The sequence below is a fragment of the Leptosomus discolor genome, chromosome 6 (assembly GCF_034619465.1).
Source record: "Leptosomus discolor isolate bLepDis1 chromosome 6, bLepDis1.hap2, whole genome shotgun sequence".
NCBI classification, from domain to species: domain Eukaryota; kingdom Metazoa; phylum Chordata; class Aves; order Leptosomiformes; family Leptosomidae; genus Leptosomus; species Leptosomus discolor.
The window spans coordinates 49,644,146-49,747,878 of NC_141396.1; the positions used below are offsets into that span (position 1 = coordinate 49,644,146).

At 37.6% G+C, this 103,733-nt stretch overlaps 1 protein-coding gene across 1 annotated transcript; it reads right to left on the reverse strand.

Moving 5' to 3' along the window:
• Positions 1 to 14,208: 14,208 nt before the first annotated feature.
• ODAD2 (outer dynein arm docking complex subunit 2) lies at positions 14,209 to 96,762 on the reverse strand. Its single transcript, XM_086467203.1, has 19 exons — positions 96,539 to 96,762; positions 95,285 to 95,442; positions 93,760 to 93,955; positions 93,087 to 93,193; positions 92,512 to 92,648; positions 91,355 to 91,471; positions 88,319 to 88,536; positions 86,968 to 87,090; positions 86,613 to 86,760; positions 68,507 to 68,653; positions 68,011 to 68,220; positions 67,609 to 67,845; positions 66,147 to 66,257; positions 65,480 to 65,634; positions 61,842 to 62,084; positions 54,191 to 54,305; positions 40,747 to 40,935; positions 39,941 to 40,162; positions 14,209 to 14,322 (listed from the first exon to the last, which is right to left on the reverse strand). The coding sequence occupies exons 1-19, from the start codon at positions 96,760 to 96,762 to the stop codon at positions 14,209 to 14,211; spliced, it is 3,171 nt and encodes a 1,056-aa protein (XP_086323329.1).
• Positions 96,763 to 103,733: the final 6,971 nt, after the last annotated feature.

The window sequence follows — 103,733 nt, forward strand, 5'->3', positions numbered from 1 at the left end:
GTTCAGTTTGGTCTGGGACAGAGTTGGTGGCTCAAGATCAGGCCTCTTGGTTATTAAGCTTCATTCACATGGCGAGCCATTCTCCATTTCATGCTCTTAGGACCCAGGTGCGATCTGTGTGTGCCCCACAGGAGACCCCACTCATGGCTCTTACGACCCGCCTGGTTTCTTCAGTTCTCTGCCCTCAGTGGAGTCAAGCTCCAGTCTGTGCCATCCCTCCTCTGCTGCTCATTTTCACTTAACCCCAAGAAATACAAAGCCAGAGACTGAAGCCTTAAGTGTGTACATGAGCCCTTGTTTCTGTACAAACAGCAGTTGAAACATCCCAAAAGAGGCAGATTTTCTTAATTATGTATAAGGTATCAATATAGTCAAAATTGGTAATTTTGCTATGTTATACATATATTTTGTTCTTATCATAACCATGTTTGTTTTAACTGAGTTTTAAAATCTGTATTTAATATTCTCTGGGGAAATTCACATCTTCAGTGCATTTACTGGCGAGGGACTGATTCAGTTCCATTTAATGTAGTATCTCGGATGCCTGATATCTTCTCTACATTTGAAAAATGAACATGGATTTGTTTTGGATTTAACATTAATGGTTGCAAGTCACATTGCAGAAATCACGGCTTTGAAAAGTTAAGGATAAATGTTGAACAGCCGATAACAATTATAATTCTAATTTTTCTTCAGCCACCTTTGCAAAAATAAACACCACACGCTGTGTTTTTGAATTCCCTACTGTCTACTCCTGTTTTCCCATCTAGCTCCACTGGAAAGTGTAAAGTCAAGTATTTTTACCACCAATATTCTTCAGGATTACAGATATAGAGGTCAACCCGTAATTTTAAATAATTATCTGCAGAGTGATTCAAACCACGAGGAATTTTTACGTGTCTGTCTTTTCTGGGCAGGGAGAGAAGAGGATGTGCATGTATGCGTGAGCAAAGGCAGTGCAGCAATGTGCAGGGACACCGCGATTCATGTGACATCTGCCTGGGACCTGTCCCCTCGAACTTACTCTATCAGCCCCAACTCTTGAGCATCCCCGAATACCTGAAAACATGAACCAGCCTAGCAAGGTGGGGAGACATGTATGGGCTGAGGGGTTGGAAGGGGCGGCTGTGAAGGGTTGACTCCGTTCCCCACTTGAGCTGCACACAGTTTTGTGTGACCTCGAGGATTTCACAATCCCCGTGCCTCTCTTCTGCAGCTGTAACACGGGAATAATAACGTTTCCTCCCCTTTCTCTGCTTCCTACTCTGTTTTTGGCACACAGCTAATACAAGAGGACTTGATCTCGGTTGGAATCTATCAGTGCTACTGACATGTTAATAATACCAGCAGAAATGTTTCCTCTTTCCTTTGTAATGACAAAGCTCCACGCAGGGTAGCAGTTCCCAACGCGTCAGCCCAGAGCGTATTTACTTTCAACCCCAAATCTGAGGCGTTTTCCGGAGACAAGACAGAGAGGATACAAGATTCAGGCTGACTTTTAGGTTTTAAACAGGGAGAAGTAGTCATAACATGCTTCAGTTTGATGGCCCTCCAGTTATTGCATAAAAAAACCTCCAAAATATCCTCAGCCTCTTGGCTGCTTGTACGGCATAAAACCTCGTGTGGTTGAGTCAGGGTTTTGACGATTTTTTGTCTAGAACCTCCTCCGGTAGATGTCAGGTCCTGGAGAGGACAGGCAGAGTTGAAGCATGTTGCTTCAACAACATGAGTGTAATTGAGGGGATTTTTGTGTCTTGAAGGAAACCCCCAAAGTTAACGCCAGTTTCTATAAAAACTGTATGGGGCTGGGCATGTGCAGCTGCCCAGGGAGAGCTCCCCCTGGGACACAGGATCTTGCTCTCTCTGGCTCTGCTCAGGAGTCACCCAGTAGTGGGTCAGCTTCCTGCAGAGGAAGCCTGAGAAAATCTGAGGATAAAATAAGGTTGCAGAAAGATTTTTCTAAAGATGACTCGTGATTAATGTTTTTGGCTTGAGTTTGAAAATCTTCCTTGTTCCTTGCAGTCATATAAAAACATCTCCCTAGTTGCTCTAGCCCTTACATAATTGATAATTTATAAATCTCTAATGATTTAAAAGTTTTCCAATAATAATAAATATGTTTATTCAAGCAGATGAAAAAGTCAGGCTGATCATATTAATCTGTTTAGCCAGTGCTGTACTATCTCCTTTCTAGTAGAACTGAAGTTAAACCTCTGTAAACAGTTTTAAAATCAACAAATGCTATTTTAGCAGAAGCTAAAGCCAAAGACTCAAAATGCAGTTTGACAGCTACTGCCAGCCTTGAATGTCGATACCCAAGGAGAGGCCACAAGATCATACTCTGTGCTTTCCTGCTTGTGTACAGCATAGATGGGTTCTGCAGGGTGCAAAACATGAGGTGTAGCAGCATAACTCATGTACAGACTGTTACTATTTATTATTAGTGAGGCTGAGGCATGCAAGCCAGCAAAGGAAATAGCTGGCACATCTTCATTAATTCCTTCTGGTTCTAAAGTAGTTTTCAGGAAATAATTCTCCAAGACCTTGGCTACACACACAGTGTATTTATTCAGAGTTGGCAGGGGCACCAGAAACCATAGAGTTCATAGAGCCCCTGGTTCTTTGGATCCTGAAGGTGTTTATCAAAAATGATTTTCAGGCAGATTAGAGCCACATACACTCCGGTGTCTTCAAGCACTTTAGGTTTAATCATAACCCCCATCCACCCTATGAATAAGGTTCAGAAATTCCCCAATGGCAATAAGGATTATTTTTAGAATGAGGAGCCATCCACCTTAGCATGTTAAGTGAATATCAGCTTTGCAGGTTTTTTTTTCCCCCAAGTTATTTGAATACAACTATTATCTTCTGTATTGTGACTTGTGACCTCAGGGATACTTTTCTTGTTGCTTTGAGATCTAGCCATGACTAAACCCAGAAGTTTAGATATATATTCAGACTTTTTTGTCTGAAAAATAGACTGAAAATCTTGAATATCAGGCTCTCTCATGAGATGTCCTGATTTCATGCATTATGGCAGGGCCAGAAATAACATGAGAACAGATTTTCTCACAGTATTTCGGTAGTTCTTTTCTGGCCATTGCCAAAAGCAGGATGTGAAGACATGCACAAACATTAAAGCAAAGTCTTATTAGAATAGTTCAAGTTCCTTTCGCATTGTGGTAAAAAATTGTGTCAATTTTTATTCTATTCAGACTATTTCAAACCTTTCAGTACTTCAAAAATCCGTCAGTGTTTTTTTCCTAATAAATCATTCTGCTAGCTCAAATGTGATTTGTGGGTTTTCAACTTTTTTTCTTCTTTTCTAAACACAGGCCAAGAATATGACAAAGTGCTCAGACCCAAATTGCACATTAGGTTGTATGCATAAATGTTGGCTATCCCCTTGATTTTGCAAGCATTTCTTATTTATGTAATATTAAGCATCCAGTAAATGTTTTCTGGATTGAGACAGAAGCTGCCCTCAGATGCCCGGGGCAGGACTGCAGCTGCCATCAGCAGGGACGTGCCCCGGGGCACAAGGACAGAATCAGTTTCAGGTTTGCATAATTAAATTGTTTCCCTCAAAGCTGTTAACAAATTCAGGTGCCAGTGACCTCACAGCGTTTCCACAAAGTAGCAAAACAGTATAAAGTTACCTGCTTCAGCTGCCAGGGTAAATACTGGGAATAAGTGCAAGCACAAAGCAGGGTTGCAGCCTGCTCCCGTGTGCCCCTCCAGTGCGGGATGTGTCCTAGGCAGACAGCTCTGGCAGGGCTGGGGCAGATCTTGGTGATGTGCCCTGCCCCGTACTGGTACTTACGGCACTGTTGTGAAGTGCTCCTGCCTCTTTTCCAAGCGATAGTCTAAAAATGTGCTCTGTCCATGGGCTGGCTTGGCCCCTCCTGGAGAGGGGCTCTCCACCCGCACCAGAGTCGTGGTGGTTTTGGACCTCTCTGCAGAGCGAGGCTTTTCCAGATGTCTGAACACGGATGCTTCCCAGAGCGCAGCAGAGGTCTGCTAAGCCCTGTTGGGCTTTACCTTCTCCACCAGGCTGAAGCAAGGCATATCCCAGCCTGTTTTAATGGACCGGAGCATCCCCTGCTTGCCTATATTTCCTCTTCACCAGTTCAGTAACAAAAGAAACGTGGGGACGTGGTGAGCAGCTTGTCCACGCAGCACCTGCAGGGGTACCTCGTTGCCACCAGCAGGCCTTTCCTGATGAGGAGCCAGCCACCTTGCCCATAAACTAGATTCTCCAACCAGAGGGAAAGTGAACAGAAGCTTGGACTGCCCAGGGCAGAAGTGCAAGCCCAGATCTCCTCAACTGCTCTGTTCACTGACTGCTACTCTCAGATCAGCACATACGATGAGGTGGTTGGCTCCTTAGTCTTCTTAGGTAAGCTGTCATCCCGTCAGGCCCTGGGTGGAGAGGGTCAAGCCACGGTTATACACAGAGACGAGATCTCTACTTTTTTTGCTGAGACTGCCCCTGAGGACAGCTGAGGTATTAGTGTCTTATTCCAGATGGGTGAATGAGAGCGTGAAGGTACCTGCCTGGCAAGCCATGAACTGCCAGACCATTTACAGGATCTAGTTCAGGGATTGTGGATCCAACCCTGGAATCATGAATCCCAGGATCTCAAACTGAGAGGGGACCTCAGGAGCAGCTGAAGTAGAGGGTTTTGCTGTTTACCTTTCTCCAGACAATAAGAGGGATAAAACCACCTGGCTACAAGATATTGGAGATTAAAATCATCCTCTTTCTCAACATTTCTTGATCCTCCTTCAGTGGCCTGTAATATCTGCCTCCACTGGTTGGAATGCCGATATCTGGGGAGGAACAGATGGCCTTTTGCAGTGCATAAGTGACATGCTGCTGGTTTTATTGGAGAAGCCCTTGAGGAAGACACCCCCAATAGCTGCTGAGCCTCCTGTGGTTCTGAGAATGCAACTGAGAGACATTTTTCAATGTCGTCACAGCCACTGTCCTGCTAAAGGCTGTGACTGAGGTGCCTGGACCTGCTTGGAGAGCTCTTTCCAAAAAAAAGGCACTTCAATTTGTGCCTGTGTTTATGTGGGAGACTCTCCACGGATTGAGCCATAAGGTCCCAGTTAAGGTAATTCTGCCTGGCAGCAGCACTAGATAGTTTGCAATGAACATTTACAAACTGTCCAAGGAATATGATTTCTTACACAAAAGATCTGGCTTTTTAAGGTTCTTACCCATGGAGCTGCTTCAAGCAGTCTTCATGCCTTAGTCCTCCCTTGGATAGACTCCGCAGCCCTGGACCAGGTGGCTGATAATACAGAAATGCTCAAAATGCCTGGAAAGGACACAGTCGTGTCAATTGTCTCTGGTGAAGGTAGCAGTCACAAACACATGGGTTTGCCAAAAGTCTCTGGCTAGTTCCAAGAAGCCCTCATTTGTTTGCATTGCTAATCTACCAGAGACTGAGACTGCTCAGAGAGATATCAAGCCTTTTGTAAGCTTTCTTTCACCCTGCTTCTGTTGGGATCTGCAGGACAGCAGCCATCTGAGAAGGTTTTGGGAGACTGCACAGTTATCAGGCTGAGACAGAAGGAAACAGTCTGAGCTGGAAGCAGGACAGCCTGTGCAGTTAAATGCACATTTTCATTCTTCAAGTCCTCTTGCTTCCCCCGTGGCTTAGCTGCTTGTCAGGACTGGCAAACTCAAGGTCTCACTGCAGCGGGACCTGGACAGGCTGGAGGGATGCTCTCCTGAGATGCATCCCCATGAAATTCAGTGAATGCTGTGACACGAGGAGGGCATTTGACTCACAGATCATGTTAGGGTCCCCACTGCAAGAAAAATATCTGTAAGGCTTTTTGGAGCTCCCTTCTCATAGCAGAGCACCATGTACTCTTGAATTTTTATGGAAAGGGGAGCAGCCTGAGGATACTATAGGGTGTACAGGGCACATGTCCTTTTCCTGAGTAGAAGCAGCACTGTTTCATGCCCCTGGGTGGCTGGAATGATACCCCAAAAGAGGGGCTGGCTTTGGATCCTGGCAGCCTGGGTTGTCATTCCGCCATGCAGCATCCCGAAATCTGCATTTATGAAGCTAAGAAACTAATTCATCTTTCTTTGCTTCTTAATGAAGTCCTTTCTTAATAAACCTTTCTTTCCACCTTGCTTCCTTTCACACAGCAATGTGACTGTCCAGCACCTCTCCCTGCAGCTGAGGATGCAGCTGCACTTGTGTGGGCCTCACAGCTAAGAGCAAGGTGGGAAATAAGAGGGTGTGAGCCCAGCCATGCTGCCCTAGTGCTCCCAGGTGCCTGCACATCAGCTGCACACGTGGGAATGACTGGAAGTGACTGCCCCATCCTTGTCCTTAAATTTTCAGGCAGGAGTGATATCCTGCAACCCATGTTTGGATTTTCATGCTGTTACTTATGGCCCAGAGCTGCCCAAGTGAACTGCTGGTAGTCACAGCAGGCAGGGTTTGCAGCACATCCTCAGCAGTTGGGAGCTCTCCAAGGGCAGCCTGCAGCCCCCTTTGGCTCTCACTCAGCTGTTGTGCCATCATTTTGTTTGCAGTTACTCAAGATGTGCTTGCCCAAATCACACTTGCTACTGCGAAATGCAAAATTTTACTTGTCCCAGCAAAGTGAGATTTCACCTATTTTCCCACAAACCTTATTGATTAAAACCTTGAAGGCATACTTGCAGGTGGCAACCACTTTTTGTAACTGAATTCTATCCACATTCTTATTACTTTGTGAAACTGCTACTAGTTGGAATTATAGAAGCACAATCTTGTTACTTCATTGGCCTGTTTCATTTTGGAAATGTAAATCTGGTGGACTTCTGACAATTACTAACCTTCTCATTGGATTAAATTCTTAGACAGTTTTATTGTTTCATTCTGCGGGGTTTTCCAGGGTTTTCTTTGGCTGGTTCAGCATTTCTAAACTGCCACTTAGATTTGCTATGAAAAAATATATGCCTCTGCATCCAGTGCACACCCTGCCAGATGCACAGTGGAAGCCCTGAGCCCAGGCTACTTACCAGGCCCCTGCCTGCTGCTGCAGATCTCCAGCAGGTCTGGCGGCACAGGGAAAGCCCATGGAGAAGCTCTGTGCCTGATCTCAGCCCTCTCAGTGACATACACACTTGAGGTTGCAAAGAGATGCTTCACATCCTTAAAGCTGTTTCCAGAGTTGAACATTTTGGCCAGCACTTTCTGAGGCCCCAACATCACAGTTATATTTTGTCCTAGTCGTAATCGTTGTCCATGATATAGAATAGCTGTTCCCAGGCCCTGAGGGTCCTCTCTCACATTGGCTTTCTCTGATGGAGACTCTCTGAAACTTGCAGAGTCTGAGGGTGCTGTGGGGCATTTGAGCCTGCATTTCCCATGTCCTAGAGCAAGAACGTACATGGTAGAGTACAGAGTATTTTCCTCTTAAAGCTGAAATACATTTCAGTTCTTTGGGATGGTGGTTGTGGATGTGGCAGTCACGTAGGAGAGGATACACACGATTCAAATTCAGTTCTAGCAAAAGTTAAAGTGGTTTGCATTACACATTCCTACAAAGTTCAGAACAGATTAAGTGGTAATTAGATATCAGTAACTGCCAGTGGAACTAAAATCGTGACATAGATCTCAGTAACTCTGTTGATTTAGAAATGTCAACAATAATGAGTCTACACTGGTACTTGTAGAGCCCCAAGACTGGTGAAAACGAGCCTGTCCGCCCAATGGAAGCATCTTAAAGCTATACAAAAATCTGAAAAGCAATGCAGGGGGACTGAAAAGAGTTCTGGTTTGGGGTTTTGTTTGTTTGTTTTTTGTTTTGTTTTTCTTTTTTCTTAGTATTGAGTTTGGAAAGAATTAGGCCTCAATTTCTTCAGAGCAATCACTTCTCTTTGTTTTGTACCTCTTCACGCCACATCAGCTCCAGTGCTTGGCAGTCACCTATATTCCTTAGTTGCTGCACTGAAAAACATTCACCTAGTCATTACATTCTGGGAAGCATACCAAGGCTGGCCCACAGATGTCCGCTTTTCCAAATATTTTTCCTTTTACAGGACACCCCACCACAGACAGTTGTGGAACGGGTTGGAAGGAGGCATCAATCTGACCATAACTTCTACTGCTGAACATATTTTGCCCCTCATTTACAAGTGCACATGGAATATGTCTCTCCAAGAGCTGCTCCATCTCCACTTTGAATATTTTCCTGCCTAACCTCACGCAGGGGTAAGGCCTAGGTAGTCTGCTTTCCAAATGGTGAATTAAAAGAGAAAGTCAGCCATAAGTGAGTTCAATGAAGGTCTGTAGAGCAAGACTGGCAGCCATGGTGACAGGAATTTTCCATATATTGGGCAAACGCAGCACAAAAAGTGTCAATCCTAGAGCCTCTGCGCAATTGCACCCATTGTGACTGAGTGCAGTTATCAAGGACAGTGTGACTGGTTACCAGACTGAAGCAACACTGACCTCTTGTCTCAGAACATTGGGAGCTGTTTTTCCTTTGGGCTGATGGCCCCCTGGAAATGGGTAGAGAAGACCCACTGGTTTAACACATGGTATTGTCCTCCAGTGGGTCTCAGCTTGGCCCTAATCAACACGTCCCGTAACCAAGGTTTACTAAACTGCTGACCATCTATGACCAGCCTCCTTCTCCTATTTTTTTTTTCACTTTTTGAGTGTCTGTTTGTCCCAATATGTGTTCCCCCACCCTTCCGTCATTGGAAGGTTTAATGCTGAGTGAAAAACCACGAACAGCCTTTGAACGTGTTCTGCCAAGTCTCTTTACAGTACAATACTGGCAGGAGTAAAACACTGGGGCCAGGCAAATATGCAAGCTTCATCACATTAAAGGAAGCAGAGCAGCATGGTTATTGCATCATTCTATGGCTTCCCAGACGTTGTTGTTATTTTTTCATTAGAGCAACAGAACCGCACTTGGTGCTTTCTGCTGAAGAGCCAAGGAGGCCCCAAAAGGCTGTCAATTGGAGAAGAGAATGTGGCAACTGGAAAGACAAGTGGTTTACTGCACTAATTTTATAGCACAGCCTTTACCAGTCTGTGGTAGAGGGAACCAGCAACATGATCTGTGTGCACATTTTTTTAAAAAAAAAGACACATAGCCAAATACTTAAAACTATTTGCTTGTTCAAGACAAGTTATTTGGAAATTTAACTACTACTGAATCAACCAACATTTTTCAACACTAAATCATTTCCATTCCATGTCATATGTTTTTAATTTTATCAGCATCTGTAACTTTTTAATTACCACTTTTATTAAAGCCTTTTTTTTTCAGAAGCAGTACACAAATGCCTAGCTATTTAATCTGGGTTTTAGAAGGTGCAGTTCAGGGCTCAGTCATTGCAGCAAAGTTCTGCTGCCACATGCACCCACCATACCATGGGTACTCTATGTTGCTCTCCTGCATTCACCATGCCCCTTGGAGAAGTGGGGTGTGTCACAGCATGGCTGGACAAAACATTACCATCAAGATTATAATGAACAATTTTGCCCCCCAGAAGCTTCTAGGCAGATTTTCACTTACCAAAGAATGGAGAAGCTTTAAAGACACTCAGGATCCTGGTGCAATGGGGAGTTGACTGAAAACTGCTGATTTATGACCTATTGTTTCATGGTATAATGTTGTTCTTCTAGTCCTTCTCCAATTCACACTCAAAGTGACAACAAGCAAAGGTTTTGACTGGCCACCTACTATCTTGTCACCACATCAGGATTCCCAAATAATGGAAGAAACCACGTGAAATTAGTGAAGACGGTTTTGTGCCACTGGAGAACTGCAAAAGTGATAGGATTAGGCCACATCATATTATATGGTAGCCAAAGTCAAAGCTTCCTTGCATGGGTTTATGACCCTTTCAGAAAGAAAATATTTGTGTTCAAAGTAGAATTGACTAAAGGGAGATGAAGCAGCTGAAGGGTACTGTGCTCCATGTAGACTAGGATAAAACACGTAGCTTGCCAATGACAACTGGAGAAGAGCGAGGAACCTGCCAACTGAAAGGTGTCTGGCAGATAACACAGGAACAAGCTGAGAGATAAACACAAGCCATGGTGATGCTGTCCATGGAAATCCTTCCCAGCGAATCATATTACTGGACTGACAACTAGGCACATGTCACAAGTGAAGATCGCACTCAAGGAAAAGATTCATGAGAATGGGTGACTTTTGTCTGGCTTCAATAGCCAAAGCAGCAAGATACTGAGCATTGAGGAACATCTCTGTTTAAGTAGGGGAGGGAACAATTATTGGTAAAATGAATTCCTTCAGAAACGGTGCAATGTAACTACCTGCTGCAGTGGCTATGGCTGCAGACACGCTGGTCCTGGCCTGTGTCAGGTCACCAAACAGCAGAAGATTAGGTTGTCTGAATTGAGAAGTGGCCAAGACACAGCATTGCTTCCTTCTGTTGTTCTGGATCCTGAGCAGTGTGTGGCAAAGCTGAAGTGGTTAAAGAAGAGACAATCCACAATTTACAGTTGGGGAGCGGTCAGCTTTTGACTCTGGAAATAAGCTCTGCAAACAGCCTGCATGGAAACTGGAATACCACTGCTGAAGAAACACATTACGTGTTTCCATCTGAGTCATACTGCTGTCACGTGTAAAACAAAGATTATTTTGGTGGAAATGTGCAAGGAACAGCCATTTAATTTATTATCAGTTGAAATTCTTAAATTAACATATTATCTAGTTCAGCCTTCTGGGACAATTCACATCTGACCCCCAGCATCAGCAGCTCATTCAACTCATTTTAGGAGACGTGGAACGAAAAGAAGTGCCATGCTTCCGCGCAAAGTGATCTGTTAGCCTAAAGCGAATCAGTGAGTCAAATCTTAAGACAGCCCTGTGAATCTCAAGCTCATTTACTTGCCAAAGGAAAGTTTCAGCGACAGAGCACAATAACAAAGCCCCTAACATATCTCAGATCCATTGCACCCAGGCTGTGAAGTTTATATTTCCCTAACAACTTGGAGACAATATTGTGTGTCAGATCACATGCACTTGTCATTAGCATGAACATTAAGAGGAAATGAACATAAATCCCAGATTCAAATGTGTAGTTTGAACATCCTGGGACAATTAAATTATTGATAATGGTTATCTGTCACCAAGCAATAAATCATAAAGTCATGGAGTGGTAGAAGAAAAGCTATCTTGCTGCTGACAGACACGTAGACTGAAAGATGTAGTGGGCCTTTCAGGGTCCAGAAATAATTGTAAAAAGGTGAGAGATTTCTTCTCTTGTTTTTTTTTCTCATCAACTATAGTATTTCCATACTCAAAATAACAATTTCTTGTGACAACTTTTCTTACTCGGCCTCTAAGTTTTCTGACATGTTAATGAAAATGAGGAATGAAGCCGAAAATGAGCAGCCGGTGAAGAGCAGGCCTGGCTTTATGGCTGCCAGTTGGAGCACGGTGCTGTGTGCAGAGCCGGGAGCTGGCTCCCAAAACTGTGCAAAGTGACGGATACTCCCTGCTGACGGTAACATCGATGTAAATAAGATGAACATCCCCCCTCCCCGTATTACAAGACTGTGAAAATAGAGGAATTGCATAGAGAAAACGAGGGAGCAGACTGAGCAGATGATGGCAACAGGACAGAGGCTGCCCCCCTTTTTAAGTCACCTAATTTTTGCAACTAAAATAAGACTCTATTGAATTTGTACATCAAATTGCTCTGCACTGAATAGAACACTGAGCTCCCGTGTTGGGTATAACCACATTTCCTAAGAGGCTACAGGTCTATGTGGACAAGCAGCAGCTGGTGGAAGGAGAAAGGAGCAAAGGCATTTCCCTTCCAGGCACAGGAACCGGGGAGCAGGAGCTGGCTGGTGCCTGGTTATATGCGGTGGGAATGCCAGGCGTGGGTGGCTGTGACTGCTTGAGTTGGTGCCAGGGCTTGAATAGGCTGGTGGGCGCTGCCAGGAGGGGGTGTGAGCTCCAAGTGGGACCCAGCTTTGTGAGGATCCCTTTTCAGAGGGCTGCAGTGCTGTGAAACTCAACGCAGCTCTGCAGAGAGAGTGGAAGCTTTTCAAATGTACACGCTGTACTGCACCGCTTGGAGAGGCCAGGGATCACATTCATTTATGCATTTTCCAACAACTAAATCTCTTTATATTAACTACATGGAATACATCAGTTTTGGCCAAAAAAGATGTATTTTTGTTAATACTGATCCTTTGCCTGTGTGGCGATCTGTATTGATTTCAATATTTCTTCTCCTTGTACAGAACTTAAAACTGCAGGCATGGTAAAGGAAAAGAAAACAGCACAAATAAGTCAGCTTAAGTCTGGGATTAACTGTCTGAGGCCTTAAAATAAAGACTTCAGATGAACTACTCCAAGGCATAAGGGCTATCAGTGGGAGTGAGAGTAGCACGCTGAGCCCGTTTCATTGTCAGGAACATGACATTTCTTGCTCTGACACCTGTATCATAAAATTTATTCCATTTGAAATCCTCACTAAATGGTCAAGAGTGCCTTGAGAGGTCATGTTAAGCACCACAATTTCTGTCAGGGAGGTTTTTTTCCCCTCAACAGTTAGAAAAATAAGCCACCGGTTTACATATTATTCATAAGCAAGACTGTGATAAACTATTTGTATCTACAGTTTCTCTCACAGAAAAGACAAAAATAAAATCAAGCCTCTCCTCTTCCAAATGAATTTGGCGATTAGCATTTATTTTAGAAGTATTTTTGGGTATAGTGATGAAGCATATGATAATACTACAGCTGTGACATCAGTATAATAACATGGATATACTTATTCAAAATAACATAGCAAGCCTATGGGACAGAGTTGGAAAATACCTAAAATAGCATTTGCTTGGTCTTTGGTGGCTGATGGAACTTGTGAAAACTCCATGGGTATGCTGGTGTTTGCAGTGATCAAAAAATACTACTTGGATTAATATTTTGATCTCCACACTGTCAGCACCCTTCTGTAGTTAGTTTCCTTTAAAATACTCCTTTTTCAGAATTGCTTTAGTCTTCTACAATTAAATCTGAAATGAGCCTTCAGGTCTGCTTCACAGAAAACACAAATAAAAAGTTGGATTTGCATTGTGTCTTCCTTAGAAGCTTCTGTCAACAGTAAAACTTGTTGCCTTGAGTAGCCTTGCTAGTCAAACTAATGAAATTACAAACTGCTCCCAAAACAAGAAAATTGTTAATTATTAAGGGAAGTAAAAAAAAATCATTCAGAAGTGAGTACTTGACAAACAAAAGTTACTTAAACATTTGGGTTTTTTCAGTTTTGTCAGCAGTCTGTGCTTGTAATTAAGATATTTCTGCTCTCAAGGAAATGCCTTAGTGCTATTCACTGAGCATGGTACATATCGCGGGTCTGCAATCTACAATATCAATAATCATTTATATACTTTTTTGAAAGCAACTCTAATTCTCAACACAATGTTATGCAGAAAAATAGTTATTACATCAATATGTTGTCCTGTTTAAAAATGAAAAAACACAGTAAGATAACATGTAAACGTAAATGAATACCCTACTTTTTATTTATAGATGGTAAATTTTGAGTTAAACACATGTTAATTAAAACACATTTCACCAGCTACTTATAAAATTAAGCACTATTTTGTTTGATGTTTGTAGAAACAGGAAATTTGGAGTGATGTCTACTGCTACAGCTGTTTGCAGTCCTTATACAACACCAGATGTGAGATTGGTGTATCTGCATTTTGTCCTCTCCTGTGAATTGCAAGTGATCAAACAGGCAAAAATATAACGACAGGATGATTGGACAAGTTTAGCACGAAGGGAATTGTTCACGACGTTCATAAATCACTGCACAACCACACACACAGTGAAGGAAAACTCATTGTAACATCGCAGATAAGCAAAACCATTTATATCTACAATGAATTTCAAATAAAAGCATATTAATTGTAGAAAATGTCTTTGACATATCTTTACTGACAGTCTTTGGAAAGATGTAATACTAAAAGACACACAAAACTAGGTGTGAGTGTTGTATAAAATCTAGGTGTGACAAACCAATAATGTAAAAACAAACATAAATTTCCACAGATTTATTTTTGTTGTTAAATTATCCTCATATAAATGAGCTCTGCTGTGAAATACAGATGCTAGAAGGAGTAACCATGTATTTAAATGTAGCTGTATTGCAAAACAAGTGTGTTGGTAAAAGCTGCTACTAAAGCATCAGCCATACTTTGCTTTTTCTGTTGCTAGAGCCAATCTGCGAATGTTCGCTATGCAACCAGCTGCTGCCTCCTGCAGAGTTTCATCTGCAGAGCCTACCATAGCCAGTAGGAGCTAGAAAAAACACAAAAGAGAAACAGCATTAGAAAAACAAATAAGTGTGCAATTATTGAAATAATATTCAAATCATATCTAGAACAATTGCATGAATTTCCCCTCCTCACAATAAATAAAATGCTAAAAATCATATTAACAACACTGTGTTTGTTATATATGTACGTATGTATACTCATATATGCACGCTTTCGTATACATATATGTATTAACATAAGCATAGAGCAGAATGGTTTATATATTTTGTCATATTTGTAACTATGAATTTGTATTTTCATGTCTGATCTTCTGTTTATTGTATCACACCTGTCTAGTGGTTGTGGCTTGGATTTTTTCTCATAAGTAGAAATTGAATGTGCTTTATTTGAAACCATGGTTTCTCCCCCAAGGTATACTAGTATATTTGTACATGCTCAAGATTTTTAATAAACAAAGCCATGCATTTTTTTCTGGCTTTGATCATGAAACTGGATCCACGTGAACGGACCCTTCTGTCACATTGACTGCAGCAGGTTTCTTTATTGTCACAGCAAACCACTCATGTTAAACTGCTGGAGGGAAAGAGATCTGGGCATATCAGTCTTAAACATTTGCATGTAAAAGTCAAAAACAAAAGCTCAAGAAAGGCACCGAACGTTTGGAGCTGATTCAGCTTTTCAGTCATGTGGAGTAGATGCCTTACTCGAAGTCATTCTATTTTTTCAATGGAAATTCCCTTGGAGTAAGGAACTGTTCAACACAAGTATGACATAAGACTGGCCTTGATGATAAAACATTTTTACATATCAGAAAACCATTAATAATGGTTTGGGATCTCACTTCCTCAGTGTGTTGCAATTCGGTGATGCAACTGCAAATGCAATATATGCTGTAAGACAGAAGACTTGCTTAGCTTAAATCAGCTCCATGCAACTCTCAGATTTCTGAAAATCTGCCAAGCTTAATGTGCATTCAGGTATTCCGAAGCTCAGACAGCTCTAATTAAAACCTATATTTTCAGTCTGCAATACTTAGGATTCTGTGTTCACCCAAACAATGTTGAGTCAAACCACAGAGAAATCTGTTATCACTCAACTCCGCTGCATACTTTTCATACAGCTAAAATATTACACAAAATTATGAACTGCTAAATATAAAAGCATAAATTGAATGCAGACATCAAATCCGTACGCTACCTTTTTCTAACCTTCCAGCAATCGTGAGGCATGGGCCACAGCTGCACACATATGGCATTTGCTTAGGGAGATCAAAGCATTTTATACTTGAGGAAGTATTTGTGTTAGCCAAATGTAGAAAACAAGCATCTTGCCAGTCACCTTTCACTCTTTGACCCCTACATGTAACTTGTGAGAGTGCCTGTGATAGGCCTGAACCATGTCAAAAAGAGTACTATGTAAATTCATATCAAAATCAATGATAGTTTTTTCTAGCAATTCTTTCTCCTACAATTTCCATTACTGTAATCAGATGTCTATGTACAAGTAGCTAAAAAAGAATTCTTCAAGTATGAACACTCCTGAAAGGATATGCCAGAGTTAAAATGACATGAGAAAGCTGTATGTTCTTACGCTTTATTTGCATGAAAAAGCTGGGCCAGGGTCAGCAACCAGAGAACTCAGTGGAAGTTTCACCACTGACTTCAACTGGAAGCAAGACCAAGGAGCACGTCTCTGTGTAATGATAAACCCGCTCTACAAAGCGCAAAGGCCAGAACACAAGTTGCATCAGATGTTTAACTTCTTTTTTTTCTTAAGATATTGCTGGATGAAGATCTTTCTTCCTTGCTATTTTCCACCAGCTGATTTCTCATCAGCTTAAACTATAAAATCTTTCTTTGGGTGCCTCACAACTTTCTTGTATAACTTACAGAGGAAGACTGGTATAGAGCCTTCATATCCTTGACTCAAACCCAAAAATATGTATGCACATACTGTTCATACGGTGGTTTTGATAAGCCGTAGGTTTCAAATTTGGGGGCAAGGAAACTATGCCTTTTGTGATTATTCACTGCATCTTCACAGATCTAATGCGAGGCTTTTTCAGCATAGTGACTGTGGAACTCAAATTTTCATAGTAATTTCACTCTAAGACTTGTTATCAATGCATAAAAACAGAATTTCATCACAAAAATAATGTTTTGGAGATACATTATCTAGTAGAAATACAGCAAAAAGCAAAAATAGAGGTTTGCCTTTATTATGACCACATGTTAGGTAGGACTCAATTCAAGGTCATTTATTTCTTGTTTTAGCCACCGCTTCTTTCTAGGCTCAGAAGGCTTAGGAAAATAGATATTTTTCTGTCACTTTCCATGAAGAGCTCAATATAAAGCAATGACAAAGGCTCTAGGGGAGGGTCTGTGCTCTTTGTTGCAGGTGCATTTTGGAAAATCAGGGTTAGGTATCAAAGAACAGCATACTACATGACACTGGTTCAAAGTGCCCAAAGAGATGCCTAAAGAATTAGTGATACTAATGCAACCAATGCAAACAGCAATTTTTAGAAAGGTTTTTATAAAGGTATCAAATACTGATTTTTCTCCTTCTAAGTTCAGGGGATTAAGGATCAGTTACTCTCCAATTTGTTGTTCTTCTAAACCACTTGCCAGTGGTAACATCTGTAAGAATTGCCATGTCATACAAAATCCTGTACTACACTGTGTCTCAGGATTTTCACAGTATGACTTCAAAGAAATATTCTTGGAAACACAGTCCAATACAGTAGCTGCCTCTGAGGACTGAGGATATACAGCAATATTTGTCAGTTAACCTACTCCTTTTGTGCTAACAAAAAGACAGCTGAAGATTATTGAAAATGCAAAGTATTTCAATATAAGTAGGTAATTCCATATTCAGGAATCTAACTTTGAAGATTTTTATATAAATCCTGCCTTAAATGAAATAAAATTTTATTATTTTTGTATAAACCAAGAAAGTTATAATTCTTTCACTTCCTGACTGCCACTCCTTGACCCTTTCACGGGTTCAGTTCAATTTACTGGCAATTTGGGTCATCCAATTCAGGTATGGAAATGTATCCATAGAAAGTATACACAGATTATACCCACATATTAGATATATTTGACAAGTCCAAGAAGTCTTTTCTTATTCCAACGCACCAGTGCAATATAACATGTCCTTTTTCTTGAAGCAATGCCCTTGAACTTCATGTATCCCTTCCCTTTACTGTTCAGGTATTGTTTTCTGACACATGTAAATGTTAGCAGATGTGAGAAGCAGTAAAAAAGTATGTGGTATAAATGCTTCTTTCTGGCACATAAGAGGCACTTTCCATAGACAGAGAAAGCATCTGCAGCACTGTGTAGCCTTCATTTTCTGTTGGCAGGTATCTATATTCTAAGGCAAGAGGCCAAAATTTTTTTGCACAGTTAGCACGTCATACTAGCAAATAAGCACAAATACAAGCTGTTTGGAGAATGTACAGAGCACATGTAGCATTTCTGGGTTCCAAAAGCAAGAGCAATGCACAGCCAAATCATTTAAATACTCAGAACAATTAAGATTTTGCTATTACTATCCCAGCTTTAAAATAACACATAATTGTGATACTGTATTAAGATTGCACAATCATAGAATAATTCAGAATGGAAGGGATCTCAGGAGGTCTCTAGTCCAATGTCATGCTCAAAGCAGAGTCAGCTATGAGGTTAGACCAGGTTGCTCAGAATTTTATCCAGCCTGACCTTGAAAACCTCCAAGGATGGAGACGGCACAACCTCTTTGGGCAACCTATTGCTGCATTTGACTGTCCTCATAGAGAAAAAGGTTTTCCCTGCATTCAGTTACCCTTGTTTCAGTTTATGCCTGTTGTCTCTCGCCCCCTTGCCTTGCCTGTGTAAAGCCTAGCTCCATCTTTTTGATGACTGACCTCCTTGTAGGTACGGTACTGGAAGGCTGCTATTGAGTCTGCTTGAAGATCTCTATACTCCAGGCTGAAAAAGCAGTTTCCTTAGTTTCTCCTCACAGGGCAAGTGCTCCAGCTCTTGACTATCCTGGTGGTCCTCACTGAACCCATTATGGTTTATCCATGTCTTTCCCATACCGGAGGCCAAAGCTGGGTGCAGTGTTCTAGGTATGGTCTAATGAGTACTAAGGGGAACAATCACTTCTCTCAATCTATTGGCTGTGCTTTTGCTCATACGGCCCAGTATTGCGTCGCCTTTGCTGTCAGGACACACTGCTGGCTAATCCCCTGCTTGCTGTCTACAAAAATCTCCATACCCTTTTCAGTAAAACTGCTCCTCAGCCAGTCAGTCAGTCCTAGCCTCTATCACTGCAAGGGCAAGTGCAAGTCCTCCTCACGTGTAGGACTTTGCATTTGTCCTTGCTGAACCTCATAATGTTCCTGTCGTCCCTCTCCAGCCCTGCCTAGGTATCCCTGAATGGCAGCCCTTGCCTTGACTATATCAAAACAGTCCCCCTGCCCCAACTGGCGATTTGCATTACTGCAAAATGTACGAGTATGTAGTCCATTGCCTTCCTGAGGTCACTGACAAACACGTTAAATGAGACACATCCCAACAGGGAGAGCCCTTCAGCACTCCCCTTGTCACCAGCCTTCAGGCAGAGTACAACCCATTAACTACTACCTTCTGAGCTGGATCATCCAACCAGTTTTCATCCATTGGGTTGTTCACACATCTGGATTATAACACATTGTACCTTGGACAGACGTATGCTGCTGGAAACGGTGTTGAAAACCTGGCTAAAGCCAAGGTAAATGACATCTCCTGCTCTCCTCTCAGCTACAAACTAAGACACAGAGAGGGTAATCAGGTTTACCTTTGGTAAATCTAAGTTCACTGTTCTCAATCGTCTTCTCCTTCCCATGCCAAGAAATGTGTTTCAAGAGGATTTCCTCCATAATTTCCCCAGAGACCAATGTGAGGCTGACCAGTCTGTAGTGCCTCAGACTGGGAGAAGGAATTTTTGCTCTAAGACACGCTTTGCAAACTCTTATTGTTGGGTCTTACACTCTCTGGCATACAAAGGTATAACAAAAGCAGAAAGTCTTTTTTTCCTAGGGCAGTAGTAAGAGGTAAGGAAACCAGCCATAATATTTGCTTACATAGTCACGCATCATGAATGATACCACCTTTCACTGTCTGAGAGCACATTCTTTCCACATAGTATTTTTACCATCATAAAACAACCAATTGAAAAAGTATTATTTCAAACAAGGTAACACAAACATCAACATAAGAACTTGTAAAAGTGTCATTTCAAAATGGATATGGATCCCTGGATGAGTAAGACAGTAATAGAAATGGTCTAGTAATTCTCTTTTCTATGAAGATGTCTTCCTATAATTTTTCACTTCTACAAAAGAAGCAGCGCAAGGGGATTTGAAAGCAGAAAAAGTGCAGACAAGTTTTGTACCACCAAACCCTGACAAAATCTCAGATGGTAGCGATGCTCCATGTACTGGTTATAGTAAATTATAAGTACTCACTTTCCTTTAGTCACAATCATTGCAGCTTCCAGACTCAGAGGCAGGAAGCAGGAAACATAGGAAGTGACGTTTTCAGAAAGAATATAGTTTTGCATGTACTAATCTTTAAATAAGGGCTTAGTCACATGATGTGGCTACAATAAGTTTTCAAAAACAGTGGGAAGTGTAGAACAATGCTGTTGGAAAGAGGTTCCCTTGCTTATACAAACCAGATAAGAGATCAGCCTATGCAATACTCCAGAGTCCTGTGAACATGAAAGCACATAATGAATAAAGAATAGCTATAAAAAAATATTTAATACCCCTTTTTTTTTGTCTTCTTTAGGTTTTCTGCACTGTAAAACAAATTTTATTTGATTGTTTCTAATCAGAAGGAAATATGGATGAACTCCTTCAACAAGATTCATATCTATACTGGGAAGCTAGTCAGAGTTCACATAGAGCTTAAAATTCCTGGAACTAAAGATATTTACTTCAACGCAACATATTGTAGATTGACATAGCATTTCCAGTTGGTGGTAGCACTTGCCATTTTTTTTAAATTTAGATTTAGTATCTGACTACTTTTACATGTCACATTTCCTGAAGGATGCTAAATTTCTAGCACTGTGATTTTCTAATTGCGTAACACTTCTTTTCCAAAAAAGACATTTTTCACATGCTTTTTATAAACCTAACCTAAAAGAAAAAAATACTTTAAATAAAAGCATATGGTAGAAGCTTATCCAAGAAAGTATCAATCTAGATCCAAGCAGCATTTTCTAACTTTCAACACTGTATTGCACACTGGAAAATATTAAAGCACCTAGTTTGAGTGTTATGTTACACATATTCCTATGAAAATACTTCTCATAAAATTAAATTATAAATAATAAAACATACTCCACAATCAAAGCATAATGAAGGTTAAGCTAAGTCACTGTTTCTAAACTAAAATTCAGGCCAATTTCCTGATTTCCTCATTCAGGGTGAAAGGGTAAGCGAGTTGTCTTACCCTGAGTGAAAGCGTAAGACAACATGTACCATGCACAGCCTCCTAAGAAGAAGATGCTCATGTAAGTTCTGGGGTATTTGCTGTTGTTTTTCTCAGGTGGCACAAAGAGAACAGATTTCAGACGTGAAGTCCCATGTGTTAGCAAACACTCTGAGCTAGCAGACATACAAAATACAGTACCAAGAAATTCCAGTATAAGCAAAAGATGGGCAGGGCAGACACCCACTGTGCTGATTCCCTCTTGTAGAAGGTCTCTCCTCTCTGGGACTCAAGTCAGACCAATCCCTGGTGTAGCCTAGTTCAGTCTCTCTGAATATAAAGAGGTGGGAACTGAAGCTCTCTGGCTGGAGTGGGAGAAATCCTAAGAAGATTGCACCTGGTTTCTTTTCCTCTTCTCTCTTATTTCTGTCTTTCCTCTTCTCTCTCTCCCATGAAACACATCTCCATTCTGGCAGCCATGCAAAAAGGCTAACAACCTTTAGGAGTCACCCAAGCACAGCTAGGGGGATGAGGAGGTCCAAAGAATGCAGCTTGGACTAAGGTACACCTGAAGGTGGTGGTGGTGGTCAGCAGGCTGGCTAGGAGCTGTCTTTTTTCTCATCTTTCTCTTCCTCCCTCAGAAAACCAGTGAAAGAGTACAGGGCCAGGCAAACCTGTGCACTTTCTGCAAACAGGTGCAGGACATGTTAGGATGAGAATAAACTGGTCTGCAGTTTGTGGTGCACTTCCACATAGTCGACCATCTCACCTATCTCAGATTCAGGACAGGCGTCTTGTCCTCTGCAAGTTGTTAGTTTTTCCTGTGTGACTGCCTGTGACAAAACAGCTGTTGGTAAGCTGAATCCCCAAAATGCTGGGAAACAAGGGAGAAAGAAGAGTAGGACTTGACAGATACATGATTATGGCTACTATTTCTTTAGAATACACAGATTCAGTGAACTTCAACTGATTTTATGCCATGATAGATTTGAACTTTAAAATACTTCTGGGTACAGCTTCATTTTTTTGTTTTTCCTACCTGCTATCTGCCTGGTTTTGTCTATTTATTTTGTTTAGTCACCTCCTGTATTACAACTAAACTGAAAGGTATTTGGCACAAGGACTGTATTTCTCCAATACATCTGAATTGTGCTACTACAATGGGAACAGCACTCTTGAAAAGAAATCCTCTACAGCACACACTAATAAAATACAAAATAAGAATATAGTTCTCATACTCTGCAATACGGTTAAATGTTGCATTGCATTACTCTGGAGAAATACATACAACCTGAAAGCCTAAAGGGAATTATAATACAGTACACACTTTAAGTACACATACATACTTGCAAGTTTTTATATATCTACAAAATATGAATAAGCCCTACAGCTCACTCTCCACCTCATCTGTATTATTCTTATATTCTATTAGCTATATTAATTCTGTTTGTTTCTTATAATCATATAATTATTTAAAGAAGGATGCTCCCTTTCTGTGAAAGATATAACAAATGGGCAGAGAACTTTGAATATCAACGACAAGGAGAAAGTGAACGAAATGCTAAATGGTGAAATGTAAAATAGCTTAAAAATGTAAACTTGCAGGCCACTTTAAAATACACTAAGTTTAAAGGTTTTCCCACCTCAAGTTGTTACTTATAGGACTTCAGAGGGGTATTTCCAACAATTTCAGATGTAAATTAAATAAATATAAGCATACTGTGCAAAGGTAATGTAGCTAAATAAAATGAGTAATAAAAATGATTTCTAATCTTTGTTTAAAAGGTATGATTATAAGTAACTAATTGGACTCCTTAAAGGCAGACAGTTTGAATCTACATTCAGCTGTAAGATGTTTGGTGCAATATTAAGAAAGAATTCAATCATCATGAACATTCCAACGTACAAAGAGTCTTACGGGATATGAAATTCATCCCACAAAAAGCAACAGGCAGATCTGATAATCCAGAAGTGATGAAGCCCAGGGTCTTACAGCATATTTTTATTCAAACCAGTTTCTCTATTCTATTTTTATTTCATTGTAGTTTTCAAAAGAAGATTAACATATAAAAGGCTTTTGGTGGGACAGAGAGAATAAAGAACTTTTTCGTAATCTCAATAGAGTGACATTTAAAAAAGCTTTTTTCAATTCACTGGAAATTAATTTTATTAAAACAGGAACCTGCTTACTTACTACGTGTAACGGATATTCAAAACAATAAATTTATGTCATGGATGTTCCTTTCCTTTCATAATTTAGTTTGGCTCAGTAACATGTTGGGGACTATCCTTCCCTTATATTGCTGTCAGCCTGATCAATCTTTCTTCTTTGTATTTCCTGCTCCTTTTTCTTGCACACCTGCTTTTTCATGCTTTGCTTTTTCTTTCATTTTATAGGAGCATGACTTTTACCTTGCCTTTCCCTCCCAAATATTACTGAGGAGGTAGTATAGGAAATTGAGAAAGAATTGCTACTTCAGTTTTGGTTTTCCAGATTTGTTAACATTACTATCAATATGAATACTACGATTTTGTCTGTCTGCCTACCTCTAGCAGTCATATCAAGATTATAGGAAAGTTAAGAAAGGGTAGTTGCAAATAAACTATTGGCAGCAAGTCAGAGGAAAAAAAAGGAGGTTTAAGCTGTCCATTAACCCTCACATACTGAAGGGTTCTGCCTGATTCTCAGCAATACCCAAAAAACACAGTGCATTTTTCTTCTCTGGTTTCTCTGGTATTCCCGAAATGCACTATAACTAGCCTGTCTTTGAAGACAACATTGAACTGCAGCAAAGAGACACCACGGTTTCCAGACTAGTGACAAATTTTGCAATTTTTGTCTCAAGTTGCATCTTATCCTGAGAAGAGGGTACAAAATCTGATGGTACTAGTATTTTAAAAGTGTGTTAGACCTATCATTATGCGTGAACTGACTTGAAACTCTCTTCTGTATTCAATTCCAAGCACTGATTGTGATCTCTAAAGTTAACACAGCTTTAGGTCCAATGGTCTAAGTGTCTGTGTCTCTGCCTATATATGATCATTATAATCAAAACCAGTGGGGTGCTTTTGCTAGTAAACCTTACATACCAAAGTCTGGGGTTAAAAGCAGGATGTTCTCACTGTAGATCCATACAATAGCATTTATTTCAAATATTGAGCCAGGGTATTTTAAAGCTGTTTTTTGGGGGGGCATGCAAGAAGAATGATCTATAATCTCAAGTTTTCAGATGTGGGGGTGGCAACAGTGCATACATTTACAAAAACTGGAAGATGAGCGATGGTGTTCATGATTTAGACTCATAAATGTTCAAGTGGAACACAGCATAAAAATGTGTATAGATGGTATGAACACAGCTCAGTTTTATTCATACAAATACGAAACTGAGCTGGGGCTGTTTCCAGGCAAAGGTCCACATATAGTCCACATATTCACTCCTATCTGTGGATGGAAACGTATGGTATCAGAAAAAAACTGAAAGCAACGATGAATAAAGAGTGGAAGTTACTTCTCAAGATTGTCAAACTGCTTCTTTTTTGTTATTAGAGAAAAATGTAAGGAACAAATTATTTTATACTGAGGATTCAACTTCCTATAATTAATCCAAATTTCTGAGTCACTTGGACACTTCTTGTGTGCTTTCCTAAAGCCTATACTGTGGAAAAACATAACTATGCACACTCATTGTGACAGATAAATGTTTTGGGTTTTTGATGATTAAAACATAAGGGGTGCCTTGAGTTATCACTCCATTCAGGTCATATTCAACCAAAGTATTTGTGATTTGCATACAGTTCTCTAGAGTGGAGTTACATATTTTTTTAAAAAAAGAAGCAAAACATCTCCCCAAACCCACTGAAGGACTCACTCTGGCTACAAACTGCTTAAGTGGCTGCTGGATTTTGGAAACTTTGTGACTTTGAGATTTTTAAAGACACTGTGTAGCCTGCAAGCAAGCAATGATACCTGCCTGACTGACTTGTGCATGTCAGCCAGGAAATACTAGAGGCCTTGATTTGCTTCCTTCCCTCTCTAAAGATATAAGACTGAAGTAGGGAATGAAAAATTAACTAATAGAAGTTAAATTTAAAACTTTCCTCTGATTAGAACAAAAGTTTGTTGCTCAACTTTTTTACTGAGTAATTACTCAACTTTAATTCCAAACTTCAAGTTTTGGGGATGTTTTTGGTTTATTTGTTTGCTTGGTCTTTTTTAGTTTTATAAAAAGAAAGTTATAGTTGTGCTTGGGCAAGTGGAGGTTGTAGCACATGTATAAAAGCTCTGCTAAAACTGGCTAAAGCATGCAGATGAATATGTGAAAATTAATTTCCTAAACTCATGCAACTCTATGCTTTAATATAGAAAGAAAAAAATCATGTGGGCCTCCTAACGGAATGCTACCACTGCAAAAGGTAAAAAGAATCACGATTAATACTCTAAACTCAGTACAGCAGCTACTTTGTATCTTGGGTAGGATGAAATGGTTGGAAAGGTTGGTTAACGAGATACCCAAATATTATTTCATAACACTAATGCTAGCACAACAGCATTATTAACAGCACATTGGACATTCTTGAGCAAGTACACTTGGGGCACACTGCCACCTAATTATAACAGTACGTGGAAGCTGGTGTAAGACAAAGCACTACTCCTGCATCTGGAATGTATTCTATTTTTCATCAGTTCCCAACTCAAAGGCTGTTTTTTCATCAAAACAGTGCATTACATGCTTGAATCATGATAAAATTAAGGAGCTTAACATCCTTTCCTGAACTGGAGCACCTTTATGCAGAATACTGGCATTTGTCAAAGAGTGGTTTCTCAAAATACAATTCCCTTGTATGCATTTGTGATCCTGAAGAATTAAGCAGAGGATCAGTTTTTCCCCACACTCCCCAGGAAGTCAACACAAATTTAAAGATAAGTAAGTCCTACATTTAACTGCAAATTTTATGAACGTTCTTGGATTATGAGAAGAAAAGCAGAAAGATTAACAGAAACAGCCTGATAAACAAGAAACAAACCCAAGATTAAAGTGCTTCATGCTTCAGAATGTCCCTAGCTCTATGTCACACTGAAAATTTTTCTCTTCAAATTGTTTGTGAGGACTTTATTGCCTCACCCAAATATATGGACATCTCTTCAGTCCTAACAGATAGTTACTGGCAGTCCCTTTGCATCTGCTGCATGTGTAGTGTGCAGTACTGTCCAGTGCAGCAAATCCAATGCTTTCATGAAAGGTAAAAACTTTGCACGGAGCTGTGACGTACTTGCACAGGAGATTTGACCTCCATGGCTCAGCATTGAGAATTGCAGTTTGCAATTGGCTCTTGTCTCTACTACCATGAAGAACTTCCTTGTCAGCAAAGTCTGCAACCACACCATTCACCACCCTGCCCATTATCATTTATGAAATCCTGAATGGCAAGGTCCCTTGGCTGCAAAATTTGATCCCAATTCCTACATTTTGATTCCTCACTTTTTACCAATTATTTATCCTTCCCAGGACTTTGCCTTCTCATCACATAGCAGTTTAAATTCTTTAAGAGTTTTTGGTGAAGAGTGCTTAAAATTCAAGCATGGTCAATTCAACACTTCTAAATAGCAACAGGATTATTGCACATGAACAGACTATACAACTGATGAAAAGACAAAACACTTTGAGAAGCAAAAAACTAATAAAATATTCTCTATACAGTGAATGTCCAGCAAATCCACTACAAAAGTATGACAGACCTTCTTTAGATATATAGGCACTTTATTAGCCTATAATGTCTCTGGAGTCCAGCAATTATATGTCTCTGGAATTCTACAAAGGAGCTAATGCAATCTAATGTCTGTTGGATTTCTGCAGACTGCACAGACACAATTTATAGAACTAAAAAGAGCAAACAAATCTAGATTCATCCCACATACCTGTGGTCAACGTAGACACTAGGCAAGAACTGGTGAAAGACAGGACCTCCAGAGGTCATTTCTGATTTTAGGTGCTCTAAATGCTTTCTGGAGATTTTTAACCTTTCTATATTGCCACAGAGCCCGAGTCCAGTATTTGGAACTGTCATACCTGTATGGAAGCACCTTTATGAGTGCCTGCTTTCTCTACCCGATGTCATGGTGAGTTTTTTTTATTTTTATCTTTATCTTCAGTACAAATGAGTAGGCTAGATATAACCTAAAGTCACTTTCTATCTAGCTTTACAGGTTCCCCAGATGCAAAGATAACATATAATTTGCAGTGTGTCTGACTCCTTTGGTAATTAAATTATCTTACTTTAACATTATTTTTTTTTCTCAAAACCTTCCAGAGATTAAAAATTATCATAAACTGTGTCAAGAAATTCTGCACTGATTAGCAGCTGGTGAATATAGGCAATTATCATTCCTGGAGATAAATGCAAAATTAAATAAAATTTCCAATAACATGAAATTGTATGGACTTTCACTCACGGTTTAGGAGAAAATACATTTTAGTTTTTACATACCATTGATTGTTATACAATCCTAACTGCATCAGTGATTCATAACCTGACCCTGCCCTCACTCAAGTCAGGGCAGAATTCTCATCAGCCTCATGGCAGGCCTGGCAGCCTCATCAGGTCTTTAGACTTTATGCCAAAGAACAAAACACTGACCACACAGGAACATTAACACTACAGCCTATCCCATAATCTACACATTGCGAATGGACTTTTCCTTAGCATCTTTACCTTGAAGTGACAGCAGTAAGATGTGCCATATTACTTAAAAGACACCACAGGGTGCTCTTTGAAATGGCTACATAAAAGAGATCACAATGACCAGGGCTCGAAGCCAATTTGAACCAAGCGATTGATTCTACAGGAAGAAGAAAAAAAAAGAAGTTTTCATAGATGACAACAATGAATGCATAATTTGGTACATTAAGGACTCCTGAATGACAATACAGCCTCTATTTACACATATGTATACATATGCATATGTATGTGATTTTATATATATATATATGTATATTGTTCTTGGTATTTCTTATGTTCAGCTTCTTTGAATAGCTCCTTACATACAAGGAAACTATTTTTGATCAGCTGAACACCAAAAATAATTACCTGGCATTCTGCCCTCGTGCATTAAGCCCAGTATCTCTCTACTTGAGAAAACTAATTTTAATATCTGAAAATTTAGCTGAGATATTATTCCATAAATGTAAAAATACTTTAATATTCTTCTTTCTTATTACTGCCAAATTAGAAAGAAACGTTTCGCATAGTCACAAGGATAAGACTGGTACAGGGAGCTAAACAATTGCAAGAAGCTGCTCTGTGTATTTCTGTGGTTTGGAAATACTGCCAAGTCGGAAGGAAAAGACATTCTCTGCATTTTCTAAAGCAAGATAAATACAGAAAAGAAATATAGATGAAGGATGGAACTGCTATCTATGGACTCTGCCAGATTCCTTGGCTTTTTGGCACACCTATTGAAGCTGGCAGCCTTAGCCAGTAGCAATCTTTTCCATTAAAAGAAGCAGCATATATTTTGGTTTAACATACTTTGTTTGTGCATTTTTAAGCTCCAAAACTGTCTATTTAAATTTTTTTTTAATGATTCCTTCTGCACAGTTGGCTGCAGTTGAACTTATTTGAAGCGGCTCATTTATCACTAAAAGAGCTGCAGGGCACAGCTACTGTTAAACAGCTCCAACAAACCTACAGCTTAGTGGGACAAGCTTCTTTTTATAAGACTAAAAGATGTTTAAAATGTGCCAAGAGGAGTTTTATGCCAGCCCCTATGTTTGTTATCCAAACGTTACTAAATTAGAGATCTCCCGAAGCACAGAGTTTAGGCAAAGATAAGCTGATGTACCTTAGGCTGCTGCTTTTTCCCATCCGGATCAGCCAGATTTTAACACAACACTTACTACATATCATAAACTTCAGTAATGCGAAATTTTGAAAAATAATCAAAAGTCTGAGGCTTAATCTACACAGAAGCCAAACTTTACTACCTTGGCAATGGTGCAAAAGCAAAATGTTTTACATATAAGTACCCCTACTTTATGAATGGTGAAATTTTGCTTATTATGAAGGTAAAGGCTTACTGTTTAGCTAACACAATAGAAACTGCAGTGGTGTAACACTATCAGTTTTCATTAATCCTTCTGACACGAAACAATTTATGCCAGTATTGGACTTAGTTTATGGAACCTCTTATATCTGAAATTTTAAAGTGTGATGTGATCAATACATTTGTGGGTGAAGGGATTGGGCATACTTTCCGTAGACAACACACATGCAGAAATTTTGCCATCTAGTGCCCTCTTTCTTGATGTCTGAGAATTGTAACAACCAATTTATTAAAAGCAACAGGCATCAGCTTGGAGTATGTGCCAAACACGCTGTATCTCCAGCCTGAACTGTGAGCCTGAATAGAGCCAACCATGATAGTTAAAAAGTGGGTTCTTCTAAACTTAAAATAAAAATAAAAACATGCAAATACATACTATTATACCCTGATAATATTGCATAGATATTACATGAAATATTTTTGATTGATTTATAAAGATCTTATCTTAAACCTTGCTTAATAATGTAAAATTCTATATTCTGTATGTTCTCACCAAAGGCCCCTCACAAGAAACAACCAATTCCATAGCCAAATACTCCTAAAGAAGTAGGTGCCAGTGCTTTTGCATTTCATTTTCTAAACTTCAGATGCACAGATCTGGTTTGTGGTTAAAAGTTGGGTTTAGAATGTTTTCAGTAGAAATTACTAGTAATCGTCTTCCATATTTTGTAACTCACATCACGTCTTTCACAAAGATGTTATTATGAAAGTTTTTTCACATAAAATCATTAGCCAAAACTTCTTGTAGGGATTTATGACTTTAGCAAACAATGACCAGCATTCTGGAAGCTCTGCACAATGAAATACACAAAATGTATTTTTAATAAAGTTAACGTAAGAAATTGTAAAAGAACTCTCCAAATATTAAATCTATATTTCACCGAACTTTCATAAACCACAGTTAAACCAACTGTCTTTATATCTTAGATTATCACAAGGGAATGGAAGAGACTACCTGTGATTAAGCTTTCTACCGTTAAGAACATAAAACAAAAAGCACAAATACCTCTTATGTATCAATTCATCACACAATTCAGAAAATAGATTATAGCTGTTACACCTTCTTTGCCAAAAAAAAAGAAAAAAGTTAAACTGAAAAGATCGCCATGCATCTCTTGAGGCTATAGCCTGATGAGAAGACAAGAACAAATCTGATGGATTAATTAAAAAATATATATTCAAACACATGAATATACATATCAAGTCCCATTCTTAGGAGCATGAGTCTCTGCTTTGCCTGCCTTATTGTACCAAGCACTTGAAATTATGTTTCCAGCAACCCAGTGAAGTTCCTATAAGTTATAATAATTGATATTACAGAAGACATCTATTAATATTTTATAATATTAAGAAAATGGAGTATTTCAATGTTGTGCAAATAATTCAATAAACCAGACCACAGAGTAAGGCTAAAGATCGGTTCTACGTATTGCTAGGTTGGATAGATGCTTTCAATATTAAAAAATGTCAGAATATGAATGGAAAGTCTGATCTTCTGCATTTCAGATATGTACTGTAATGATTAAGTTAATGGTTCCTCTAGCCCCAAAATAATTAGTTCTGTATATACAATGGAATAAGAACAGGAGAAAATGGACTTGTTCATAGTGCAGCACAGCAATACTATCTTTAAACAAACTTGTTTGGATAATAAAAGCAGCTCAGAACAATGCAGAGCTCAAGAGAGGCTAATTTATTCTGACTTCGTGTAGCCTTCCGCACAGACACACATGTGCAAAAAACTGCCAACAGCACCAGTTATGGTTCCCATACGGTATAAGTGCCTTAAAGTCTGTGTGACTGGCTACTATCCAGTGGTCCTGTTGCCTTGGTTTTCACAAAAAACTTACAATGATTGAGTTGCAGCTGTAAATTAGCAGCAACTGTATCTTGGTTTCCTTGAACTACCAAATTGGATCAATACAAATTTTTTTTTTTTTCTACCACTCCATTCCTATCCATTTGTTCACCTCCACCTTGTGTGCTACATTTAAACTGAAAGTTTTCTGGAGTCGTTTTCTTCTTATGTAGGTACACATCACTGCCTAGCAAAGTGAACTACTTATCTGTGATCAATGGCTTTAAGCACCATCACAGTACACAGAAATAAAAGAAAAATTAGAAAAATTAATACCTTTACTATTTATTCTTTAATTAGTTTGAAATTCAAACACAAACTTGAAGCCAAAACACCAATAGATCCTCATATGAGATACTGGAAATTACCTCACTGGGAAGATTTCCCTCAATGTTTTAGGATATTTATGTACCATCTGATCAGGTACTTGCAAACGTAGAATTTCATCAGCAAGCAGAACAGGCGGTTTTTAGCTTCATCTTTTACAATCAAAGCCACAGGTATTCTTTTCACAGACCTTAATCCATTTCTGTCTACATAATTCAAACATATTTACCACTTTCTCAGCCAGTGAACTCCTTCAATTTTCTAATGAATCATATCTCTGCCAAACCTGTAATCCCTCATTGTGGAAAGGCAGTATTTTGGTTTAAAGGCATTACAAGAAGAGTGAGTATGATGGTCTCTTAAAATTTTCCTCTCTAAAACAATAAAATGATTGAATACATTTTGTGGATGCTTTTAAATTGTGAATTATTCTTACAAAAATGAGAGCTAACTCATCTGACATTTTTAAAGTGTATTGACAACAATTCAAATCTGATTTAATCTCCTGGGGAAAAAAAATCAATTTATATCACAAGGTCTAAATGAATTGGTGATTTGCATTAACAATACTACCTAATTTTTACTCCTGTGCAGGAAGGCCATCATTATAGCATGTGAAGTTGTAACTTGAGGAACAGTTTCCAAAAAGACATGGAAATCGAAGTAGAAAATTGGCCAAATATGAACATTGAGGGCAATACTATGGCCAAACAGAATAACGAAAAACTCTGATGTTCAAACAGTTTACACAGAACCAGGGAAGTTATTTTACCTGTTTTAAGCCTTCAAACAGATATTACTGGAATACTGAATTCTGTTCTGAACTATGTTAAAATTCAGTCCAAAAGAGAAGTTAAAAAATAAAAAACATTCAGAACTGATGCACAAATAATTAAAGAATTAAAAATATAGAGGTTCCATCAGAGATTACACTTGCTTAGCTAATTAAAAAGATGACGATAAGTAATTTGATCTTACTTAAAAAGAGTAAGTTATGTCAAAAAGTTATGTAGAACTTTTCAGTTTACCAAGCAACAATATCATACATGTAATTGCATAAGATAAAGCTAGACGAACCTCAGGCTACAAATAAGGTGCAAATCTTTTTATGGGGAAGGTATTTAACTACTGGAACAACTTATGATGGCTCTAGTGGATTTTCCATCACTGGAATTTTTTAAGTAAAGAGTCAGTGTTTTTCTAAAAGATATACTCTATTCCAAACAGAAATAAATTGAAGCAATGTCTTGTTTGTATGGTTTGTATGAGCAATGCTAGTCAGACTAGATCATTAAAATGACCCCTTCTAGTATTACAATGTATGTACTTATGATTATTTAACATTAGAATAGTGTCCAGTTTACAAGACTATAATCTTATTTAGGCTTTTTAAATATTGGCATATTACCTTTCTGCCAGTCCTGCAACTTCCCCTGTACCGCAAGGCTTGCTGAAAATCAACATTCAGGAGGATATTAATTTAAATTCAGCTGTCTGAAAGCTAGCTGTTTAGTCTGAGCTAGTAACCTACATCTTTTCTATGCTCCGTGGAGAAAACTAGGCACTTTCATGAGTCTATTCCTTCCAGATATCTTGGGCATCTATTTTCAGCTAGCACAAGTCTGCAGGTGCCTCTCTCTCTTTCCATTGTCTTAGTTTAGACTACTTTAAACTCCACACCTAAAAGTGGCCAAAGTTAGATGAAAGGAATCCATTCTTAATTCTTCAAAGATCTTTTTAAAAATCCCTGGATTCAAGTTAGTCATCCACTAACTTAAAACATCTGGCTTTATTAGATGACGTGCAAAGTGTGCTTCAGTTACTGGTGGGCAGACAGTGTTTCATCGCCATCATAGCATATAAATGCATCTCATCTGTATTTTTCTAGGAAGAGAATAATTTTTTTTAATAGCTCTTTCTTATTGCACTATTATTGAGAATTCTGTCATTCCTATCTAATAATGAACTAGACTGTACAGTCATTTAAACAAGTTCTCCACTGCCTTGGGATGAGATTCACCCCATTAAACATAGACACCTACAGTGTGGATGTGCAGATATGAACTTTGAACCTGCACTCCCATTATAGCCAAAGGAGATCAGAAAATACTGCCAGCAGGGACTGAGGTGCCTTATCTTTTCATAAATGTCTAAATTATGAGAGATTAAACACAATAAAGAATCTATTCCTCTTCCTTGACTGTTACACTATTTCAGATGGGCATGTCCACAATGCAAACATTTAAAGCTAAGATAGATGATGACTTTGACAAATTTTCTTCTTCCACAGCCTGATTTTGGGTGTTTACTTTCCCTTGTTTTTACTTTTTTTTTCATTACTTCAATAATCTTCTCAGAGGTCTCATTAGTCTCATAATAAAAAACTGACCTCACCTCTGTAGGTGATGAGGCCACTCAAAATTCCTAGGCCTTCTTTACACAGAAATTATAATGATATTCCACAAAAACAAATTCTTTATATCACTTAGAGAGTCAGAAATTAACTTCCACAATAGATTAGTTTTTATCTTTCTTCATTTGCAAAGTAAGAACGACTAGGAATAATCAGTTACATGTTTTTCACTTGTATACACTTTGAATCTTTCAAAATATCTGAAGTCTTTTAGAAGGTGCCTATACCCACCACCCCACCACCCCCTCACTTCAGAAGCCTATCTCAATGTACTGCTTGCTAACGTAACGAAGGAAAAAGTGTGAGTGACTGTAACACAGAGAAGCATTGTATTAGTTTGACATGGTCCCTAGGACAATGATTTAAATATCCTTTTGAGATCTTCAGATGACTTGAATTCTTCCTTTAAAACATGTTTAGACAAATTTTCAGCACTAAAGTGGTTGCACTTATCTGCCTGTGCCTTGCAGAACAGCCTTTCTATAATTAATCTTAAAGGAGCATCCCTATAAAAAAACCTGTACTCTTTATTGGACAGTTGGAGATCTTTTCATGAACAAACTTGATTGTTCTAAGGTTTCAGCAGCAGTCAACTATAGGTAGATGTCTTTGTTCATCTGCAACAGCTACACTTTAAGAGAGATTTGCTGCTGTTTCTATGAAGAGTATGGTGATGGCTGGATGCTTCCAGTTGTCTGCAACTTTTCCTATTTCGCTTCCCTCTAATTGTGACAAAGTCCAACTGTGAAGAATGTTGCATGGTACTCATGCTTATCTTGGCTATGTTCTCCCTTGGTTTGTGGACAGCCATCTCCAATCTCAAGTTCAGGTTGATGCCCAAAAATTTCTCGTGGTTTCCAGTGTCCCACATGTCATTACTGGGTCTTTGAAAATAACAAATCTCTCTTCCAGCACAGTCATGAATTTTTACTTTAGAAAGAGGAAATATTTTCTGGTGTTTGGTAGAAAGAAAGCATTGATTCATCTGTCACAGGTCATAACCATTGTTCCATTCCCAGTCATAAGAATACTGAGTGTGGAACTTGACATAAAAGAAAAACTTCATAAACTACCTTTCTAAACTTCCTCCAAAATCACCCTGTTGGTCTACTCAGAATTCTACATAGCAGCTGACATGCACCAGTATTTCCCAACCTTTTTGTCACATAGCCTGGCTTGAGAAAACTAAATGTATGTTGGGTGCAGTTATAAATAGGTGAAATCTTGGAACACCGTTTTTCTCTCACAACTGTGAGCATATATCTGTTGTTTTGTGATTAGCAAATACTGTTTGCAGCAGTGGTAAAATGTGAAATATGAGAATCTGGCTGAAATTACTTTCCCTATATATTTTTATTCCTGGTTTCCTGGACAGAAACATGTATATACACATTGCATAGTGAATGCTCAGAAAGTCTGATGCTTTGATAAAATCTGACCAACTGCTCAAGCACTCAGCAACTGTGTCATTCACGCAGAGTAAAAGTTTCCCTGAAGCACCAGACTTTCTGTGCATGTGAACACAGCACATGAACATGCGCTGAAGAACACCTGGGATTATGCATGTATTGCAGCCTAATCAGAGCTACAGCAGCTGTGACATTAATCCAACTGGGCATGATTACTGGAACACCAGATATCTGGTAAAAGGATGAAAAAATATCGAAGGAACCCAGACAAATTTTCCAGAATCGAAAATATGATTGATCCTGGAAAATCTGTACATAACAACCCCAACATAAAGCCAAAGTATGCTTTCAGTCAGCTATTCACTGAGAGGCTAGAAGAATGAAAACACCCGAACATTCTGTCATCACTGAGAAGCATGGTGCCAAGACACACAATAGCACAGAAACAGTGCTGCAACACTGTCTCACCTGTGCCGGGCAGACCAACTGAATAGACCAGGCAAGATTCAGCATTGTACTAACACTCACACTTGAGCAACTAAATCTCCTCCACCCACTCTCCTTGCCATCTGGGAATGCCTCTTTAGCCTTTCTGAAACTCCAGTAATTGATTCTTGCCAAGCTCATAAGCACTGGCAGATTGGCCAGCTGTGCCCTGAGCTGTCATAGTGTGTGTGTTGATTTGCTTCATGATCTGCTCAGCTCTAGCAACACATAACAAAAGCATGTAGACTAGCACATATGGAGAAACTATCATAGATCCAACAGAACATATTTTCTCAGAGTGCCCACCATGCTTCACATATTATATGGGCATCCTCACTGGATAGGAACCACCATGTCTCACTGGTCTGATATATCCTCTGGAAAGGCCGATTTGTTACTTCACTTTGCTTTGCCACTTTGCCATTCTAGGTATAACACAACATGTAAGCATTAGAAAGTGGTTGGAAACATCAGAGCTGGATAATTGCTAATTAAACCAGGCTTTATTTAGGGTTAGAAACTCTAATGACCATGCGTATTGGTTTTTTTTGTGGGTGGAAGAATTCTATTTCCTGAAAAATAGGGGCAAAACCAAACTACACACTTTTTAAAAAATGGATATGCCTATACTGCAGTCATAGTACTAGAATAAGGTAAATTGTCTGACACTGAGCTGCATGCTACCAAAGCTAGACAAGTAAGAAGGCTCACGCGAGTCAGCTCTGATGACCTCTCACTGCACTTTTGTCACTTTATGGCTTAGGGAGAACAGGTTTTTCACAGTTTATTAACACGGATCTCTGAGCCACGTTAAGTTCAACATGCACGCTGGTAGTGGATTCTCTCTGGCTATATCCTAGTTGAAAGGCAAACACATTTTGCAATATGCCCTGCAATCCTGATACCAAATTGTTCCTATATATATTGTGGTTCCAGTTCTGCACCTGCACTTTTTTTGACACAGATCAGAATGTACGCATCCAGGTTTAGTCCTAATGTGCAATCAGTATGTGGCTGGGCTACGTACTTGGACATAAGAGCTGGGAACTACTCCAGGATTTTATTGTTTAGACTTACCCATTTTATCAATTCACCTTGTGTTAAGGATTTCTTAAAGACTTAAAGGAATAAAGCTTTAATAACAGCTCCATTTATTCTTACTATGTTACAAAAAATTATATTTAAAAATATCTAGATAATTAAAAATACAGACTATTATTTGTGAAGAATGTTTTTGTTTGTTTAGATGTAATGACTTTCATATTCTCCAGACTGTTTGCAGCATTTGTAATTAAGCACTTCCATGAATGTTCAGTTGAATTTAGTTGAAAACAAAAACCCCCAAAAATTAAATATGTGCAGGAATAAGATAATTCCATGTAGCTTACCTACTTATTCATAGCTCTTAGCACTAATTATGGGATGTGTTTAAATAACTTCTTCAGATGGATGGATTTCTTAAAATAACTAATATCTTCTAATTTCAAAAGTACCGAACTTCTTTTCAAGGCTAAATTTGCAATCGTAAATTGTTACACATTTGGTGGGTGACTCTAGGACTTCAGATTCTACACTAAACACACAGACTTCAGTAGGACACTGAAAAGATGACAGCTTACTTGAAGAGCTGGACAGATCTCTTCTTAAAGATTTACTCTTATTCGGCACATTTGACTGCATTGGCTGACAGTCTTTGGTATTGATGACATCAACCATCTGACTAGTTTGATTTAGTTTATCTGAAAACGTACTCCACCAAACATCCACTATTTTTGCTTTTGGGAGGACTAGCAAGTATTTACCTTCAGGTAAATTAGTGTCTTCCAAGGATGTTTCATTTTTTACTGCCAGTAAGAGAAACGAGCAGTAAGGAATTATGTTTCTTTTCCTGGCTATGTATTTGGTTCACAGTCACCTGCTGGCCAGGAAGAGATTCCAGTCTACCAAACTGAAGAGCTTACGACATGAATCAACAGTGCAACCTTTCAAGCTTAGAGGTGATTTCACTGATATTCTGAATCACTTCCAAAAATCCTTCCCAAGACTTTTGCACATTGTGATGCTTAGCTATGAAGAATTATTTCATGTCCTTCATGGCAACATGCAGTCACTTTTTTACCTTAACGTTATCAAATCTCTTTATTCTTGATCAGGTTTGGCTGCATTTTAAAGATGCATTAGAGAACCCGATTTGTTTGCAGTCAGACTGCTTTCCCCCCAAAACTGAGATCTTGTGAACTACAGAGAACTAGTCAAACCTTACGGAATTTTGAAATACTTCAAGGTATGTGGGATAGCACTGCATCTCTTAGTCACGTATATTTGCAGCCCTGAACTAAAATTAATGTGAATTTTCTGTTTATAGGATGAATATTTCATTTCTGAATGACACAGAGTGGAATTCAGACGCTTTATCTTACACATCTCCCATAGCATCTAAACAACAGAGTGATTAAATCTGTTCTTCTGATAGTATTTATTTTGAGATACTCATCTGACTAAGTATAGTGAAGAAGGTTTCTAGCACATTAGACAGAGTGACTGTTTCTGGATACTGAGCCTTTGTCTCCTTGATAAAATTCTCTTAGATACTGTCAGGCTGCTATTAGGCACTGCTGCCTTCTTTCTCAAAGCTAGACAAGCTCAGTTCCCTCACAAGTCATGTGCTTCAGTCTGCAACCATCTTTGTGGCCCTCCACTGCACCTGGAGCCCAAAATGAACATGGTACTCCTGATGTGATTTAGTAAGTCACCATCCCTGATCCATTTAGGTCACCACCCCAGATCTACTGGCTACGCTCCTGCTAACACGGCCTTGGATCCTGTTAGGCTTCATCACTCCCAGGGCACCCTCTGGCTCATGTTCAGCTTGGTGAACCTACATTCCAGGTCCTTTTCAGCACAACTGCTACCCTGGCTGTTAGTTAAATACAGCTGCTACCTGTCATATTACCAATGCACATCTGCTTGTATGATACAAATACACGTGTGTGCTGGCACACGCGTGTGTGATGAGAACTGGTCAGATATCCATCAGTTATGAGATGAGAGACACTCCTACTTCAGTTCTGTGATGGACCCACATTCAAATACTCGTCCACTGCACTACAAAAATACAAATTTCTTGTACATGAGAAGCGCACCCTGGATAAAAAGTTTAGATGCAACAAACATAACTCAAGTTCCTTTATTTCGTAGTTTTGTTCTTCCTTTTATCAGTTCTCTTTCCTCTCCCTTAACATATTATAGTCATTCCACATTATTGTGAATAATAAAAAAATTAACCACCTGTGATATTTTTCTATACATCCCTATTTATCTGCAAGTAAAAATAAATGCTTTTAATTAGTCTAACTAGTTCTGAAAAATAAAGATGAACCTAGATGGAGATAAAGTTATAACAAAAGTGTATGATCTGAATTGGCTTTATACAGAATGTTCATTGTGCTACAACTTATAAAACCTAAAATCTGTGTAATAAAATGAATCTAAAAAACCAGATGACAGGAGAGCAGAAAATGGGTTGTGTCAGCTGTGTGGAAAGACAAGCAACATTAAAAAGTCACCAGACACTAGTTTCAAATTGACCTGTAGTATAGTATATATTCCCCTGTGCTGTGTAGCCAGTATAACCCAACTGTGGTGGGAAGATGTTACTTTCTAGCACTGAAAGAGCAGCTTAGATCTGAGTCAGTTCAAGTACAGGCATTTAAACTGAGTCTTTAAACATTTTTGACCAGTGGATCTTTTTAACCCGACTGCAGATATAGCCAATTACAGATATATGTATAAATCTGTAATATATAATGCAGGACCATTAGATTGTGCCAGAATTGAAACTGCTCACAATGAAGTGGACAATCATTAGTGCAAGCAAAAACATGAAGTAAAACGAAAAGTTTGCAAACAGTGAATCTTTCAGGAAATTTATGAAAATTGAGACCTCCTACAATCTCCATCTCTAAGGCCATAATCCTCATCTCTCCTGTAACTCTACTGGCTTCAACCAGTGAGATAAAACTTTGCTATGAATATCTTTTTGAGATAAAAATTCTTTCTAGAGAGTGATCTTTGCAGAATGTGCTCATATTTAACTCCTAAAATCAGAAGTTTTATAAGTAAATGCAGAATTCACTGAAACAGCTCCAGGCGAAACTAAGCCTTTGTATTATTCTCTCTTAATTTGTCCCCAAATCCAGTCACACTCAATTCCTAGGTGACCTTCTGCCATACTAGGCAACTATCCATTACGATAACCCAACTTCTTTTGAAAAAGTAATTTGAAAATGACAAAATGCTGATGTGACATCATTGCTAGCCTAGGTCAAAGGCAAGTACTCTAGAGGTGAATGTCCACAACATATTTCCATTCCTAACAACCACCTAGCTGTAATATCTGTAGCACTGAAATACTGTTCCTTAATTCACTACTTAACCAAACATTTTTAGGATAAAGTTGAGAAATTTTGAGGTACACAGCAGTATTCAAAAACTATTTCAAATGAAAGATCTCTTCTTTTGACCATGCCAAACCCCTTCAACAATTTGAACTCCAAATAAGAAAAACCTTCTATCTCACCTTCACCACTCCATTTTCATGCATGGTGATACAGTTGCTGGGTTCCTCTGAAAGCTGATATAAAGCCTGAGCTGTAGCTCTGTGAACTGATGGATCATTTGACTTCAAGTAACGTACTAAAGGAGCTACAGCCTTGGTCTCTCCAAAGGTAACTCTATTGCTCCCCCACACGCAACACTGGGAAATGGCCTCTGCTAAGTGACGTCTTAATTTGTCATTGTTCTGAAGAAGGTAAAAACATAACAAATTAAAGAAAACACGATACAATAAAAATTTCATAGGAAAGCAGAACTGTATTCTCAAACATCTTTATGGCATCCCAATTTAACTGCAGTACAACTGAAAACTGGAGAAAGCGGTAAGGCATGGAGCTATTAGTCCCTTAGTACTCTGTAAGAAGTGCCATGAAATTTTATATTATTTCAAAGGTGCTTTTAGACTGACTGGAAATTAGACAAGACTAGCATTAAAATGTAACGTATAGTACCATCATTGAGATTCTCTGCACGGTTCAGATTTATTGTTCTCTCAGTCCTTTGCGCTTTTTTCATATGGCAACTGCATCTCTCAAAAGCAATATTCAGTGACAGTGTCTATTAAAATGAAGTTCATCTTCCAAAGCAATTTTAGTACCAGCCACAGAGTATTTTCATGTTCAACATACAGCTCACAGAGGAAGGATTCTACTGTTCTTCCTTGTAGCTGCTGCAAAATCTACTGCTCTTGTCATCACCTTTTAGCTGGGTATATAGTGCAGTCTGACATAAATTCAGATACTTAGTATAATAGGTTTAGATGTTACTTACCGTGTTTGCTAGTTTGGACAACAGAGGGACAACTCCATGGTCTGTTATAACAGCCAAATTTTCTTCATCTTTAGCTATATTTGTAATGGCTGCACATACACTTGCTAAAACTTCTTTATTCTTTGATTTTAGCAAACGGACTATCAGTTCCAAGCCACCAACAAAGGATCGAACCATTTCCCCAGAATCCTAAATGAGAATCAAAAGAAACATTATTTTAAAATATTCAATCTGTATTTATATATGAATGTTAAAAAAAAGAGATTGGCATTATTCAATATTGCAGCTATTGCTGTGTTGCCTTCACCAAGAAATATGGCTAATTTGGAACTCAAAGCTCTCTTGATTGACATGAGAGTTAGACTGTTTTACATACCACCACCTAGGCAGAAATTCAATGCCTAAAGGCATCTAGTGTCATTTTAGATACCACACAGTATTCTTTATGGCCTTAAGCTGTCACTCAGAAGTGTGCAAATCTCCCTTATCTGCTGTATCATATTTGCCAGGTGAATGCCCCACATACCTTAGGGCAGCTAAAACAGCAATAGACACCCCTGTTCAGGTTCTCATAGTGTCTTCCATTTCCCACATTAAGTCTGGCAGCTGAGACAAAGGAGTGGTAATATTATTTTCTTGTATCAATGCAAATAATATTCAGGAATATTTAAGAGGACAGATTACACAAGTACATGACAGCAGCTGTGGGAGAACCGTGATGCACCTCAGACTACAAACAATCAATGTAAAAAATGACTAAAGGACACAAACACAACCCTGGAAAAATGCCTACGTATGCTCTTTGAAAAGAAATAGAAAACTAAACAGTCTGCCTTGATCTTGAATACAGTATGCAGATCTGCCCCATCTTTTCCATCTTGAAAAAGTTATAATAAAATTAGAAAAGGTTTAGAGAAAGACAAGAATAATCAAAGGTAGATAACTGCTCTGTAGAAGGAACGACTAACCAACTAGGACACTCAAGGCTATAAAAGAGAAAAATGAGGAGCGGTATGATAGAGGTGTGTAGAATGGAAAGGGCACACAGGGATATCTTTCCTAGGAGAAGACCTGGGAGCATCAGATGAAATTAGCAGGTGGCATGTTCAGAATAAAACAAAGTTGTTTTCAAACAAAGCATACTTAAGATGTTGAAGTCCTTGGAGCAGGATTGCAGCAGCTGTTAGAAGTTTACATGTTAGAAATTAACTGGAAAAATTCACAGAAAAAGAAAATTCATTAAGGGTTATTCAATATAAAAGTATTCCCTCTGATTTAGAAAGTCCCTGAGCCACAGATTTTTTCAAGGTGGAAGAACATTCTCGGGAGGGAACCACAGCTACAAGTTTGGCCTGTTCATCTACCTTTCCTCAGGCATTCCTCGTGGGCTAGCATGAGAAACAGAACCACTGTTAGTGAACTTTTCGTCTGACACATCATTGGCTGTTCTCACACTCCTGTGTTTATTAGTGAACTCATATTATCAAGCACATGTTTATGTGTCAATGTGTAAACCAGAGAAAACCAGCAGTTTTGGCACTGTGAGACTGAACTAACGGGTATGGAATTCATTTGGTTGCCTCAAGAAGCAAAGAGGAACTGTCAGTATCTGATAAAGTGACATGCAGCATACAGTACTTCATGCCCCCTTAAAAGCACTAACGGTATAAATCTAAGTTTTGTTTAAGCACAAATTCTCAAGTGATTAAGTTACATAGTCACTGACCAACACTGTACACCAACTCATTGCACTCCATTAAACTGAGATGCTTGGAAAGAAATGTATCTCTCTCTTTGGTAAGATGTTCCACCATATAAGATGACATTAGTTTACACAATCCTTTTTCATTTTCCTTGTGGACAGAAACAATGCCAGAATAGAAAAACATCTACATCTTCAAATGATTTTTTACACGTTTATTCAATCTGTGGGTAACTCTATGCAACAGTTTGCCAACAACTATCTAGAAGGGGTTCTTAGGATGCCTAGGATACAGAGCCTGAAAGACAATATTGAAAAATGCAGCAGCATTTTCAGAAACTTCATTGTAAACATAACAGTTAGCAAAGGGGTGGATGTAACTACAAGTGCCTAACCTGATGATATCAAGTATTGCAATGTAATCTGGAGAAAGCACCTTTTCTACTTGAATGAGTCCATCAGTTACTTTGAGTGGACCTCTATACTAAGCACAGATACTTGGGTTTTAGCAGGACTTCTTTATACAATCTATAATTCAGCCTCACATTTTCTGTTAGATTTTCAATTTTTCAGATGTAGATCTGGAAAGATGACTGGTTCTCTTAAAGTTCTTTGTCCAATGGATATAGAAACTAGCAAATGACTAACTGGCTATGGCTAACTTAAAGATTTCTGTAGAAACATAAGACTTAAGAAAAGCACATGAATTATTGATTACAAAATAGATATAGGTCAGAAACCACTGTGGGCAAGAACTTCAGGTGTTTTTTGATGGTAATCTAATTTTTGTGGAACTATTTACTAAAAGTATGCCATTAGTGCCTGAATAGTACCCTTCTCAAAGGTTACTGAAACGGGCAATTGAAAATAGGTCAGAGGAGATTCTTGGTGACATCGTGGTGGCGCATCTGCAGGTGGCATTGGATAGCCTGCTGTCAAACTGGTATTACATTGGAAAAAGAGTAAAAGTGACTGGGTAAATGGTTAGCAGTAACTTTGTAGAAAAAATTTTAGCCTGTGCACTTCAGTGATGGTAAATGTGCAGAGATGGAAAGAAAGGTCTGCAAGTGGAATTGCTTTCATTTGCTTCCTTCAACAGGTCAATAGGAGAATTTTGAATAAAACCTATCAGCCACTCTCCCGAAACTCTCCTAGGGCTAGGGAGTGACCGTGAGACCAAGAATGATTTTGATATATTTCTTTTTGGGGGCTGATTTATGAACAGAGTAGTGTCCAATTGTATTGTGTTAGCCTTGCTGAGCAAATCTATCAATTTGCTCATGGACTTGGTAAATAAAAATTCCAGAAGATGCTGCAGTTAATGTTTTTTTAGTTCTGTGTCTGAATGCCAATCAGAAATTTAAGCTGTGATGTTTCCTTCTCAACAGAAAGCAAAAGCAGCGGGTAGATCCATCAGGAACAAAATATTTTCCACTACAGGCAGTGCAATTCTTGAGACTGGAAGGGAGAGATTAAAGCCATATAGCGTGAGGGTCAAAACCAGAAGCCACAGCATGTGGAAAAAGGGTAGTATCCAAAAGCAAAATTTGTGCCGAAGTCCTAAAAAATCCAGAATGAACAAATAACAGAGGTCCTTACAGAAACCAAAAGAGGATCTAAATATTTATACAGAAGAAGGATAATACAGGTTTGTGACTCAGAAAAGCAGCTGAGAGAAGCCAAGAAGAAAGGGCAGCGCTCTGCCACTTCCGTCACCACGTGAGCTGTGTGTAAAGGGAGGTGGGCGTACAGCATGTTTCCCATGGACACACTAGCATAAACGTTTCTCTGTCATTGTACGTGTATACATACCACAACGTAAATGTATCTACAGACAATCACTTGAATAAAACTGGTATTTCTCAGCATCAGTTTTCACATCTGTCTTGAAACTTTTAAATTTGACCGAAGGCAGTAGATAATGGGTTACAAAGAAAGATCCTACACAGACATTTCTTACCTATACCTACAAGAGGGCTTGACAGCTAAATGAGCAGACACAGGAGAAGGAAAGAAAATGAAATATTTTCCATTTACTTGAATTACTTGAAAATTACTACAGCAGTGGGCATTACCTTGTGCCTAAATGTTGGCTCAACAAATGAGAAAGGCTTCTGTTCAACAGGTAACTACAGTAAAGTGTCCAAGATTTGAAAGGGGCTCTGCTATACATGAAAATGATTCTGCTTTTCTCCACAGTTCAGACATCTGTGTATTATTATTCACGATCTTGAAAGATGTTTCATGAAGAGATAAGATAATCTGTATCCCATCTTAATGAAGGAATATGTACATTTTATGTTTTCCTACCTGTACATATTTTCTTTCCAGCTGATTATAACCCTACTTGTTAAATTTCTCTTCTAACAAGCTTATACTTCCCACATTTTGTAAAGGAATACAGTTCAATTAAACTGATGGAATAATATGTGAACAATCCAGCAGCAAGTAAAAGAAGAGTTTCAGTAATCGTCTGTGAAATCAGCTAAACACAAGGACAGAACCTTCTACCAGTGATGAAAAGCAGAGGGAAACTGCAGAAACCATATGTCAGGAAAGTTTCCCAAATGTGATTGTGGGTGTAGTCTGGTGGTCTGTGTAAGACAAAGAGAAATGCAAAGAAGCAAGAAATTCAAAAAACAATGAGCAGAAGGACCAAAATGAGAGTTTTAAAATCCTTATTGTTACGTACAAGATCTTTTTACTTTTTTCAAAAAAATTTGAACAAATGCAATTTATTTGATATCATTTAGCAAAACCACATACTTGCTTTGTGCAGTAAATTTATATCTTTTTTTTTTTTTTTACTGAAAGATGGGTATATATTATATACAATTGTCATACTTTAAAGACAGTTAAAGAAGAAATTATATGAAGTTCTGCCTATGATTGCAAAGGTCTGAATTTAATTCTTTTGAATCTATGTTCTTTGAGTATACTTACATTAATACATTACAGTATTAATGATCAGATAGATATTCATACTCTAATTTCTGTGAATTTAGTTTCAAAATATTCTCACGCACTTTCAGCTATACTTATTTTTGTAACATAAGAGACGAAAAACCATATATAACATGTCTTTGGAAGTCTTATTTTACATTTTGTTTCACACAGAAAAAACTGCAATCTTTAAATTCCACCTTCTAAATTAATTGTCACACAACTTTTTTGGTGTGACTTAACCCAAAGGGTTTGTCATTTCCAACTATTAGTGTGTGTTAAGCTTTCATATTTACCTATAGTCCTTAAACCTCACTGCGGGTATGTGAACGGCATTGTTTCAAAGTCTGGGTAGTTTATTATTGGGTAATAACATGATTTTGATACTGAACTTGAAGGGGAAAGTGTTCCATTCCCAGCCCAAGATTACATTTATATACTGCAGCATTTACATACTGCAAAGTCTATTCTATTAATTTAGCCATTGAACTACATTTACTTTCTTCAATGTTATATATGAAGTTATTCTACAAAGTTCAAATATTTTGAAAAGCTTAAAGAACATTTTAGGATACAGCTATACCAAAAAAAACTTGAAAGAAAAGAAAAATGCATTTAAGCAAGTTTAGGTAATTTACTTCCCCCCTTAGCTGTTGTGACAAAACCTTACTTTTTAGTTGTCATAACAAGGCTACTCAGGTCGAGTATGGTAGGAATAAAACCTAAGAATCAGTCTTTGTAGGTAAAAATATTGATAAAATCACTGACAAGCAATAAAATAATTGTATTGTATATATCTGATTGTATGTGTTAATGACAGGCTGAATGCTTCTGTTTTAACAATATTTCCTGAGCTGAACAAAGTAAGAAGCCAAAGTCAAAGACATTTAAAGAAGCAATAAAAAATGTTGAAAAAATGGGGGGAGGGGAGCAAGAACATTTTACTGCATTAACATTCCTTTTAAATCTTCATCATTATTATAACTTTTAATGTAATATTTAACCTGAGGAGACAGATAGGAAAAAATATAGATTGTTAAACTACATTTTAAGTGGCTGAAGAAGACAGGAAGAAATAACAGGATTTTTCATGACTTCACATGAACACATCTTCTAACTAGTGGGCAGCAAAGTTTTTATCCTCAGGAAGTACAATAAATACTATTTAAAAATTGATTCAAACAGAGGAGTTTGCAATCTCAAGCATTAAAAATCCCACCTCTCTGGCATGGATGCTGAGGCCAGCAAAGTTACCTGCTGGGCTAATAAAAGCCTCATCCTGCTATTCTTTAATCATATATCTTCATCTTGTTGAACTGCACGACTATTAACAAAACTTAGTTAACTTTCCCTTTTTACTTATTTCTACATTGGCTTCTACCAAGAGCAGAAACACTGCGAGACAGATCAGCTTTACACATTTTTTTTAATTAGGAGCAGAAAGCATTACGGTATTTGCAGAAAGACAGATTTGGAAAAATCACTTGATCTTTGCAGTATTTATACAAGAAGAACATTTGGGATTTTTTAGTTCTCGTCATCATATTATATGGGGGTTTGTGGTTATTTTCATTAAGTAAATAAAGTTCATCAGCCTTAAGTTGAGATATAGAGTTCTTGTAAAAGAACTACTGAATTATTTTGTAACTGAATTCCTTTCTTATTGCTTCCAAAGTGAATACTGGTTCCTTCATTTGAAAGATTTAAAGCAAAACACCATATTACAAAACCACATTGTGTTTATCTTTAAAAATACTCCACTCAAAAGATAAAAGTTTCTCCACTAAAAGCAAGTAGTGTTTCACTCTTATAACATCTTAAAAAGCTTAAGGTGTCAAAGCTAATTTGTCAATTTGAATTGCTTTTGCCCAAAAAAGTGATGGTATGGCTGTGCAAATAAACTTTAGTTATCAAGAGTCATCTTTAAACTACCTTTTCTTTAATGAAGGAAACTGTCCATTTCTAGCCTCTATTGCCAATAGAATAACTTATTCTAATGCACAACCTAATTTAAAATTCAAAATAAAGAAATGCAACAGATAAATTTCTATATTCTAGCTGTTCAGTGAAAAAGGGAAACACCCAATTCATATAATGAAGTTTCTATTAATTTTTCTCATTAAACAACTTAGTGGTAGTATTAATCAAATTACTTTATATTTAAAGGCTAATTTTATTCCTGTCTACAGCTGTGGAGGCTTCCACTGCAGCAGAACAGATGAAGAAACATATTGCAAGATGAGACTACCTCACCACACCTCACAACTTTTCTTCTGTGTTGGGAAAATGCAATGTGTTGGGAAAACAATAGCAGATAATCAACATGGATTTTCTGTCCTCTTCACCTCACTGAAGCAGCTAAAGCCAGAGCAGCAAAGCAGAGTAGCTTTAACGTGTCTTCAATGCTACTGTGTAGCCTGGAAGTGCAGAATTCCTTACTCCTGGCTCTTCATGGATTTGATCACAGCATAGTTAAATACTTGGCAAGTATATTGCTATTGATAGTTTCAAGAAACAAAAGCAAAGTCCGTAAGCCAAGCGTACAGCCCAAGAAAGCATACAATGCATGTTCTCTAAAAGATGGTGGGGGGAAAAAAGCTGACAGGCACTCATTAAACTTCTACTAGTCCTTTTGTCTATTGTTCTCCTTACTTTTCAGTCTGGCGGACTGCACCTACTCTTCCTCCGTCTCCTCACAACTCTCACTGAAATTCAGCTGTGGGTACATACCAAAACTCTAATTTTTTTCACAGAAGCCATGAAACTACTAATATCAAAGTCCTTTGAGGCCACAGTAGAGAAAGCATCATGATTTGCTTTAGGTTATTTTGAAAAGTATTATAATAATGGAAGTATGAGGAACAGATAACTTTGAATAACTGAAAAAACTAAACATTGTTTCCATGAGTTTTGGATTGAATTGAATCCAAATAAGTGTCTAAGGAAACTTCTTATTAATATGTTTATGAGACAGTCATCACTAATATGTAGTTTAATGTTGTAGAGATGCAAGACAGCAGTATTAGATTGTTCTGAGGACAGTCTAGGTAAACAATCAATGCAACAACAACACAAACTAATAAATTGTTATAGCAATTATTGTTGGTGTCTTTACAACTCTGGCATGGTTTCATGAATTAGAGTGGTGTATGAGAAGGCAATCATGTCAGTATGTACCACTTACCATTACAGACCACTGAGAATCTGAACAACAAGCACAAAGTATAAAATATGTTATAGTTCAATCAAAAGCTTCTGTGCTAGATAAAATGATTGCTTGAAATTTTCTGGTTTATATTATGCAGCAAATGAGATACAATGATCTCGTGCTCTTTTCTTGCCTTAAAAACTATGGAAGTCCCATGTGGCAAGTGAGAGGGTAAAGACAGGAAAAAAGTGAGACGGACAAGAAGGAAAAACAAAGAAGAGATGAAAAAGCAAAAATGTGAGAAGGATGGGGTTTAAACTTTTTACAGATTTTAAAAATCCAATTAGCAAGTCTAATTTAAAAGTACAGAAGCTACACGACAAGCTGTTGACTAGCATGTGTAGCTATTATAAACTAAGTTATAAGGAAAGCTGGTCAAATATTTTCCAGTGGAACAGTATTCCATCAGAAAATGCTAATGGAATGGAACCAAAACCTTCCATAAGAACACAACTTAATGAAAAGTTTTGACAGAAACCAGGCAGAAAGGCAGGCTAAATTACCAACGTGCCTCTTCATCCTTTCTCTTGTCAGCCAGATGGCTGGTGAGTAGCCTGCCAGGCTGCTTGGCTTCTGGTTTTCACAGAATCCCTGACTTCTTGCCTGATGGGCTGCCAAACAGCTGGAAAGACAGGTCTCCAGGAGCTCTGAGCTTTTTGGCTTCTTATGGTCTCCAAGCTCTCAGGCAGCTGCTTTGCATGGAATTTAGGACCTGAGGCTCCCTAATGAGGGAGATTTGGGTTATACTCTTTGCTTAGCAGCTTTCAGGTTATGCATTTTACAGGAACTGGACTCCTATATTTGTAGACATTAAGGACCTCAGGGCAATTTATGTTGGTCCATTCAGGATCTCCAGGGTACATGTCTGTAGGAGGCCCAAACAATTCCTGATAGTTGGTTCACTAAATTTCTAGGCAGCCTGTGTCAAGAATCATTGGATAGGCTGGTTCTGCATGTACCGTGGCAAGCATGGCAGCCAGCTATGGATTCACCAAGCCAGGTCTGGCTTCCTGGGCTTCCTAAATCTCAAAGGACTCTGGTGCTCTGGAAGGCCTGAGGGGCAAGCCAAGAATTCCTTTTTGTCTCTCTTATAGCACTCTTTTGAAGTTCAGTTCATAACAAATGCTTTAAAATTTGGAAAGCCTACACCCAGGTATCAGGGATTGAAACCTGCATAAAAATGAGATCAAATATAGAGAAGTAGGTATGACTGATGCTAAAAATGATAATGTCTAGAGAAAAGAAACAGGAAACTGGAAAGAGAGCAGCAAGAGCACTAAGTTTGGACTGCCAAGGTTTCTGTATAGAATTGCAAGAAGCATAGCAAGGAAAACAAAGAAACTGGAAAATGCTGTGCATAGTCAAGTAGGGAAATTTGACATTATAGGCTTAACGAAAGAATGGTACGTAAACAAAAAATGTATTGGTACTACTTAAGTGAAATTCTTAAAATATAACCCAAATGAACAACAGTGTGCGTTATGGGGCATGACTGATCTTTATACACTACAGTTTTAAATTAGAAAAATGTGTAAATAAAGCATCTTCATTTAAAATAGCAAATAATTTTACTATTTCTTAAATATCAGAAGAATTTCCAAGTTCAACTAAGTTTCTTTGTTACTTTTAGCAAAGAAATGTTCTCTGTGGTTTTATACATATGGTTACGTTAAAATTTCCATAACAAGCAAAATAAGAGAGACAAAAAAGAATCCTAAATAGCATGGGTCATCAGCAGCATATTTTCCACCCACAGGTTAACTCCACACTGCTGGCTCCAGCAGAAGTCAGTTCCTCAGTATCTAACACTTTTGCAAGAATGAAGGCTACTTGACCCTAACACATACCCGTCGCATGACCCTTCCCTCTTAAACATGGTTTAGTTTTGCTTTTGGTTTTTTTTTTGTATCAGCATGGACATTCTGTTTCCCCGTATATGTAGGAAATACATAGACAACTTTAGATGGCTCATGATCCGTCATCACACCAATGAAATTCCACTGCGGAACTGAAAGGGATGCAATAACTTGGGGGGAATCACGCTTTATCAGAAAAGTGTGAGATGTCATTTTACAAGTGCATTTTAAGAAAATAGAATAACTTCCTCTCTCTCTCTTCTCTCAAATCCTCAATCTCAGACTGTTTACTTAAATTATTTTGACAGACTTTATAGGTAGCTGGCTTCCTGAAGTTCTTTAAAAAAGCTTTTACAGTTATAGGTATAACAAAGGCTAAAACTGAAACTTTATGCAAACACAAAGGACAGAGAAAAAGATGTTGTCTGACATTACCATTCCTATTCTAATGTTTGCAATCAAAAATCTACTAAATATGAGAATGTAAAAAACCTCTACAACTTTCACCACCCCCACCCCCACCCCCCCGACATTCTATTTAAAGGCTACTGTGCAAGGAAATAGGTATTTTCATACAAACTCAAGCTGGCATTGTTTCTCTTATTGGCACAATGCCTTTGGATGAATTTTATAATAGCCCAAATAACATCTTTGTAGAGTTTCTCTATTTTTTTCTGTTTGAGCTGATGTACGTTGGAAGAACATTATAAACACTGTTTTTCAAAGAAGCATCATAACCGAATAGTGCCGTTCCAACATCAACAGAGTTGAGTAGACTTTTCTTAGCCATTTTTCGTAATAATTTCTGTTTCTCGGACAGTGCACTTACACTTTGTCATTACCAATGTGCCTGCAGTCGTGACTTTTCCTTTTCGAAGTAAGGAACTAATTAATAAGAATCTGCTTCTATTAAGATCATTCCTTTGAATAAATGACATCCTTGTCTCTTCGAGTCTTACATTTGAAAGAAATGTATGAACTAATTTATCCAAAACCATGAGATACTTGTCTAAGACTCACAAGTAGCACTCACAGGTGCTGTGCAAATTTTCTCAGGAGAATTCTACCACCAAAATGATATCAATACCAGCCTACCTGTAAGATCTTCACTCTACAAGAAATTCTTAAGGCAAAAATATTTAGAACTAATACTGGCATACAGAAGTGATGACTGATATCAAACCAATATCATGTCTGTCAAAGCTGTAACAGTTTATGTACTACAGTGGACAATTTTTATCCTCTATTTAAGAACTTTAGATCTGTCATGGACCAAATATCACTGAGCTATATCGCTGTAACAAACAATATAACTTAGCTATATCATACTGATACAATTCTATTCTATGGGAAGTGCTCTGAGCAGCCCCCATAATGCAACTGTCGACATACATAATCTAGGGTTACAGGAACATGGATTCTGCTCCCTTTGCAATTAACTTCCTGTCTAACAGCAGGCAAATTAGTTAGACCCAAAAGCTCAATACTGGCTAGCACCTAAACATCTTGAGAATTCAAGTCTTGGCCTTTTGTGACTTTTACCTCCCTAATGGTAAAACAGAAATGGTAGACTTTCCAATCTTAAACTCTTATGGTGAGAGTAAGTGAATGAGAGATAATCATGTACTCACATACTATGACCATAACAGCCCTATCAGTATGATAGAGTAGCTTATAAGATTTTATAAATATCACAGAAAATAACCTTCAAGTTGGATGTGCAAAAAATGTCTGTGCAGAAAAATGGATGCTGCACTACCTTGTTATAAAAATTTGTTCCTGAAACTACTAAGAAGTTCTATTTCATCTATGAATCTCCACTCTACAGGAAAGAACTACTACAGCTTCCACAAAAGAAGACAAAAAGAAAACAAATCCAGATTCTAAGCTCACAGCTATTTGAAACATGGTTTGCAGTCCCAAGAACAGGCTTGGAAGAGTCAGAATGCACATACTCCTTTTAAAGTCGTACACTTATTACTGCTTTTGAATCAAGCACTGCATAAACCAAACTGTGCTTCTTGGAACACTGTGAAACTGTTGAATATTATTAACTTTGAATAAAAAAGTCAAAATTTTGTTTAGATAGAAATAGTTACTGCATTTCCACAGTGTGGCAATAATTGCTGCTTTATACATATTTCCTTCCATTCAGTGTCAGAGGAAAGGGTCTTATTGGTAGGTTTGCTTCAGTGTGCCGTTCTGCCTCAGTCTCACACAAAGAACTCTTTGTAGGGTCACAGATTAGCATTTGGGCAGGCAGCCAAGAGAGATGAAAGGAGGATAGCTACACTGAGGACGTACATAGCTTACACTGTTCAAATACCCTGGGGGAAAAAAAAAAAAAAAAAAAAATCCATGTAGTCTATAATTTCAGTAGCTCTTCCCTATCCCCTTAGTTTCTGAAAAAGTGCTTTTAGTGGAAGCTCTAGCAATGTGCTGTTCTACTCTGGCACTACAGGTTGTGGAGTCTTACACATAATAAGTATTACCTCAGTACTGAGATAAAGTAATATTTTAACATCCAGTTATAGCAATGTTGTTCAAGAGAGAGGCAGGTATAGTCACATCTTGACAAAGGAGACATGTATACACCCCACCACTAGGTAACAAAAAACTTTATCATACCAGAGCGTACATTTAAAAAAAAAAAGATGGAAAGATAATTCAGAATAACCAGCATGTCTGAAAAATGGCAACCAAGCTGCCATTGTAGAAACCAGTGTGAAAAAATAGAAAATGCTTAAGTTACAAAAATCAAGACCAAATGTTCTCACAATACTTTCATCCATATATCTGTATCTGCATTCATCCATCAATATAAATTAATAACAACCATACAGAGCTCAATTTCAAACAGGAAACACTGCCTGCAAAGGATGCTAAGGATAGCTAGCACTTTGAAGAAATTTCCATTCTCTGCATAGTCAGGATCTCAAGTGATATGTAGAAGGATATATAATTCGTGGTATAGTAGAGAGAAGATGCAAAAGGTGTATTAAATATGGAGGTCAATTAGGAACAGAAGATATTACTGTACAAGGATTAAGGATGAAAGTCTACTTAGTATTCTAGGAAACTTCTAATGGGAAACAAAACCTTTGCCATTTATTTTACCACAAGTCAGTGGTAAGAATTCACTGAGGATGACTTACAGCTTACACTCACCATTTTATCTCTATTTAGAAACTGACAAGAAATAAATGAATAGCTCGGTCTTCTGAGCACAACTGACCTGCACAACAACCACTATTCACAACTGGCACTTTTTGTTGGCAGTCTGAGCAGAAAATCTAAGGATTACATTGGCATCAAGTCTGAAATACGCTCTGAAATCAAATGATGGTCTCTTGAGAACATAGACGAAGTACCTCATAGTGGAGAACAACTACAACTACCTGCTATTCATAGTCTGTGAGTAAGAAGCTTTCTGTTTTCAGCATTGCCAGATTTTCAGCATGCTTTATTTGGGAACAGTAAGGTCCTGATAAGTTATTAAAATATATTTTCAAAACACAGGAAGCACTGTAAAGGCAAAACAGAATGCTGTAATGAGTGCTAGATGGAGGACTATTCACTTTTGAAAAGTGAATACATCTTTATTTTTTTAAGCAATTAACAGAATGAAGGAGAGTATAAGTCGCAAACAGCCAAGTATTGCTGAAAATCATACAAATATAAAAATTATACGTGAGTGTATACGTAAGAAAACTATTACTTTAAATACTTTCTTACCTTAGCATTTTCGATGCAAGGACAAATAGCCCAAGCTGCACTTGCCTGAACATCTGGATTAGGATTTTTCAACAATGACCATAACAAACGAACTCCATCTAGACGGTCAATTATCCTATTGCAGAAACAGACCAAAAAAAGAGGAAATTAATTATGGAGTGGACAACTTAATTTTAAATTATATCAGTTTGTTTGGAACACTGCTTTAAGAAATATCGGTATGATTTTCTTTAACATACTGTTTTGCTTTATGTACGTGCTTGTGTTTTATTGTCAGCTAACCGCCATCAACATATTCAATATGCATTGCTTACTACAGCAGACGGGTGTGAACAAATGATGTAAAGACAGAGTATGTTTTCTAACTAAATCTCACTAATGTTGTTTACTTTCTTCTCAGCACTGTCACTTAAAATCCTTATAGAAGATAAAGTAAACTACATTATAATCAGAACTGTCATAAATGTGAAAACAAGCATGTAACCTTTTAATGATCTGCATGCAAAGTGAAATCTGAATTCAAGCATACTGGCTTCTTTCATATAGTAACAAATACTTTCCAAAACAAATATTTATGCCCAAAACTATATACTTAAGTTTTTATTCAGTCTATGCTTAATGTATTTACCTTACTCTATGACATATTTTAAAATACTGTTTCTAATCTAGCATTAGAAATTAAAATGGTCACACCACAGTGCATCCTTTGTTGGGTACGAATAACGTGTAGCTTGTTTCCCATGTGTTCCTTACCAACAAGACTAACATTGAACACTATGTTACAATTACTTAAACACGCTATAATCAAAGTATCTTCATGTCTAGTTGAAAAATGAATTATCATCAGAATCATCTCTACACCATCTGTGTTATGTTTACATATCAATCAGGCTTGGGGTTCATAACTTCACATTAAGGTCCAGTGAATACATTAAACGGAAAAGAAGGTCAAACAAAACTTAATAGCCTTTACAAACATCTTTTTTTCAAAAAGATACGTTAAACCAAAAACAGATGAGCTGAACATAAAGAAAAGCAAATATACCTTCATTGTCTAACCTCAAAGAAAAAAAATGTCTATTGTATAAAATGAGTCTACACCTTGAACTGTAAATACAAGAGAAATTTTAATACAGATTGTGCTTAAAACATCAGATAAAACATCTAATTTGTGTTCACTGTATATAGGTGTGCCAGGAAATTTTTAAACTAATTATACCAGCTTTGCCAGCTTTGTATGTAATCCTAGCATCATTTGAAGCAGAAAAAATAATTAAGGACATGAACTGTGTCTAAAATAACCAAAGATTTTATTCATAACACTTTTATGCAAACTGGTTAAACAACTATGTTTTTCAAAATAGTATTTTTTGCACAAAGCTATGGTTAAGCTGAGACACTATAAGTTTTTTAAGATTTGCTAATTTTAATACAGCTATTTTACATACTCGGCTCCAAATCAACTGCAAGAAAATCATCACTCAAAGGAAAAATTCAGAAGTCTTAACGCAGCATGATCAGGAACTATACAATTACATATATATGTTCACATAGTAAGGATGACTTAAGTAAAAGCTTCAAAATAAGCTTTTAAATCCCTCCAAACCCTGAACACTTTCAAGCAATTTTAACGTAGTAATGTCATTTCAGAAAGCACAAGGAAATTTTTCCTGTATTGGAACTAATTAAAAAAGAACCCATGAATCTTTCTTTCTAGTCAAACAGAGCACTGACCATTTACCAACATGAGGTACTTCCTCCCAAGAGGGGCTAAACGATCCAACTCCAACCAGTACATAAAAATCAAGAGATAGAAGCCAAACACTGAGCTCAGATTTTTCCACCACACTTAAAAAAACAACCTCTAGGCTGATCTATCTTTCCTTTCTTTTTTTTTTTTTTTTTTGAAAGCTTCCTTTTCAATTGAAGTTTACTTTTGTTTTCTTTTCAATTTTCCTGTCTTCTCTTCAGCTTTTCAAGGTAAACTAGCCTCACTCCATGGTTCACTTTCTAAGGAAGTGTTTTGCCTTTTGCTTGAAGACCAGAAAGACGAGTTGTCTTAGACCCAACAGAACCGCTCAGAATATCTGAAAGTCCTCTGTCCATTCAACATGTAAAAAATCAAAAAATCAGAAAACCACTGTGGACTAAACAAACAAATCTCCAAATTACAACGTTCATCACTGATTACTGCTCTCTCTCAGTTACACTAGATTAACTCAAACGAAAAGAACTCTACATACAAGAACAATGCTTTTAAATTCTCATACTAGAAGAATTATCGTTGTGTAATCACCATACAAGCAAAACCTCTTTTATTTTCATCTTGCTGAGAACATATATTTGCCAATTAAGAAAGCATTACTATCTTTCTATGGTTTCACCGCACAATGGAGCAGATTAAGAAAATGGGTGTTAAATGAGCATATCTGCTATAAAGGGAAACTAAAGAAAGGGAACACTAAAATAAATGGCCCTGCAAAATGTTTCCTCTATAAGAGTGCTTAGACATTAGTTTCCTTTCTATTCAAAAATTGCTTTTTAAAGTGGATAAAAATACACATTCAGATTTCTTTACAAATAAACAAATAGATGGGAAAATAGACCTGTAATCTTGAAAATTTCAGTTCTGATGGCATAATGCTAAACAATATTCTGATTTGCTGTTGTATATAGCTTTTGTATCTAATTTTCTTCCCAGAATTTATTATAACATTATTAGCAGGACGCTGAAACAAAGCTACTTTCCACAATAAATACAAGCAAACACACATTAAAATTTACTTTGGTTGGCGTTCAATTCTGTATTCATTCATAGATAGTATAGTAGACATTCTGTTGTTATGGTCACTTAAATGATATATTTTATAATTGTTGACATTATGATGACAAAATTAAACTACAGTTAAATCTGGATTAAGCAAGCACTCACGGGACTGTAAAAGGACAGGTCTTTAAATAAAGATGTAGAACATTTTCTTTGAAAGCTGAAGGGAATCACAAAAAAGCTGAAATAATATCATATTTAGTTGATATAAAAAACTTTAATATTTAATATTTTAAATTTCAAATATTTATCTTCTTTATAGAATAGGTGAACTGCATGTACGCAATGTATCTAATGTATAAAACACTACTAGTAGCCAAAATCTTAACAGGCATAAAAGTCACCAAATTAGAAATGTAAACTTTATTATAGGTAATTGCTATACGGTGCTTCATTATAAGTACCTAACAATGTATACATATGCACAGTTCAGAAGCAAGAGCCCAGATTCTGAACTATCATGGCTCTATACCTCAATATAGCAGAGGCATCTCACAATAGACCTGGACCAAGATGGCCAGCAGCCACCTTTTCTCATTCAAAGCTCTGTGCCTTGTCGTAGACTGGTTTTACTTGACCACTGATACAATTTAGAACAAGATGTAGATTATTCCACTCCTCAAAATAACCAAAAGCTCTACTGGCAGTCAGAAATAGCTGGTGTGAAGAGGCACTGCTATCATGCACTCCTGTGCTGGCCAGACATGATTAGAGCAGAAGTGAAGGGGTATGCAGCTGACATCACTCCCACAAAAAGGCAACTGCAAGGTGTATGAACAAAACATCCTCCTGGTTTCCACACAAAACAGCTGATGTATGGTGTATGTTGAATAGGTCTTATGCGCCAATAACATTAAGGCAATCAAACCCATTCAGACATTACTGGAACGTCCAGGTTACAATGAATTTGTATTTGCTATCTGACCAGCGCAGATAATTTAATAAGATAGTATTTTTGAATGACTTCTGTTGGCTGTTTACAGTCAACAGTTGTTTAATAGACTTTTCACATTATTTACTCTAAGAACCTTGATATCATGACATCATTGAACATCATGAGATGTCTGTGCAAGACATGGGTCATATCTGAAACTAGAAAAGCTGTTCATCTGAAATGGTAATTCTCTTTCAAATTCAAACTTAATATTGAACATTTCCAGTAGAAACTTCAACATAAATTGCTTAAAAAACCATACATACACACAGCCTAGACATCTGTTTATCATATCTATCATCTTTCTCTGTTACTGTGTCATTTGCCAGAACTTTTGAGAACTCTAGTTTAATTGTCTGCCAATTTAGACCACAAATATAAATGTAAATAAACAAAATTATACTGACTCTGTATTGTGCTCACTGGTAAGATTACAGGGTTTAATTCTGGCAGAATGTAATCTCGTCTTTTTTAAAACCACAATTTAGCATGTTTCTTGAAACTTTCACTAGCTGCTGTAGACTGCTGATAAATAGTATTATATACTAATGACTCAAACTCCATTTGGCTAAAATAATTGTACATTTTAGTTCATAAGATTCTAAACCCTCAGTTTTGAATGCCAGAGATTAAGTCAATGGGTTTTCAAAAGAAAAGGGCAAATGAAAATCCAGTGGCAGTTAAAGAATAAGCACTAGTCCTCTGTTTTTAGTAAGAGAAAAAGAATAACTTGAAAAAAGTTCCTCAAAACCACAAATTTACATAAAATGTGAGTAGCACATCTCTGTCAGTGGCTGTGCAGCAGACTGAGTATGGAGAAGAGCTTCATGCTGTCCATATAATAGTAAGGAGGTTCAGTCACACAGTTATGCTTTTTTTGAGATAAGTTAACTCAACTCATTTTTTGCTGTGAGAGAAGCTGGCTGCTGTTTTTTATTTTACATAACTCAATAGAGTCAATAAGAATCACTTAATTGCTTGAAGTTGCCTTAAAGTAAAGGCTTGGTGCAGAAAACTAACCTTCCACTCAGTACCTGTAGGAGTTAAAGTGTCAGCTAGGAAACATGGCAGAGATAAAACATATAAAAGACCTACAGAAGCTGTAGATTCACCTATGCCGATCTACTAGTCTCTATCAGTGCAGGCTTCCTCCACGGAACGTATGATGAACATACAGTATTTTCCTCAGAAGTTAACTGCACTGCTTCATAGAACTGCTTCTCAGTTTTTTATAATCCATGGTAATATTTTATTTCTTATATTAATCCCATCATCTTCATTACATATCCTTGAATCAGAAACTCCACAAGTCTGTATGGTTTCCACACACCTACTACTGCAAGTATAACCACATTCAAAATAGAATACTGCTCAACCAAATATTTAGTCTCTAAGCCAGACTTTGCTAAACACACATGCAGCTCATGAAATGTAAGAATATATCTGAAAATTCTCAATCCTTGTGAGGACTTTATACTCCCTTTAAATTTTCTTGCTTTGTTCTGGGTTTCTAGTACATATGAAAGTCAATGATAGCAGAATCCAGAAAAATCATCATAGTTTCCAGAGCTTCTGTAGTGCCAAACTAAAACCATAACTCTTTAAACAGTGCTTCTCTGTACCAGATGAGAAATAAAGCAAGCTTCACGATCTGCCAGCCAAATTAGTCAGGAGAAAAGCTAATAGTAGAGAACAACTGATCTCCTAGAACCTGTCAAGCCATTCTGAGGAATAAGTGATTATGAAATAAGGAATGTAGTAAGGATCCAGCCAGATGAACCAGGAAGAGACCAGAAACAGCTAAGTATCAACCTGCAACAGGAAGTTCTCATCACCTGTATATACTTACAGGCTACAAGTAGCTTTGCTTTGCTTCTTTCTAGAAGACAATCTTGGCACATCTCCACATCCTTGTTAAGATGCATCCTTTTGTTTAAGAACTTCAGAAAATGTTCACAGAAAGAGAATGAACTCCGCAGTAATTCCTAACAAGGCTACTTACTGCTTTAGCCCCAAATTCTGTAGATGGAACAAAGTGGTACCAGACTATGTATCCTTCATGTCTTTGATGACTTACTCTTCCCAAAAAGGAGGGGAGTAGTTTGGATGAGGAGCTACAATTTCAATTCCTGCTGTACTGGTCTGAGAGGAGGAGAACAGAGAGGAATGGATGTTCCTTTGGGGGGGGGGAGGCTGGGGTGGTGCTCTGAAGTGCTCTTAACTTGTGAGAGGCAGAGCACTCAACCAAGCAAATCATTTAGAGTTGCACTGGGGTCAATGTTTTAATTAAGCATTGTTTTTAAATATTTTGCTGGATCAGTATCAAACTTATCCACACCTGGATGAATCATGCCTCAGGAAAAGACTGCAGCATTCTCTCTTCTAGTACTATAAGTCTAACTAGCACAATACATCAGGCATATGTCAGTCTTGCTGACAATAATAATTTCTGTGTAACAGGTTTTTTGTAGTAGTAAAAATATATTCTACTCAATCTAAGATCTTGCTTACTTGCTGATGTTTCAAAATATTTTTAATACATTTTAAAAGCTGAGAACCTTCAATAGAGAATTTTTTCGTATGAAACTAAATTGACATTTGATTCCTTTGACCACTTGCAAACTCTGTAAAATTTTCTTCCAAACAAGCTGTACTCTCTCTTTCTTAAAAACAAGATGTACTTCATTTTATCATAATTTTAGTAGCAACTTGTACTATTTTTCATGCTTATACTGACCACATTCCAGCATGAAGCTATCCATACTGGATACTACAAGTGACAGTCCTGAGTACTGGAGTATGTCTGAGGTTTTATAAATACCAATTTATATTTGTTGGCATTTAAATTTCTCAGTTGATTTACAATGTTAATTCTGTTAGGTTAATTACTCTAAAGGCTGAATTTTCTTGAGATATGTTGTGAAAGCAATTTCATTTATTTATACTTTTATGTCACATGGCTAACTGTTCATACAACCCATGTTTACAGTTGTGTACCATCTAGCCTTTTGCCACTGGGTGACAGCCAAAGCATGAAAACAAAAGCCCTATTCAGGAAAAGAATTCTCTGCACTGGTATATGAATATCAAGTGAATTATGCAAATCAGAACAGGAGGAGCTTAATAAAACTCTCTTTCTGACCTTCCTTATGTATAAGGAGGGAAATATGCCGAGAATCTTGAAGTAAATACCCCTGTAAGGGAACAGTAAGCACAGTAAATGCCGACCACAACATTTAACTGGAACACCTAATCATAAAACTCAAGGATGCTTCTAAGTTGTACAAATCTACATCACAAAATGAAAAAAGAGAGCATCAATTCTCTCAGCAAAAAGACAGTCTTTTTCTTTGGTTTTGCAAAGGAATAAGAGTGGAGAAAAGGGTCCAAAAAAAGTCTGAGTTTGTAAAAGGAATGATGGAAAGGGACAAAACAGATAAAATACACATAATACTCTATTCTAAAAATTTTCAAACTATTTTTCATGACAGCAAATATGCACATTTCCTTTCAGAATTACTTTCTCTAATTTAGGCTATTATTTATGATTTGAGAACAAATATAAAAGGAGAAGGCAAAACAGGTACCTATCATAGAGCACTTTAAAATGTTGCTCTGTAACTCTGAATTTCAACTTTACTAAAAATCGATTTACTAAAGGTTTACCTGATTTCCCCCAAAATGCAAAAGCTTTTCATTCTATATATTTCCTTAATGATTTTTAAAATATATATAGCACATTTTACAGTAGGATGTAACTAAGTCACACAGCCCTTTACAAAAAGTAAAATATCCTTTTAAGTCAGATTAAAATTAACTATATTTGTGCCAGAATTACTAAAAAAATTTTCATTTCAATATTTAGACTGCTATGAATATGAATAGCTTACATCATATTTTCAGGTTCTGTTGCACAAGCTCCCACTGCTTTGGTGACGTTCACAAGTAGTGCAGGATCAGTTCCAGTAAGGAACTTCACTAGAGGTGGTATTCCACCACATTTACGGATAGTAATTCGATTTATTGGCTCTTGGCAACATTCTCCCAGTGCTCCAATGGTATTTACAAGGACTTCTTCAGGCTGATCAGTAAGCAGTCCTACCAAAGCTTCTATGACTTTATATTCCCGAAATCTACAGGACAGCAATAAAACCAAAGTTGTAATTTTCAGTATGTTACTATTATAAGTTTAGTTTTACAATTAAAGTATCATTATAATTTAAATACAATGTTTAATTTCCGTACATAAATTGAAGAAATCACAATACAGGTGAACCATTCCAATCAGTACTTGAAAGTGTGACATACAGCATAATTTCTTACTCTACCTTTCTGAATACATTTCTCTAATTTAGCTATTTAGGAATCTGCAGAGTAGTTTGAGGGGTTTTTAAAACTTGACATCTACAAATACCTGAAAACACACTGGAAGGCTGGCAAGTACTGTGGAATCCTAACTTCCAGTACTTCTTCCTGCTATGTTAACAATAGCTAGAGAAGTAGTGTACCAGACCCTCCTCCACCTCTCTGGACCAAAGAATCACATTTTCCACTAAATGTTAGCCTTTAGAGAGTTTGCCCTGACCAGTTCTATACTTAGTTCAGGCCTAATACATGCATTTTCCAAAGGCCAGACCTATAGTTCTAGTACGCTTCTATTGTACTATGTTAGATTCCATTTTGAAATTAAGAAGTTGACAGAAATTTGAGATGACTGCTATATTAATACTGCCTTCACTCTTTATAGCGCTTTTGGCACTGAAATCAAAAATATGTTTTTAAAAATCCTGGAAGTCCTATCCTACAAACAGATACATGCTAAAGCTCAGAAGTTCATCTTCCAGAACAGGACTTTATTCCTGAGTACTGGTGTCATCTTCTAAGTTCATTTTGTTCAGAACTTAGATGATTCTTAACACTTAACAAATACTATATCTCCCTTTCATTTTCTAAGATACGCCTTGACAACTCCACTTGGTCTATCAACCTAGGTCTAACCTGTATGTTACCTAATAATTATGCTTTGATTTATACCTTTGTGTAAATACACATAGTTCCTCCCCTAAACAGGTAATTTCTCTGAGGTTACAGAGTTCTCGTTTGTGCTTCCCCCATGGTCCCTAGCTTCTGGAAGTGTCTACTTGAGCTACAGATACCCTGAATTTTCCAGGAATCAGTTATACATGTGGCTTTTGTTTCATACCAAAAAAATCCAGTATTTTTGAGATTTTGATGACAGAACTAGAATTGTTTCAATAAAAATTAATCTTTCCAAGATGTTTTATCAGTATAACAATTAAAGTAACTGAGAAACTACAAACTTCTGGTTTTCATCATTCAAGCATTTTCTTAAAGAGGAATCTTCCTCTTTGTTCACTATAGTTTGGAAGTATCCCTATAATTTGTTTTTCAAGAGAAAACATCAACAGCATGAAAAAAGCGCAATAAAGCAAGCAAACAAAACCTTGATTTTCTCTGGCTACTTTATCTGTGTTGCCTATCAACTGCTTCACAGATGGAACGACATGAGCTGGTCTGCAATGGGCAGGCTACACTCTGACAGAGCTGTTGGCTCGGGCCATCTTGTGTTCAAAAGCAGTACGGCTGCTTGCACGCATACTGGAATCTGCTTGCACGCAAACTGGAATCTGAGGCAGTCAGGCCCAGGCACCTGTACCAGCTCATTGCTGAGTCAGCACAACACCTCAGCAGTGTACTTCAGGTATAGGAAATACCGTGGGGTAGTTTGAAGTTAAAAGTGGCCCTGCAGGAACCAGCAGGGTTTGTTACCTCTAGCTTCATGCCAGACTCAAGCTCATCCCTCCAGATCTACTGATGTGTTTTCATATAATCCTCCCTCCCTGTTCTGCAGTGCCCTCCCATCTTGAGTTTGGATAGGGTTTACTGCTTCAGACTCAGCACTACATAATACATGAATTCAGCTCAAGCCTGGAGCTGCACCTGGCTAGCAACCTACGTGGAGCATTGAGCACTTGTCAAAGATATGCAAGTAGCCCAGCAAAAACCTGTTTGCATTTGGACAGAATTGTTTGCTACAGCTAGATGATAAATAAAACAGGCAAGGGCTCATTCTCTAGCCCTGAGGACACGATGCACAACATAGCATCCATATGGCTAAAATCTCTTATCCTCACAACTGAGGGTGGCCTCACCCATTCTGCTTAATGGAAACAATCTGTTGCGTGCACTGTTCCCAAGGAGTGTCTGGGCATTGTCTGGGATAGCGCTTGCTGGCACAGGCCAAACTGTGTAAGAGACTGCGCTAGCAGTTAAATAGTATGGGTAATCACAACATTGTGCCTGAGCTCTGAAAGGTTTGGCCCTGTTTAGTTTACTAGTATAGAGAGAGCCTTTCAGTCCATCTCATCACTGCTTGATCCAGAACCAGGATGTCTCTGTGTAGATACCCAAAGCCCACAAAAAAGAAGGATATGCCCTTCTGAAAAGTCAGGCTACTGTGCAATCAAGAATGCAAAGAGCAGTAGGACAGCAGTAGAGCATGTGAAGACCATGGCTCTGTATACCAACAGTTTGGGAACTCATTTAGGACAGTAAAAAGCCAGACTGTAAACCCTTATTGCTGCAATTCTTTCTGATTTTGATCCAGCAGTTATCTATCATATCTGTTTGTCCAGTAAAGTAGACTAAAATTAGGGCTGCAGGAAGAGGTTACCTCTTACTGATACTTCTTCCAGCCTATGAATCCTACATTCCTCTGTACAGAGCGGCATAACTTCAGCAGGAAACCTAGCACATAGTCCAATGAAGCAAGCTTTTTTTTGAGGTAAGGTGCATGAATCTGATAAAGGAATTTCAGATGAGGAGGTTGAGTATTCTCAGTCATTAAGCTTTTCCATGAAAGGTGGAGGGTGATTTGCTGGTGTCAAATTCTCAGATAATCACTCAGGACGCTGATACTGCGAGGTTGCAGGTACCTATGGTAGGATTATCGTAATTTAATTCCACTCATTTAGAAGCTGGGTGTCCAGACTAAGCTACTTTTCTGAGCCCCTTCTGTAGTCAAGGAGAGAGGCATCTAGGCTAATTATCCTAGAATACAGTATATTTCTAAAGTAGGTGGACCTAATGTGTATTAGATATCCACCCTAGAAATGTTAAAGCTAAGTGTGCTGATGACTCTCTACCATGCAGCAGCAACTCCAATTTGTAAGTTACAGAGACGAGTGGGGAATATCAGATATGCCCACATGCCAAATGCTTAGTATGTGCTAGTGCATCTCCTGACTCGGTGTACTATGTCATAACTATTCTTTAGATGCATCAATTGTCCCCATTGACTCTTAAGTCTAATGAACTTAACATTGTTTCCACTGTACCCTGATGAGCTCAAGAGGCAATTTTTTAAGTACTATAAAACCTAAGTTGAAAGCCCAACTGATTATAAACTATGGTTTTGAAGAATAATGACATAACAATTTTGAAAACAAGAGGCACATAAAATCAAAACACAGTAATGTAATAAATATTTGTAAAATCAAATCGTTACTTTGACACATTTTCTCCACTGATTGCACATTTCCAGATTGCTCCTGTCACAGCTGCTAAAAGTTGTTTGTTTTCAGAGTTACCAAGCAGAACAGACAGCGGTTGTAGACCTCCATGCTGCCTAACCAGGTCACGCGTTTCTTTATCTTCTGCACACTGTACAAAAAAAAAAATAATATAAATGTGATGTGTAAAATGATGTCTTCAAAAGCTGTGTGTATTATGTTGTAACTAGTAAAAGCTAATACAGAAGAAGACACAAATATTTTATTAAAGTATCTGAATATGCTAACAACTCACCAAGAGTTTGACAGTAAACCACTACTGTATGTGCAGCAGTGCTTATACTGTCACACTGTCCACTTTGGGGGTAAACAAACATAAAAAACCAAAGCAGCTCTTTGCACAGTATGTCCCACCACTCTGCATTGGTCACCTGTGCAATTTAGGGCTTGCACACAACACGAGCAAGTAGGAACTTAATTTCAATATTAAATATGCAGTTAAAATATTCACATAAGAATTATCCAAAGACCATCAACATTTTTATAAAGTAATTACTTACACATTAGTGAAATTGTAAAACTAAGAAATACGAAAACTGACAACCAGATGAAAACAAAGGGCTAATCCTGGCTCTGATCTACTTATTATAATAATACAATTACCTTAAATATGGTACTTGCACAATGCATCTGAAGCTCCTCATGTTCACTACTTAGATTTTTCACAAAGTTCTCAATCATTCCTTCCGTCCTTATTGCAAGTCTGTAACTTGGCTAAAATGATAAACTGCATCTTTTAAATCCTGTATATTAACAGTTAATAACAGTAGTCACAACAATAATACAGTCCTACAATTCCAGGGTTTGATATTGAGAAGCCTTGTACTTTAGCTTAAGCACGAGCCAGCTGCACTGCTTTGAAAGTACTACTGATGATCTCAAAGTTAATCAAATACATATATTCTCTGCAGTGCTCTCCAAATCACCCGTAAAACTAGGTGTTGCAATGCCTCTTTTGTAGCCACCTGGCTTAAACAGTCTGGTGTCCAGACTCCCTGTTCAGAGCCAAGGAAGAAAAAGATGCTTCAGAGTGTGATCAAGAAGAACCCACTTATTTCATTGAGAGCCAGCAGCCAAAGCAACAGATCTATTCCTAGAACAAGCTTAGAAAAACATGTTTTTAGAATTAAAAAAATTTAGTGATCCTTTTGTCCAAATTTTAACCCATAGGTATTGTAACAGGGGACCATTATTTAAGAGAGGGGAAATGTGTGTTAGAGGTGCATTTAGTGTTACCTCCAAATCTGGCCAGATAAGAAACCCTCAGAAACTTCACCTTCTCAATATAGACTTACTGAAGCTAAAATCTGCCAGGCTGTCGTTTCATGGAGCATACACAAACTTGTGTAGTTCAAGAAGGTAATTTTGAAAATACACGTGGTTTATAATGTAAAATTTTCTGAAAAATTATCTTTCATGTCTCAAACTCACCCAGAGACCTTATGTATATTTTTGTCCTTAAGTGCAATGCACCTTAATTTCAAATATAATTCCATAAATGGAGAAATAACCACTCATATGACAATGGTAAAAAATAATTGTATTAAAATTTTAGAAATGAACATACTCAAAGCTGTGAAACCTGACAAGGAAATATGTAGAAAAATCATATATATTTCTTTCTTCTTTTTACAACCAGACACTGTCTTACCCAGTTCACAAGGACACTGTAAACTGAACTGCCCTGCACTGCATTGGATCTTATTGGCCACACCTGCAGGTTAGCTTTGCAGAATTTAAATGTGCTGATTAGCAGAATATAGCATCTTAAGTTGCTAAATTTGTCAAGTACGATGAAAAAAATGAGGAAAAAAATGAAACTGATTAAGGATTTCATTTCTATATATTTTATTTCATGAACCACTCCTAGCCTTTTAAATAAAAAAATATGTGGTCTTGACTTCATTACAAGCTGTGCTTTCTCAAAAACACTCTGACCACACAAAGCATCTCCTTCCTGACAGAATAACTGTGCTGGTTTAAGTGACAGTCAAACGTAATGCTTCCCTTTACCAGCCAATTGTTTGAATGATTAGGAATAACTTAGCTATATGCGTTTACTTACCTCTGAGGCACATTCTTGTAGTGTCCCCACTACTGGAGTTAAGATGTTTGCATGTGAACATTTGAGCCATCTAGCTAATAATGGAATGCCACCAGCTTTACGGATTGCTTCTTTATTTTTGGTGCTTTTGCTGCAGCTCCAGAGTGCCAAAGCCCCACAGCGTGCTATTTCAGTATCTTTTGCTTGGTATGGCGTTAGATTGGTTGACTCCACTGAAACACGTTCCAACAGCCCAACCTAAAAAACCATTTTTTTAATTATCTAAAGGGAAGTTTGATATTACACCACTTTTTAATGACGGTAAAAACTACCCCAAGAATCATGTATACAACATATGACATACATATTTTTTTGGACAAAAATATGCATATGACAATGGTACAAATTTTAATGTCTGCTTACCAATCTCTTGATTCCTCCATGCTGCCTTACTGTCCTTCGTGCTTGTTTAAATCTAGCAACATTAGCAATTGTTTCAGCTGCCAAACTTTTTAGTTCTTTATCTGGAGAGTCCAGTATTTTCACCATGAGCTGTAAGCCCCCAAGATCTGCAATTGCATGTCTGATCAGTATATTTTGACTAATTTCCTTCAGGATTTTTAATGAACCAATCTAAATAATGGAAGATAACAGAAATTAAACATTATTTGAGTATACACAAACAGAAAAAAAATATTTTAAATGCTAGGTTATCTAAAACACTTTATCTTTTAAATTGAATCAAAAGAAAAGAAGGAAAAGGAAGGTCAAAGAAATTGCTTTTTTCTAAAATACCCTTGAAATTGAGAAAATACAGAAATGAGAAAATAATTTTCTTTATTCTATATAACTTTGAAAATTGAAAAAATATTATAATAGAAAAGGCATACACCTTGTTCTGTTCAACAAAACTACTTACCTGACATTTAATTTCTTCTGTATCAAGTAAATTAATTAACACTTCAAGACATCCCATGTCTCTGATGGCCAGCTGACAAGTTTCTTGAGCCAGATTGAAATCTCTCATTGAACACAATGCAATTACAGTTGCTGTTGGATTACCTCCCTAAAATAAAGCAAATAATTAACAAATGTGTAAAGTGCATTTAATAGAAAACTTAATATTTTCTACTAGTACTAGTAAAGCTATGACTAAAGAAGAAACATGTTAGATTATTTTGATTCTATGGTGTTAAATAATACGGACATAGTAAGAAGTGGAATTATTGATAAAGTCTGCAGATGGCGAGAGTGAATAGCACAGGTGACAAATGACTAATATAGCTTGCTGTGAATGGACGAGTAAATTAAGCAGTCAAGCACTGAGTTTTGTATGAGTGTTTGCAGATAGCAATAGAACATACAGTGAAGATACATTTCAGAGGAGCTATCTGCATTCTTTGCATTGGTATTCACTCTGGAAGAAACCAAAGGGATTCCAATGGGAATCTTCCATTGTGGACATTTCGGAGGATTTTTCTGAAACTGAAGCCATTGTAGAAAATTTTTATAAAAAATCCTGACATTGTGACCAATAACAAATTGCCATTATTAGATAGCATTCAACTGAGTCACAAAGGAAATGGGGTAAAATCACTGATTCAGTTGTCGTGGCATGTATCCTCTCGCTTCAAACTGCCTTGTTACCAATATCCTGGGAAACAACAACTTTGACAAGAGTTCAAGGACTATCCAAGGCCTTTTAGCTAAATAGCTGTGCTGGACAAATTGGTAGACTGTAATAAAGAACAGAACTAGCAGACATCTGTCTAAATATGATATTCTTGCACCAATATTATATACCTAGAGTCACCATGGGTCTGTTAAGAGAAGTCTTACGTTACAAAACTTATCAAGCTTGAGGCAATGGTGATGTAGTTGATACGTCTAACTGGATTCCATAAGGATTTTGACAAAGTCCCTCCCTGATAGCTTTGAAAGAAACTCAGCCACTATAAGAGGAAAGGTCATTGCATGGATTGAAAAGAATGACTAAAGCATAGGAAACTGAGGACAGGAGCAAATAGTCAGTTCAATAAAGGGATGTGATTTAGTGGAGTTCCACAGCTCTGTGCTGAAGTTATGCAATTCAACACACTTGTAAACACCCTGAAAAATGGAAGGGCTAGTTATGTGACAAAGTTTGTTGATGATACTATGATTCAAGTTGTGACAAACTGCTAAAGAACTTACCAAGACTAAGAGGGCAATAAAACAGCAAATGAGAAAATGGGAAGTGATGCAAATCAGAAAAATCAATCCTAACTCCATAGATGAAATGATGGTTCTTTAGTTGACCGTTAAAAATCAGAAATGGTTACTTGAGGTTAGGGTAGATGGCAACCAAAAAACAAATGGAATATTAGGACATATTTGGAAAAAACAGTGAACAGAGAAGATCACTGTACCACAGTATAAATCCATGGTTCACACATACTTTAAAAACTTCATGCAGCTCTGCAGCCTCAGTTTCAGGAAGGTTACTATAGCACAAGAAAACTTTCAGAGAAGAGCAGCAAAGATAATCCAAAGCTTTTTTAGTCTAGAAATGGGATACGATATAGATCTACAATGTTAGGGATGGCACTGACCACGACAGAGAGGGACTGACTGTCCTATGTCTCTTTTAATACAGATATAAACTCTTTTAACAATGAGGTATAATAGGTTTCAAGTTAAAAATAAATAAAGGGAGTTGGTTCTTCAAATAAGGTAACAGAATAGTGGAATTAGATGTGAAAGGATTCTATGAAAGTTAAAATTTTCATTGAAAGTCAGTAAAAACATAAATATGTCATTCAATTTTCAGCTCCCAGAGACAAAACCAAGTGGCAGCTTGGAGAGTATTAGAAAGCTGTGTGTTTGCCCTGTTCTTACTTCGTCCTGGGGTTTCATTTATGGTCCTGGGTCTCTTCTGCCTTGGTAGTTTACGAACAGAGTTTCACACTACTGTAAGTTATACAGTCAAGTTCCCCACATTTGTGGAAATCAGAGGTCAGGACATCTGGAGTGAAAAACACGAGCTTTAACCACAGAAAACTTCCATCCCAATCATTGTGTCTCTCCTCATGTTGCAGTCAGGTTATCAGGATACACTGTCTTTTGATCTGCCCAATGCAGTTTCTTTAGGTCTAAATTTAAGGTCATACAATTACAAATAATGAAGATAGGACATACCTCAACATAGGAGTTCAATTCTAGAAACTAGAGCATATAAAACACTTGGGATGTTAAATATGAATTTGAAATTAGAGTATAATGTTTGATTAAAAGGATGAATTTTGGGATGTATAATTGAAAGTACTGGATAGGAACATAGGTATTATCTCTTTTTAGGCACTTGTGCAACTGCTACTGAAATTCTGTGTCTAATTTTCCATTTTACAGTTCTAGAATGAAAATGAAAACAGGGAGATGATTCAGAGAAGAGAAATAAAAATGTTTGTAAGCCCGGAAAATAGTTGTATTAAGACAGACATGAGAAGCACTATTTAGTTTATTAAAAAGTAAATTAGGATACAATTTATTCATAGCGAATAAATAAATCTATGAGGAACAGGAACATGATCACAGAGAGCTCTACAGACTAGCACGGAGGTTTGACGACTTGAAGTTAAAGGTACGAAAATTTAGATGAGGAGTAAAGTGCAAGTCTTCCACTGTGTGGTTAATTATCCTTTGGAAGAAATTACTTATTGTGATGAGAAGTTCTCAAGCAGTGGAAATTTTTCACTCAAAATTGGAAATTTTTCTAAAAGATAAGCTGTATTTCAGTCACAGCTACTAGACTAAAAGCAAGAAAAAGATGAAAGAATACACCCTATGGGAGGCAGAAAGTTAAACCATATGATAACAATGGATTCTTTTGAACCTATAATATAGATTTACTATTAATCAAATCAGGGATGAACCCAGTTACACAGAAATTAGGAGGGCTGAGCTACCATGTGGCTGCAACAGAAGCTGGAGTGCAGGAGCAATGCCAACTGGTGCTAATGTGGAAGTTACAACTTAGAGCACCTAGTAAATCAAACTACAGTATCCACCTCCCACATGCCTCTGAATTCCAGGCAAGCTTTGGCTCCCATCCAGATCTAGACTGTGCTGCCCAAGCCCATTGCTTTCAAATGACAGTTGTGAAACTGTAAAGGACTTTGAGCCAGCCCTTTCCAGAGGAAAATATTTTGCTACATCATGCACATCATACTGAAATCAGAATATTGAAAAAGTGAGCACTGTTTGCTAACATGAAACAAGCTGATCTAACAAAACCAGAAATTTTGCAATATATTTCTTAAATGTAAACAGAAACAGTAAGACAAATATAGTAAAAAAAAAGTCTTTAAATTTAACATGCTTTTCAACAGATCCCATAAACGTAGTAGAGAATTGCAAGTGAGAAAATACATCCAAAAGGAACATGAGAAAACTACTTCATAGTTTCAGATCAGTAAGTTACATTAAACACTTCTGCTAATCAATAAAGTGTATGTGGATGGCACTACATAGATAACTTTTACTTAAATTTCTTGTAATAAGAGATATCCAGAGAATTTCCCCACAGAAAACTTGTTAAATATAAAGGTAATTTTTAACACCTGTAACATCTAGTGTTCTAGAGGACGATTCCTACAATATTTTTTGTTATCTTTTTTTAATCATCATTATCATCTTCACTTCAGAAGAAAATGAAATGTGTCTTGCTATAAGAATATATTTTGATCTATTTTTAAAATATGTCCTAGGGAATAAAATATTGTAACAATTTCTGAAATGTTTTCTTAGAGAAATCAGTTTATCCACACATATCAAAGTCTAAATTATTTAAAAAAAAAATAATTAAGATATGATTCCAAAATTACACAGAATATCTGTAGCTCAAAAGGACTAACAGCTGTCCTTTTATGAAGTTTGTGGTCTTTTAATATAGCTTAGACTAAGATTTACTTTGCTTTGTATTATAAAAATTTTGCAACAGGTGTTTAAAGAGAAAAATTTTGTTTTAATGTTTTATATAAATGTAAGAAGTATATCCCTAACCTGAAAAGCAATGTCTCCTCTTTTGAGGACTGCTTCTCCTACAGTGAAACTACATTCATACATAACATAGTAATTCATAATTCACTTATCTTACATGTATAATGGTTGGCATGTGACATTTAATGTGGACCAGGTTTTTTAAAAATAAACAACTTTTAACTCTCTTAAATAAAAAATAGAACTGTATATAAAAAAACGTATACGCATTTTATTTTTTCAGCTTCAAAAATGCACACACCACTTTAAGTGTTTTTAAAGTAAAACCACAATAAAATATTTTTCATATGTGCTGAAGCATCAGTTCTACAAAATAAGAAATACTACTGATGGTTTCAACAATTATTTTTTGTTTCTTGAAGTTATAATTACAGTAAGTCTTGCAGTACTTACAGCATAGATTTTAACATGCATGGAAATAGTTACTTCTCCATTAAGTTGACATAAAATCTGCATCATGTTGTTATACCATTTGAAATCTGATACGTTGGATACAAAATAAACTCTACTGGCAGATCAACAATCAATTTTAAGGCTTGAAATTAAACACAGATTTAGTTTAAAATGTGCCTCTTTTCCTATATAGTGGTATAACATACATCCACCAATTAAATGAAAATTAAAAGTATCACTGCTACACTATCTGTAAGACATCTTCTGTTCAATGTACGTGTAATGTCTCCATTATGATACTCAGAGCTCACAACTAAGAATTACAGAACTATAAAGAATGTGTAGCAAAGCCTGTCTTCCTTTTGCTTTTTTTTTGAGGTGTTTAACAGACCACTTTTATAATACAATAACGCACAGATTAATCTAGTTAAAACTTCTAATGTAAGTATACAATGGCAGCTGTTTTAGACGATGAGAAGATTGTATATAAATTTGGTATCTGTGAATCCAGTCTCACAGATTCAGTCACCACTATACTAGAAACATAATTATTTAGCAATGTTTCTGCAAATGTGACTGCATGCATCTGTTAGTCCATTCTGAATGCACAGCAAGATGAAAGATGCATAACCTTTTGGCTCCCTTTTCACCAGCTTGGTTAGTGTCCTATTTTTCCCCATTTAAAAATCCTTAGGCCTTCATAAATTCTTCGTTACAGTCTCAGGGACTGCTGTATACTGCTTCTGAAGAACTCAGGTACCTTCTGACGCTTTCTGGCAGAAACACATTCAAATACAGCATGCCTGACACACACTGCTGAAAGATCTAGTGAAAGATGTCCCAGCCTATGGCAGGGCAGCTGGAACTTGATGATCTTTAAAGGTCCCCTTCAACCCAAACCATTCTATGATTCTGTATCTCAGGTTATGGTGGCTCCTCAACAACAGCAGCGGTAGAAAATAGCTACCCACTTAGGTTTAAAGAACAACTACGATGACAATCATCTGTTCTTCAGGTCCATTGTGGGTAGGACAAGAAATAATGGGGTTAAATGACTGAATAACATGAAAGAAAATTGCTGTTTGTGGGCAGATTCGTCATTCTTATGTATAATAATACCCTACTTTTGATTATGACTGTGTATAATATGAATGGCAATTACAACACACTTGACAAAATTAAGACCAAACATATCAAATTAATATATTTTTAGAAAATCCTGAACAAACAAAATAGTTTTATGTGATATCCAAAAGAAAGTAGGTCAAATTATAGAAACCTTAATTGTTAGACCAGAAATTATTTAATTAAAATTAAAATTAGTAGTAAAGTATGAAAAAGAATTCTTCATTTACACCTTTGTGCCTTTTTGATTTTCTGTTAACTTGATCTCGCAAATCACAGACCATTTTGTAATTTTCTGCTGGAAAATACTCCAAAATGTAAATAAATTTTGATAAATCTTAATGAAAGACTGAGTATTGCAGTATAACATGTATAATATGCTTCAGCAAGGCAATTTTTCTATGTAGTGAAGCTCTAAACATTTGTTTTGGTTTAAATACTTGTTCCAATTTTTCATTATACTTTATAAAACATACAAGCTGCAACTTGTTAAGAGATGAGTTATGGACACGTATAACTGATTATGGAATAATTCACTGCCCCATTTCCTGAACCTTCTGGCATTCTTTGGCTACAGCCTGGCAGTATGTAAACCATACAGGTTAATATAACTAAAGCCAGTGGAAAATCACAGGCATCACAAAATCCAAAAAATTCACATTGGACTAAAGCCATGCACAGAAGCTGCACAGTTTTAGTTGCAGATTAATACCTTGACTCTGACCTTTCACAGTGGCACAAGTGACATATATGTTATGAGCCATACGCAGTGAGTTTCAATTGTCACCATATTTTATGCAATCGAAAATAAATGAGTTTCCAAACAAAAGAATAAGTCTGTTACTTTCTGAGTGAACCAGAAGGTTTTCTTAGGCAACTGTTGATTCCCTCTTGAAAACTCTCTCAAGACATGAATCCATTCTGTTAGCTTTCCTTCTCTGATTCATAGTAACTGGATTCCACTACAGAGGAGGTAAGCATCAATGTAGGTCACGCACAAACATATGAGCTTTTACTTCATTGGACTAGGAATAGCACAATGTTTTTCCCAGTAACTTCTCAAACCTCAAAATTTGAGAGAAGCAAACTGCTGACCCCAAAACCACAGAAAACCTGGCCAAGGTAATACATAATATCTTAACAGTGCAAGTTTATCTTCTTCTCATTTATGAAATTTTCAGTTTAGGAGTGTATTTGTTCCCCAGTTGCATCTGGACAATTTTGTAAAGACAATAGACCACACTCTTTTCAATCCTAGATCAATAAAAAGATTGTAATGTGCACAACAAACCCACAATCCCACTATGATTTCTATATCAGATCACTACAGCAGATGTTAATGTGGGATTTAATCTAATTCATCCATCAGAAACTACTGTTACTGCAAAGTGTCACCATTCAGGAGAATGTGTGAGCACTGAGGTCATTCTGAGCTTTAGCTCTGGCTTAGATTTTAGTTACCACAGACCACCTGCAGTACCTTTGGTAGTTGTACCACAGTTCAAACTTCAGCTCATCTGGCAAAATGTCCTCAGACAACCGTATTTAGAGAGTAAGTCTTAGATTGTCTCCAACTCACACCATAGTCTCTCAATGACAGCCCAGCATGAATGAACTCAGATTCAGCAAACATCTCAGACTTCCTCTGCCCACCAGACAGGCACTTTTAGCATATGCAAATTGCTTTACTTAATGCGCAAACCACAACCTTCCACATTCCCTGTAAGAGGCCACCCTCCTTGGTACCATCTTATCTCTCCAGCAGCACACTGCCTTCAGCTGCCACAATCATCAACATAAATGGAGCCCCTGAACAGGCGATCTACCTCAGCATCCTTGATGATAGGGCCATGTTTTTGAAAGTGACAGGTCACACATTTCTTCAGGCCCAACTGAAGGAAGACTGCTCACTCATGTGTTTGGATCATGACATACTGAATCTCAGTCACTGTCCTGACCACTCCTTGCTTTCAGAAGAGGTTGCTCTGGAGAACAGAGGCTTACACACTTGGTAAGTCACACACAATAGGAGAGTTGTTCCATTCAATGCTCTCAGGTATTGAAATGCAAAGCTTTCTGCACACTTACATCTGTGGCCAAAAGGTCAGACAACTCCCTCCAGAAATGGTCATGCTAACTTCTACCATCAAGTAAGGAATGGTTTTGGGGTGGGAACTCCATTACAGTAACTGTAATAGCAGCAATGTCATCATATTTACACTTAGCCTGCCTGATGAGCATCAGAAACATGGCCAATACTATTCACAGCTTGACAAAACGTCTTCAATTGTGAGGTTAAACAAGATATTCATATTCCATCTTGCTGCCTGCTCTAAACAGATAGTAACTATAAAAAGACTAGCCTCTCTGTAATAACTCAGAGCCTGGAGGATCATCATGGACATTAAGACAGGATACAGAGAGTGCATGCACTACACCCAAGTCTTCAGCATTTGTGTCTTCTTCAAGTATAGAGGATATCAATGCTCATAGGATACCTGTATTGTTGGTAAGCCTGAATAGCCTATACTGTCCTGAGTCTATAGTGTCCATACAAACAATGCAATGCCTTCAGCTCTTGCAGGCTGACCAGAGAGTTATGTTCAGACATTTCATCACGAGATGATCGATTTTATACAAGTATCTGAACACTCTGTCCTGAACAAAGCTGGCTGCAGACTTGAACACCTCTGCAAGGCCAGTAAAGAGACCTTTTATCAAGTTTAACTGAATCAGCCATGGCATTCAGGACTAACCTTATTCAATCTAAAACTACTGCAGTTCTACAGTGTCCTGTTGCAAGTGCCATATCTCCTTAAATTTAAATACTTGAGCCCAGCTACCTGCATTTTTTTATACAGGCTTCCACCTCACATTAGTCTTCCTCTGCCTTCTTTCCTCCCTTTCTGCCTTCAGTCTCTGGCTGAAGTCATGTATGATGTTACACAAATCACAAGCTCTTGAGACAAACTTAACCTACAGTAATCCTTCAAAATGTCTCTTGGACATGAGCAGTGAACATTTAGGACTCATGATGTCCTTGAGCTACGCTTCCCTCCCAATTCCCTCCCATCCCATAAAGATGGCCTTTATGCTGCCTATGCAATCTCCCTCCTAAAAGACACCAACTGGCTAAGAGATATCAACTGAATAAAAAATGTTCTTTCAGGAAAACTGCCAAATATGGCTAAATTTGTTTTGCAAGAAGAACAAACAAACAAGCTCTCAGACGTATTATGCACCAGTATAGACAGATAGGTGTGAACAGCTAGCTGGGCTAATATAGACCAAGTAACTCAGAAGGCCAAGATATAAACTTTAAAGTGATTCTTGGTAAAGAGAACAAAAATACTGTTTCTCAGAACAGTAAGTAACTTAGATTCATATGATTCCTCAAAGAAAAGACACACACATGTTTTACTGACCAGAGGGCAGAAAAGGTCCTTTGCATCTGTGTAAAAATTAGTGGATTTTTTACTTTGCTTTTCTGATTGCTCAGACAATGTCAATCTCAGTCAGATGCCACAAAATCTCTACATGTTGCTGTTCTTTCGGTCAGCTAATTCTTGCAAATTTCTTCCAGATGTTTATTTACTCCTGCTTTTCTCCAGAATCCAGATAGCCTATCTCTTTGTTCACCAAAATAATGTCAGAAGAATCGTCATAAAACTGTGAGGATACTTTGCAGCCCACACCCTGGAGAGCTCCAAAGACAGTGCAGCATATGGTGATAAGAAAGTAAAGAGCTGTGCAAAGCCAGTAGGTCTGGTCTACTGAAACCCTTCTGAAGAACTAGAAGCAAGACAGACCTATAGGATCCTGATCCACACATACTGTCTATGTAAACAAAGCTCAAGCACAGTCATCAAGCTGGCTAGGCCAAAGTTAGAGCACAGATATCTAGAAGATGCCCACAGAATTACAGAATCGTAGAATGGTTTGGGCTGGAAGGGACCTTTAAAGGCCACCTAGCCCAACCCCCTGCAGTGAGCAGTGACATCTTTAGCTGGATCACGGTGCTCAGAGCCCCGTCCAACCTGGACTTGAATGTTCCCAGGTTTGAGGCATCTATCACCTCTCTGTGCAACCTGTGCCAGTATTCTACCCATTAACTGAGGACTGCCGATTAGTTTCTAAGGCTGTTACCAAAAAGTCTGATCTTTACAAAGTACTCCAAGGAAAAAAGGCCAGAAAGCATGCAAACCCCTATTTCCAAATCCATAAAGAATCTGGAATAAGAGTAGGCCTTCAAAAGACTACTTCACATTACACTCACTGATGATTTCAAACGCACAAGACTGTAGGGATGGGAGTCATCTGTCTAAATTCACTCATCTAGAGCCAACCTACATTCCTGATAATTAAGATCGAGTCATCTATAGCCAACCTACGTTCCTGTTAATTGAAATCAAGTCAACAATGAAGTTGAAAACACAATCCATCTCACTCTGAATTAGATGCTTAAAATATCAGATGAATCACATCCTTAAAGTGCCTGTTTTTTCCACTGATCATAAAGGTAGCCCTGAATGCCCAGATCAGCTACAAACACCTATTCTGTCTACAGTTAGAGCTAGGTGAGATGAATTCCAGTCTAGGTATTGTCTTCTATATCTTGGCACTAGAACAAGAAGGAAACAACCCCCTCCCTGCCTTTGGCCACTTCATCTGAGGAAAATAAAGCATATATATTTTTAAAAAGAATATGCAGAAATTCACAGGGAATGAGGATTGAATAAGAAACAGAAAAGGGTCTAGGATTAAATTTTAAAAAACACCTACATAAACAGCACTACTGTTTTTTAATTTAACACTGATACTTGTAAATCCCGACTTCAGACTTTGAGATGTGACATATGCTGCCCATAATACAGACATACTACTGACCTCGAGTGACAGTGTCAGACCTGTCTAAGCAATTTTGAGTTTGCCGAGCACTTGGCTCACAAAGAGAATGAAAGCCTTAATGTTATTACAGCAATTTTATTTTTATGGATCCAACTCATTTGGGAAGCCAATAGAAGTGCATCTGTAGAGAAAATTTAATGAGGTTGAACTAGGAAGGACCTGTGCCTGTAACAGGCTACTGGAGAGCTAGCATGCTGTTGAAGCTTCATGTAACAGAGAGAACAGAAAAGACAGTGTCATTTGAAACCAGCCAAAAAAGATCTTGCAAGAAAAACAAAATTATACCAATAGTTTATCAAAAACTAAGAGACAAATGTTCTCTGGAGAAATAAAAGAAACTTAAAAACTAAGCTTAGTGAGAGCATAGGAAAAACAAATATAGAGGAAGACAGGGCTGAAGCACAGGCATGCTTCTGAAATAACTGTGTGTACAGTAAGCTGTGATTAAATTAGGCCTAGATCCAATATAGAACACTTAAAACCAATGAAGAATGCTATTCTCAATTCTTAAAACTCTTGGTAGCTTTCAGACACAATCATGTTCTAATTCTTCAGGAAAGCCAACAATTTGATTATATACTTCATGATTATAAAGCCTTAAGTCAGACTGAGACAGCTGTGGCAATTTACAATTATTTTAGAGGTACAGTATTTATGGTGTCAAAACAGTAGCTCATTAATTTAATCACCTGCTTTTACAATAAAAAAGGAGAATCAAACATCAGTTATTTTACATTCTTTTCCTCAGCCCTTAATTTTTGAAATACCATCTCCACCTCTTTCTCGGTTTTTTTTTGCTGAATTCTACTTTTTTTTTCACAAGCCCCCCCCCCCCCTCTTTTTTTTTACTTTATTTCTATCTTGTCTTTCATCTCATCAACTATGAAACTCTTAGGAATGGGTGACCCTCAGAATATTAATTAAACCTCCACTACACAGAAATTCATCAGAGTTGGTACTAACGGTCAAAAATCAACTGGCTGTTATGAATTTTATATGTCTCTTGTGACAGGATTGTTTGTAGAGTATTTTGAGGAGAGAGCCGTGCAGGTGCGTCAGAGTTGCCAATTATAATAATAATTTGAGAGTTCACCATTTGCCAATATTTCCTACCCAGTAAATTTATCATAAAAAGATTTATTTTTCATGATCAGCACTGGCTAGGCTGTTAAAAAATACACATCTTAACTATAAAATGCAGTTTTCCCATATTTTTATTCCCTTTTTTTTCCAGCAATGATATTCGTTATTGAATTTTAAAATAAAACCTTGCTTAATACTGGAAGAGCGGAACAAGAGATGTTCATGAACAGTGGAGAAGAGCAATATGAAGGCTGACAGGTTTGCCAAGGCTGACTGGTTAGCCAAACATGTGCCTAGAAACACTAGCAGGTGGCACATGGTTAAGTCTCATACATTTGGTATTTTCTGAAATACAACAGTCTACCACTTAGCCAAGCTATAGCAAAATTTATTTTTCATCTTGATCTTTCAGTTCAGTTGAATAACTTCCTTCATGTTACCCCACACTATACTTTCATAAGGGAAAAGATTCATTGTTAGACACTCTACTGATAAGGTCAGGTAAATTATCTGCAAAGTTGGTCAGTCCTGAAAAAATGCATTACGCAATGGCAAAATTATTTTATATGCAAAAATATTTTATATGCATTTATATATGCTTATTTTGTATTTAATAGCTCACATATAATCTCATGCAAGTCTTTCTAATGTCGTATTATAAAGAAAAAACTGTTAACTCTTATCCACAGATTGTGGAAAAAAATAATATAATGTGCAATACATATCCTACACTAATTAGATATTTTTACTTCTGCTATTAGATTCTAGTATTTGCATCTATTCCACATTTAGGGCCAGATTTCAAGACTACAGATAAATTTCTTCAATAATTTTGCACACAAAATAATTTCTAAGTTGGCTATGTATCTCACGAAATTCATAACTTCTATGTTTATCATCTAAGTATACATTATAGTCGTAAAGTTCTACCCACCAGTAACTCTTCCTGGGAAAATGGAAGCAGAGCCAAGAAATAGTTCCTCAGAATTTGTATTTGTGGTTCTCTGTGCAGTTTGGATATTCAGAATATCCATAAACATAAGAGATTTTAGACTTCTTCTACGACTACCACAAAGCTTTTGAGTAGCATTACAACGTGTAAAATAAGTAAAGAAGCAATTGGTAATTTAGTGTGTACACTGTAACACTATTTTGCTTGTCTTACACTATTTAATACTACTTTTTGTGTAGTTCACTTTAAATGAATTAGTATTTGAAGACCCATTTAATACCTTAGGCTAATGTGTTCACGCCTCTTTTGACGCTCTGCATTTTAGAACAAAACAGAATTACTTTTCTGCTAATCCCAAAATACAATTGATTTCTTAATCCATGCATGGTTTATGAAGCTAATTTAAATTTTTATAATGAGCACTACTGTAATCTTAATAATCTGAAACATTCCCATTATAACTTTAAAAAGCTATACTTTTCCATTATGCAGTTAAAAAATAATGTATCTATCCTGTATTTCATACAAATTTTGAGAAAAATCTACAAGCCACATTAATGTCTTTGCAAGTGCCATAAATTTATAATTGGTTCATATAAAAGGGTTGCTGTATACACCACCTGTTAAACCAGAGGAGGGCTGAGACTGCTACACAATTTTCATTTGCACAAGAAAGTAACAAATTATTTTGAAAGGCTGGATGTTTTCTATCACAAAATTCTATGAGGAATATTATTTTTCAGACATCTAAAACCTTGGACCTCAGGTATGGCAAACCTCATCTTAGAGACAAACTGTGACTGACTTTATGCTAACGCATAGTAGGGAAGTGTGCAAGCCTCCTTCTTCCCTTCCAAGTAAGAGAAATGTCACACTGCAAACCTTGCATACATAGTGCAAAAGAACGTACCACCACCACGCAACTGTCATTTAAGATTTGGTCCTCAAACGTTCTGAAATAGGCTCCCTTTTTCTGTAATAGTTTGGACCTTCCTTGTCCACATTCCTACCCTTCATGTACACGTGGATTTCCTGCACCCTGGTTTGCCCCAAGTCCCTAAATTCCAGCCTCCAGATGTTTCCCTGTCTTTTCCTGGGGAATAAAACTATCCCATACTGTTTATCAACAGTATCTACAGGAACATCTCACACCAGATGCTGCATCTTAGCTCCTGGCAGAGCCTCCCTGCATCATTTCACTTTGATTTTCTGCATTTCTAACCCGTACCTTTCTTCCCCAAGAATGCTAAGTGCTCTCCATGTACAAAGAGCTCAGCTGGGGATCCACTATTCCTTCCTGCAAGCCAATACACAGTTGCATTACCCTAACTGATAAATTTGAGCTTCCTGAGAAGAGTTTATTTAACTCTGCCTGTGGTGCAGCAGCCACACTACACCCTCCTGCCTCAGCTCTGCTCACACGGCAAAGGGGAAGCAGAAGTGATGAACTGTAAGCCCAGCCAATACTCACTGAAACACATGCACTGTAAGAACTAGACCCATAGCTTTGACCTCTTAAGACTTTTTTTACCTTGACCCAATTGCCTAGATATAAGTGAGGACTTAGAGGGAGTTGGAGAGAAAGAAAAGGGAAGAGGCAAAGACCAGAAGGAATATTCCTGTACATTCCTGCCTCCCTGGTCTGTTTGCTGTCTTTATGTAATGTAAGCCAAATACAGAGGGGCCTCCTGCCAGCTACAGAAATGTTGCCTGAACACAGCAGCCTTCCAAAGGTTCTGTAAAATGCGGCTGTGGAGCAGACCTGAATACATCCAGTGTATCTCACACTTCTTTCAACCTTCTCCTTGCCCAGTGAATGAGATTTCATTGAGTCATTGACAGATGTCATCCCTTCCCAGCCATCCACTGTTACGCAGCAGTAGGGCACACAGGCAGCTGGGAGCTAGTGTTCAAGGCCATACTCGGGGCACATCCTCCGTAGGTCCTGTGCAGTGTATAGCCTTTCTGCAGCTCCTGGAACTGGCACTGGCACAAGATGCAAGCAGCTAGGGAAAGACAACAGGTTTGTCCACCTATGATTCCAAATTAGAAAAGAAACACAATGCTGTTCTGGCAATGAGGTTATTCTAACTGGAGTAACACAAAACAGATATGAAATTACTGGACATTTTACAGAAGTGCGAGATTTGACTAGTTTCGCTAGAGTACCCCTGAAATACAGCCAAAAGTAGAATGACTTTCCAGGTAAGACACTGAAGGAAGAATTCTGTAACTGACATGGTCCTGCAGAACTCTATCCAGAGCTCACCCTGGCATAGGTGTACATATAAATCACATCCTTACAGGGAACCAAAACCAAGCAGAACAAGGGCTTAAGGGATTAAAGACTTATTCTGGAGACTGGAGTTATTCCTGGCAGTGTCACCAGCCCCAATTCACCTCTCAACATCTCAGTTTTATCTTACAACATAATAATCAGTGCTCAGCAGCAGGCAGCACAAAGCACTGTGCCCAACTCTCACCTTTTTTTTTTTCTCCTCTTTTTTTTTTTTTTTTTAGTGAACAGCCCCAGCTTTGGTGCAGATTCTGCATTTCTAGTAAAAAGATCATTGTAAAATGTCACCCCTTAACCCTACTCCTAAAGTTTTTCACATGTAAAATGTAGTCCTTCCTCTAGAAATCTAATACTTCAGAAGAACTACTTCATTGAATAATGTGAAATCTGAAGTAGGCTCTCCTGAGTGAATCTTGCTGTTACAACAGAGCACTTCATTCTAATTTTTTCTACCCTAGCCCCAAAAGATGCCTAATACAACACCATTACCAAGCTCACTGATCTATCTTCACTGCCCGTTCTTAAGTCAATGGGGAGACATGGCAAGAGCACACAAGCTCTCTCTTCTGTTTCACAGCCCTGCAAAGCTTGAGGGAAGGACAAGGAGCCAGACCACAGAAGCAGCTGCTTCCCAGTGGAGCAATTCCAACATGGCTGCTCTTTCCCAGAAAGGAGGGGGAATGGAGAAGGGCAAAAAGTCAGAAGGGAATTTCCTCTGCACTGGAATTTTCTCTCCATGAAGAGGCATACGAATACATAGCTTACAGGCACAATTCACAGGATCTAGTAAGTTTGCTTTACACACGAAGCAACCGTCTTTTAAGTGTTAATGACAATCTAACTTTGCTACAAAAACTAGGTATCTTTCAGGTTTTATGGAAGTTCTGTGTTTGCAAATTGATCTTTTATAGAGTCTTGCTGAATTGTGATTCACATTTACTTTAGCAGACATTCAAAAAATGGTTGCACCTACAAATTACTTTATTTCCTAACTTGTATCTCAAACATCTATTATTTAAGGCATTTTTGTTAATTTTTAAGATGTGCAAACAACGTATACAACCTTTGAAGACACACAAGCCCTCTGAAATTTGTGCTTCTATACAAATACGCTTGTAGATACTTAAATACCGCAGTCACAAGTTTATTTTCTCTTATGTTGCATGTGTCATGAACACTTGCCTACATGAACAACAAGAATGCCAAAAAATCTCCTAAGTCGGGCCAGAGGTGCAGTATTTATACTTGAATTAAAATGAATTCCATGTGCAAGCTAAAGTAGCACTCCATCAATAAAACATTTCAACCACTGTCTGTGGTATGGCACTGAGGCATCTCTTTTCAGCTTTATCTGACACTAGGGATTTCTTGCTTTACGTAGCTAAGAATCAACTGAGAACTATTTTAAGTATATCTTCAAGTACTTCATATAATTTATATCTAATTCGAAGAACTATTGGAAGACTCTGGTATGCATGAATACATAAACAAGCATATATTTGAATTTTCATAACAAAACGTTTTCATATTATGGGATTCTGTATTACAAACACTTCTTAACAGGTAGTCACAATTTGATCAAAAATGCTCCCCTTTCTTCTTCTACTTTTAAGCCATTAAGTAATTTTGCTTGTTGACAGCTGGAACAAAAAATACTAATTTCTAAAACAGAGGAGCATGAAAAATATATTTTCCTATTTGCCATTCTGACTCTTCATTCAGAATGGTTTCATGCAATTGTAGATATGTTTCAGTATTGAATCAGGTCCAATAGTAAAATCTAAACATGACTGTATGAAGGATCTAGAGAAGAAAGGGAGTTTGAGAATTATGTAACCAGGAGAGAAGAGCCTTGTCAGTAAAGAGGGAGGCCCATAAAAGGGCCATTGAAAAAATTTCTGGGAGTTCGTCAATAGTAATGAATTTCAAATATCCTCTCCAGGGTCCTTACTAAAAAGTAGCATGTTATTTCTCTGAGCTCTGAGAAAAGTACAAAGAGATGGTCCATAAGACAGACAGAAGAAAGCTATTAGTAGACTGAAAGATTTGAAAACAACACCTTGAAGTGTAATTACATGCAAATCGAAACAACTGGGTCATGTAAAATGTATAGATTGTGTGCTCAGCATTAGCGGACAGCTGAGTAAGTGACATGCTGAACGTTACACCAGATACTCTTGCCAAGGCTTATTTTAGCATAGCCAAAATGACAAAGAATATAGAGGTTCAACCTACAACAGAGTGTAGAGAGACTTGTATTATCCATGCTTTTCTGTCTCTTTTTTGGCTCCAACAACTATCACAGGTCCCACATACACGAACTGAGAACAGTCAGTGCACTGAAAACTGTTTAAAAGACCGAGTTACTCTTCTACAATGGTTAAAGGACTGGAAGGAGCCAAAGCTTTGCTTATTCCTCACAAGTATTTCTGCCATACCAAATGCCAGCATCATTATTTTATCAGTCGGATGTGTATACTCTGTAGCTGTACTCAAAAAAACAAATAAACCAGTGCTTTTATTAGTAACTTACAGTACATAAATTCCAGTACAAACTTGTAAAGGAATTTCTCCTGAGGGAAAAACATAATTAGTTTTAGAGTTTTCCAGAATAGTAGAGGGTTGTTGGGATTTTTATGTGTTTCAGACATACATAGAATTACAAACATCTATATTTATAGGTTCCAAAAGATTTTCAACAAGTCTGTGTAAAAAAAATCTTTTTTTTTTAGAGGATGCCTGTTTATCATACATTTTCTTGTCCACTAACAGCATCCATCCAGACATAAGACCATGTTAGAATTACTTCAGTCATGTATTAATCATAGTTGATGAAAGACTTTAGGCAAGTATTCAGTCTTAATAAAAACTCTTGAAAGTTATTATCCACATAAAGAAATATCTTGGAAAGTTTCACCCAAAAAGCAAACCAGAAACCTAATAATTAATAAAAAAATTATACCATCTTAAGTTTTAAATAACACTGAACAGATGTTTTAATCTAAGGGTCTATAGAAGCCAAAAATAGCAGATTAAAAAAATGCAGGAGAAATGGGTGTGTGAGAGGAAAGCCCACTGTTCCAGGATTGGAATATACTACATAGCAGGGCTACTCTAAAGTACATGGAAGGTGGAAAGGATGAGAAGCTGGTCTGGTGCCCTCAGATGCAGAAGGTAAAGAGTAGCTTTTTTTTTTTTTTTAAAGAAAATGTATCTACGCTTCTTGCTTACCTTTAAATATTTTGCAAGTTTCTGTATTCCCCAGTATTCTGATGGCAAATCATCGGTATTTCCTTCCTGATGACGGATAGGCTGTTCTTCGTCTGTCTCAGTCTCTGAGGAACTTTCACCAACGTCTTCAGACCTGCCTGATGTTTTACTAAAAATAAACAAACAGCATCATCCATTTTAAACAGCTACAAACTAATACAAACAAGCACATTTTAAACAGGTATGACAACACTGCCTAATAACAGAATCAGAAAAAATTAATTGACATTGCCAAATACTAAGTATAGTGATAATTACTGTAGATACACAAAATAATACTAAACAAGTTGAAGGAAGAAAAATAAGTAACCCATACCATTTTGAAGATGGTTGTATTTTAACAGATCCAGAAGAAATGCCACTGGCTTTCTTTTTTATTTTCAGAGACACAGTACTACTTCTCCCTTCTTCAGTATCTCTTTTTGTGGCCTTGTCACTAAAATATTTGGGTTTATTTAAAAAGAAAATATTATATATATATATATATATATACATAGAACCAATAGAACCAAAAAGCTATGGTTGCACACATCTTTTGTCAGTACGTATGAGCTTATGAACCTACACAATAAACTTCATTAAACATAAAGTATGCTGTGTCTTAAGTGACTAATTTTGCTTTAATAAAATAGTGGAATATTAGGAAAATTATATTATGTCGACCTGTATGTGATACAAGAACAAATAATGAGTATATGCAGACAGACCACAGGTCCATTTATCCTAGGATACCACCTCCAACTATGACCAACAGCAGTTATCTAGGTAACAGTAGAACAATGAAAGAACATGGAAATTATTTTTTCCAGGATATTCTTCAGCAAATTGTGATTCAGGGAACTCTCGATCATCCTTGCATTCACAGTTTTAGATGGATTTTTCTCCCATGAATGTGTCTGATTGCTTTTTGAACTCACATAAACAAATGGCCTCTCTCTATCATCCTTTGGCACAGAATTTGAGAGCTTAGCCATGTGTGGTATGAAGAAGTCTCTCCCTTTGTTCTGAACTGGTGTCACTGGCTCATTTTCATATGATGCCCTTTATTCTCGTATTAAAATGGACAGTGACTACCTGTTCCCTATTTACCATCTCCAGTCACGATTTTTTGTATCTGTCTTATCATCCCCAGTCATCTTTTTTCCAGGTAGAAGTGTTCTCGTCTGCCTAGTTCTTCCACACACTGAGCTGTTCCATAGCTTTGATCATGCTGAATACAATATATCTTGCTTAACTCATATGCCAGGAAGACTCCTAGGCCTACCTGGGTACAATCTCTGGTGCTTTTTTGTCCCTAATTTACAATGCTGTGAACACAAAACGTTGTTTTGAGCTTGGGCTAGTCATCAATATCAGTCACATCAATAAAATAGAACACTACTCATGATACTAGCCCATTTCACTACATTTAGACTCTAACAATGACTGTAGACAAAGATAAGCTCTCGTCTCTGGAAAACAACATTTTTTTTAACATGTAACTGTAGGTGACATCCAAAAATCTCTTGTTTCTTGCAATACGTCATATTGACAGACTTGAGAAGATACTTTCTTTTTGTAGGATGGCAATCAAAGCCTTTCCTTCAGATAGTCTTCTTCCTCCATACACCAGCACAGTTTAGAGAGATCTATGGGAAAATTCAATTATAAAGATAACTACTTATCTGTGGGAAGCAGAAAGCACAGTATTCTTCCACTTCATAGAGGGTTCCGATTTCTTCTTGTCAATGGATCTCCTTCTTGCTCCAGAACCTTTCACTTTTTCACACACATTCTTTTCTGAAAAATCATAAAGGTTCTGGGATTCGCCAGAGACCTTAGCATCAATTACTTCCATACACTGATAATTCTTCTCATATGTTGGTTCTTTTAAAAAATTATATTCCTAATAAAAGGAAACATTGTTTGTCAGTCATATTGCTATTTGAATAATGTATATTAAACCAGTAAGTTACGAGCACAATTCCAGGATGCTGTGCTTAAAAATCGCATGCATTAAATGTAGAATTAGATTATACGGATAAAATCAGACTGCCTTTAAAAGAATGAAACACTAATCTGGAACATAACTGTTACCGTGTGCAAATTAAAGTGTTTGAAAGAAATGAACTAGCTAAATTTGGAACTTCCTGAACATACTTGAATGTTGGGTGTTGCTCGATTTCTCATACGTTAAATAATTTGTGATACAAGCACTTTTATAGAACATAATTCCAAACAAGTTTTAAGATCTAGAATTGCAATGTCAGTCATTCTGCTTTCAATGGATCATTTATATAAGAACTATTTCCCTGCATAAACGATTTACAAAAAAAAACCCACAAAAAAAAAATGAACATAAAACTGAAAATAGGCTATGATAAACTGCTAGACTTCAGTTCCAAGTAATTTAATTTGATATAGTTTAGAATTAATATAAACACATTCCATTTCAATTTTTTCATCTTCCGTCTCTCAGGACAAAACGTTGTTGAACAAGTCACACACAGGAATGGAGATGAGTGACACCTACCAATCCTTCAGCTGTTTGTGTCTTGTACCATGGCTGATCAAAAATATCCAGAACAGAAAGGACTCTTGTCGACTCTTATTCTCTACTGGAACATATTCAATTTTCACAGGAAAGACAGCATACTATCACTACATACTATTATTATTGCAGCTGTCGCTACCAGATAGGTGAAGACATGCCTTTATGTGTCTGATTCGAGGCAGTTTTAAGGAGACTGTCACAGTATCGTCTGTTTTCGACTAGTCCCTGATGTGAATCTGCTGTTCCAGGCTTGCTGACCGAACTGCCTAATCATAAACTAGTTCATGCTAATTCTCTCATTCTGAAAATGCAGGCTACACTAAAGACAATTTAACACACGACAAATGAGACAAATCACAGGGGAACTGACGCTGTAGCTTGACCAGCGAAGAACATGTTAAAAAGTGTTTCCTACAGCACTATATGCCAACAACAAATCTAAATCTTAGGTTAAACAAGGACAAGAAGATACTATAAAAGTTCATTGGTTTTGCAATACATGTGTACATAATGAGCTTTTTGAAGCTCTCCTCTCCTCAGAAAATAAATCAAAACTATTTCCAGTCATAATTTATTTCATGTAGGCAACCATGGAAATACAGCTTTTCTCTGCTGTTCAGAGTTCTAGAGTAGAGGAGATTTTCCCTCAAATACAAATGTGCTGCATCTTTACAACATTAACTTGTTTAAATTCTAGTTTTAGGATGCAGAATGTACTAAATCAGCTCTTAAGCAAAGCAATACGACATGATACTCCTAAACCATTAAAATGGTACAATTTATACTCTTCAGCATAAACTTATTTATACAATCAGGGAATACTGAATGATTTACATGACAATTGAAGGAAAATAGGATAAAATCTATTTATTTACTCTTATTTAAGAAGCATACACACTTCTTGCATAGTTACAGTATCTTTATAAGAGCAGAAAACCAGTAAAGAAAGGTATATTATCTCTATTGTAGATATTAACATTAAACTATATTCACATTTATGATTATTAAAATATTACCATATTTTACCTTTCATGACCATTAAATGAAGCCAAATCACTTTGAAAATACGTTAAACCAGTAACTATGTCTAAAAACATTCATATATCATCACATTTATGAAATGTAAAACAGTATGTAGATATAACATTAAAAAATACTTGCCTATGGGATAAATAAAGAGCATTCTGGAACTTATTATACTTTCAAACAGAACAACTTGCAAATTTAATTCCATTACTGTTAATATAAGCGACGGTACTTATGTGTACAACTTGAAATGCTCTCTTCTTTCGGAACTGGCAAATATCTGTATCTCAAAAAAATTAAACATCAGCCCTACATGCCAGAGAATCAGAACTAAAGGATAAGAAAATTTCCCTGTTAACGACTTCCTTCTTGCAATAATTAAAATTGCATAAAAATAACCACAATAATTTTTGACATGTTTTAGCCCATAATGAATTTTATCACTAAGTTATTAATCCTTTATAACCATAATAGAAATACAAAGAAAGAGTTTTTATCAGGAATGATGAAACTGCTAAAATTGTGGTGGCACTCTGTGATTCTAGCTAACATAGAGCTCTAAATAAAAGCCAAAACACTTGCATTTTGCAGTGGCTGAAGTAACACTGTGTGTAAGCTGGATGCTTAACTCTCAGCTCTGATCTTTAAATCAGGCAGTTCTCATTAAAAAGTTGGGCTATTACTTACATTTGGGTTACAAAGAACGAAGATAAAAATTTAAGTGGTTTTGATCACAGAAAAATGTTGTCATAAAAAGCTGACCTTTTCCGTAAGGATATCATATTTTCCTGCTTTAATATTTCCAGTGCTCCATAAAGAATAACACCAGAAGATCAGCAAAACTTTTTATGCAAAATTAGAAGCTGACCTCACATGTTAGATCAAACCTCATAATAAGGTAGAGACCAATACATGAAACACTGTATTATTTGCTATTTACAAAAGGAACATACTTAGTAGAAACCGAAACAAATCCGAAGAAAAATAGTAAATGCATTTCAGAGTCTTTAAAATTCTTCATTTAATTATCAAAGATTTATCTTTGATAACGAACATAAACATTCAGCCAGGTTTATAACGTAATTCTTAACCAATGTACGTTTGTACAAAGGAGAATGTACACCCAGTATCAGTAAATACATACCTGTTTAGCCATATTTTCTACAAATCTAGGTGATCTCTCCCTTAAAAATGTGACAATATCTTTATATATATCACTTTTTCTTTCATAGTCAATGTCATCTTTACCCTTTTGCTGACCCTTAAAAAGAAAATAAATTCAAATTATTAATAGTATTGCCTTACGCAGGTAATTTAATCTGCATCATTCAATAGTCCTAAAGAGCACAGAGATCCCACTGTAATGAATTAGGTACAGAAGTCTCATGCTCAGCAGAGTCCATCAAACTTCAATAATGCTTTGTAAAGATGCCTGGATCATCTCCATGGATACCAACAGATAATAAGTTCTTACATAGAATTCTGCAAGTCATTACTATCAGTCAATTGTATTGCATGTAGTTCCACTGAAAAGAATTTATGGCTTATGGCAAACAAGCAAGTAAATATGAGCTTCCAGTGCAGTATGGCAGATATCTAAAAGGATCAGAAAATAATGTGACTCGACTAGCCTAAGCTTTATGAGCTTCCCCCATTAAAAAACATGCTAAGTCAAAATTTCCCTAGATTTTTTAACTCTTAGGAATTCAATTTGTGGTGTTACGTCTGACGGACATCAGTCTCTCTTCAAAATGAATAAAAGAGCTCTGGTCACTGCTTAACACACATAAGGGACTATCATGCCTAAATAAAACCCACCTGTAAGAGCTAACTAAAATGAGAAGTAAAAAAAAAAAAAAACATAATTTCCAAAAAGCTTCTTCCACTGAAAGGAGAAAGAACTGTTTTGTCATTTATCAAAAGACAAAAGCAAGCTATATCAGCCACACATAATAATAGTACACTTCGGATGAAGAGCAATGAGGCACCAGAGAGGCACCTAGTCCCACAGTACCTTTAAACAGGAATAGTGCAAAGCACTGTTAGGGCACATTTAAAGACTATACAAACACTGCTAGCAAGAAGTGCAGAATATACTCCTAGTATAAAACTTGTAGAAAAAGCACTCAAAACATATGGGGAAAATAGTATGCATTTAATCACTCTGTCTTCTCCTTCTGTACCAATAAACTAACTCTGCAGGTCCTAGAGCCTCAACACCACTACCCTAAACCTGATGGATTTTTGATTTTAGCACATAAAAATATTCATTACTCCACAGAATCCTTTATTATTACTTACTCCATTTAAAAACACTCCCGCTGTGCTGCAAGTGATATACAAAGGATCAGTGTCATGTGGTTTGATGACTAAATAACAAATTTCTCCATGCACTTGTCTCCAGGGGGGAGCTCGGCATCCATTAGAGAATGTGTAATCTGTAACCAATTAGCATGAATGTTTTCATCCAGTTTAAAAATATTTTTAATAGTTATGCTTGATGATTAATATAACATGTATACAAATAAAATTGCCCAAACAATACCTTACTCTTAGGAATTAATCAGCAAAGCTCTGTGACCTGCGGCCCAATTCAACTAAGAACTGCAACTGTGCTCAGTACTTTTCAGGATCAGGGACTCTGTTTACTTTTCCTGCTTCCACTGGAGAAATTCATAGGATTGGAGATTATTTCTATAACTAAAGGCTGAAGAACAGCATTCCATACCTGAAAATATGTTTTATTATACTTTATAACTTTAAAGTAGAAATAAACACTTTAAATTCACTACTGAAGTTAATTTAGCAAATTTCACACAGAAGTCAAGTACTTCACTACAGGTATACATAAACATGAGATATGATCAGATCTGGACCTGATGTATATTCCAGTGATTCCAGTATTGTATCTTCTCTTTTCCCAGAGAAATTCTTGAGAAGATTCACTTCATTATTTATAGCAGCTGGATTTAGTCTTACATCTCTGCAATTAATAGAAAATGGTCTAAAATGTATTCATCAGAAGTATGTACTCAGAGAAAAGATAATATTACATGATTTTTTTTCTTTTACATTGAGTCTTAATGGTAGCAAAAATCTGGAAATGGGTCACCTTCCATTGCTTTTCTTAATTTCATCTGTTAGTTTAGTAAAATTGTACTTCCACAGCTAATATGAAGTCCCTGTAACTACAAAACAGACTTGATGTAATACTTAATATGCTTCCACGAAGAAATAAACATTTCCTTGAAAATATTTAACCACAACTTTGTTGTTTGTACAAATGACTTCAATTTGCTACCAAAATGCAAAACATATGCAATAAAAAACCCACACTCGCGGACGCACAATTGCATACCCACACCTACTGCAAAACCTTCAGGAAAAAAATGTTTTTTCAATAACTTAGTGAACAGTGAAAGTTATTTCAATAAATTTCTTTATGTCACACCAAAAGCACATGTTATGAGTTGAAGCCAATCCGATTTAACAATAAAACAAAAAAATGCACTGGCTGACATGTTCAGCTTCCATTTGAAATGCACTTACTGTGAAACGTGTTTCAAAGAACTATTAAGCAGTTGCAAATCCAGCTGATGAAGAAGACTATTGATTTTCATTTTGACTTCTGTTTCAGGGTCATCATCTTTTTTCACTTTGTCAAGTGAATGCAACATGGACCTATCTTCTCCTTCAATGGGCCCATATTCAGGGCCAAGAATTTTCACTATAGGATCTCTGTTAGCTGTAAACATGAAACAAAAACATGCAATGTGATACTATGTTAAAAATGATTAGGCAAGACAAACACTTTTCATCTCAATTGCTGAATACTTTTGATGCTATTAATTTACAATAAGAGCTTTAATAATGTGCATAGTTATTAATCAAATACTACTGGACGACATGTTCTTTCACATCCCTCTGTTGCAATCTGAAATGCACTCTTAAAAGTATGAAACCATTAAGAACAAAGTAAAATTTTTCATAACAAACAAGATTCATTCAACCAAGAGGTAAATATGAAATACTTCCCTTTATTAACAGCTCCCTTTCCAGAAAACATGCCTGGCAGATCACCAAAACAGGAAATCAACAAAAATTGATCATTTTGGAAATATGACTTTGTGTTAAAGAACATCTTTAAAGTTTTCTAGCAGCATTCCCAACAGCCCTATTACTTCCTCAGCTATGCCAGCTGTTCTCTTTGGTAAACAGTGACATAACTGCATGTCAGTGGGTTTTACGAAAACATTTTGCTCTGTTCCTGCAAACGAAGTCCCATGCATCTGTGAATGCCTCTGCATGATACCCTGTCCATATTAGTCCTCTCTCTTATTCATGGTTGATCACTGTCAATGACAGGACCCTGGATTAGGTGGATCCGAAGTTTGATGCAGTAGCATTTATATTTTAATATTGCAGATGCAATTTCTACTAATATTAACAAAGAACGTTACTGATCTCATCTACCTCCAACAAGAGGAGGATATCCCATTTAGCATGTCAGGGATCTTCTGGTCAGTTTGAAAGCCCAGGACTTGAATACGGCACAGTAGAAGTACTCGTACCTATATTTTAAAAGACGTTGTGAGAAGGACCTGGAAGTGCTCAACGTGAAACTTGTGCAGGTAAAAATGTCTTAAGGCTGTAAGTTTTTCTTTGGCTGTTTTTTAGTTATGTAACATTTCAAAAGAGAATTAAACTACAAACCCAGGAAAAACTGCTATTAACCTCCAGTAAGACATTCTTTCTCAGAAATTTAAACCTACTGTCTGTTGCAACAGATGGGGTATTACTCAGTATACATGAATTTGTATACAAGATTCAACAGTTTTATTTTAACTTTATTCCAGATCTCTCTGTTACTGATCTATGCGAAAATAAAAGAATGAACAGAAACTCCATTAAGTTCTGGATCAGCACCTTTAGCCACCTTCATGAATCAACACCTCCTCATACACTTGAAATGAAGGCATGCTTTTCTTTCTTCACATTTCACAAACATAAATTGAAGAAGACATACTTTTTGAGAGAGACGAAAGATAAAAGAAAAAAAAGGAAGAAAGGAAACCTTCAAGGCATGCCTGTGTTTCCTTTAACTTTTTTTCCACAGCAATCTGTAGCAAACGGGACAGCTGGTCAAAACTGCGAACTCTGAGAGTTGATGCCGTGAGAAGAAGCAATGGTTGGCCATCTTTACCTTTGGCTTCAGACTGAACAGTTGCTCCACTAGAAAAATTAAATTATATCTTTTAAAAATGCACATGTTAGAGAAGAATCTCGAATGTTATTCAAGCTTCACAAGATAAAGCATATACAATTTCTCTAAACTATATTTCAGAAAACTTCCGAGGTAAATTTATTCACTGCAAATCAGCAAGTGGATGCACTTAAAGGAGGCTGGGACCCCACAGAGAGCCCACGCTGGAGCAGGTTCGCTGGCAGGGCTTGTGACCCCATTGAAGGGACCCACGCCGGAGCAGTCTGTTCCTGAAGGACTGCATCTCGTGGAAGGGACCCACGCTGGAGCAGTTCACGAACCGCAGTCTGTGAGAAGGACCCACATTGGAGAAGTTTGTGGAGGACCATCTCCCTTGGGAGGGACCCCACACTGGAGCAGAGGGAGAGTGTGAGGAGGAAGGAGCACAATAGACAACTTAATGAACTGACCACAACCCTCATTCCCCATCTGCCTGTGCTGCTCGGGGGTGAGGAGACAGAGAAAATCAGGAGTGAAGCTGAGCTGGGGAAGAAGGCGGGGGGGGGGGGGGGGGGCAGGGGGAGACTTAAGATTTATTTTTATTTCTCATTATCTTACTCTGACTTTCGATTGGCAATAAATTAAATTAATTTCTGCGAGACAAGAGGCTGGTTTGCCCATGACAGTAATAGGTGAGTGATCTCCCTGTCCTTATATCAACCCATGAGCTTTTTGTCCTTTTTCTCCCCTGTCCAGTTGAGGAGAGGGAGTGATAGAGCAGCTTGGTGGGCAACTGGTGTGCATCCAGCATCAACCCACCACACAGGAGCCACTCCTAACACTAACAGAAATCATAGGGTTAATCACTGTTAGACACATGTTGTAAAAAGGCTTTGAAATAAACAGGGCAAGTTGCATAGATCACTAACTAAAGAGGTCTGTATCACAACTAAGAAAGAATAGTCTCAAACTCTGAAAAAACCCTACAAATTTTAACTCTAAATTTTCAATACGCCCACCCATTTCAGCCTCCCAAATACACTAAGACTGTCTTTATGCCAAATGAGCAGTTCTGCTTCACAGTTCACCTTCAACATTTTGAAACAGACTGCAATTCAGACTTACTTGATCTCATAACCCTCTCCAAATACTGAACAGCCCAACTGCGTTTTCCACTCAAGGGGCTCTCTGAAGATAAATGCTGCTTCCTGGGGATGTCTAGTGCTGAAGTCCTCTGTGAACTTAACAATTTGATTTAAAAGAGATTCGTTCAAAGGGGTGATTTCAAGTGTGCCAGTTCCAGAACCAGCGGCAGTCCACTGAGCTGCTCTCACCAATGCTGCTCCCATGGTCTCAACTAGTATCAAAGGTGTACACCTTAACAAAGAAACAGTCAGAGGATGACCAAATTGAGCTCTCAAATGATAAATGCAATACGCTGTGGCTGCTATAATTTGAAAAAAAAAAAAACCCAAACATATCCAGGAATGATTACATTCTTTTTACTCATTTAAATCCCCAAAGTGGGGAAGGGGGAATTGAATCATAGACACTTGCAAATTTTAAAGACATAGGGAAATCAGGTGAAAACACAGGGGGTTTAATCTTAACTAATTCCTGGCGCTATTAGAAAGCCAGGGAGCCAGCAGCAGAAAGCCCCTGTTGTGGCTGTGGCACAAGGCTCTCAGGCTCTCCTAAAGTTGATGCCACTGTTAAAAACCGTGTGTGCAGGTGGACGGACATATACAAGACCCAGCAATGACACCACACACCCCCCCCCCTCCCCCGGCACTTTCTTTAAACGGAGGAAAAAGGGGGTGCCAGGCCCGCCCGCCCGTCAAGCCTGCAGAGGCCGAGAGCCACCGAAGCGAGGCGGGCACGGGGAGGCCTCGCCCCTGAGCAGAGCCCGGGGCGCCCGGCATGGCGCCAGCTCCCCCGCGCTCCCCCGCGTCCCCGGAGCAGATCCTGGGGTCAGGGCTGCTGTAGGAGGCGGCAGGGATCGTGCCGCCCCGCAAGGAGCGCGGCGGATGGACGCCCCTCACCGCTCGCCGCCATACCTTGCCCCGGGTGAGCCGCGCCGGACCCCGCCATCGCCGCTCGGGCCGCGGCGTTGCTATGGGGACGGGGCCCGGCGGCAGCCGTTACCGGAGAGGCGGGTAAACACAAGCGGCGCCCGGCGGCCGGGAAGGGCCGCTGCCCCCAGGCTGTCGCCTCATTGGAGGTGCGCCCCGGAGGGCGATGCCCTGGGGAGGCCGGAGGTGTCGGACGCCGAGAGCAGAGGGGGAGTGCGGCGGGTGAGTGCTGCTGCAGCCGCTGCCCACCGCGTGCCTCCGAACGCGGCGGGGCTGAGGCAGCAGCACCTTCACAAGGCCGGCACGGTGGAGAAGGCCCGTTTCTGGCTGGGAACGGGGCTGGGAGCCAACAGCTGCGGCAGGGCGGGCGAGGCAGCAGGGCTGGGGAGCAGCGGGTGGGTGCTGGCCTGCGGGCGGGCAGGACGTTGCTCGTTCGAAGGTAAGCAGAGCAAGTAAGAGAGTATTTAAAAGTGCTAAAGTGGGCTATATGTTTCGGTGTGGAACTAAATAACGTAGTGATTAGAGTCACTTCACACTGGAATTTGAAGGAAGCCCACCAAATACTTCTTCACTTGAATTTTAGCCAATGTAGCTTAAACTTTTCACTAGCTTTCAGTCGTTTCAAGAAAATGGCTTTAATTAATAAGGTTACCATGGACTACTTTTAGTTCTTGAGTCAGCCTGACAGATTATGCTTGAAATGTTTTTTGTTTTTTTAAAAAAAAAGTAGTGTGAAATTAGTGTTTCTTGAAAGAAGTAAAGGAAATATGGTTGGGCAGTGCCAATGAATAAAGTCTTTTCACATACTGAGGACAACATGCTATAAACATGCAAATAAAGCACCCCAATGGAAATGAATGCTATTTCCCCAGTCCTGTTGTTAGTTCACAACATGAATGAACCATCACTGGATAATTTTTTTTTAAGTTATAAAGTTGCTACTGCACTCCCACGTGCCTATCTCATCTTTTGTACCACTGAGCCAATAAGAACTATATTCCCCAACTTCCCTTCCCACCTGTAAGTCTCCCCTCCAGTTCAACTGAGTCCAACAAAATACATACCAGATGATAAAAATTGGACTTCGATTTGACCTAGGAAGGAATGGTTGCCTGTTGCACACGAGCTGAAGTTAGGAAACTACGTTCAGCTTTACAGTATATGTGCCCTTCCAAAGGCACAGGAAAATAATCCTTTTAAGGACAATCTAGCAGAAGTACCCAGCTGTCCCAACAGCATGAGGTTAACATAGCCAAGAGTTATTTTACCAAATGAGAACTCAGCTGGGTGAGAAACCTCTAACAATGAGGAAGGTCACAGAATGTATGCGGGATTTATCTCTTGTCTACATTTAGCCTGTACCCAGGGCTAAACTGTAACAGTCACTCCATCACCCAACAACCCCTCACCAGCTAGGAAGAGGAATGAGGGAAAAAGAAGAGCAGACCCATGGGTGGAAGTAAGAACAGGTTTTAATGGCAGAACAGCAATACTAACAGAGATCTATAGAGTTACACTCAGCCAAATGAATATCCAACCAACAGCAGAACAGTCCTCAGGAGCAGTAAGAAGCTGGGGAAAGAGCAGGAGAAACCTCACAAAAGCTCCCTCCTCTTCCTCAGCAAACCTTCCCCCTTTATAATGACCATGACATTACGGGATGGGCTAACCCTGTAGCTCTCTCAGGTCAGCTGCCCTGGCTGACTTGAGCCTGCCTGGCATGGCTGGCCTATGATTCTATCTCAGCCAAACCAGGACAATATCAAAGAATTAACAGTATGGAATTAATACATTTTTTTCATGGAGATGATTGTCTATATACATTTTGCTTACTGAAACTTTCAAGCAGTAACTATGGGTAAGTACATGCAGTCTGCACAGTAATGACTTAAGAATAGTATCAGCTTTTCTTGTTTCACTGCATAGCTTTGAGAAGATACAAAATGAATCATTTGATTAGGTGAAAAGGAAAGAGCATTTTTAGTTAAAAGCCTAGGTAAAGATTTAATGCCATTTCTTTTCTTTATGGAATACTATGTATGAAGGCGTTTCCAGAAAGGATTAAATCTCTTCTTTTTACTGAAATAATGACTATTAAGAGTTTAATTTGATGGGCAGAAGGTGCAAACAGCAAAATATGAAAGGGAGTAAAAGTATCCCCACCATGAGTGGTGGGGAGTGAAAACAGTGAGTTTTCACACAGAGCTGAGTATTTTAAGCAAGAAGTCGGTGGAGTAAGAAATAGAATTCCTAAATGAGATCACTCTGTTCCACTGAACAGCAAGAAGGAAAGATATTTCAGTGGCGAAGATAAATGGGATAATTTGCTCTCAAAGAGTATACATCTCCACCGGGCATAAAAGGAGCTTTGCTAACTAGCTTAGGCTTAGTTACCAGTGGAACTTCCCGTGGGGACAGATAACTCAAAAAATTAAAAAGCAGAACATGTCCTGCAAGCCAGCAGGAAGGAATGCGCTGGGATCTGGTATTGGAAGCTAAAGGCCTACGGATGGTCTAGAGGTTGGAAGTGCTTTTCCCCTTTCTTCTTTGTGGCAGTGCACCGACACTGGTCCTTTACCTTATTTTCAATGGCTACTTTTCCTCCTTAGATTTTACACACAGTTTCTGAGTTAGAATATTTTATCTTAGACTTCACTTTGCTAGGCTAGACAAATTCAGTTCCTCTAGTCTCAGCCTGCAAGTTCTTAATTTCTCTTACCATCTTAGTATCCTTTATTTGCCTGTCTTAGTATCCTTTATTTGTTCCAGTCTGAGCTTGTTTTTCTTGACTAGATTTGACACTATTTCTAAGGTCATTTCACCAAGACCTGTTGCAATGGCATTAATAGTCTTCATCTCTTTTGGACGTCCGTCAACTACTACATTCTAGGATTGCATTTGTTTTTCAGGTTGTATTAGGGATTGTTGTCACCTTGCAATTGAATAATACAGCCAATTTTTAATCCATTACTTTTATTTTCAGCTGATGAGTTTGTAGTTTTCTGCAGAAATTTAAACGTAGTATTGCAGTTTGCCCTTGTAAAATAAAATTCCATTTCTAAAATAAAAAAAAAAATGTTTGTAGTCCACAGTGTCTTTTGGTCCCCATCCTCTTCCTCTTTCCAAAGTAATTTTGAACCTGATATAGCAAATTTGAACCATATTTCACAGAGGGTTGTTGTCTTGGAAATAATTAAGCTCCTACAAGTTTTGTAAAACCTGAGGTTGTTGAATGGAGAGGAAAGCAAAATTAATGCCCTTGCTGAGGTGGAGGCAGGCATGTGAATTGCTTCCCTGACCTTCAAGTCAGATGAGAAGGTTAGGGAGCTTGGGGTGGAGTTTGTGGGTTCAGGGACTTCCAGATGGTGCCTGTTCACACACAAGCACTGTGCCGTGCCTGCCTTACACCTCACTGGGCTCTGCGAGCAGCACTCTCCAGTGTCAAAACTCTTCACCCATTCCCTTATGTGATATGAACAACTTCCCTTCCTGCTGTCTGCTCTGTAGTCTTTTGCACGTTTTCAGACATTGGCTGTAGCAACTCATTACTGTAGTTAAGCTCTGGGTGATTCCCTTCATTACGTTCAGGCTTGTCTTGCAGGATGACAAGGAGTCATACCTTCTTACATCAGCTACCACTGAAAATAAGCACTTAGTAACTCCCTTACTTAGCCAGACTGAACGATATTTAATACCATCTTTTGCTTTTACCAGACTTGATTGATCAATGCTATTAATACCTTCTAGCACAAGAGTATAAATGGATATCTTAGAAAATTTTGTCTGAAAGCTAAAGTGTTAGGTAAAGTAATCACTTAAAGAATTATGAAAGTATTCTCTTGGTGACTCAAAATCATGGTGCAAAAACATGGTGCAAAGTCATAATGTACTCTCAAAAGCAGCTCACTGGGGAACTGGGTCCACCCAGAGATGGCATTTGCACCATGTTTGGGTAATACTATAAATTAGTAGTAGTACGTTTATGTACTAGTGACTTTTTACTGTAAGTTATTTTTACGGTTTTAATGTAAAAGACATTTTATAAAACAGTAGGTGAAATGTTTGCCCAAGCATAGTCAAAGATGAGATCATTTGTTACTGGCACAAAGAAATGGGGAATATGAAGAGTTTGTTAACATGGAGAGAAGGGCAATTGGAAATTTTTTTTACAATCTTGAAGTTGCAGCCAGAATGTGTAAGCAATTTTTCTTGTATATTTTTCCTCACATTATTGTAGAATAGGGTGTGGATTGTTAAAGTAGAGCAGTAATATAAGTTGTAAAAAACAGTTGTAGAGGCTTACATAAAAAAAAAAAAAAAAAAAAAAAAGCCATTAAAGGTAAATAATACCAGCTATTCCTTCTGTTAAATAGCAGTTTAGCTGATCAGCTTCATGGGCAGTTTGTCAGACAAGTTGAAAATCAGGAGAAAACAATATTTGTCGACTTCCTTTTATTGTTCATTAGCTTGCTTTCATTGCAAAATTTACATAATTTTGGCATTCACGAAACAAGTGTCCTACTGTCTTGGTGAAAAGGGCTTAGCTAGAGAAACAAAAAATATGGTTGTGCTGCATTTATTTCATTTTGTATTAGTACAAGTGCACTATTTAGGTGCCTAGAGTTGTTAATGAACTTTTTATGCATCTTAAATTCTTGTAATCCATTGTTAGTTTGTTGTTGTTTTGGTGTTTTGGTTTTTGTTTTTTTTTTTTTTAATTAGGGAGTAGTGTTTTGTGGAAAAGCAGGGTTTTAGCTCAAGTGGCGACCTATATGAGAATGTAAAAAGAGGGAGAAGACATGATGAATCTTTGATGACTTTTCTTTAAGCATGATTTTATGGAAAACAATGTTCAAAACCTGATCCTTAGAAAGCAAATGACTCCTCATTTTTCACTGAGTCTCTGATTTCTGTGTTGTGATCTCCTACGTACCTCTTGTTTTCTGAGTAATTATGTGCTTCAAAAAATGCCAGGTGATCTCAGGTGAGGATTTTTAAAGATTGGACATTGTGCAATACACTGTCTTGACCCTAGAAATTAAGAAATAGAAAAGACCATTTTTCAAGTAGGACTCAATGCAGGGGACAAAGAGGTATGCAATGTTGTGCACGGGTGTGTGGCAAAGAGACAGTTACTTCAAAAATCTTGAAGGGAAATAAAGCAGCACAATGTTTTCGTTAGTAAGTTACAGAGTAACAATATCTGGATAGTTATTTTCCAAACAATGACAATAACAGAGATTCTGCTATTCTTTTTTAGAAATGGCTTCCAGATGGGAATCATAGTTTACAGTCCAAGACTGAATGTGATTTAATAAGATTTTATCAGTAAAGTATATAATATTTCAGAATATGAACTGCGTTACTAGAATGTGCTTCCCTCTGTTTGTAGATGGTCGTTTATTCCCTTTTGTTCATTTCTGTTTACTACTGCCCAGGTCTTCGGAATATTTCTGAGTATAATTTGTAAGAAATAATCAGTGAGGTGCAATAACCAGATGATTGTGACTATGCCATAATAATATTGTGACATAAGAATATCAGGTTAGAAGACTGTGATTTTGAAAGACACAGTAAATTCATTCATATTTTCTTTGTAGCATCAGGACAAGGTATAGGTGAGGTTATCAGGGGCCTTAAAGTAGTGGGATATCTTTTCAGTGAAACTTAGGCTGTTTTTCTTGTAATACTTTAATGGGGGATAATTACATTCAAGGATTTTTCTTTTTAATTCCTACATCATCTTTCTGCATCTTCAGCCTTAATTCCCTCCTCATGTAATATTTTGTCTTGAAATTTCTGGTAGTAAAATATGTGTACATAATAACACTGAATAAAGAAAGCTTTAGAGAAAGATATTCTGGAGTGGAGTTACTTAAGTATGTGAATAAAATTTGAATTGTATTAAAGTGCTGACTTTTATAGGAGTCACCAAAGCATTGACTCCATTAGCCACCTTAATTTGTTCATGTGCTGGTACAACCCCTTACATACAGAAAGGATTAATGGCTGATTCTCGTTATTTTTCTGACTGATACTTCCCTGCATAAAAAAAAATATATTTTGCATATATTTTTTCTAGGGAGAAAGAATATCTATGCATTTTGATGTTTATATGAAATGCTTTTTCTAGAACTAGTTAATTATTCTGACCTTAATATAGCAATTCAGTATTCATAGAAGCTACATAATGTCTTTTAAAGCTTGCTCGTTGGTTAGTTGAATTGGTTTTATGAGTGGGTTATAAC

What these genes read in the sequence shown, in the direction of transcription:
- ODAD2 (XM_086467203.1), bottom strand. Translation starts at nt 96,762, where the DNA reads ATGGGAGCAGCATTGGTGAGAGCAGCTCAGTGGACTGCCGCTGGTTCT. An exon ending in GGAGAGGGTTATGAGATCAA is followed by an intron (nt 95,443 to 96,538) that starts GTAAGTCTGAAT and finishes TAATTTTTCTAG; the next exon opens with TGGAGCAACTGTTCAGTCTG. An exon ending in CAGAAGAAATTAAATGTCAG is followed by an intron (nt 68,221 to 68,506) that starts GTAAGTAGTTTT and finishes TCCATTATTTAG; the next exon opens with ATTGGTTCATTAAAAATCCT.